The 102499-nt window shown below is 26.6% G+C and overlaps 1 protein-coding gene across 6 annotated transcripts; it reads right to left on the reverse strand.

The window, feature by feature from the left end:
- Positions 1-1388: 1388 nt before the first annotated feature.
- On the reverse strand, positions 1389-76640 carry LOC145835067 (phosphatidylinositol 3,4,5-trisphosphate-dependent Rac exchanger 2 protein-like). 6 transcript variants are annotated; one of them, XM_082942611.1, is made up of 43 exons: positions 76470-76640; positions 74689-74793; positions 64377-64466; positions 53465-53569; positions 52433-52531; positions 49880-50041; positions 47455-47597; positions 43718-43881; positions 43431-43580; positions 41767-41908; positions 41329-41429; positions 40205-40358; positions 37631-37782; positions 33150-33313; positions 32640-32735; positions 30488-30639; positions 25326-25461; positions 23661-23810; positions 23407-23504; positions 23197-23248; positions 22050-22175; positions 21725-21886; positions 21467-21583; positions 20901-20994; positions 17337-17532; positions 13516-13639; positions 13174-13261; positions 12988-13095; positions 12749-12886; positions 11667-11784; positions 11391-11503; positions 11135-11277; positions 10695-10810; positions 9805-9953; positions 9564-9676; positions 9097-9198; positions 8877-8979; positions 8427-8471; positions 7483-7626; positions 7126-7307; positions 6614-6798; positions 6311-6484; positions 1389-2339 (listed from the first exon to the last, which is right to left on the reverse strand). In XM_082942611.1, exons 1-43 carry the CDS (start codon positions 76581-76583, stop codon positions 2315-2317), a joined length of 5394 nt encoding a protein of 1797 aa, XP_082798737.1. In that variant the 5' UTR covers positions 76584-76640; the 3' UTR covers positions 1389-2314. The 6 variants fall into 6 exon arrangements, with proteins under 6 accessions (XP_082798737.1, XP_082798734.1, XP_082798735.1 ...); XM_082942608.1 differs by having other exon boundaries at positions 43724-43956; XM_082942609.1 differs by having other exon boundaries at positions 9805-9932; positions 43718-43956.
- Positions 76641-102499: the final 25859 nt, after the last annotated feature.

Raw genomic sequence — 102499 nt, forward strand, 5'->3', positions numbered from 1 at the left:
ACTTTTCGGTTATCGAGTCGTACATCATTTGGATACCTTTTAACGTCATGTCCAGGGCAAGTGCTCTATTTATTATAAAAAAACAACTAATCTGAGGCGTTTAGCAAGTTGTTTATAATCGATGCTGTTTAATAGATAAAATAAAAATTGAATTTTATTTTTTACGTTATAGATGGTATACTGACAGAGAACGGGTCACTCTTGCACGTTGGGACATTTTTGCACGGCGACTTTTTTGCACGAGCGTCACTTTTGCACGAACGGTCATTTTTGCACGAGAGTAAAAAAATTAAAAAAAAATTTTGAAAAAAAAAAAAAAGACAAAGTATAAAAAAAAAAGTTTGGACCGAGGGTAAGTGATAACAGTGATAATAAAAAAACAAAACAGGAAAATAAAATAATTACCGATCGAGTGTAAGGGTTAACAGTGAAAGAAAAAAAAATATATACACCTAATAACAATTATCAAAAAAAAAAAGGAAAAAATAAAAATAAATAAAAATTTTACTCACCGAAGGTAAGGGTTAGTAGTGAAAAAAAAAATTAAACTTAATAAAAAAAAAATCAACTTGTGCAAAAGTGTCCCCTCGTGCTAAAGTGACGCTCGTGCAAAAGTGTCACCTCGTGCAAAACCCACCCTTCTGAGAGAATCTGCAATCGCACTCATTAGGCTTACAAAGTAGTAGTTAGGTTAAAAATTTTAAACAATTTTTGTTCACTACGCAAGTATCTTTTTAAAAGTTGAATAATTTGCTTAAACTACCGTTTGAATTAAAAAAAAACATTTAATAATGTTAATTAACTATAGCATAGATTTGTGAAAATATTTTTTTTTAAATCACGAGAGTACGGAAAACTTTAGCAAAACGTACTAATTAATATCTAAAAAAAATCAATTAATATTCACCTGAATGTATGTTTCAAATAACGTGAATAGATTTAAATGGTAACAAGCTCTGGAAGTTTATAATTTTATAATGACTCTTTGAGTATTAGAAAACATGCTAATTTTGAAAAACCTAAATACTTTCTCTCGAAATTATAAAAAAAACTAAAATGGTAAGTGTAAGTTCAAATTCGGGCTTAATTTTAAAAATATTTATAGCAAATGAAATTATTTTAGCACCTGATCTTTTAAATTATGTATTTTTTTAAAGCATTATTATAATAAAAAAGTATTCTAAAGTAGACTAAGTAATTTTTTTATGAAACTTATTTTCTAAAAGTACGTATACAGTTAGTTGAAATTTGAAATTAAAAAACTTGTTGGAATTTATTTTATTAATAAGTTTAAACTAATAATAAACAAAAACAATTACAGACTTAAAACAAAAACCTATGCTAAAATTAATTTAAACTATAATAAAAGTACCGGAATATACCACAAACAAAAGTTTATTAACTGTCAACAATAAAAAACAATTATGTATATTTATATACCTTAGCTCAAAAAGTAGCTTAAAACTTGTGAATCAATTGAGCAGCATTTTTTTCTTAAATAATATAAAAAGCAACATTTCTTAGAAGCTTCTGTAAAGGTACAATGTAATTTCAAAGGCAAAAAAACTAGCTATGACGTTATTTTAGGCATTTAATCAAAGTTTATAAAGTTTTAGCAAATGTGAAGCAATAAAAAAGCTATCAAAATAAACTAAAAAAGGCACGGATTTAAATAAAAACACGATAAAACACATAAGATACGCAGTGATTTTAAAAATTAAACAAATGTAAGGCCCTTTAAGGGTTGTAAAAATCAGGTTTTTTTAACTAGACGGTTTGTATTATCAATATAACAGAAAAAAACTAAATCATTAAAAAAAAAGTTCAACAGGTATATGATATTTGTTTATCAAATCAATATATCATGTATATACAAAAATAAATTTTGTAAACCATCTTAGTAATTAAAAACTATAGAAAAACAAATAGAATTTGACAAAACTAACAAAATAACTTTTTATCATTAAATTAGACTGACTATAATTAAAACCTAATTGAACACAACTTATCAATTTTTTAGTTAACACGACCTTTAAAACTAAATATAAAAAATATTTTACGATATATAATACAAAAATATATATTTAATAAAGGTATTTGACTTTACAAAATCATAACTTGGTCTTTAATTTATTAAAGATTTTTCAGAATCATAAAAGCAATTAGCATAAATAAAACGTGTTAGAATGATTTGATTAGTTTTATTTAATTTTAAAATAAAAAGTAATTATTAAACTAATAAAAATAAGCGTGGAATATTTATATATCAAAAGCAGCAACATCTTTATTTTAAATATGATCCGTGGATTTTATTTTATTTGAAGAACTTTGCAAACAACCTAAAAATTATACGTTTAAATCAAAAAACTATTTATTTAGTTATAATGAAGAAAGATGCACTTATAAAAAAAAATCTTACTTATTATTACACTTTAGTTTAGTTAATTATATAATAATGCTAGAGTTAATTTCATATTAATACATGTTACAAAAAGATAACGATTTTCTTTTGCTCATTATAGTGAAACAAATAAATTTTATAGTTTTAACTCTAATCACTAGTAAACTTATATTGATCTTAAAACAAATCGAATTTTATTTTAAAATGTAAAATTTGTTCTAAATTGATCAGTGTTGTATATTAGGGTGCATTTATTACCGCTTAATAATAAAACTTTTGGAATTTCGCTTAGTCCATTTTTTTGTAGGTGGGAAATCACATAAATAGACAGCACAAAAAAAAAGATTCCTAGCTGTAAGCCTGTTAGAGCTAAACACTTTTGAAAAATTTGCTTTAAAACCTCAAACTTTTATTACCTCAAACTAAAAAGTTTGAGATAATTATCTCAAAAAACGTAGAAGAAAATATATTTCTAGTGAAATAGTCTTTTTTTGCCTTTTTAACTATACCGACATAAAGCAAAATTTTCATATAAATTTTATAGTTTTATAATACAAACTTCAACTTTTTTATTTGGATTTTCATAAGATTTAAAATAAAAAAAACATCACATTGAAAAAAAAACAAACTAGCTAGCTATTGTACTTACAATAAATCTCTAAAAAAATTCCAGAAAAAGCATTAAAATACAATTGGTTTGAGTCAACAAATATTACGTTGCTGTTTGTGTTTTTGAAACTTTGCTCAATCTAAATATTAATTAAAAAGGCTTTTTACAAAAACAACTTCAGCAAACTTTGCTTTTATTGGAACTCAAGTTTCAGAGAGCTAACGTTGTTATAATTTAATCAAATAATCCTTAATGTATTGCTATTTAACGGCTTATAAACTAAAAATTTTTACTTTAGCATGAATATAGTCATTTTTTTATACATTCAAATTTAAAACTTATAGCAAATAGTTAAAAAACGTTGTAGAATTATAGACTTTTTTGTTATAAATATTAATATTACATACTTATAAAAAAACTTGTTTTTAAATTCTTTACAGCTATTAAACGCTTTACGCATATCACCAGAACAAAATTAAGGTTTATCGCCGATTTCTTAGAAAAGTTACAAAAACACATATAATACATAAACGTATTTAATAAGTTTGAATAAATTTAGGTAGCCTATTTTAAACAGACTTTTTGTACATTTCAACTATTTATTACTAGTTAAACAACTAGTTACTGTTAATCTTTAAACAAACAATTTAAAATAATTGTTTAAACTTCACATATGCATGTTTATTAAGAATTAATTAACCTTTCACCTATAGTTTTTCTAAAAGTTACTATCTTACCATTTATTACCAAAACATTCAATTAACTCTAATCCTAAAATAACAATCTGATTTTGTTTTGTTTTTAAAGTAAACATTTACTTTTGTCAAATTTTATTATTTTACATACCAGTTCTTTCCATAACTTTTAAACCTATGTTTCCTGAATTAAATTTAAGTACTAATGAGCTCATTGAGCGAAAATTTGTCTACTTAGCAAAACTTAGAAAAAAGAAATTGTATTGATTTTCTGTTTGAAGGAGAGATCTCTGTTTATTGTTTTTTTAAAACACAAAAACAAAAAATATAAACTTATTTCCATGAACTAAAAAAAAATACTTAATTCAAATTATTTAGTATTACCAAAGCTACAAAATATTCCTCATAGTTTAAACTTTTTAAGTTTGGTAGAAAATAGTTCATCTCGTGTCATGAACCTATAAGATAGGATTTCACAAACTCCTTTTCATAATCGCCTACCTTTACTAGTTAACCACCAACTTCCTTCCTTACCCCTTTACTATTTATTACCCACTGATGTCGCCCACCTTGGGAAACCCTGGTTTAATCTAACCTCAGGGTAAAACATCAAAACCAAGCTAAAGTTAGTAAAATAGCAAGCTATCAAATAAGTCTATGACTGTCCAAAATATTAAAACCACCATTTACTAGTTATTGAAGCTCAAATCATTAAAACCACCCAAAAGTGAAAATCCTTTTGGTAACATCTGCCATAGGTCACAAATAAAATTAAGTTATTTTGTTTCACAAACATAAAGATTGCAGTAAAAAAATTAAGTTTAAAGACACTTGATAATTCAGATGGAAAGAAATATATGAACAAAACTTGTAAATGCAAAAAAAAAAGAGTGCCCTCTTATAAGAAACGATAGTCATTTATAAGGCTTAAATAAGAACAAACAATCAAACAGAACATATACTGGACTGAGCTAAAATAAATTTTAAAAGCGTAGGCTTGACATAAAACTAGGATGATAAGCAACCCTAAAAATAAAAACTTCCACAATTATGTTGACGCAACCGAATTGTGAAAACTTTTACAGAGAATGAAAAACCAAATTTAGAGTTAAGATAAAGTGGAATAATATTAGATCATCCTTTCAGCGGTGGAACTTAGTAGCTGTCTAAATTTGTAATAAATATTTTTCAATATGGATTACCAACAAAAGTCCAAAGCCAGGTGTAAAAACGTGTAGCTTATGTTAAATAGAAGCTTAAAATGTATTGGAATAAATTTAAAATGTAAAATGAAAAGAATGGAACTCATGCCAACACCAGTTAAAGTACTTACTACAAAAACGGAAAAAATATAAAACATGAGGAACATTTTGTATTACTGTATTTGGAATTTTTTCTAGTTATTTTAAATTTTAAAAACTATTTTTCTTTACTGAAATGACTTTCTTTTACTTATTGTATTTAATCTTTAATGTACTTTATAAGATAAGGTACACGTCTTTAATTTATTTACTACTTGTTTAAAACCTGAATATTAATTATCAAGATTACTAGTTACTTATTTCATTCTTGAATATAAAAGCTTTAGTTTTAATGCCACAAAAAATTTGTTTTGATTGAAATAGACAGCGTTAGTTCTCCGACCTTCGAGTATCAATAGAACTCAATGTAGCGCATAAGCGACTGTAGTTTTATAAATCGAAAAGAAAGTTGAAAACCAAATTTAATAGCGGAAACATGTAATAGTAAAGCGCATTTTATTTTAGACGGTAGAAAAAATAATGGGTTTAGTCTACTATTTTATTTGCGCCTTTAAAGTTTCGTAAACGGATACAAGTTATATTTATAATAATATTCAATTCTCTTATAAATATCTTACTAAAATTTTCTTTGCTTTCTATACAAAATAGACAACGTTTTGAAAGTATTGGTCCGCAGTCAGGTGGAGTGTTGATCGAGCGCCTTAAAGTTTTTTATTAATCGAATATTTTATAAATTTAAGATGTAGTTCGTTCTTAAGGTTTAAGTATGTGCTTATTAGTTTATTTAACTGTATATTTGTGTTGACTTATAATATTATCACTTGTATTTTTAGTCTAGCTTCTGTAGTATGCATTTTTCTTGTGTTGTGTTCTTTAGTTTGTAAATAAAAATAAGTTTTTCGTTTGTGTATAAATCTATATATTTCTATACCCTTTATATTCCCTCTTATCCATAACCTTTAATTACGTCACACCAATTTTACTAAAACTTGTTTTCTGTACATTATTATTATAAATCAATATTATTTGTTGTCAATAGTTTGTTTCATAATCTATATTACATTATTAGGTCTTAGCTGTTTTTGAAAAAAGTTACTGGATGAAATTGTAAAATAAGTTATAAAATTTATCAAAATTCATAGTTATGTTTTACAATACTTTTGAAAACTCAGATAGTACATACTTGAAACATAGTTAGTTTTTATTTTGTTAAGTCAATCTACATAATTATTACTGTTTACGGGACTAGTTTTCATCAACAAAATGTATTAATGTACTAGTTATTCGTTGGTTATTATGCAATTTACTGTGTATTTAAAAAAAATAAATAAATAAAACGTACCTTGGAACATTTTTACTAGTTGTGGTATCTCTAACATCGTTATTTTTATCAACTGCATAAGTACGAGCGCCTGAGCGAACCATAATAGACTGTGCAGTAGTCAGGTGTTTGCAAGGTAGTCCGTGACACATTGACAAAATAGTAGCTTGGTGTATTGCACAAGATATTGTTGATCTAAAAAAAACACAAAGCTAGACATTTTATTAATTAAAAAGTGTTTCATATTAAAAATCGATTTAAACTTGCTTATTAATTAAAAAATAATATAATGTATATATATACAAATTAAAAACAACTTTAAACCTATGAATACCATTAGCACAAGCGATAATGTGGCAGCCTCCGACACGAAAACATAACTCAGAAGCAAGAGTAAGGATACCACAACCTTGAGACGACAGATCTTCACCAGAATTTCCCTTATTCCTTTTTACATGATTGGAAATAAGCGTCATCAACTCATCAAGAGCGTTTAATGGCCTACTTAACTGTTGTAATAAAACTGACAATTAACATTTAAAACTTATTATACTTCGATTTTAAAATATAAGAGTTAAATCTAAAAATATTTATAAACAAACCATTTTATACTGAATAAATGAATTAGCATTACGTTGATTTGATATTTTACAGCCTATTTTTTTATAAATTATTTTGCCTATTAGAGTTTTTATAACTTAATGCTTAGAGGTTCGTCTAATAATTGAGTTTTAATTTACTTTGTATTTCTGAAAAGTATGTAGTATCTAATTGCAAAGTTTATATCAAGAATATTCTATGTAAATATACTGAGATAATATTTAGTGAAAAATTACTCTGTCAATAAGCACAGCGCGAGCGTCTGGATCAGTTGGAAATCGACTTTTATCAAAATGAAATTTTCTAAAATCTCTATAGTAGTCATACATCTTCGAATAGGCTTTTTCATTTCCCACGTTTACATAATCTTGCATCATAACATCTTTCTCGTATATCATTTCTCCGAGATTTTGCAAACCTTGAAAAAGGTATAAAAACACAATATTTACATAACAAATTTAAAGAATAGATAAACTACAAGCAATTTAATTTTTTAATACACTAAATACTTTTAATTTACAAATCCCAGGTTAATAGATAGTTTTATTATAAAAGCTTTGATAAATTTTTAATCTAAAATTAATTAAACTTACCGTGGTTAATGAGTGCAGGTCGAAGTTTGACGCCCTGACCAGTTTGGAGTTTAGGCGGAAGTTTGCAAAAGACGTGCTTTTCTAAGTGGAACGTCACTCTCAAGGAGCATCTGTTACCTTCGATTGTATAGCCAACTCCATTTACTGTTTTTTATTAGAAAAATGCGAGACTGTTTACTAAAATTGTAGTTATATATTAGCATTAACAAATATATAAAACAACGTTTTATAGTATTAATAATAAATTTATACTTGAGGTTCTAAATTGAACAAAAATAGTTCTCAACTTATTTAAAAATAAAGATACAATATACAAGATTAATTATTTAAGATTTTTATTTGCAAAACTAAGTTTCAGTCTTTATATATAATATATTTGAATAAGATTTAAATTGTAACTGAATATCCCTTAAAGGGTGAAACTTAGTTTTGCAAATAAAAATATTGAATAACTAATCTTGTATTAATAATAAAGTAAAACAAAAAAATTTTAGAAGCAGCTAATTTGATTTAAAATTTCATAAAATAAATTAGTGTTCTTCTCTTTAAAAAATGTTTTTAACCTATAAAAATCATCTTAAATTAGATAACAGAAAACAAATTAACTACAGGAATGGATTTTTTTAACAAAAAAAAATGTAGTCATGCTTATAAATAGAAATGAAAAAATTATTGGTAATTATAAAATCTTGTTTTCTTCATTTATGACAAATTAATTTTTAAATGAAATATTTTGAAACAATTTTATAAATTAACAACCTTATTTTAATATAGAGTACTTCACAAAGTCATTTATCAAATATATATTCTTCGAGTTTTATATTAATTTGAATAAGTGCTTACACTAGGAAATTTTAGAATAAAAAGAAGTTGTTTAGAAACGAAATATATATAAACCAGCCAAACAATATATTGATTACATAACAATTAAATAACATGCTAACCATCAATGTATTTAACTTCTTTTTCTAGGCAGTTGGAAGGTTCTTCTAAAATAAGATTTAAAAAACTAAAAGCTAAATAAATGGTTGAGAAAGCATGTCACGAAAACTTTAAACTTTTCAAAGTTCTAGCATTTAAACAAACAAAATCAGATAAAATGTTTGAAATTTTTCAGTATATATTAAATCAAGTAGAAACTGATTTTAAAACTAAAAAATCAACAAAATATATGAAACATATATTTTTTAATTAAATTTAAAGTTTGTTATTGTTGAACAAAAAAAAAGTAAAGAAGAATATGTGAAATAAAAACAAATAAAGCTATATAGTAAAAGTTTTTACTTCACCTTTAAATGCCAAAATAAAACATGCTTTTGATGGTATGTTATACAATATAAAAAATAAAACAAACCATTTTAAAAGTTCTATATAATAAAATCCATAAAACTAACCATTAGCCTCAACTTTTCCTAGTATCGGTTTAAAATGAAACTTTACTCTTTCAAGATCGTAAACACCAACACCAGAATCTTGTAGCATAGAGCATTCGTTTGGCTATTAAAACGTTAATTTACTCAAATTACACTTTTTAAAAAGCTAAGTATAATGAATAGTATTAAGAAAAACTCTGTTAACGGTATGTTAAAATAGTTATTTATATTTACATCAAACCTCATTAGGGTTTAACATTGTTTTAAAAAGAACAAATACTCCGCATTCAACAATCTGTTCCAGCCATTTACTGCTTGCTTCACTATTTCGGTAACCATACATCTGTAAATAGAAAACTATAATGCTAATTGATATAACATGTTTATAATATGGAGGATCTTACTTTATTTTAAAAATAAAAATATGATACCCGTGCAATACCTATATCAAACGTTAAACTATTATGTATTAGAAAAACTACTATAAAATAATAAGTTTGTTTATATAAATAACCAAATAACAACTAACTATCATTTAACCAAGTAAACTATACTAATTTCAGCATTTGAAAGAATAAAATTTATACATGTTTATGAAAACTTAAAAAACGGGCTTAAACGATCAAAAATGAAAAAAAAAAAAATCAAAAACAGTATCATGTCTTGTTTACTGAAGATACAGTTTTAAACTTGACAAAAAATACTAACATTGTTATTAAAGTTATCAGATAAACAATTTCTCAACTGAGTGGAAAACGAAGATATTGCAGATGTTAATGTCTGACTGAATACTTTATCACGTCTCTCCACGCTTTTTGTATCTACAAATTATGTTATCCAATATATATCTTTAAAAGAAAAAAAAATCCTATACAGTTAGATGCTTATTTATAAAGCGTTACATTGTTAAATACAACACACAATGTTTTATTATCGTATAAAATTAAACCTTCATGTAGTAGAACACATAAAACAAGCTGAGTTCTAATTTCTTTAACATGGTCTTCAATGCTCTTCATCAAAGTGGTCATGACTTCTGCAAATTTCTCACTACTGTCGCATCTGCTGACAGCGTATCTGAATGCTTCAACATTAAAACTGTAAACATTTTTATAAAATTTTATTAAGTTTAATTTAGTTAATTAAATAACCTCTAAGAAAATTGTGAAGAAGATAATTTCAATAGCTTTTTGTAAATATTTATTAGAAAACTAGGTTAATGCTAATATTACACTGATCTATAATTGTAATTTTTATCTAGTGATCATGAAAATAACTGTACAGGCTATTTTATGTATGCTCAAACAGTACTATAATGATATACTTTTTAACTACACTATGTTTTTTTGATTGTAAAAATAAAGTATTGTAGTTAAACTTTACTTTTAAGTTTTCTTGTAAGTTTACTTTTACTGCTGAAATAAAATTAAATTTACAATGTTGAGAAAAATAAATAAAATAAATAGTCACGGTTGCCAAACGTTTTTTATTAATTTCTTCAAGGTTTTTAGTCCATTTTTAATACAAAATTAAACTTAAGGTAAAAAAACTGTATTAAATAGTATTAAAACATTGAAAAGGTACACTGTATAGCTACTTAAATGTTTTTTTAATAAAAAAAACTTTTTTTTTTAAATCTTTATGATATTTTTTCGTATCTAATCGAAATGTCGTCCCTTTATATGTAAAAGTAGCTAAAATTCCAGATTTTTTAGTGATTTTTGTTAGAATTCTAAGTTTTTTTCTGATTTATAAAACTCCAGTTTTTTTGGCAATCCTGGTTAGTGTAAAAATAAAGTAGTCTTTTCTTCATAAAACGAATTAACAAACTAATGTTACCTAACATCGGCACCTTCAACAATTTTTTCAAAAGTTCGATCTGGAGTGGTTTCATTAGTCAACTTATAAGCGTTAATAACAGTTTGGGAGTGAACTAAATCATGTAATGATTGGATCTGTTCGAGTTAAAGGACAAATAAGTATATCTATTAAAACAAACCAACCAAAAACTGTTTTCTACTTAAAGTTGTGTTCAATGTACTTCAAGTTAATTTATTTAATAAAGTCAATGTACATTAGCAACAATATGAGACTACTTTCTTTGAAATATGTTTATATTACTAACATAAATTTTATAACATACATTGATTTCAAAAAAAAAAAGTTAAGAAAATTTATTAACAAAATAAAAAATATCAATAAAACACTGATATGATACTATAGTATTTAAAGGAACAAAAAACTTATTCTACAAAAAGTTTTAACATAAATAAACTAACTTTTTGTTGGAAAAACATAAGATTGCCATGCATTTTATCATAAGCTTCTTGTGTGAGTGTGAACTCTAGAAATGAAAGTAAATCTGATCCCTCGCTACTCACTGTACTGCCTGTTGTACTAATGAGAGAAACTCGATCATGACCTAAATGAGTATAACAAAAATTTACACTAAAGATTAAACATAAATAAGAAAAAAAAACCAATTACACTAATACCTCGTATAAATAGTTAAATTATGTTTATTACAGTACAAACTTGAAAATGTAACTCTTGATCCAGGTCTACTATTACATTTTTGATTTCTCATTCTTACAGGTGATTGGCTTCGTTCATTTAATTGGTTGTTTAAAGAAATTGGTGATGTTGTACTATAAATTAAATTAAAAGTAAAATGATGAAGTCATAAAAAAAGTAAAAATAAACTTAAAAAAATAGTATGCAAAGATCAAAAAAAATTCTACGTACAAATTTAATTTATGAAATAGACAAATTTGACTTAATATTTTATAAAAAAATAAATTGCAAATAAACGTGGCTAAAGTAGGAAGTGAGAAGGAAGACTTGATCGTTGATGTAGAATCAGCTTGATTTTGCTGCGAAGATGTATTTATTAATAAGGCTGATATCCGCATATTACTTTTTTGTGAAGCTGCAAATTAATTTACTTTTTAATTTTTGATGCTGAAAATCAATAAATTTTATGTAAGTAAATTAGAATTTGTCATTTACAAACAAAACTTTAAAAATTCATAATAATGTTTTTAACAAATCTATAATTATTTTACAACCGTTAGTTGAAAAAAAAAAACAGAAATCGTAACAAGTTTCCGTTATTTGACTAAGACTATTTTGATAAAAGTTCGGCACTTGTTAAAAACTATATCAGTATTCCTAACATAAAAAGTAGTGCATCTATTTTATACTTAAAAACTTTGTTAATAATCATCAAAGTACGCTAATTTTCTGAACTTTCTGGAGCAGGGATATACTGTATTTCAGTTTTATTTGCCGCATTACAAACATAAACACATTTAACTGGATTGTTCACCAGTATTTAATACAAATAAATTACAAAAAATCAAAATTACAAGATTTTTTTTTATACATTACTACAAAATTGTAAATGATGTAATCTTTAGACATTAGAATATCTATTAGGGACATCCCTGGATTCAAAAATTAAAAAAATCCCCCGGCAGACAACAATAATGATTATTTTTACTTATTGAAACTCTTTGATAATTCACTAACAGGAGTTCTATAAAAATTTTCTAAAAAAATGTTTTATCACGAAGCTACTTTTATCACGCTATTTGTTTCCCAAATTTAAAATCATTTTTGGATGAAAATTCAAAGGTCGCCATTTTTATAAGCACCCTTAATGTAAATTGCCTTATATAAACATAGCTCGCTTTCTGGTTTACTGTAATGATCAAAAAAAAGTTTATTGCAAGTTGCTATCGACGATCATAAGTCCAGGCTTCGGTGCTGATAACTTATGATATGTGATGTTCAAAACTGTTAATGATACTACATGTTTGTCTTTTTAGTAGAACCTTATATTTAAGTACGTCAAAGTTAGACTTTAGCGAAAATAAAATAATCAAAATAACCTGATTTCTTAGGAGAATTACTAATTTCAGGTATAATACCGTGCTGAGATGACATCATCAAGTGATTATGTTGAAATTTTGAGGAATTTCCACTTGAGCCATCACTACCAACCATAGAGCAGCGGTTGCTATGAATACCTGAACAACGCAAAATTTGGAGATTTATATTTTAAAAGGAATACTTTACATTAAACAAATTCAAATAACTAAAACGCTTGAAAACTTATTTTAAAAAATACCTGAATCCATATCGGATTCATTATCTCCATTGGTTAAACTGATATCTTTCATCTGTGTAGAGAGAGCGACTGAAGGTTGATTTTTGTGGTTATCAAAGGAAGGCATGGCTAAATGAAGTTGTTTTATTTAAAAATATTTATACTGTACAAATTGAACTTTATAATAAGTTTTAAACTATATTATACCATTGTTGTGCAAGATTGTAGTTACTTCTTCTTCCATATAATCAGTTGTTGTACTACTAGTTATAGATATTCTGTTTGATGGACTTCCCTAATATAGTTATACAATTGCATTTATAATTAATAGTTTTGACCACGTTTACAAAATAATTTTTAAATTAAAAGTAAACTACCACTTTATATATAATTTGACAAGTTTACAATTTAATTCAATCAAACTTTTACTATGTTTGTAATTTGGTGTAAAAACTAGGAAAATATTCGAAACAGAACAGAATATTGCGAAACGAATAACTTTTAGGTACAAAAATGGAACAGAAAATATAAAAGTCAATTTGCACTCACAGCAGATGGAGACTTCAGGATGAGATTATTATATTGGCTTGTACGAGGTGACATAGGGTCATATTCATCGCTTCTAGTTGAAATTGTGCTGCACATTGAATCTCTTTTTCCTTCCGTTAGTAATCTACATTAGATTTTTTTTTAACATTTAGGATAATACTATTTTTGAGATATTAGACAGGGTATTAACCTAAACTTCTCGGTACCTTTCTGTCTAAACGTTTGGAGAACGAAAACAGTATACTGTATTGGATATTTTTTTTACAGTGCTATTTAAATATAAATGAGCGAGGGATTAACATAACACGCGTGAGAAAAATAACTTTAGTCTTACTGAGAAAACAACAGTGTATATGAAGTTAATAAATAGCTTTTAGATGTCTACCATATCAGTTACACATTTAATAGGAATCGATCAACAGTTTTAGTGAGCTTTGCTGCTGACATACTAATACTTTACTTAACTTTAGTATCGCAAACCATATACTAATTCAGCTTAAAAGTTATAAGTTAAATTTAATAAATTAGAAAACATTAATTTATATTACAAAACCATGCAAAAAAAACTACTAAAAAATTAAAAACTTTTTTCTTTTAGCTACTGTAGGATTACTTAGCTTTAAACGAAAATTGTTATGTTCAAGTGCAATTTCGTTTTAGTAGTTTATCATATGTTTGAAGTATTGTGCTGGAATTATTTTCCATTGTAAACTTCAATTTGTTGAATATTCTAGTATAAATAATTCTAGTTTTAATCGATCTTTTTAAAAAACTGTGATAAAAAAAATATTGATTTACATTTAATTCTACCATAAACGTGTATTGTATAATACATAATTGTAATTTACATTTTTTATTGGTCGGAAATTTTAGTTGAAATGTTAAAATTTTAAAAACCACTAAAAGTTTTCTAGTATTGTAACCTAAAAAAATAGTTGAGTAAACATGGGGTTCTTGTAGTATACATTTTTTCATTTAGCCTGACTGAGACCAATTTAGCCTGACATTTTTTCAAATTAAGGAAAATCCCCTTTAGAAGTCATTTTAGGTATTGGGGGGGTCTTGATTAGTACTATTGTAGTCTCCGACTTCAACCAGCTTTATCTCAAAAATATTTTAAGGTTTAAAAATCTGCAAAAAGCATCTCATAGCTTAGTTACAACCCAATAAAATAAGACTAAATTGTGTAAAAGATAATTGACCCCCTATATGCCCTTAACATATCGAATTCGATGATAAGTTTTAAAATAATTGTTAATTCTAATCTACTACTAGTGTAAGAAAATTAATATATATTACTAAACACAATTGTTCAATTTAATTAAGCACTAAGTAAAACATTATAACCAGAAGATTTATAATTAAACGACGTGCATTGTCGTGTTCTATTAAGATTTAAAATGAAACGCTTAAACACGCGTATTAAGATAAGTAAAAAATGTTTATTACAGTATTTGACTAATACTTAAAATTTATACAAAATTATAAAACCTAAACTCTAAATAAATTCAGTGATTGTTGATGTCATATCAGATTTAAAAAGCTTACACTTAAACTAAAAGAAAAACCTTTAATATTTTGATGTTGTAAGGAAAAATTAATTGTACCTAAAATTTGTACTCTCACAAAACTTAGTACTTATATCTTAAAGCTAAGTTTTAGTGTTGTGAATATCTCTATTAACTTTAAACAAACAGTAAATTATATAAATAAACTGCTAAGTGTTTTAATCTAAAAAGTATTTGGTATAATGCCTTTAAATTAGAAATCAAAACAGTTCAACCAACTAAGCTCTGAAAAACATAGCTGATGTAAACAAATTCAGACAAACAGCTAAGCTGTTGAACTAAACTGTAATATTTAAACTGTTTTTTTTTTATGAATTTTTATAATCGTGACGTATATAATTTAATCAAAACAAAATAATGAAGATTCTTAATTTTTTTTTTGAGATTCATCAAAAGGTTTTAAGCATTTATTTTTACAAATACTGACTGATTATGTCTTTAATAAGTAAAACTTTTTTAAAAAATAAATTCACATATCAATTTTATCTTAAAAAGATTTCTCTTTTTTTTTTATTCAAAAATTTCAAGCATTTGAACTGAGAAAAACTGAAATCCTCAAATTTTTAAATAAAAAACTGATTTAGCCAGACGTTTTTCAACTTGTTTCAAAAAAACTGATATAGCCTGACTTAGTCTGACGCGCACGAACCCTGAGTATATGATGATTGTGATAAAAATCTTTTGTATGCAATACTTTGGCAATCACCACCGCCTGAATAGACTAATAGTTTTTTCTTGTGCTTACTGTAGGTTACTTTTGTAAGTTTTTCGCTAGTAGCTTGCTTGTATCTTGGATATCTTAGTAAGCATAAGTTGTTATGTGTTTTGTTAAGTACTTACTTTTTATTTGTTATAGTTGATTATTCTCGTGAAGGGAAGTATAATTAATCTCGCACAATCAAGGACAAACCTTCTTTACAACTGGTAGGAGTTGTTATAAAGAATATTTGATAAAATCTAATTTCGGGTGTGGTTTTGCAGTTTGATAGTTACGGTGAATGAACTATTGAATGTTTGGTAAATACTAAATACAGTAAGTAAAATTGAGTTATAATTAATCCAAAAATGAATGCTCGTAGAAAATTTATTGGAGTTTTCTTGAAGTCTTACACAACTACAAGTGTGGTCCTGTTGAATATTCTTAAAACTTTTAAATAAATTACAAACAGAAACAAAACTTATCAGAACACTCAGCTGTTTCAATTTTGCAAATAAAACAACTAAGCTTTGGTCGGCTAGTGCTAGAAAATCAACATTCTGGTTGGTAAGGAAAATTTATAAAATAAATTTGGGTGAATTTTAGTTTACATTTTGTTGCGGCAGTTGCAGTTAGGTTGAAAACTTTGAATTGTACTGTCCTTGAACCCTCGACTAAATTTTCAGCATTGTGAGGGAGTGCATTTATACAGTCCTGATGTATATCAATATTTTTGACACCAGATTTTTATGTAAAAACTTATTTTAAACTGATCAATTAGTTGTATTCTAAAATGGTGTTAATACCGCAAAAAATGTTTTTTTGGTTACGGTCAAAGATGGTATCAGTAGGGAAGTAAAAGACAAAAAAATATTCTCGACTAGCACTAACTGTCCAAAAAGTGAAAAGTGAAAGAAATAACTTTATGCGTGCGCTATGAAGCTAAAATGACTTGACTACTGAAAGTAGAAAATATTTAAAGCTTTTCCTCTTTTTTTTACCAGTGATGACCGAAAGCTGTTTAAATAAATGAGCAAATTTAACAAATATATACAATAGCTATATAAAAGATAAAATTTTATCTTTTTGGGTAAAAAAAAGCAGCAACTTTTATTCTATGCATGTCTCAGTAAGCTTGTTCTTTCAATAGTATAAGAAGCTAACATTAAAAAACTAAAAGCATCTTTTTGCATGCTTAGTAGGCAAAGTATGAATCAAACAAACTTTATAAATAACTTAGTTTAAGAGCAATGCACGTAACTAAACGACATTTAAAAAATCTTATTTTGAAGTTTGTACTGTTTTTCTATGGTTATTATTTTATTTTGAATATGTATTTGAATACTAATAAAAAAAAATTAGTTACTAATAATTTTTTCAATATTGATACTACTAGTTTATACTTTATTTTTATTTTTTTTAAATATATACATTCTAAAAGGTTTAAGTTAAGCTTTTATTGCAGTATTTTTTTTTCAATTAACGAAATTCGATTGTAGTCAAAGTGTGAAAAATATAAAATGTCAATCAGCTAAACTAAAAAAAAGTATATATACCTATTAAGTTCCTCTTGAGCTCGCTTTAACTCAACAACAGCAGCATCAAAATTGACCATTAGTTGTCGGATTTTATCCATCCAACTGTCTTCCTCAACACTTCCAAGTATTGCTGTCAGTCCGTGATTTTTTCCTCTCGTACGAAACGAAGGAGCAGCCATGCAAGTAACACTGTAACTAGTGTTCTCGACGTTTTCTGTTAAACAGACTTTACATTCAAGCGGTTCTGCTTTGAATTAATAAATTATTAATATTCAGTTTTGTAGCTTATAAAAGAGAAACTTGTTTTAAAATTATGTTCACTTAAGACACTTTTGCGTACGCTTAAAAGTCGTTTTCATTTAACAAAAATTTAAAATTTATTAACACAAAAACCAGTATAAATCAACAGCAGTATGTTTTAAAACGAGTATCATAGTACAATAAATAAAAATAATTCATAAATATTTATATACTATTCACTTTATTTATCAAATTACTTGACTAACTATGTTAACTCTATTTACTACAAAAATAATATTAGTAACTATTTTTATTTTCAAGCTTTTCATTCGAGCTTAAAACAGCATGATTTATTCATCTGAAATTGTATTAGTAAAACCAGTGTGTAAATAAAAATTAAGAGCAAGTTTTGTATTTACCAGACTAGAAAAAATACAATTTTACAACAATCAGGGTTGCCACAGGTTTTCCGAACTTATTAATTTATTCCAGTTTTTTAAGAGTACAAGTTTTCTTGTCCGTTTTTAGTATAAAATTTAAGGTAAAAAAACTATCTATAAAAGTGTAAAAATTTTGAAAAGATACTGTAATGCTACTTTAAATGTGTTTTATAATAAATGAGGTTCTAAGCAGGGTTGCTAAAGGTTGTTTGAAAAATATTTCTAGATTTTTCAGAGAACAACATATTGATCCATTTTTGGTATACACTTAAATTTAAGGTAAAAAAAATTTATAACTAGTATAATAACATTTAAAATATAATATAAAGCTACTTTAAATGTGTTTTCTTATAAGAAAAAACTAATGATAAAACAGTTTTTTTTATATGATAGATTTTTTGTATGTAATCAAAATTTTAGCACTTTACGTGTAACGATAGTATAAAGTTCTAGGTTTTTCCAGGCTACCAGGTTTTATGGCAGCCCTAAGCGATAAAAAATTGCTTTACAAAAAAATATTTGAACCTTAATTAGTGATGTACCGGACTCACTATCCGGGTCCGGATCCGGCCGGATAATGCCATTTTTGTCTGATATCCGGATCCGGCCGAATCTTGATATGAAAAAAAAATCCGGATCCGGTTCAGGCCGGATCTTGATTTGAAAAAAAATATCCGGATCCGGCCGGATTTTAACAGAGATCCTGCCGATTCAGATCTAGTTAGTAAAAAAGAGCCTACAGAAAAGTATTTTTTCAAAAACAAACCCTGTGTAAATTAAAAAGAGTCATTTTCGTCAGAAAATACGTTCGAAAATTAAACACCTACCGTGATTGGCTTATTTTGTACACGTGACTAATTTACATTTTTTTACATTTAAACTATGAAACAAACATTTCAGAAATGCAACTCTTTACATATGTTGTAAAATTAAAAACTTTATACCAAATTGTCAACCTTATGGCTAGCTGTTCTACTGATTATTAGATTATAGTAATTTTAGACTCAGGCTAGTTTATACTCACTTAGCTAGTTTTTTTTTGACTTAAACAGTGGCAATACTGCTAGTTTGAAAATTTTTGAAAATCTAAGGCTGCCTCAGGCTAGTTTAGTTTTTTATAAAAACTCAGGCTAGTTTTAAGATTTTTTGAAAAACTCAGGCTAGTTTTCTTTAAGATTTTGCATGAGTTTGAGATGATAAAGTTTTCAATATTTTGTGATTTTCTAGTTAGTTTTGTTCAAGAACTTGATTTTAGATTGTTAAGGCTATATGGGGGGTCCACCTTGATTTTTACAAGTTGATCTTATTTGATAGATTTAAATCTTAGCCACCAAATACTTTTTACAGCTTAACAAAATTCAAAGTAGTTTCGGAGATACAAGGGGTCAAAGACGGCCAGCTCAATAGCTTCCTTATAAGAGGTGCAAACTAAAAGGGCGAAAAAAAAAACATTTTATTAAAAATCGATCTCCTCCTACAGTTTTTAAGCAATTTTATTTAAATTTTCAGTTTACTCTTTACTAAATTTTAATTCATTTGAGTGTAGGAAATTTTTTTATTTTGAGAATAAGACTCCTTTTTCATAAAAAGGTGTTTTTTTTGAATTTTAGACCTTAAATTTGTAAAATTCAATTATTTGAAATTCCAACACTCAAAAGCTTTTAAACTATGTAAGGAATATTATTTTGAAAATTTGAGGTACCAAGCTTAAAAAACCTAGGAGGAAATAGATTTTTAGTGAAATGGATATTTCCGCGTTTTTAGCTTGCGCCTTCCATTAGGTCCATATGGAACTCTTCGGCTTTGACCGCTTATATCTCAAAAACTACTTTGAACTTTGTAAAGCTATAAAAAGCATCTGGTAGCTAAGATAGTATTCTATTAAATAAGATCAACTTGTAACAAAAGTGTTTAACTCCCCTATAGCCTTAATTGTAAACACTACTTAAAATGTTCAACCTTATGGCTAGCTGTTCTACTGATTATTAGCTTAAAGTTATTATTTTTTTGGTTTTTCAAAACCTCATTCTGACTCAGGAAAGTTTATAATCACTCAGGTTAGTTTTTTTGAATCAAAGAGTGGCAACCCTGATATTAGCTAAAATTAGGTGATACTCTGGTTGCCAAAAATCATGGAAAGTTTATTAGTTTAGCAAAAAAGATATTTTAGTGTTTTTTATTGTTCTTTAAATTTGAAGTTGTTTTTTACTCTTCTTTCAATTTAAAGTTTTTCTTTTGTTCTTTCAATTTTAATAAAATTTAAATGTAAATATTGTTCAGAAAATTAGCAAACATACCAAGTGCTAATCTTGCTAGACCTTAATAACATATCATAAACTTTCTTATTATTATATTATTTTAGCAGCACATTAAAATTTTTTAGTCTAAATTTTTTAAAACTATAATTTTTCAAAATTCAAAAGTATATAGTTAGATATAACACATAAAAGATAAACTTCACACATTTATACTTAGTTAGTAGTTAGTTATACAAAATTACATTATCGTACATATAAGTTTTTTTACTACTTACATTACAAATAACTTAGAGTATTAAGAATCCGGATCCGGCCGGATTTTAATTTGAAAAAATATCCGGGTCCGGTTCCGGCCGGATTCTAATTTGAAAAAAAAAAGTCCGGATCCGGCCAGATTCTAATTTGAAAAAAAAGTCCGGATCCTGGTCCGGCCGGACCTGAAATTGAGGGTCCGGTACATCACTAACCTTAATCAACATATTTCAATTTGAAGATAAGTTTTTTTGTAGAACTAGTTAGAGAAAAAAAAAATTCTAAATTAAAGGTTTAAAATAATAGAAATATGACCAAATCATTGAGGTACATAAGTACCAGGTTTATGACTTAAAAAGCTAGTTTTTCTTGAAAATTTTGATAATTATCACCTGGATAAAAATCCTCGTTTGAAGTATTTGTAGATGTTTTTTGATCAGGCAAACCAAGAGCACGCATGTTGTACTTTTCTTTTGCATGGCTTACCTAGAAAAGTTTATAGTAAAAGTTAATTTTTGTCAGTGGAATTAAAAATTTTAAAAAACTGTGAACAGTCAGTTACTAAAAAAAAGTTAGTGCATATTAGATAAATAATAAAATAATAAAGTTTTTTTTCTTCTTTAGCAAACCTTTTTGGGGTTTACAATTGTTTTTATTTATAAGCTATCAGAAAAGTGTGATAAATTAATTACTTATTTGAAAAACAAATACTGCTATTTCTTTGCATAGTAAAATAAGCTTCTTTACACACTACTGTGATAATTTAAATTCATTGAGAAACACAGTTTTAAAAATCGTTTAATTTTCGGTAGTTGTCAAAAAATACAAGGCGTACAAATTATCAAAATAATTAAAAAAAATAATATTAACTTAAAAACAAAAACTTTACTAAACCAAATTTTTTATCACATACTAATAATAAAGTTAACTTTTCATAATAAGTTTTACAAAAACTAGCCTGCATTACATTAACATGACAGTTAGTCGGACAGAAATCTTTTGCATCCGGGTCACTTATTTTGTCAACTGATTTCTTGTATGAAGGCCACATCAAAGCAGATAGGTGACGTTTGTACTGTACAAAATCAAATAATTATAAATTTGTTTTAAAAAATATAATAAGAAAGTTTTAAAACATTTTTTGTGAGTTTGTGGAATTTTTTTTTTAAATCTTTGTTTTGTTAATTTACAATTTAAATACATAAAAAAAACTTACATCCTCATAATCTTTGATCCTCTTTTTTATAACTTGAGATCTTAGCAGCTTCCTTCTGTCATAAACTTCCTTTACCTTTTCACTAATGCAATGTTGTATATCATCCAATGCCTCTAAATCACTCAAAACTCGTTCGTCTTCCGCATATAAAACTTCTAACAACTATCGAAAAAATATAATAAAACTAATGCTGCATTAGATAGCTACGGTAAAAATATAACTTAATATGAAAACAATTTAATAAAAACTTCATAATCATTTAAAATATAACAGTATAAAAATCATGAATTATCAAAACACGCAGGTTAATAAAATCACCACCAACTTGTGCTGAAAGATCAAATATTGAAGCACTTTCACTTAGCTTTTCAACTACAAGATTTCTCACACCATTTATATTGTCAAATTGGTACATACAAGTACGTTCCAAATGGCGGTTGCCTACAACTAACTGTAGTAGAAATAAAGTAAATAGTATTTTACATATAAGTACTGAAAAGTCCATAAAAATCAAACAACTACATTAAAATACTTATGTTAAAAAATATGCTTTACTAATTAAAACTAGTGATTAAAGTATTTTCAATTGTCAAAAAGCTGTTTATATTATTAATACCTACGTAAAAGTTTTTACATAAACAGTTGAGACGATTTATATACATTAACTATAACTATATAAATTAAGGACTGAACTTGTTATAGAAACCTTAAAAAGTTTTTCTACGTATGTGCTAAACTAGGGGTGGGAAACTTTTTTAAACAGATGATTTCGGGGCAGATGTAAAATTTTACGGGCCGGAATGTTAAAAAATCTTTGCAAGCGTTATTTTGAAAAGTTGTACCGTTTCAATATTCCTTTAAATGCTAAATTGTAATGAAACTATCTTTTAATAACAACTTTGTATTGAAAATCAAACTGAACAACAGTTAAAGATATTTGTTACTAAAAAAACTCAGTTTGATTTGATATGCACAAGTTGTTTTTAAGTTGAAACTACGTCGCGGGCAGTGGTTGCCAACCCCTGTGATCAGCAGTTTAGAGTAAAAAATATTATATTTATAGATAGAGACAAACCTAAAAAGAATTATTTAAATAAGTTAAGCTATCTAGCTAAAGATCATACTTAATTGTTAACAAATACAAATCTCTAAGCTGAAAAAAGCTAAACAATATAACAGACTAATAGACTCGAGATATATAAAGGCGTTTTTAATAAAAAGTTAACAGCTAAAGAAATAGTCTATTTATTAAGCTCTTTTTTACTATCTTTATCAATTTATATACCGTCTTAAAAGTAATTTGATAACTTAACATTGTGGCTTATTTGTTGAGATTTGTTAAGCGTGTTTGAGTAGATTCTTAAACAATAAAGTTTTGAGACTTATACTAATTGATAATGTTTAAAATAATAAATTCAACTATCTTATGCTTAGATGAAAAATGTCTAAAACAATAAGTATAAAAAACGAACGTCAAGTGTTGGAGGGGAACTTTTACTTCTAGCTTCAGAAGTGTCTTCATCTCTGTAGTAAAGTCAAAAACATAATACACATTCAATTAGTAGTAGTTTTAGATGAATCTTGTTTGACGTTTATAAGTCAATAAATACAAAACTAAAACATCAAATTTACAATAACTTAAAAGAAATGACGTAGAATAAATAAACATGGGAGACGCAAACCTTTTGTCTTTAGAGCTACCCAAGCTTGTATGACTTATACCTATTCGTTTTGCAAGGGCGTGTTTTCTTTTCTTTAATTTACCCTCACTGGATGATGACTGAATTCATAAGCAAATATTTTAAATATTAGCATAATTAAATAACTACAAAGCGATTTATAAATTGTAAATTAGCAGTTTTTTTGTTGTAATTTTTTAAAACATCATTTTACTCAACGGTTTCATGTAAACTCTTAGAAGCAAGACTAAAAAAACCTCATCCTTTGATTCATCTTGTTGTAGGGTACTTTTTAACTCTATCATCTGATCTTGAGTAGCAGACTTTCGATGTGCGCTTTTGCAACTTTCTCTGATGATGGTCGCCACATCATCATGAGGCTCCTTTGATACATTTAACCCATTTACCTAAAAAAGTCTCAACTTAAAAAATAACGTCATTCTATACCTAAATAAAGCTTTTATTTTTAAACATGTGAATTTCACAAATCTAACTGTATTAAATCTTATATTTGCAATAATTTCATATATAAAAATGCAATGTTGAAAAGTTGTTACTGAAAACACAAACTCTAGTTCTAGATGAAATTCCGTATTTAGTTTGTAAAACTCAACATTCAAACCTAGGGCGCAAATTAACATATAAAACGAGAGACACAATAAAAAGAAAAAAAGATTACATATTTAAAAAGTTTTACTTTGAAAAAATATACAATCAAATATTAAATGAAATATACATAAATAAGCAGCATAATTTACTCGTGTTAGACTCTTTAAGGTTACATGACTATTCAAATTCGATCAATTCAAATTTCGACAATTTAAATTACGACAATTAAAATTCCGACAGTTCAATGTCAGATAATTCAAGTTGAAACATTTAAAATTCCGAAATTTCAAATTCTCTACGTCAATTTTTAAATTTTATATGCGAAACCTAAGGTTTAACAATTAAAAGTAAAACCACAAGATTACTTTTTATAGCAAATATCGTCTTAATGATTCTATTAAAGTTTTAACAGCATTATTTTTTTCCGTTTAGCTCAAAGAACTTATTTTGACTCAAAAATTACTACAAAAGTTGTTAGAAGTTAAATGATGTTTAGAAAATAGTTGAATAATAAAAATTTATTTTTATTGCAAGGCATTTCCACATTTATCGTTTTTTCAGCAATGTACGTTTAAACTTATTCAAGTTTTGAAATACAACGTGCTTAAATGATTCCGGAATATTCATTTTGACATTTTTCTTATGCTCAGATTTGAAATTACATACTTTAGCATTAGGATGTACAATTTATAGAGTTGAAGAAAAGTATTTTAAAGATATTTTTAAGTTTTTAGCATCATTTAAACCTTCAAACACTTAATAAAGCTTCAAATACTTTTTAACAAAATTATAATTTAGCCATTAAATATTTTGTAGTGAACTTAAGCACCTAAAGATAACTATTTTTAAAAGCTTCTAAAATATTGCAAAAAGAATTTGCACTTACTAATTTTTTTATTGTGCCACATTCAAATTCCATAAACAAATTAAAGATTAAAACTTGTGGCAGTGTAAAAACGTTGTTACTAAATAACAACAGATGTTTAATCTTTGACTAAGGTGGGAATAAACTTATGAAAATATATTATTAATTACAAATTTTACTTGGTTTAGTTTTTTAAAATCATTTTATACCTTAAAGTTTATACCATACGAAAATACGCACAACACATTTCAAATACTAGTACTTTTAAATTCATACAAAATAAATTTGTTACATAAAAAAATATTTAGTCTAAGAAATTAAACTAAAACTATATGAAAATAAGTGTAAGTATCCTTGTAATGTAAATGCGTAACACCGGTAAGATTATAAATACCAAACTAATTAACGAAACAGAAAACGTAAAAAAATATTTTATGAATATACAAACCGTTAGTATCGCATGTCCCTTCACAAGACCAGAATTCATTGCCATACCGCTGTGAGTGACGCTATGAACTATGCAAGGCTTCGATGCCCTTATTTGAAAACCCATTCCTTCCCTTGTGATTGGTATACTTACTTTTCTGAAAGTGGTTTATTTAGAAATTATAAAATTTATTACAAAATTAATTTTGAGGCACTGCGACATAATTTATTCATTAACTAAAATAAATCAACATATTAGTACAAAAATTATTGCCAACCAATACAAAGTAGTAAACAAAACTATTACAGTTATTATTACTTCTATTAATTTATTGAGTCTTATATGCAAACATCAAATTTCCATAAAAACTTAACATTTTTAAACGTTTGCATTATCATTTACAAAAAAAAACTTTTTACGTGTTTCTTGTAATTTTGTTTCTGCAATTCTATTATAAAAGCTAAAACATTGTCAGCAAACAAGACTTAGTCTAACAAAATTTGATGTAATCACGAGCATTAACATGGCTGTTCACACGATTTAATGTATTGATTTAATTATTTATATATTTAATATAAAGCTTTTACAACATGTATTTGAAAATCACAAAAGCTACAAAGGAAAGTATTTTGGATAAAGTTAAATAGACCAGATATTTACGATTCAGGTATTAAGATAGGGGTGAGCAACTTTTCTAGTCGGTGGGCAAAAATCGCGCTTAACTGGAAATAGGATATTAAACTTTGAATAAAATCAACACTAGTAAATCTTTTTGAACATAAATTTTTTATGTAGACCAAGATTATATTTATATACTATAAAAAAACCTTATTAAAATAAAATTAAACAAACAAGCTTAGAGTAATAACTATCTAACTTTTTTTTGCTCTATGCTTGTTTTAATTTTTTTTAATTCAAAGCTCTATTTAAATTAAAATGAGGCAAGTTATACTCATATCATTGTAATTTTTGCTATTAGAGCTATAAATATCAAGTAGATATTAAATATAAGGTTAAATAAATTTACAATAAAATATAAGACTTTCTTCAAAAACTATTCAATATAAATTTAAAAGATGAGTTCATAAGGTGTTTTGTTTTGAAAGTTGATATCAATGTTTTCAAAGAATACATTAGTTATAACTGACTAAAATATGAAAAAAACAACAGTTTTAATCATTAAATGTTTTAACAATTTTCTTCAAATCTAACTAAATCTAAGACCAGAATTCTATAGATTTCAAATATAAATATACATATAATTACCCAGCTCATGCTCAAAGTACCTTAAACTTTGAAAGTTTACTAGAGTGCCAATAAAAAAACATGGAAAAAAGTATAAGCATTTTATAAGCATATAAATTTGAAAAAATACTGAAAATGATTTGACATAACTACTAATTGAAATTGTAAATAAAGCTTTAAAATATTCATGAAAAAAACAATAAAGTTCTGTTATGTGTTATGTTTAACAAGTTTTTTAATGTTTTTTTTGTTAATTTAAAAATGTTTTTTATGCAAACACCCATCAAATCGCCTCGCGCCCACAGGAATAACTTTTTTTTGTTTAATGTTAGTTTTGTGTAAAGCTCTAAATGCGCTATAATCTCGGCTTTCTAGCCATAACTTAAATAAAAATATTTTTATTTCTTTTTCAGTTGTAGGTCACTGAGCTAAATTTACCATAAAAAATATTTTGCGGGCCGAACTTGTAAAAAAAAGTCATATCGGGTCTCTTGGTTTTGAAAAATTGTTTTGTAAAACTTTAAAAATCTCTTAAAAGTAAAATTTAAGTGAAATAATCACTTAAATATTATTGAGCACCAGGGGCGTAGCATGGGGAGGGACGCTGGCGCATGCGTGCCACCCAAAAAAAAATAAATAGAAAATGCAATATCTTTATCCTTTATTGTTTATATCTTCTGCTTAATTTGCCTTTTTTCAACTATTTTTTCTAGTATTCGAAAAGTAAAACGAAATTTCGAATACCAATTAGTGACAAGTTAGGGAAATTACCCAGTTTACTGATTCGGTGCGTAATTGCAAATGCGCACCGATGTTGATGAAAAACTCCATAAGGAAAAATTTTATAACTTCATTAACTTCATAAGAATTTAGACTCAAACAGTACGCAACTAGTTAGTGCACCGCAGTAGTATAACCTTATGACAGATATTTTTAGATAGACAAATGCTAACATTTTGTTAACAAACCATAAAGCTAAACCTGTTTTATAGTGATAATGATTCAAGAATAAACAAATTGTAGTAAAAATAGCAATAAACAACTGCTAATAAAATAAAAATAAAAATTGATAATAAGAATAAAAAACACTAAAACATAATTTAAAAGAAAAATAACAAAAAGCAGAAAAAACAAATTAAAACAAATAATAAACAAACAGTTCATACTGTGATTACAGTTTTTATTTCACTATACAAAAAGTATTGTTTAAATTGTTTAAACCTAAAATTTTAGTTAAAAGTAATTTCTTTTTTTATTAAGACAACAAACAAATCAAAATTTGTTATTCTATCAGCCATAAAGTCTGAAAATTAATCAATTTTTTCAGCAAGTTATTTTAAAATTTCTTTAGTCACATCATGAATAAATTTATAGCAACTTGTAAAACAGAATTTTTACAATGAATTTTTAGTCTAAAAGACATAATTGATTAATTTTAAATTTTAATTTATTTAGTTTTAAATCAAATTTTAAATGGTATTTAAAAAAAATTCTTTCTACCAACTGTTTGTAGTATTTAAAAATGCTATTCCCTAAAGATCTTAGAAAAACTGATTTTAAGATAAGTAAAAAGTTATATTTCTTGTGAATTCTTAAAAGCATTGAAAAACTTGACCTTAAAAAATTTATCTTTTAAACAATTTGTTTTGTATCAGAAACATTTAGTAAAATCTTTCCACACACTCAGGATAACTCAGGATTTTATGAAGTTTTGGAAAACTTTAGTATGACTTAGTAAAAATCAGGATAACTTAGAATGTTTTAAGTATTTTTAATCTCAGGCTGACTAATATAGATTTTTTTTTTTTTACTCAGAGTAGATTTAATGGTTTTAAAAGCTTTGTTATAAAGCCTAGTTTCTATTAGTTTAAAAACAATAAAAAAATTCTTTAAAAGCATTTAAAATGCTTATGATGACACATGACATTTTAAAACTAACTCAGGACAGTTATTTTGACTCAAAGAGTGGCAAGGCAATCCTGATATCTTCAAAGTTAATTGTTTTTGTTTTTTTTTCTTTTGTAAAATATGTTTTTTAATACTTAAGAAAAAGTAAACATGTTTTCATTAATTTTAGATTATTATTTTAAAAATTATGCAAAGTAATAATGTATGGAATGTTGCAAGTCTAAAAATATGTCAGATAGGAAAATTATCTGAAGTTCAAAAGCTTGAATTGAAAATAGCAGACCAACACCAGATATTACTCAAGACTGCAGTTCAAGTGGAATGAAATTTTATTTATATCTTTGTTTATATTTCAGATTTTCTTCATTTGTTAAGATTTATTTTAACAGTTTTATATTGTAATATAGGTAAAAATGTAGGAGTTAAAAAAAAAACTAGCTCTTTAGATTTCTTCTACAAAAAATTTAAAAAATTTAAAACTTTCAATTTTAATACTGAAGATTTAAAATTTTTATATAAAATATAAAAAAGCTGCAACAAACTAAAAGATGAATTATTTTGAGTTTAATACAATTCTTTGTTGTTGATATAAAATAGATATTGAACATTATTTAGAAATTGCACAGAGAAAAATGTTTTGAGGTATTAATTGTTATACTTAGTTGACTATTTATTTGTAGTTTAAGGCCATAGGGGGTGGGGGGTAAACCATGTTTTTTAGAAGTTGATCTTATTTTAAAGATTTTCTTAAAGCTTTAAAATGCTTGTTGTTGTTTTATAAATTTTAAATTATTTTTTGAGATATGACCAGTCAAAGTCGGGCCGCATAATAGGTTCCCTATGAGAAGGGAAGACTAAAACAGCGAAAAAAGGCTAGTTTATTTAAAATCTATCTCCTCCTACATTTTTTAAGCAATCTTCTTCAAACTTTAACAGTTTAATATTTATACAATAACAAATAACATTATTTGTGAATTTAAAAATTTGTAGTAAAAATAGTTTTTTTTGAAAAAGAAAGAAATTTTTTTTTTTTTTAATTTTTATTTATTATTATTATCTAAATTCATGAGTAGCGTTTTTTTTTTTGTAATTTAAGGAACATTTTCTAAAATTTGAAGAAGATTGCTTGAAAAATAAAATAGGAGATAGTTTTTTAGTAATTTTTTAAATTTACGAGAAAACTGACCCGAAAAATTTGCAGCCCAAAAGTTTTAATTTAGAGGATTTCTTAAGAAAAAAATTGCGCACCCCCTGACCAAAATACCACGCTACGCCACTGTTGAGCACTAAACCACATTTAATGGCACATTTGATGTTTTTAACAGGTTTAATTTTATTGAGTTGCAGGAGTTTTAATATTAAAAATATCTCTTGGCGGGCTGGATATGCGCCCAGCAGGCTGTATGTTGTCAAGAGCCAACACTTATTAAGTTACATAAAATATTTTTAGGATAAAGCTGTTGGATGAGAACTGTAAGTAAAAATAGTTTTACTAACTATTTTTTTAAATATAGCTACATATAATAAAACCGGGGACGGGTCAAATATGCGCGAAGACACTTTTGCACGAACGGTCAAATATGCGCGAAGACAATTTTGCACAAGGGCTCACTTTTGCACAAAAGGTCAACTTTGCACGAGTGACAATTTTGAACAAGAGTAACATAACTTTATTTAAAAAAAATATGGACCAAGGGTTAGGAGTGACAGTGATAGTTAAGAAATATAACTCAATAAAAAAATTATTAAGACAAAATAATTACCGACCAAGGGTAAGGGTTAAGGGTAACGGTTGCAGTAAATAAAAATTATTAAAAAAAGTTTTAATCCGTGCAAAAGTGATTCTTCGTGCTTTATTGACACCTACCCAATAAAACCATGCACATAAACTAGGTTTTATATAAACTTAGCGTTTTATGATTATTTTTAAAGATGTTCATCAATAGAAATAATTCATTAAGTAAAATAAAATTTATTTTAAAACTTTTAATACTTCACTCTTACTTTAGAAATATATAGTTTAAACTAACTGTTCGTCTTCAGCTTTTAAAGTGACTAATAGAAGTTTATGATTTTTACTTATATATCGAATAATTTCTTCAAGTTTCATCTGGCCAGTCACATTAACCAGTGAGAAGTTGTTAAGCATAAGAATTTCTTGATTCACTACCATACCTTGCATCTAAAAATAAAAATTTAAAATATAGAATGTAAAAACTCAGCTTACAACACGATTTTTCTGTAAGAAGAAATATCTACTAAATAATAAGAAGGTATTAATTTTATTAAAGGGTTTACAAAATTTTTACTTTTTAACTTTGATACTTTTTCTTTTATACAAAAGTACTATTTTATAAAAGGAATGACGATATACTAAATCATGCCTTATCAATTTAATTACAATGCTCTTAAAATTTATTTAAAGATACACAACACTTTCTATCTTTTTCAAAAACAACTAAAAACTTTTAGTTGTATTTTTTCAAACTTGAAGTTTGCAAACAAAAAAAAAACAGCTATTTCACTGAAAATTTATCTTCATAAAACTTTATAGTAAATCTTTTACAAATATGTAAAAAACTCACCCCAATTTTCTTTCAAATTTGAAAAAAAAGTTTGTATTACGTTAAAAACGCAATTGTTTTAATTGTGTTTTTTAATTTTGTTTTTATTATACTTGAATAGTATTCAAATTGCAACTGAAGAGACCTACACGGTGAAAGATTATTTTGTACTTAGAATTTGTTAATAAAACTTCGATGAAAAAAAAAAAAATTACATTTCATTTCATTTATTTCAAACTTTTTAAGGAGTGTTTACGGAAAATTTGAAGTCTTTAGCTCAAATATTTAAAGTAAATTTATTTTAGTGAACTTTCAAATTTTAGAGAAAAATTATATAGAAAAATGCATTCTATCCGTTTTTATCAAAAGCTTATTACAAGAATGACTATATCTCAAAGGTTATTTAAACTTTTTATTTATATCCTATCAATACTCATTTATAGTTAATAAATTTAGCTTTCATTGAAGATCCAACTTTGATTATTGTAAAGTTTATGCTTTTACTTTCTATAGCGTTAAACTTATTTCTGTTAAATTAAATTTTATTCTAATAAAAAAAAACGATTTTAACAATTAATTGTTTTGATATTTATCTATAATATGATCAGTAATAAGTTGCAATATAAAACATTACAATTTAAGAACTCAACAAGCGCTTTCGAAGTCAATGAATACATGATGTCATATCCGCATCGCTTATTGCGTGATATCGTGAATAACTAAATGTGATGTCATGATAAAATGTCATACTACTTTTATTAAGTGTAGTAGTAAATTATCAAAATTATATAATATATATATAATGCATATTATATATATATAATGCATTAATTATCAAAAATACTTCAATTTATCTTGTGCTGATGATTATTACTATTCGTAGCTTTTTTTTTAATTTTAAGCTTAATCTTAAATAACTTCAACATTTAATAGAGACAGTTTTCGACACTTTAACATGTTGTAGAAGTCACAAGATTGTGTATATACAAAAACTTATAATATGAGTAGATATGTAATAAGCAATTATGTTAAAACGTTATTAACTAATCAAACAATTATCTAAATCAGGTATTATATATACTCTAAGAACTTTTAATTAAGTTCGCAAGTAGTTCGCAAATAGTTCTGGTGTTTATATTTGTTTCTAGTTTTTAACAATTAACTCAGCTTAAGTTTTAATTTATTTGTTTAATTGCTTAATTTATTTTTACAGCATAGTTTGTATGCTACGTATTTTTGTCTGATGCGTAAGTCTATATACTAATTAATCAATAATTTAATCATAAACCAAGCGATGTCGAAAAACTGTCAAATATAACTTGTACTATTATCTGTCTTTGCTTAAACTGGTATTTATTTTAAAATGTAGTTAAATAAAAAGAAATTATTTTTTTATAACGGATACTGCCTAAAGAAAAAAACAACATTTATTTATAGTAAAACTAAACTTTAGTGTATCTTATCGAAAAGCATCCCTAAAAACATCTACAAAGGTATAGTTATTATTTGATAAATTAAACATATTTAACAAATTTTGAGCTTAAAAAAAAGTTTAAGAAATGAAAAAATACGTCAAAAAACAGTCTAAAATTAATACAGGTTTGCAATCAAAACCAACCTGAGCTTGGCCAGCAACTGTTAGCTTGTGAACTAATACAGATCCCTCACTAAATCTTGCTTCAAAACCCCATGATTCACATCCTTTACCGTTCAACTGTTAAAAATTGCAATTTAACAAAAAGTTTATACACTAAAAAAGTAAATATATATTATTTTAGATATTATGTCGTTTTGTTTAAATTTTGTTTTATAGTGATAAAGTAGAGCAACATATATTTAGGGTATAACATATTTTGTAGGTACCATAAATACACATTGTGCTTAATTTTAAGGTCTGAAAAACTAAACATTTTAACAACTAAAGCTAGTTATAAGTAAAGTTACATACAACCAAAAAATTAGTGTTTATCTAACCCTATTAAAAGAGTAATTCAATGAAGAAGAACTACGATGTAATTAATTTAATTTTATAAAGAACAGATTAAATATTTTTTATAGAATAATTAAAACATGTAATTTAAAAAGTATTTTATCCATAGAAACAATGTGAAGCTCTGTTTTAACTAACAATTAACAAGGTTTTAGTTTTGCAGTGATTAATCATTCGAAAATCATGTTTGGAAGAAGTTTTCTTTGAAACTAGATCACGCAACTTGTTGTGGTCAGAAGCTTCTTCGTCAGCTTGAAACTTAAACAATGAGGAATCGTACTTGAAATCTGACTTGTCCAAAGCTGCATTTGAGGTTCATAATTTACTTTTTCTTTCTTAACTTTATAAAATAATATTGTTTCAAACAATAACTTCGCATATTATTACAACTGAGAATAATAACATTTTATACTAGCAAAATTATATGTTTTATGCTAGTATATTACAATGTAGCTAAAACAACATGACATGCTTCAAGTAAAAAAGTTTCTCGTATTAAAGTATATAAATTGTAAAAAACATGCAGCTGAAACTCTATTATAAATTAAACAACATAAAAATATTTAATATTAATACAGAATAATGTTAATTAAACTTTATATATTTAACATATTTGTAAAATTTTACTGTAAATTATAACTTTAAAGTATAAAAAAAGTTTAAGTTGTTAGTTTGATATAACTTAACCTAACTTTTTATTAAACTTAAGTATAAACGTTCAGAAAGTATAAGTTTTGTTTCAGATAGAACTAACAAAATGTATAACCTTGAGTATTTAAAAATAAAACTACTTTACTGTTCAGTTACTACGTAGGATAAACTCATCTTTAACTTATTTATATTTTGATAACTTTCAATAAAGCATATAAAACTTAACGGTACAAACATTTGAAGCCCAGTTATTATGTATTTTTTTTAAGTATACAAATCGACACTCAATCCAACAAAACTAGATACTTTTCACGCTATTTTCGTCAGTAGTTACATAGCAATAAGTATAAAGACAAATTTTAACTTATATAGTAATAATCATAATAAACAAATCTAAGTTACAAACAAAACTACTTAATCAAACAACTAAACAATACATTAATTATGATCAAATTTAATTAAATGAAATATGTAAATATAAAATAAAATAATTAAATAAAGTAACACTATAATAAAATTCCTATTGCCTACAAAGCATATTTTTTCTTTTTAAATTACAGATAGTCTCCATTTTAACTAAGTCAAAAATGTTACAATTAATTATTTGAGTCTGTCTAAATAAAACTTTTCCGCACAACTTTGATTATTCACTAAATTTTCAGCAATGGATGATATTTCTACCACATTAATAACTATCACAAACTTATTTACTTTTTCTTTCTCAGACGACCTCAATCCCTTTTACAAAGGTATATGTTCCTTGTTTCTTTAACTGTTGTTGTAACATTTTTGACTTAATTAAAATGGAGGATATCTATACTGTGAATAAAAAACCTACTCCTTGTAGGCAAAAGAAATTATATTATAATGTTGCTTTATTTCCTTAATGTTTTTTAGGCATTTTTGTGTTTATATTTTGGTATTTAACTAAATTTAATCATAATTAATACATTTGTTATTAGTTTTTTGAGTATTTATTTTATTTGTAAGTTATGTCAGTTTTTTATGATTATTTACTAAATATCTCAAAATGTGTCTTTATATTTATTGCTATGTAACTACTGATGAAAACAGCGTGAATATATAACAATAAAAGAATATAAATTAATATTGTCAGCTATAGAATATTTTCTGTCTGAAAATTAGAGACTAATAAAAAAAATTGCAATAAAACAACTGGAAAAAATTCACGACAGAAAAAACAAATAGGTTAAAGATTAATTACCAAGAATATTTTTCATACCTCCCTTAATAGTGTGTAAAAATAAATATAAATACTTCATTATATATATAAAATAAGGTTAATGTTCAAACTTAAACACCTTCTACTGAGCCCACTTGAAGGGCTTTTAAATAATTTATTGAAATGGCGATTTTAAAAATTCTGGTACATATGTTTCATAAAGCTTTAATTTTGCTTTTTATTTTGAATTTAACTGGCTGATGATTAAAGCTTTATGAAAAATTAAAGCTTTATGAAACATATGTACCAGAATTTTTAAAATCGCCATTTCAATAAATTATATATATATATATAGAAATAACATACACAAAATAAACTTTATATATATATATATATATATGTGTATCATATTACATTTTACAGTATATTATTTTTTACAGTAAAATGTAATATATCAACTTTAAATGAAATAAACTTAGAAGCTAATTCTAATATATATATATAAATACACCATTGTACAAAAAATCAATATAACATGGTATAGACGACTTGTAAGTAAATATTAAGTATTTTTTAGAAAAAATACTTATATATTTTTCATAAGAGTTTTTACACTGCTATTTCAGGTATCTTTTACTAAAAGTTTGTGTTAGTAATACAAATAGATATATAAAATTAATGCTATAATGCTTTTCAATGTGTGAAATGATTTTATTTATACTAAGAATTAAAAATTTAAACAGTATCACACTTTAAAGTATTAAAAACTGTCATAATGATCAAAGTATTTTTACATGCATGATTCAAACAAAAAACACTTGGACTGTTTTTAGATATTTAGCTTACGTTGTTTTATATTACAGTTTTGATACATAGACAAAAATCTAAACAACTTTATGAATTTATCTCAAAATATCATAGTTAATTCACCCTATACCAAGTGTACCAAACTTTTTAACAGCTGTGCACAAAAGACCAGTAAAGAAAAAAAAACTTGTTTTACTAAAAACTCTTACAACACAAAAACTAAAACTATTACCATGGTTTAGTTGTGTTTGATAGTACACAACACATTAGTATTTGTTGATATGTAAGAAAAACACTTTTTTATAATGACATAATAAGATAAGACAATGTATAACTACTCAAATACTTTAACTACTTATCGAAATTTCTGTGCACTGTTAACAGTTTTTAGGCAGACTTCTTTGCATAGGTATACATTTTTGGAAACACTGCTCTATATAAAAACCTATAAGATATATACAACAAAACAATATTTTTTAAATTTATAACTATCTGTTTAATTTTTTTAATTACGAAAAAAAATGATCAAAATACTTATTGTACATATTTTACCAAAAGGTAGTTAATTTAGTTAGGTGACTAAAACGCACACAAGAATCACACAAATACGTGGAAACAAAACCTTTTTTAATTGCCTTGCAATTTCTACTGTCATAAGTAATCGTCTCAGCAGTTTTGTAGTTGCTTTTTGCTAAAATAATAACTAACGTGAAAACAAAAGGAAATTGGGATTGCAGCAAATGTTACTACTTATATCATAAAATTTGTAAGCATATATTTTGTAGATAAACTCTAAGTTCATCAAACTACACCAACTATGTTTTACATGACTATAGTTTTGAATTACACCGTCAGTTTATTTGCTATCTAAAATAAACATTAATGTTTAGCTAACTTAATTCTAAATGATGAATTTAAAATAAAATGTGCTTATTTTTTAGTAAGCTTGACTTGATTGTTCACTTTTTTTGAATACTTTCGATCGGAGACAATGAAGGAAACTATTAAAAAATATAGAACAATTCAATTATTGAAATTTCAAATCGAAAACAAACTGCGAAACTAAACTTCATTGTTTTAATTAGGGGATGAAAACTTTTATCTATAGTATAGAATTAAAACCCTTAGTTTATATTAATTTGCAAAACATTAGGAAAACAAAGAGCGAAAATTTTTTTATTGTTAATATGAATTACAGTGTTTATTAGTAAAAAATCACCAGTTTAAAAAAATTATTAACTCAATAATACTTAATAACCTAAAGTTAGCAAATATTTTTTTTTATTTTAGGTATATGCTTTTAATTAAAAACAACTTTAAAATAGAAAAAAAATAAAAATAAACTTGTATAGTATTTAACTACACATAGATTGTATTTTTCTAAAATGCGTAAATTAAAGAGCACAATTTAACGTCTAATAAAAGAAACTTAATCAAAAGTTTAATAAACCCTACTTAAAAAAAACTTGTATGGTTTTTTTCTTGAAACAACGTTAATTCCTTTTAAATAACAACTTGTTTTACAACTAAATAAACGTCTAATTTTGACTTAAAATGATTGAGTACAAATGTACTGATTCTAAAATATATACAACGTAATACAAGTGTGTTTAAAAGCAAACAACCTATACTATAATATAAACCTATTAATTTAAATTGCTCAGTTACATTGCATTAAGGTCAAAAAATATATTTATAGTTGTTTACAGTCTTAAATTATATTTCTTATTTTTTATTTTTTTATTCAAATAAAGAAGATTAAGAAAACATAAGCAGAGTAACTTTTTAGACTACATTGAATTACCTTATAAAAATATATTCAAGAAAAAATTTATAAACACCAAGTAAAACAAACTTGTTTTTAACTTTTTATTAAATACGTTTTTAACGAGAGCTAAAAATAATGTGCAAGTATTTTAACTAATAACCAAGTACTTTAAAAAATTACATTTTTAATCTTATCTAATAGACGACTCACCATGATGAAGTATACCAAGTTCGCACAAGGCAGCACCAAGTTCAATGGCTTCTACTTTTCCTCTGCAATCATTGTTTTCAATCAGCCAGTCTATAAACCTCCTACTTTCAATAACTTGCTTATAGGATGACATAAGATGGGTAACTTTTTCTCTAAAAATGTTTTTTAATTTACAGTATATTTACCATTCATTTAACCGATATAGTTTAAATATTTATCTAAGTTAGTTGCGATTCGAAAAACACTTTTTAAGACTTACTCCTTATTTAATTTGCTAAGTTTATTTAGTTTTTAAAAATGAACGAACTATAGAATGTTAATACGCTACAATGAGCAATTTAACTCTACATCGCTCTAGATCACGGTTTCCCAAAGTGGGCCAAGTGGCCTCCTTGGGGGCCATAACAGAAATTTGAGGGCCATGAGGAGCAATATGAGCTGCAAAGGGGCCACAGATGGGCCATGAGTTCATAATTTGAAACTTACAGTAGATATTAAGGATAAAGAGAGAAAGAAAAAAGGTGTTAGGTGTTTTTAATGGTAGTTTTTTGAGTAAAATTGTTGGAGGGGGGCATAGCTTTTTTAATTTTTGTTGAGGGGACTTTTTGATAAAAAGTTTGGAAAACCCTGCTCTAGATAAACTAAAGCATAAAAAAAAACTCATCAAATATGTAGATTAATTTCTTTACATTATTAATAAAAGTATTGAGAAGACCAATATCTAAACCAGGGTTTCCCAAACTAGGCCCAGTGGCCCCCTTGGGGGATATTATAGAAATTTAGGGATCCATGAGCAGCAAATGGGCCAAAGGAGGACGAATGAGCCTTAAAGGGGCCACAGGGGCCAATGAGGTCATAAACTGAATCTTAAACAAGATATTTTGGGGTTGATGATGAAGAGCAAAAAAAAGTTCTAAGCGTTTCAATGGTAGTTTTGAGACTTATACTAATGGAAAAAAAAATTGAAAATTTAGTGGACAATGTAAAAGGGGGAGCCACAAGGCCATAACTTGAAACTTACACTAGATATTCTGGAGTTTATGATAAAGAGCAAAAAAAAAGACTTAGGCATTTTAATGGTAGTTTTGAAACTTATACTAGATACTATGGAAAAAAAAAAGGAAATTTAAGAGGCCACAAGCCGTAAAACAAGCCATAAGGCCATAATTTGAAACTTACATAATATTTTCTGGAGTTGACGGTGATGAGCAAAAAAAAAGGTCTTAAACAGTTTTAATGGTAGATTTTTGAGAAATCTGGGACCATAGTTTTTTTAATTCTCTAAAGGGGACCTTTTGAAAAAAGTTTGGGAACTCCGGTCTAAACATTAAGAACAATTAATTAACCCTAATTATTAATACGTCCTTTTATTTTTAAATTTACTACTAAAAAAAAAAATTCAAAAGACACATTTAAAAAACTAATAATGATTTTATTTACAAAAAGACAACGACCTTTCACCCAATCATCTGGGATCTTCAGGTCTGAAAAGTAAAGATAAATAATGACGATGGATAACGCAATAAAAAGTGTAGAACAATTAATATAATCAAAATTGTAAAAATCAATACGATAATTTAACATTATTGTTAAAGTAAACAAAAATAAATAATCAAAATTCTTTATACTTACAAATATTATTATGTTGTATATAGTTTTAGATACTTATAGAAAAAATAGCTTATAGCAACAACAATCGAAAATGGCATTTAAGAAATAAAAGTACGGTAAAGATTGTTTAGCAAAAACGAAAAAAACATCAAGTTTTAAAATATAATTTTCTAAAATAAGGCAGGTGTAAAAAAATTCTTGTCTTTTATTTAAATTGCGTTTTGAAATATAGAAATAGTTTATTGAGTTATAGGGGTTAACGACTATTTAAACTCTGACATTTCAAATTTTGACAATTCAAACTTTAATAATTCTTAGTTATTGTGAATTATCTCTTTTAGTATAGATATATTTTTTATTGTTTTTATTTAAAAAAACGCTACTTAAATAAAAAACAAGAACTTTTTTACACCTGCCCGCACTTTAGAAAATTATATTTTAAAACTTCGAGGCATTTTTATTTTTTTATTTTTGCTTAAAACTTTTTACCGTACTTTTATTTCTTAAATGCCATTTTCTATTTGTGTTGCTTAAAGCTATTTTTGCTATAAATATCTAAAACTATATACAACATATTGATATTTGTAAGTATAAAAAACTTTGATTATTGATAATTTTTAATTTTTGTTTACTTAAACAATAATATTAAATCAGCTTATTGATTTTTATAAATTTGTTAAAAATTTATTTTTTTACACTTTTTATTGCGTTATCCATCGTTATCATTTATTTTTACTTTTCAGACCTGAAGATTCCAATTTTGAGTGAAACGTCGTTGTCTTTTTGTAAATAAAATCATTATTAGTATTGTCTCCAAAAAAATTATTGTCGAGACCTTTTGTGTTAAAAGAATACTCTTCACACATCTTCATTAAAAAAACCCTAATTTCTTACTATAACTTCTTGTTTAAATTAATATTTTGAAACTTAATTGCTTAACTAGCTAGAAAAAAATTAACAAACTTTATAACAGGTTCAAACAAGCTATGCATTCTATAGTATAGCTGTATTCCTTTTGCTACACGTTCTTGTGCCTCGCCTCGTTTCTTGTAGGTTCCGTCGTCATACCTGAATCGGTATAGTGTGGAATCGTTTTTAAAGTGGCATTTGTCGTTAACTGTTGGAAAATAAGATGAAAACTAGCTTTTTATGAATTTTCTTTTAACTTAGTTGCGTTACGTAAGTTAAGTTTTAAAAAAATAACAACATTTCAATTTAACTTCTAAAACTATGATCAGGGTTGCCACTCCTTTAGACAAAAAGCTAGCCTGAACAACTTAAAACTAGCCTGGGTTTATGACAAAATTGAAAATTAATTAAAATAAGCTAAAAAATGAATAAATACTGATAATCAAGCTTCAATATATAAAAAAAAATGGTATAAGGATTTAATGAGATAAATTTTGTCAACTATCCAAACTAGCCGGAGTCAGCTGAGTTTTTAGAAAGCTTCAAACTAGTCTGAGTTATAGTGGTGGACGACTTTTCAAATTTTGACATTTCAAATTCCGACAATTCAAATTCTAATAATTCTTAGTTATTGTGAATTATCTCTTTTAGTATAGATATATATATATATATATATATTTGTAATCTTAAGGAATTACAAGAACTTTTTATTTTTAATTCAAAAATTATTTTGAGGTATGGCAAAAAAAAATAGTTATGAAAAATCTCTTTTAATTTTCGATTTAATTTTTCTGTACCATAATTTCATTAATATGTCCTGCATGAGCATGTTTTGTTTTTATCAAATTCAAAACACTTTTAGACGTGGCCCTTTAAAATTTTTGTTAAGAATTTAAATTGTCATAATTTAAACAGTCATGTACCCGCGCTATTCTTAGTGTTTAATAACCCTGCTTGAAAGAAAAAAAGTTAATGAAAATGTTTGTATTAAACATTATGTGTTTAATATATTGTACAATAAAGTTAAAAAATAATTTCTTGATTTAGAATTTCTAATATTTGTTTACTTTAAGATACATACTTATATCTATCCAGTCTAATTTAAGCATCAGATAGAACGTTTTTAATTAATTAAAGTTAACAGTAAATATTATAAAAAATAACAAGTAACAACATACCATGATGAATAATACCGCAATCTAGTAAAGCTTGTCCCAGCATAATGGCCAATTCATCTGTTTCTACTTCTTTAATAGTCTTCAAAAACTCAACAAAATCACTGTTGTGTTTATTTTGAAAATAAATTTTGGATAGAGCATTACAATAAACAATAAAAACTTAACTTTATAAGTTAGGTTCCTTTATGCCTTCTTAGTTATTTAAAGATCTGATCATGTTGTTTATATACAAATTATAAAAAAAAATCAAACACCTAACTTCTAACTAAAGACCATTCTAAAAATTGTTAATGTATTTTATCAAATTAAAAAATACTAGTAGTTATTGTATAAGGTAACTGCGGGCAACCTTAGCAACTTAAATTAAAAAAAAATTAATTTATTTGTTTTTACATGAAATTTCTAATAATCCTTTTGATCAAAATTAAAATAAATAACCTTCCGGAGACAGATTTTTTATATGTTTTGAGTTTCGATTTATTGTCTTTGATTGTTCCTGATTGTACAGCACGAAAGTAAATCTTTTTTCCACGGCTGTGCATTACATCTATTGGTTCACGCTTATCAGCTGGCATATTGCCTGTATAAGATAATGATATATATTAGTCTTACTACAAAACTTTCCAGCATACAAACATGAGTGTAGATAGAATTTATCAACAATGTAGCGCCAGTGTCTATTTTATATGATCATTCAGATAACACAAAATTTTTTATACACTCAGGCTACATTGTGATTTATCTATATTACCTGTCTGTAAATAGGACTATACATTATATTTCTGCTAAAAATCACAACGGTTAATATTTGAACTAGTTTTTCATCATCATGTTTGTAGATTCAAACAAAAATATCTTGTAACAGATTTTCTAAACCAACATTTCTTAAAGTGTACTCAGACTTTTTTAATATATACGAAAAATGTTGTGAGGTATAACTATCATTATTTTATACATATTCAGTAAGGTGCTTATAAAAAAACTCGACCTTTCGGAAATGTTATAGGTCAAGAATACTTTTAGTAAGTACTTATATAAATTTTTTTACAGTGATGAAGTCATAAGAGCGGAAAACACCCAAAACTCAAAGTACTCTAAAAATACCTATAAATATCTATTTGTCTAAAAATTATCATATTAATTAATACATGATTGCAAATTTTGAGTTTTTTATAAAAAGAATTGTTTATTTCTGAATTATACAACGAATAAAGTACACTTAAAAAAAGCTATTTGAACAAAACTTAATCTTTCTGAATTTCCTCTGAATCGAAAGCAGAATAAAGTTATTATAAATTAACTAAGCCTTAATCACAGGGTGGCTAATTTTTTTGGCAAATTTTTTCCAGGTTTTTGACAGTACACCTTCTTTGACCTTTTTTAAGTGTAAATTAATCTTAAGATAAAATAGGCGTTTTTTGATAGATTTAAATTAAACAACACAGTATTACTATTATTTAATCTTTGTTTTGTTCTATTGCAACCTGTACTATTACTTTGAATCAATTTCTACAAAGTTCTTCTGATATGATTGTTCAAAAGCTTTTATGTTGATATATTAAAGAAAAAGCCATACAATCAGCCAAACAACAAAGCCTAAAATGTATAACGCATAGATGACATAAAGCTAAAAAATTAAATTCCTATTTTTTTCAGGCTTTCTGACCACCCTGTAAACAGCTTACTAATTTAAAGCTTTAAAAAATTTGAACATTTGTGTTATAAAAGTAATAATAAAAAATTATACCATTGTAATCTGTATATTTATATATTTTCAAATTAAATAAAACAGCTATTAACAGAATGAGCTTAGTTTTTTATATTAGTTCAAAGTAAGTAAAACTCATCAACTCAAATTCATAATATGTAAAGTAGTTAAACAAGCTACAGTGTTTGTGTATTAAATCTATAAACTTGAAAGAGTTTTCTTTATAGTCAAACAAACTAATTTAGAACTTCAAAAAGTTAAAAATATTCAGACAAAAAGTCAAAATTAAAATGTTTTAACAAAGCTAGACGGAAGGATGGAATTCAATTTAACCACGTCAGTCTTTTTAAAACAGTTGTATTTTTTTTTAACTGTTGTAAGAAAAATAACCAACTTTTTCTTTTTTCTCTTTCCTCAAAAAATTCAGAAAGCCAGTCGTCTTTTTCTTTTTGATCTTTGGCGATTAGCACAAACCATTTATTCTTAGCAGCATTGTGCACTTTCCACCCGTATTTTACTGTGTAACCGCCACTTGAAGTATCACCTACAACGAAAAAAGCTTTAAAAATTATTAAAAATGTTATTTTGTCGTGGTGTTTTCACTATCATATACATATAATATGCGTGCTAAAAATGTTTTTATACAACATAAAGTTAGACATAGTAAAATTATTTCATTACCAGTACCATCTTCAAGATTTTCAATTTCCATAATCTCAGTAGAAATTCTTCCTTTGAAAACCCACTTCTTTTGCTGCTCCATCGAAGACTTTTTCCTTTTAAGCTTCTTTCTTTGAATGGTGCCAGTATTACTTATTTTTCCGCTGTCCTGCTGACCGTTCAACCTGTTTTTGGTGGGCGTTTTGGAAGGTGTTTGGTTTGAAGAGGTTGAATTGGTCTTTTTGCGCGATCTTTTCCTCCTGAAGCATGCAGCAAAGCAAAATGCAAATAAACATAAAAAAATTATAAGTGAGTTTGTGGCATTCGAATTTTAAAATAAATAGAATAAATAAGTTGAAATCACAAAAGTTCTATTTACAAATACACTTGAATTTCTAACAAACTTTTGAATAAAACTGCTATTTTCATATGCAATTTATTATTTCTATATTTTTTTAAAGTCATGACATTTTTAAAACAAATTTATGTTATAAAGTTTTACAAATAAAAATTTAACAGTCTAGCTAAACAATTTTTTGTATTTATTTTTTTATGATTCTTATTTTCTAGGTTGCAAAATTCCACCAAACACAAAATAATGTTCTGAATATTCTCATCGCCGTTTTATTTATAATGATTATATGTAGTAAATAGTAATAGTGATTATATGTATATAATTATATGTATGTAGTATGTATTATATGTATAGTCTTTAATAAATTTATTTATTTGTGAAAAAAATTATATAGAAATCAACTTGACACATCAAGTAGTTTTATATGTAAAAAATACTATTAAATAATTGAAGTTGAACAAAAACATAGATTACAACTATTATTTTGAACATTTAAGTACTTTTCTACATTTAAATCTTATTAATTTAAGTATATATCAAAATACTAGTCAAAACTGACCTTGAAACTTTTACTAAACTAATGAAAACAGCAATATTCAGAACTTTTATTTTTTTAAATTTGTAGCAACTAAAATTGCAGTTTTTTCATAAACACTTATTGTAAAATACGTAAAACTTGAATAACATGATAGATTTTTTGGAATAGATCTTTAAATCACAAACAGTAAATCCTAATAAAAATTTTGTTTCTAAATATATATAGCTTAAAGTTTTCATTAAAAAAAAACTTCAATCTAATAATCACTCTTTTTAATTAACAATCAGTATTTTAAATTAATCTTTTAACCTAAAAATATATTTACTTTGTTTTTGAAACCAACCTGAATACTTAAAAATAGTGATATTTACTATGAATATCATAAATATATTTTGTCATAAAACTTTTACTTGAAAAATTCATAAACATTTAAAAAATTTAAACTAGTGATCTACAACAACCAACCCTTTTTTCACTAAACTCAGATTGGGCCAGATCCTATTTTTTTAAATGGAATCTAGTTTTGTGTATCCGGTGGCTACTAGTTTTGGCATATTATGTTATCCAAAAAAAGAAGGGACCAAAATATTTGCAACGATCAATAGTTACTGCCAATCGACTAGAGAGTTGAATTATAAAAGAATTAAAAATCTATGTGTAGTTTAACACATTGAAAGTTTTGAATAATTTAAATTAACTGGATTTGGCCAAATCTTGATCTGAAAACGAAATCCGGATCCCTTTAAAATTCATTTTGAAAAAATCCTGATTCTAATTTTGTGGAACTAGTAGATCACTAGTATAAACTTTTGATATAATAATGTTTAACCTTTTTAGATATAACTAACACAAAGTAGGGACTGTTATGACATTTTATAGTAATAAGTCTAGTTACAGTCATTTGCTGATTTTAAATTGGCAAGCAAAAACATTTCAAAACAATAACTAGTTTAAATCAAGTTTTTTTGATCAACTCAATTTTTTAAAGCACATGCCAACAAAATAAAATTAAGCGTCTGAAATTAAAGTTTTGTATAGCATTTCATTAATTTTTATATAGCACTATAAAATGTAGTTATTTTGCGTTCTTGAAATAAATCAGCGTTCTTAAAATACCACACTGTAAAATTAAAACAGCCTAATCCACTAAAACGATAGTTGGAAAAGCTCTAGTTTTTGGCTTATGAGCCTGAACAGTTTTTTAAAAAATCAAGTTTTAAAAAAGTTCATAGCTTAGTAAGATATTTAAATTGAGTTTTTAGGGCAATGGGGTGCCCAATTTTTTTTTTTTTTTGCACATGTTAACTTTGGCTCTTCATTGAAAATTTTAAGTTTGAGAGAGAAGTCATTTTTTATAGAGTAAAAATACTTCAATTAACTTTTGAGGTATAGTCTTTTTCGTAACAAAAATCCGATACAAACTATGTAACGCAATTTTTTCATCTTAATTTTTTTTGTAAATTTAAAATTCACTAAAGATCTTTCTTTTTTTTAGCTAAAGACTTTACATGTTCAGTAAAAGTTGCTTGAAAAATCTAAAATAATTTACAAGACATTTTTTTTATTAACAGAACAAAAGCTTGAGCGCCAAAAAAAGAAATAATGTGTTTCTGTTTGTTTATTTTTAAACTAAATTATATATTTACAAAAGGAAATATAAATTCTTATAGAATTATTCTCAATTTTATAAAGATAAGACTGAAAACGATTACACATTGCTTAAAAACTGTAAGTGGAGATAAATTTTAGGTTAATAAGTAGTTTTTCACACTTTTAGTTTGCGCATTCAGAAAAAAACCTATGTAACTCTCAAACTTTAATTTCTCAAACTTTAAAAAGTATTTTTGATTTTAACCAATAACAATATGTAACTGGTAATTTAGTTATAAGGGTTACTATATAAGACAAAATAAAGTGGTTATGACTTCCCTAATTCAGTAAAATTGAAAACTTGATGATAGAAATTAGTTTAATAAAAAAATTAATAATAAATTTTTAAGGTAATTGAGATAATTTCTTTAAAACATAAAAAATATTCTCACTACCCTGATTTAATAAAATTTATAATAAAGAGCCAGTAGCAAATCGAAATTTAAAAAACTCAAATGTTTTTAGCTGGCCTGAGCTTTTCTAAAAATTCAAATTAATCTAGATTAGCCTGAGCATCCTAAGTGAGTGGAACCCTTATGAAAATATATTTAGATTGATTATATATCGATTCAAAACGTAACTTATTAAGTTTTCAATCAAAACGTTAAAATCAGACTATCAATGATAATATTGGAGTAGTTAAAAATTTAGTTAGCTTAGTTAAATAATAGAGAAGCTATTATTATACTTTTGATAGCAAGGGCTTAAAACTTATTATAAAAGTAAGATAAAAAAAAATATTATAAAAATATTTAAAGTACGTGCAAAAGGGGTGCACGACTATTCGAATTCCAAATAATAAATTTTAACAATTCTTAGCTATTGTTGATTTTCTCAATTAACAAACTTTCTTAACTCTTTTTTACACTTATAATCTTATTATGTAGAGTTTTGACCTTAAAAAAATATTTTTTTTGTAAATTTTAAACATTTTTGAGATATTAATAAAAAAAGTTTTAAATTTTACTAAAATATGGCAATTTTTAGTAGTTACAAATCTTCTCTTTTTAGATAACTACTTTTTTAATTTTTCCTTTATCACTATAATTTTTTTTTTAAATAAACAAACCGTTTTTTTAACATAAATTATTTTTTGAAATTTGGTCGGTAAAATTTTGTAAAAGAGTTTTATCTGCAGAATTTGAATTTTTTAGTTTGAATAGTCACGTAACCATGCAAAAAACTGTAATATAAAAATATAAAAATAAAACATACCTAAGAGTATTTGATCTTTTTGAGCAATAAAGAAGTAAATGATCTAACAAAAAAAATTGTCTTTCTTGTATGTGACCAGCAGATATTTTTACAAGAGACCCTTGTTTTATAAGGCGAGTGCATGTGTCAGTTAAACGGGCCCCCTAAAATATTGATTTGGTAGTAGCTACTGATTTTTTTTAATTTAAAAGATTAAAAACAAACCTGTCTATAATTTTATCATGATTAAGCTATACAAACTGTATACCATTGCAAAATAATTATACAAAATTAGTATGTAAAATACTTTTAATAATACATAACTTTCTATATACATCGTTTTTAATTTAACGTGTTATTTTAAGTATTTTTCTTAAAAAGTTAATTTTAATATCGCTTGTAGAACTGCAAATTAGTAGTCTTAAAAATGAACGAAACTGATTATGTATAATGTATGCAGTCTAAGAGTTTATTATTGAATCTATGACATCATACTCACAAAATGACGTCACAACAATTTGGGAATCACAGCTGTCGTTCAACACAAATAATTCAAACTATTTATTTGTTGTAATTGCGCGGAAAATCTCAATTTAGTCTTAAAGTGTATTTTCTGATATATGTTCTTTACTTTTAAAAATCTAAAAAAAAATATTATAACCACTTTAGACTTAACAAAGTTTTAAACTGCTTTTAATTACTTGAGTTATAAAAGAGCTTAGATATATTATATAAATAAAAAATTAGCGAAGATGACAAGCTTATATATGAACTATAAAAGTTAAATTTATAGTATAAAAAAATATACAGTAATATGTAAGAAATATTTTTGTTAAGATACGAGCTGTATAGAGCTTAAAGTAAAAATATAACTACTAAGTTATGAAATTAATTATTGTCTATTTAATTAAGTTAAAGCATTATTTTCTTGTTTTACTTAAGCACAGAAAACAAAACCTTGGTTAAGATCAAGCGTTTGTCTTGAAAATAGTTTTAATCTTTTAGCTAAGTTAATTCACTTATTTTGCTTAAATTTTCAATTAACAAAGTTTTAGAAAAAATACTTATTCATATTATAACATTTTCTTAAAATTAAGTTAAATTGTGAAAAACGTTTGAAAGCTAAGCTGAACAACACTTAACTACAACTAATCAAATATACAAATATATCCCTTAAAAATATTTATATGTTATACTTATTTTATTATACTTGAAGTATTAGTTTATTTATAAACTAATGAGTACTATAGGGTTGGTTGTAAGAAAGTAATTAAAAATTTTTACTTCATTAAAATAAAACAAATTTGGTTTTTATTTCTTAAAAATTTATTTAGAAAACTAAGTTTCGCTCAAAAAGCTCGTCAGTGCATTAAATAGTTAATTCTAAAAACCGTATAAAAGCCATAGATAATTAAATTAGTTTTTGATTATCAATAATTTAATACTAGAAAAAATTAAAACATAAAAACGAAAACAAGTTATAATCTTGTGACAAAAGCTAAAAGTCTAAACAACTGTTATTTGATAAAGTTATAGATGTCAGATATTTTTTTTATGATTTAAAATTACTTAAGACAAAAGAAATTTTATATTTTCCGAAATACAAATGGATAAGTTTTTATATTAGTTGACGTTTGGTAGAAGTGCTAATTGTTTGTAAGCTTTTTATTGTTATTAATTTAAAAAAAAATAACAAGAACTATGAGTAAAAAATAATGAGCTTGAAAAAAACGCGTTTCTTAAATTTGCAAAATTTAAACAATTAAATATTTATGTATAACTTTGAAAGCATAAACAAATTAACTTGAAATCTAGAAAAACCAACTCAAAAAATTAATATCTTCGTGTTGTTTTGTATGTTGGTTTCAAAATATAGTTATAATTTAGTTTTTCAAAATATAATTAATAAAAAGAAAAATAATAATAATAAATAAAACAAAACCTAGTTGTTGCTTATATTATATATTTTTGTGTAGATAGTAGTAAACTGTAAAAATCAATACTAATGCCTTACTGTTAAGACAAGGGTAAGAAGCCTTTTGTAAGTCGTGGGCCAATTTTATCAGTAAAAATTGCTCGCCGGTTACATTTGTTTTATCAGCTTTAGCAATCAGTATAAATATATTATTTTAAACAAAAAATTTATAAGATAAGCATTTAAAAAACACAAACAGTTAGTAATTATTAATTATAGACCCTAAAATAAATAAAATTTACCACATTCTTTTTTACTGTATATATACAAGTATTTTTTCTACAATAACATTATAACTTTAAGTTGCATTGTGGGAAACGACAAATTAAAGTTTCTTCATAGAGATTGGATATATGGTTTACTATAAATGATTTTTACTTTAGTAAAGGAAAATTAAACTTAAAATTAACGCTTAAATTAATAATTAGAAAAATCGCTTTCAAAAACAGAGAAAATATCTAAATTACTAACTTCCCAATTAGAAATTGAATTCTGAAGATCTTCAAGTTTTTCTAGATGTTCAAGCTGACGTCTAGCCTCGTTAACTCCAGTGCAAACATCTTTCATACGTAGGTGAGCTTCCTTGATAGGTTTGTGGTCTGGATGATCCAATGGTGTATGTTTGACTAACTCCTGTATTAAACTGTCTATCAAATCTTTAATTCTGTTTATTTTGTTCAGAAATTTTCAGAACTTTTTGGTTTAGTTTGAAATACATTTTTTTAAATAACATAATGATAAAATAATTATAATAAATGACCAAGTATTTTACTCAACGGTATAAACTACATAAATTCTAGATATTTAAATAATTAGAATTTTTATTTCAATATAATTACATGATTAAACTACTTAATTTTAAAAATATTTCAATAATATGTAAAACTAATTTAATACACAACATATAACTTATACAGTAACTTAGTTTGATATTTCTTCTATAGGATATTGAAAAAAAACTGAGAAACAACGAATTAACAAAATCATTTTATATGTATAACATTTTTAAAACTTTATTCAAAAAGCATAACTAGGGAAAACATATATAAAAAACACTAAGTATATAAAAATTTATTTTATTACAATGACACTTCAAATTTATTTTTGGATAACATACAATCTTCTTATTTTCACAAAATCATTTCAAAACTAAGATATGAAACTGTTCAAATTTAAGTGACTATTTTAAGAGTAGTAAATACTAAACGTTTCAAAACATATGAGTTGCTTTTCAAACGTTTAAGTACTTTAATAAAGTTTTAATCAACTGTTTGAGATACTCTAAATCACTGCTTAAATTTTTCATTTTAAATAAAAATATTTGTATAGCTTAGACACTAAAATAATAAACAATGGTCGAACAAATATTTTAGCTTGATGACGCAACGATGCGTGATCACTTTTGTCAAAGCAAAAGTATTTAGTTGACCAAAAAGTATTAGTTGAAAAATTATATCAAATAAACAAAAAAAATATTACTGATACCTGATAACCCCGTTGAGAGATTGCCTTCATAAAATTTACTCAATTAAAAACATTTTCACATATAAATTAGTGACTTTAAATACTTTCAAAGGTAAAAAAAAAATTTAACATTTATTAACGATTTTAAAGGTCAACAAAAAACATCGGCGAGAGTCAGCAGAGCAGAAGCCTGGACTTTCGTTTGCCGTGAGACAAGCTCAAGTTTAACAAAATGGTTGATCATGCCAATTCGATCATCAGCTTGTGATCTGATGATCGAATTGGCATAATCAATTATTTTGTTAAACTTGAGCTTGTCTCACAGCAAACGAAAGTCCAGGCTTCTGCTCTGCTGACTCTCGCCAATGTTTTTTGTTGTTCCTACTAAAACGAGCGTACCAGATGTCTTGCCTAGTGGACAATGTTTGAAACGTTGCACGGCAAAGACAATGCTGACGTCACTGATCATTGCCACCAAATGGTTGCTTCATGTAAAAGCATGATAAACCCTTTGTAGATTGACGACTGCAAGTTTTTCGGTTGTGATTGACTGATGAGTCCTAATAAGGACGAAACCGGTCTCAGTCTACCGAAACTTGTGGTCGAATTGGCATGATCAACCATTTTGTTAGATTTTAAAGGTATTATCAATCAAATTTCAATGTTTTTTCAAATAAAATTTGTTTTGCTAAATAAAAGACATTTTTAAACTTATTATTTAAAGTACCCTTAATTGTATAATGTTTTTAAAATTTATTTTAATATCTACCCGTTTAAATTTATAAAACATTTGTAGAATCTAAATGAACTCCTTAAGCGCTTCTTAACAACTATGTTGTGTTAGAAAGATGGCTTGTTTTTTATAAAAAACAAGTCTGAGTATAGTTAAGGCTAAAAATGCATGTTAGGCTAAGACAGGGTTTCTCAAAGTTAAACTATTTTGCATACTGATCACTTTGGGAAACCCTGACCTAAGAGCTTATTTGTCTCAGGTCTTTAAGAAATAATAATTTTTAAGAAAAAAATTGACAGGTTATCATTAAATCTCAATAGAGCTTAAGTTTAAGCTTTTTTAAATTCAAAAAATATTACAAATTCAATTAACTTAAGCTTTTAATTACATGTAATTTCAAGTTATGTAAGCAGATATGATTACTTTAATTTTTTTTTTTAGTTACGTGATTTTGCTACAAAACAGTTCCTCGGACAAATTTAGAGCTGTAAAACAGAAGGTACACATTAACGATGATACATAAAAAAAATTTTAATAAAGTACTAGTTTCAAGCATTCATAATAAATTTTTAGCTAACTACATGTGATTGAGTGGCAATCTTGTTTTAAACAAAAAAAAAGTTTATCGTATATATAATGACTAGTATTATATACCTTTTTATTATTTATTAAACTACTAACATATATTACATATCAATATCAAATACTGAAGTCATACTTATTGTTATTCAACAATTTAAACTTTAACTTTATATTTTAAAAATAGACTAAACTTTTAAAATTTTAGTAAAATACCTAAAAAATCAAAACTATTACAGAAAAAAAACCTTTAAAAGTAGAGGGTATCTACATAATCGTTGAAGTGGTGAGAGTAAAAATCCTTCCATTGATACTTCATTTTTATAATCTCCCAACATAAAGCAACCCTAAGAATATAACTTATACAAAAAATATATTTTAAAAAAATGTTGTTTAGTAGTTGTTTCTAATCAAAATTTACTTAAATTCGGCATATCTTAGCTAGTATATAACGGAATAAAAGAAGCAAAAAAGACATAAAACAATGAATGAAAACGTCTGTGGTAAGTTGTAATATATCGGCGTATATGTAAAATGTAAAGGTTTAAAAATGTGAAAACTCGTCTAAAGAATTTTTTTAGTGATATTGTTTAAAATAAATTATAAGAACAACTAATGTATTTTAGTTCCTGTGTAGTTAGAATTGGTATAAAATTATATATAAATGATCACTTTCATTAGTTTATTCAGGATTTAGCTGTTTTATATACTTTTTTGAACAAAGCTATCATTTCAACTTACAACACTGCGTAAAAGTCAGGATTAAATAATCTTAAGGTTATGACAAGATTTTGAATAAATTTTAGATTTTATAAACTTTAATACTAATACATTAGTATATTGAAAAACTTGTACGTCGATTATTTTAAAGTAAACTTTTAAACAATAAAAAAAGTTATTTTTTTTTAAAACTATTCAAAATATAAATTTAAGCGTTTGCTAATAAAGATCCTAGCAAAACAAGTTCAATGGAATATAAAACAATTACAAATTTATTCACATTTTCTTCCACACTCTTTCTTTATATATATATTTTACACATATATTACATATTTATACTACTAAGGAGTTCTTTTTTTTTTGATTCCATATACATTATATCTAATTTTCAAATAATTAATTTAGTATTTAGTATGCTGTATTTATGCCCTAATAAAAACACTACCAATTAAAAAACAAACAAAAAGAATTACTACAATAATTAAAAAACTTTTAAATTTGATTTTATAGCTTATAAACCTTTATGAAAGTATATTTTTAAGACAATAATGTATACTTACAAGTACAAAACCATCAAACTCATAATTTTCAGTTAGTTCATTCAACTTCTTTTGTGCTCGGCTTAGATTAGAACAGTACGGAGAATAAATTTTAAATTCTTTTTCCTATATTTAATTTAATTAGTGGTTATGCAAAATGTTTTATTTATAAACAGCTCTTAATAACTTGACATATGAATATAATGAAAACTCTTATATACAATATGCTTTTGCTAAAATAAATTTCAAAAGTTTTAATGTTTATAATTTTTTTTAAATCATAAGTTAAACCATTACGGGCATAGGGGAAGGGGGAGTCCAAATTTTTTTTTACAAAAAATAACATTGGCTCTTATATGAAAGCTTAAAGTATAAACTACAAATCTGTTACTGTAGAATATAAAAATTTTAATTAGTTTTTGAGATATGGACGTTTTTTCAAGTTTCCAATATAAACGTATGGACCGCAAACTTTTTAAGATCAATTTTCTCGGAAGTTTAAAAATTCACTAAAAACCTATCTCCTCCTTCATTTTTTGAGCAACAGACCTCAAATTTTTAGGAAACATTCTATAACTCTCCGCTGTTGTTTCTCTGTTTTCATCTTTGTTTAATTCTTCTTTAGTAGGTACGGTTTCTACAGTTGAAGGTTTGGTTGTAGCTGCGTGAGAATCTGCTAACAGCTCGGAGTTACTTTGTTGGTCTCGCCTCTTAAAGCTTGACGCTTTATCGGCCGAGTGTGCACGCTTTGTGTGCTTCTTGACCATGTCAGAGATGTGGGTTGTTGACATGGCCTTGGGGTTCTTATTTTTGGAACTCATTCTTCCAGGAAAAAGCTAACCGCGGAATTTCCGTGAAGAAATCAATTGCAATTAGCCGAGATAGAACTCAGAAATGCAAACAGATAAGAATTCTCCGCAATTAACCAAGTCAACGCTCAGTAATGCGAATTGGTGCGAATTCTTATGCAATTAACCAAGTTGGAACTCAGTAATGCGATCTGTTGATTTTTCACCGCACTTAACCGAGGATGAGCTCAGTAGTGCGAACTGGAAACGAGGTATAGCTAGTCGAGGCTCGACTTAGTGTAATAATGACCACTTACCGTAGTCAATTAAAAATTAAAAAAATACTTAACAAATGCTACTTTCGTAATCTACCGTTAACTTACTATATTCTAACTTAGATATTTGTAAACTTAGTTAGTTAAATTAAACTGTTAGATAGAGAATTGCTAACACAAAGTTTATTTTACACAAGAAAACTAATACTACGATACAAAAAAGAGACACTCACACTCGTGCAGGACAAAAGCTCAGGAACTAAATTACCACAACAAATCACTGGGCTAACTACTACAAGACGTCTCGAGCTGGTTTCTAACGCCGGTAATCGTTTCGGGTTGAAACTCAATCTCTCGATCTAACGTTTTAGCGGACTGGCTATATGAAAAACAAGCCTCTTCGCTTAAAGTGTAATCAAACAAAGCCCTCTCTAAGTGATAACAAACGCCTAATACGGCCTTATGCCGAATGTATTCGTTAAGTGAGTCAAAACTAAAAGCCCTCGCTGACTGCGAAATAAGAATGTCTCTTCACTAAGTGTATAATCAAAAACCTATGCCGAATGCCCCTTCGCTGAATGTATAATAAAAGTGCCCACGCCCTTCTTGCGACGTCTATTTTTATGCAGTCTGCTTCTCGAAGAAAAAAAGATTTCTCTTCTCTTCACAAAAGCAGTGCGAAGCAGGCGCAATGCTTACACCGCCACCTGCTCCCCTCTAAATTTTAATTTTTTTATTTTTTTTTAAAAGAAAACAGGACAGGGCCCTCCTTTCTGAAATGCCATGGATTTGTGTGGTCAATTACCCCTGAGCCTTGATAATACTAACGCAAAAAAGTGAAAAGAGAAAACTAAGCATGCAAGGGTATTATAACCCATTAATTTACAGGTCCACAAACAAATTCACAAATACAGAAAATAGTTTACAAACCATTGTAATGGTAACGATTTGAAAATGGGTAGAGTTTAACGTAAAAGTAGCGTCAACTTACATCAATGGTTGGTATAAAGAATCTTTAAATTTAAACTAAGGTAAAGTTTGCAGGATCTAACAAAACATAACAGCTAGACAACATCATTTGAAAATCGTTCTAAACTTTTTAAGAAACCCTTAAATCACGTTTTTAATATCTAAACAAAATTCTAAAACACACATGAGTGGTACAATTTACAATAACAGATATCATTGATTATTTCGAAAATCTTAACCTGAAAAAACTTGAATACTGATATAGTGTACACAAGTAGAATTACTTTGAAAAAAGCATCTAGATGTTAAATTTTAGAAATTGTATCTCTCAAAACATGGACAGTACGACAATTAACAAGGAAACGCACGTTTTTGTTTTTGAAAAAAATCAAATTTGTTAAAGGCACTATACTTTAGAGTGAAGTGATTAGTGCTAACAACATTTATTTATTTTTAATTGTTTATAAGACATTAGAAAATTTATCTAAAAAGTTAAAGCACTAATACATTAAGGTGAAATGATTAATACTAACAACATTTACTTTTTTAAAATGTTTATAGCTTCAGAAAAATTTATCTAAAAAGTTTAAGCACTAATACATTAAGGTGAAATGATTAATACTAACAACATTTACTTTTTTAAAATGTTTATAGCTTCAGAAAAATTTATCTAAAAAGTTTAAGCACTAATACATTAAAGTGAAATGATTAATACTAACAAAATTTACTTTTTTAAATTGTCTATATCTAGAAAAATTTATCTAAAAGTTTTATAAAACGTAGTGCTATAAGGAATTAAGAGTTAATCAAAAAAAACAAAAAGATTGCGCTTTATTCGCGTGCGTTTAATTGTCAATGTCTTTTTCCTTTCTTCTGGATTACTTCACGCTGGTGTACTTGGTGACTGCTTTGGTACCTTCAGATACGGCGTGTTTAGCCAACTCACCGGGCAACAACAGACGAACAGCAGTTTGAATCTCGCGACTGCTGATGGTTGAACGCTTGTTGTAGTGAGCCAAACGTGAAGCTTCAGCGGCAATGCGCTCGAAGATGTCGTTGACGAAAGAGTTCATGATGCTCATGGCCTTGCTCGAAATTCCAGTATCGGGGTGTACTTGCTTGAGTACTTTGTACACGTAGATGCTGGAGCTTTCCTTGCGACGAGCCCTGCGCTTCTTCTTACCGTCAGCTGGGACGTTCTTTACTGCTTTCTTATTACCTTTGGATGCTGCCATTGTGAATGAATTTAAAAAGTGAAATGCATTGTTCAATTTGCAAAAGAAAAATTTTACAAGTGAGTGCACAAGAGAATAACGACTAAGTGAACTCCCATTGCGTCTTGTATTCAAGCAGTATCTATAAACTTTTGGCGCTTTGTATGCGAGCAATAAAAATGTATAAAAACAAATTTACTCGAAAGAACTTAAAAGGCCAAAAGTTGAACTTAGTAGTTTCTTATTGCTAGTTTCTAAATTCTTTATCGTCATTGAGTTTGAGTGAAGAGTTCACTATTAATCAAAAAAACTTTTGAAGAAACCTAAACCACTAATTTAATTATCGAAAAAAACCAAGTAAGTTTGGAAGTCACTAAACTTTTGACCTGTTTTGTAAACATGAAGAAAGTTAGTGAATCTTGATGCTTCTTGTTGAGTTATTAGGTTTTTAGTTTATGCTAAAGTTCAATAGTTTGTAGTTTATTTCATTTGTACTTAAATTTCTCGGCATAACTATGCGATCAACATTACCTTAGTTACAGTTAGATGCACTTTTAACGTTGTACGCCATTCAATTAAGGTTTAGTTGTTATTCATTACTAGAACTTTTAAGTACTGGTTTGTTTATGAATATCAACAACTATTATTTTTACTATTTGCTAAATTTGTTATCGTTAGCAACGTGTGCGGTAATTAACTAATGATGATTAGTTTCGAAACTTTCACTAATGTGATTCTAATGTTTTTTACTTGTTCGAAAATTTATTCAATCGTCAAAGTTATTCTAGTCGTTTAGAAGTTTAAGTAACAAATAAAGAAAACGAATGGAATAATGAAACGAAATTTCTTTTTTTACGACTTCCCATGGAGTTAAAGTTTTGATTTTAAGACTAAGCTTCAGCGGTTCGAGATAAATGCAGCTGCATTTATTTTTTATTGGTGCTGAAAAGTTGAATTTCTTTATCACTTATTCTGATTTTCAAAAAATTGTAAAACGTTTCAATTTTGGACTCCCTTTGAAAAATTTTATCGCTGTGTTTGTAAAATAAACTTTTAAACATTAGTTTTTACTGAAAAACCGTCTGCAAAAGTTACATTCCAAATTTATGAGTGGTAATATTTAACAAACACGATGTTCAGCTTTGAATTTGCTAAAATTTTCCATAAGAAGTATTCGCAAAATAACGTTCGAGCTTTTAGTTTGTAATTCAGTAGTTGTTGTAATGCATTTGCTGCGAAATGAAATTTGTTTTAAAAGTAATGTAACTAAATCTAGTAGTTAAACAAATTTCGTTTTACGGTTTTTACGGTTTAACCGAAATCGGCTAAAACTCGAAACTTTTTTTATATCACTTAAGGAAACATTTGTGTTTCAAATACACTGTGTTTGCCATTAAAAGATGTCAAAAGACGTAATTAAACTGTTTACAAATGAAAAAAAACATTTGCCTTCGTTTACATATGCCTGTTAGCTTCGATTTGGTAATTTTTTGTATGCAGACAGAACGTTGTGAAATTATTTCATATACAGAACGCCAGTAGATTATAATAGTAGTGCTGGCATGAGATATTAATCGTACTAATGGTTCGGTGGCCATCATGGCAATAAACAACTTAAATACTGTTTAGTTCATCAGGTATTATATTGCTAGCTTGCAATCTAATGCTCGACTGCGTTTTCAACTAGTCGATTCGATTTTTACTGTGTAAATTCGTAATTTTCGATCTACAACAATACTTGTATAATTTAGTTGAAATGCAGTGTTTTAAGATAACAAAATTCAACTTCAGTTCGGTTGGAAGTATTATTGTATTATCAAAAAAAATCGTAATTGTAGATGTCAGAGAATTTAACGTTTAATGCATAGTACGAAAATTATGCATTAAAATATGGTTTTAATAATGAAAAAAAAATTTTTCAAATTATTAACCATAGAAATCGTTCGAAGTCGAGGTTTCTCTCGAGGTTTATTTTGAGAAACAGTCGCATAATGAAAGTTGCGGCTTGAGGTGACGGTTATTCGTTTTTCCAACCGTCAAGTTACTCAAAGTTGTTCAGGTGGAGGTTCAGGTTCCGGTGGTTCAAGAGGACTTGTCTTATCTCCTGTTCTTCTGGGAGGTTCCTCCACCTTTTCTAGGGATGTTTGGGGACTCGTCGAGCAGATTTGGATCTTATTGTCTTCACAATGGACATTCGAATGAAAAATCGATGTTTCTTCCTCAGAAACGTTATGAAGGGAAAACTCATTCGGAGTATCATTTTCCGAATGGTTCTTCGAGCAATTTGGCTCGGATTTGTCCTCATCATGGACATTTGAATAAAAAATCAATGTTTCTTCCTCAGAAACACTATGAAGGGGAAACTCATTCGGAGTATCATTTTCCGAATGGTTCTTCGAGCAACTTGGCTCGGATTTGTCCTCATCATGGACATTTGAATGAAAAATCAATGTTTCTTCCTCAGAAACACTATGAAGGGGAAACTCATTCGGAGTATCATTTTCCGAATGGTTCTTCGAGCAACTTGGCTCGGATTTGTCCTCATCATGGACATTTGAATGAAAAATCAATGGTTCTTCCTCAGAAACATTATGAAGGGGAAACTCATTCGGAGTATCATTTTCCGAATGGTTCTTCGAGCAATTTGGCTCGGCTTTGTCCTCATCATGGACATTAGAATGAAAAATCAATGTTTCTTCCCTAGAAACATTATGAAGGGGAAACTCATTCGGAGTATCACTTTCCGAATGGTTCTTCAAGCAATCTGGCTCGGCTTTGTCCTCATCATGGACATTTGAATGAAAAATCAATGTTTCTTCCCTAGGAACATTATGAAGGGGAAACTCATTCGGAGTATCATTTTCCGAATGGTTCTTCGAGCAATTTGGCTCGGCTTTGTCCTCATCATGGACATTTGAATGTAACGCTTTATTTATCGTAGCGTCATCATGTAAGTTATAATTTTTAACCTGACTGGTTTCTTGATAGTTCTTCGAGCAACCAGGCGTACTCATTTCTTTATGTACAACAGGAATTATGTTTGGCGTCTTATCGACGGTAATCCCAATTTTGCGTTGATGATCGCCACTATCTACATCCTGTGAAGGAACGGAATTTTTGCTTTTTGTATAATGTTTGCGTTCCCTCTCTGGGTCTCTATCAACATGTGTTCCCGGGATATATACATTTGAATTAGGGGAATTTCCCTCTCGTGAAGTATGTACAGAATCAAATATGTCAGATCGGCCATAACCTATATTACAGGCTTTTGGGGTATCTTCGGCGAATCTAACACGAGACTTTTTAACCCCACCCCCTGAGCCTCGCGTTACTGCGAGGGTGGGAGGGAGTTTCCCTGTCGTGGGTAATTGTTTACACTATTCGGCCTGGAAGGAGGCTCATTTGAATGAGTGACATCACGATGGTCATTGTAATCGTCATTGGAGTTCCTTCTGTTGTTATAATCACGTTCGTTACCGGAGTCGTTGTTGTAATTCCGGTCTCTGCCATTGGCGTTACGGCCATAGTTACTATTGTTGCCGTAATTCTGGTTTCGAGCGTTGTAATTTCGTCTGTTATTGTTACCGTTTCCGTGGTACCGGTTTCGGTTATTGGAGTTTTGGGTGTAGTTCCCATTGTTACCACGATCTTGGTTTCGATTGTCGAAACTCTGACCGTAGTTACCATCATCTATGTAATTTTGGTCAGGGAAATCATCTCTCCCGCTGTTCCGACGCTTACTAAACCGTTGGTTTTGGTTTCTTCTTGACCTATCATAATTTACTTGTTGATTCCGTGCGTAGTAGTCGTCATCCTGGCGAGACCAGATGGATTGTACACGACGTTTGAATTGTGACAGGTCCTCTAAGAAGTACTCTTCAATCCTGCTTTTTAGAGAGACGGGTGCATGATAGTATAGGAAAAATTTTACACGATCATCTTCTTTAGCATATGCCCATTCAGTAGCCTCGGTTAGGTAAACACTGAAAGGTGTTTTGCTCGTGTGAACTGGAGGTTTGCTGAGAATGGGTGTTAGTAAATTATCACGTTTCTCGCAAAACTCCTTGAACGTCTGAAAATTACGATCTTCAGGGTTGGTCAAGCCGTAGTATTGAGATACTTCGTCAGGAACCCATTTTCCGACTATGATATTATATTTAGTTCTATCGTTTGTGACGTTCAACCGTTCAAACTCTCCTATGAAATAATTCAGGGTTTGACGAGGGTTAGTAATTTTACTAAACCGATGGAACTTACGTTCGAGATCGTTATCGCTAACATTCATATACGAATTATCGTTAAAATTGTTGTAGACCGGTTCACGGTAGTCGCAAAATTTAGACTGTCCCGGGTACCGACTGTCTCTAGTGTTGATGTTTTCGGGGGCAGGCATCACTTGTATACGCCGCTCATCCCTAACCGGCTCATTTTTAATAATCGTTGTTTCATTTTGATGTATGAGTTGGTTGGTGGGAGGTGCTTGTTGCACATGACGTTCTTCTTCAGTGTTGGAATTTCTGAAAGTCGGTAGATAATTTGGCCCTCTATTACATCGCGTATTCGCCATTTTGTCAAAATCATAATTAGTCATTTTTCTGACAGAGGGTCTGTACTCTTGCGAGCATTGGCCCTCCCTCATGTTCAAAGCGTCAAACGCTGGTGAAACGTAATTATTTTGACAACTGTTGTATCGTGCGTCAGCCATGTTTGTTCTTTCCCCTTCTTGTGTAACTTTGGCTAACGCTGTCCGACAATCGCTCAAAAGAGCTTTGAGCTCTTCGTTTTGTTGTTTCAAATTGAACTCGTCAGCATTATCCGGCGCTAAATAGTGATCGGCCTGGTTGTGGCCGGGTGCTGGATACATAGATCCACAATCACTTCCCATTGGCATGGATGGTAACCCGCCTTCTGGGAAACAGGTTTTGCGCATCTCTCGTTTTTTCTCTGTCATCGTCTTCGTTATAAATTCATTTGTGTTTTGAAAGGTTGGAGTAGTCGGGCGGTTAAGGACGCCACTATAACTCTCTGTTGTTGTTTCTCTGTTTTCACTATTGTTTAATTCTTCTTTAGTAGGTACGGTTTCTACAGTTGAAGGTTTGGTTGTAGCTGCGTGAGAATCTGCTAACAGCTCGGAGTTACTTTGTTGGTCTCGCCTCTTAAAGCTTGACGCTTTATCGGCCGAGTGTGCACGCTTTGTGTGCTTCTTGACCATGTCAGAGATGTGGGTTGTTGACATGGCCTTGGGGTTCTTATTTTTGGAACTCATTCTTCCAGGAAAAAGCTAACCGCGGAATTTCCGTGAAGAAATCAATTGCAATTAGCCGAGATAGAACTCAGAAATGCAAACAGATAAGAATTCTCCGCAATTAACCAAGTCAACGCTCAGTAATGCGAATTGGTGCGAATTCTTATGCAATTAACCAAGTTGGAACTCAGTAATGCGATCTGTTGATTTTTCACCGCACTTAACCGAGGATGAGCTCAGTAGTGCGAACTGGAAACGAGGTATAGCTAGTCGAGGCTCGACTTAGTGTAATAATGACCACTTACCGTAGTCAATTAAAAATTAAAAAAATACTTAACAAATGCTACTTTCGTAATCTACCGTTAACTTACTATATTCTAACTTAGATATTTGTAAACTTAGTTAGTTAAATTAAGCTGTTAGATAGAGAATTGCTAACACAAAGTTTATTTTACACAAGAAAACTAATACTACGATACAAAAAAGAGACACTCACACTCGTGCAGGACAAAAGCTCAGGAACTAAATTACCACAACAAATCACTGGGCTAACTACTACAAGACGTCTCGAGCTGGTTTCTAACGCCGGTAATCGTTTCGGGTTGAAACTCAATCTCTCGATCTAACGTTTTAGCGGACTGGCTATATGAAAAACAAGCCTCTTCGCTTAAAGTGTAATCTAACAAAGCCCTCTCTAAGTGATAACAAACGCCTAATACGGCCTTATGCCGAATGTATTCGTTAAGTGAGTCAAAACTAAAAGCCCTCGCTGACTGCGAAATAAGAATGTCACTTCACTAAGTGTATAATAAAAAACCTATGCCGAATGCCCTTTCGCTGAATGTATAATAAAAGTGCCCACGCCCTTCTTGCGACGTCTATTTTTATGCAGTCTGCTTCTCGAAGAAAAAAAGATTTCTCTTCTCTTCACAAAAGCAGTGCGAAGCAGGCGCAATGCTTACAATTCCTTTTATATTTTAAAAGACTTTAACTGTTGGGTTTTTTTTTAATCAAGTTTTAGATAAAAAATAATAAAAATAGGTGTTTTTTTATAAAATTTCTATATTCAAAATAAAATAAAAATCCTGCATTAAATCAATTTAAATATTAGTAAAGGACATAGTGAGAAAATTTGAACAAGATTGCTTAAAAAATGAAAAAGGAAATACATTTTTAGTGAAATAGACCTTTTTCGCGTTTTTAGTTTGCGCCTTCCATTAGGAATTTATTGAGGTCACCAAATTTAACCGCTTATATCTTGAAAGTCACTTTAAATTTTGTTAAGCTGTTAAAAATGTCATATAGCTCAGATTAGATATTACAAAATGAAATCAAGTTGTAAAAATTAAGGTGGACACCCCCGCTATGTCCTTAACAGCTTTTATTTGTAAATATAATTGTTTTATTTATGCTTAGATCAACTTTCTTTAAAGTCAATATATTTTCAGAAATGAAATTATCATAACAAATTAAATACTTGTAAAAAATATTTTATTTTAAAATTTCTGGTATTTGAAATACTAAACTTAAAATTCGATCTATGTGTTTATTTGATTTCAGAATTACAAAAAAACCAACTTTGTTCAAGTAAAACTAAATCAACCTTAAACTTGAAGATAGAAGCTATAAGTTATTAACTTAAGGGAAAGGGGATCTAACTTGTTTTTTACAAGTTGACCTAATTTTGTAGAAGTTTGTCTTTGTTATCAGAAGTTCTTAACAAAATTCAAAGACTTTTGAGATATAAGCGAACAAAGTCGGTGAGCTCAATAGGTTCCAATATAAGGCGCAAACTGAAAACGATAAAAAAAGACTATTTTACTAAAAATTTATCTTATCCTTCATTTTCTAACCAACTTTTTTTTTTTTTTTACTGTAAATAACTAATATTTTCTTAAATGCATGAATTAATTTTTGGTTTTTTATTTTTTTTAAATTAATTAAAAAAAACCATCAATGTTTTTTTTGTTTATTTTTTTTTTTTTTACTTTAAAATTACAATATTGAAGTCTTTTAAATTACTTGAGGAATGTATCTAAAACTTTGAGATTTCTAGCTTAAAAACTGAAGAAGATTCATTTTAAGTAATCTATTAAATTCAAGAAACTGTCTATCAAAAAATTGCCCTCCATATGATTGTATTGGAAACTTTTCAATAAAATATCTATACCTCAAAATATTTTAGTATTCTATAAACACTGACTTATAGTTTATTATAAGAATCAATGCTAAATTTTGTAAAAAACAATGTTCTTTCCTTCCCCTATGCCCTTATTTGTTCTTTAAAACTCTTTGTTTATTTAAACCTAAGATTATTCAAACTAGTTTTTTTTTCGAGTACTTAGAAACAATTAATAACTTTTAAAATCTAACAATACCAAATTAAGAAATTACTTTAATAAGACTACAATGTAATACAATGTAACTGGATAAAACACTCACAAATTTCAGAAATGTTTCCCCAATACAACTATTGTAACCTTTCTCTTTAGAAATATTGCTTTCTAAGTTCATCAAAAGTTTCTGGTTAAACTGAAAGCAAAAATAACTAATTTAGATTAAAAATTAAACAAATAAAAATACAGTTTTTCTTTTATAATCACATTAGGTTAAAAATAGTTTGGTGTATGTTAAACAAATAAAATTGTCTGGAAGAAAATTTTTCAAATTTTAGAAAAATTATTTGACTTAGCTGTTAGAACATACAATGTTGTAATATTTTTAACTCATTTAAAAAACTAAAGCAAAAACAAACGTTTTTTAAACTTATGGTATCAGCCTGACTTGTGAAACCCAATTAAATGAACTAGTAATCTAAAAAGCATTATAGACAAAAACTTTAAAAATCAAAATAAGAAAAAGCAATCGATTTTTCAAATCAATAATAATCTAACCAACTTTGTTTTGTTCTTTAAATTTTTTAGTACTAGATTTATTTAGTAACTTTACAACAACAAAAATAATTGTTTGTTTTCTTAATTTTATTTAAAATTATAGATAAGTTAACTTATGATCAATTTAAGTTTAAAACTCAAGTTGGAAATTTTAAAACAATTCAAAGCAAACTCTACAAAAAACAAATCTTAAATAAAAAAATTTATCATTAGGGGCTTAAACACCAAAAGCCTTTATAATAATTTTATAATCAGGGCTGCCACTCTTTAGGGCAAAAAAAAAATACCCTGGTGTCAGTTTGAGCTTAACAAAAAACCTTGTAAAAAACTTGGCGCCTTCGCCGCATTTTATGAGTACCATAGGTTTACAAACATATTAATTACGAAAATATTTGCATTAATGACCAATATTTAGAATTAACTTGACATTAAATTCATACTTAAATTTCAAATTTCGGTATGATTATTTTACCATCAGCATACTTCATTTCAGCACTGAAATAAAAATTTTAACTGTAATAAAAAAAAGTACATTTTGCATGACAAAAAGTTGAAACCAGCAAAGTAACCAAAGCCAAACTATAGAACAACAAATTAATTTAGAATTAAGACAATAACGAAAACTGAGTCTCTCATTTAGGGAACGGGTCAAATACCCACTAAGACACTTTTGCACGAAAGGCCAAATATGCACAAAGAGACTCTTTTACACGAAGGGACATTTTTGATTGAAGGGCTATTTTTACAGGAGAGTAAAAAAAGCAAAAAAAAGTAAACAAAAAAAGTAAAAACAACAAAAAAAATAATTTACCGGCCAAGGTTAAGGGGTAACAGTGATTGTAAAAATAAATAACAAAAAATTGAATAACAAAAAAAAATTAGAAAATATATAAATAAATATAAATTTAAAAAAATTACCGACCGAGTAAGGGTTAAGGATAAAAAAGATAGCAAAACAATTAAAAAAAGCTTGTAAAAATTAACAATCATAGAAAAACTAGAAAATAAAAAAATATATAAAAGAATAAATTATAAAAAAACAGGAAAAAAAGAAAAAATTACCAACCGAGGGTAAGGGTTAGGGGTAATAGTGATAATAATAATAAAAAAAATTTTAATTAAAGTAAAAAAAAACACTAAAACTTTTTTCAACTTGTACAAAAGTATTTTCATGCAAAACTGATTCTTCTTGCAAAAGTGAACCCTCGTGCAAAATTGACTCCTTGCATAAGTGTCTTCGTGCACTTAATGAAAAAGTGACTCTTCGTGCATATTCGAGCTTTTTTGTGCAAAACATATTCGTGCATATTAGACTACTAACCCTCATTTCAGTTATAAGAAGAAAATTGCCTGTGTTTTTCAGAAAATTATTTAAACTAGCCAGGTGTGTTGCAACCTTATAAAAGGGATAAAACTTTTTAAACATAAACCTATGCTAAATTATCAAATACTACCCTGAAAGGTACGTGTCAAAATAGCACAGCAACACTTTAGCAAGGAAAGTTCTTTTTGCACAGTTTCAATCTAGCGTCACTTTTGCACACAGTGATACTTTTAAACACACTTTAGCATGCAGTGTAATTTTTGCACATAGCTTAATATTAAACATATTTTTTTTTATCTCATATTACAAAGTTTTTAACTTAAGTTTTAAACAGTCAGTTTATAGCAAGTGACTATTATCTGGAAAATATCAGAGCTTTTAAAAACTAAGGTGTATTGTTTATTGATATTTAATAATAGTTCTAATTTACACACTTTATTTACAATTTACGCTCAAAATTTAAGCTTTTTAAAATTAATTTAAACTGTATTTAAGCTTATCAAAAACGTTTTAAGAAAACTATAGCTTGATTATATTACTAGGCAGGGTTGCCAAATTTTTTTTAGAAATTTCTTCTAGGTTTTCTGAATTTCTTCCAGGTTTTTAAAAGTACAAGTTTTTGGGTCTATTTTTTATTTAAAGCTAAGTTTAAGGTTGAAACTGTGCTAATTAGTATAACAACATTGAATAGATACTTTAAAGCTACTTTAAACGTGTTTTTTTAATAAATAAAATTTTTGATTCTGACAAAAAAAATTCTATTTAAATGGTAGATTTTAAGTGTCAAACTAAAATTTTACTACTATGTAAAATTTGTTTTATTCAAGGTTTTTAAGTGATATTTCTTCAAAATTCCAGATTTTTTGGAAACCCTGTACTAGGTCAATAAAAATAAGTCTATATTCAAAAAATAAAATTCAAAATATCAAAATAAGCATTAAACTTATTAAGTAAGATAAACAATTGAAATTTTCAAGCTTACTTTTATCGTATTAGTAATAAGTTTAGGATTGTTTTAAAATAAATAGTGGTAAAATTTAAACACATAGTTTTAGTTTAGCTTAAACTTGTAACACATTTAAACCTTTAAATTCATGTATAACATTTTGCATATTATTTTTTAGAATTTTGAACACATAAGTACAAGTTATATAAGTAAACAAAAGGTTATACTTTTGTGACACACAGTGCTAAAATGACACTCCACACTACAGTGAAGCTCTGTGCTTAAGTGTCACTTCGTGCTAAAGTGACGCTGTGCTATTCTGACCCGTTCCCATCTTTAGACTTTGTGTAATTTCAAATGTGTTACTTAAGAGAAAACTTATAGTTTTTAACCTGTAGTTGCTAAACTTTACTAAATATAGAGTTGGGAGCGATATATGAGTACACTCTAGGTTTCCAGACAAGTAGAAACTTCATAGTTAAGAATTTAGTTTTTCCGATTTTTTAATTTCTTAAGAATAAACTCAAGTTGTAATTTTGTTGTGCTTTGTAAAATCTACTTAACTTAGTATTGTATACTCACAAGTATTGTATACTTCACAAAATAACTATTGAACTGTTAATTAGATTGTGGTTAAAAACAAAATTATATTAAAATGACTAAGAAAAAATAACTGTGTGTAATTAACTTTTTTTTAAGTAAAAAGAATATTAACCATGTAAAATCTATTTTATCTAATATTCACAGATCAACTATAGTAAAGAAACAAGTATTCATTTTACTACATGGGTCAGCAAACAGCATAAAATTTTGTTTCAAATAATTTGATATAATTTTGTTCTTAAAATAATATTTTTTAAATTTAGTGTTGTTTGTAAAAGATAACCTATTGCCTATATTTTTATGTTGAAGAATATTAGTAAAAAATAAGTTTATATTCAAAAAATAAATTTCAAAATATCAAAATAAGCATTTAACTTATCAAGTAAGATTAACAATTGAAATTTGTAGACTTACATTTATCGTATTAGTAATTAAAATCACATTAAAATCGTTCCTTTTACGACCTGCCAACCCCTTCTACTATAACTAATCTAACATTTTTTAATGATCATGTTTTATCAAGAATAGAAGAAATACATTAAAATTTATAAAATATCAAAAACACACGTTTATCTTCTTTTTTTTTCTTTGAAATACATACACTTTTACAGAAATTTATAGAAACAAGCTGCTTAAGTAAAAAGAAACGTCGTCAGTTTTAAATAATTGAGTACTTTTCATAAGTTTGTTTTTACTTTTGAATATTCTTACTATAATATTTTTAAATAGAAAAATTTATTATATATTTTAATTACTTTTAACTTGAAAAAAAATACATTTCAGATACTTTCACAAGATTCCATGTGTTTATTTTCTAATCATGAATTGGTTTTTTTCAAGGTTAAGTTTAATAAAAAAAATGTTTTAAATCACTATTGGCAGATATTAATAATTTAATTCAAAAACATATTTTACACCTAGTAACAAATGGCAAAAATATTTTATTAGCAAAATTATTTGTTATGGATATTTTTCGTCGAAAAATAGTTTTAAAAATCTATACATATATTTGTGTATTGAGAATAATTTTGGGCAAATCTCTAAAGATTTTACTTTAATAAAAAATTAAGTCTACAAAGAACGTTTGTTTATAGCGAACAAAATCAAGCAGACCAATTTATTACTTAAATTTTATAATTTGATGATAAATATTTTTTATTAGTATGACTATCAAAAGTATACAAAAGAAGATCATGACATTTCCATAGTTGCCTTGTTCTTTTATGCTTGTTGTTTACTCTTGGTATTAATCTAAGAATGCATAAATTTAAAAAACATAAAATTAGTAGACATTTTGTACTTTTAAAACATACAATAAAGAGCAAACTAATTATTTATTTACTTATTATTGTTTAGACCAAGTATGTCTAATCTATGGTCTGCGGACCAAATTAAGGTATGTTAGTGTTTCGGAATGGCCCTTTATTAACTAACTATTTAATTTGTTAAAATAACAAGTCGATATTGGTTTAATATGTTTTTTTGTCAGTTTGTATTTAAAATGTACTTACAATGCTATAACATTTTAAACAAACGAAATTTTATGAACATGCTTTAGTTTTTTATTGCAATTTTTACAAACTGAACTAAAAAATTAAATAAATTTGTTGCTTTTATTACTTAAAATGGAATGAAAAAGAATATTTAAGTATATCATCAAATAATTTGTTAAAAAAGCTATTTAATCAACTTTTAATACAATCTTTGAAAACCTCACTAAACAAACAACACTCATTAAAATGTAAAGACATAAAAAATAAAGAAATTATATGGCTTATATTCTATTCATTTTTAGTGTTTTTTAATAATTAAAAATCAAAAATAAATTTGATACTTATTTTTTAGTGTTTTAAAAATTGGCTCAAGAATGACTTTCCACAACAACAAAAAAATAAATTATTCAGTATAAAGTTGCAGCTTCATACTTTAATTTACCATACTAAACACTTAAAACTCTTAGATGGCTAACACTAAGTACTAGAACAAGGAACATTTGGTGCTCCCTGGCGGCCAATTTCAAAAATATAAATAATTTAGGGCCGCAGTTGTAATTTTAACATGAAATAAAAGACCCGAAATATCAAGTGTAAGTTTCAAACTTCCCATAAATTATAAATAAGATCCTTTTTTTAAATATACTTAACTCTAGAAAATATATATTATAAATTTCAAAACTTTTTTTCACTACCAAATTTGCTTGTTTGCATGCCGCAGGTTCTTTCATTGGCTTTATACCATTAAAAACTAAGGCAATTTGAACACTCTTATAGAGTAATACTACTTTTAACTGCTTTTACTATTAGTTTTAGCTAAAATAACCACTATGATTGAACTTTCATTGATAACCTTTCAAAATAGATTTTTTAAATATTAAGTACTTAAAATGTTGTTTATAAATTAAAAACTTTAGTTACATTTTTTTAGTTTCCATAAGTGACCTACCGATTCCAAAAATTTTGAATTCGGCCGGATCCGAATCTTCTTTTCAAATTAGGATTCGGCCGAATCCAAATATTTTAATATTGGAGTCCTAAAAACTTAACCTGCTCGTAATGTAAATCAGTACAAGTTTATAATTAATAAATATTTATTATATTATTACTTATTTAGTAAATTAAGTTTGAACAAAATTTTTATTATGTTAATAAATAAATACATTTTTATTTAAGAATACTTAATAAGCAAACAAAGAAACGAATGTCTCGCTGAAAAAAAATCAAGTTACATACACAAGAACTTAGTTTCAATATTTTGATATCTATGCAAGCAACATTAAAAATTAACTTGTATTTTTGTTATGCAAAATAAATAAATCATCAACTTTAATAAATGCTTAAAGCATATTTTAAGCAGAAAATGAATCACAAACAATGTTAAAACATTTTATATTAAAATTAAGAGTTAGTTTCTATTGTGACCATAAACGAATTAAACTTTTGCAAGTGTTCATATTTATTAAAAAAAGTGCAATTGAAAATAACATGGAGCCATAATAAATTGAAACATAATGCCAACTATAGTAAAGGTAAAAAAAACAAAACAAATTACAATTTTAATAAAATGTTTTCAAATTCCAGTCAGGATTACACTTATAACATTACAAAAAAAGAAATATAAATTAACCTTAGCAACTGTTTAAAAATATAAAAAGAATTACAAATGCAAAAAACTGTCTTTTTTATGAAATAGTTATGCTACAAAAGACTATTCTTTTTTTTTTGGTTGTGGTGGAGAAATAAAGCTTTTCGCCTATCTTTGGAAGTAATCAATTACCCTTTTCTTTGTACAAATTACCATCTTCAGAAAATAATCTTTTAGAATACACAGAAGATCATAGTGCAGCGAGATATTTCCTTGCAAAGCTGGCAATATGTGGGTATTATGTTTTCTTAAGTTCCATCAGTTTAAGACTTTATCCTCCTCGATTTCTGCATTCAAATTCTCTGTAGCAACAAATCCCTTTTTTAACTGCTTCATTTTCTTCATCAATAGAACCCTGTTGCTTGTCCACCTGTGTAGCTGTGTTTGATTCTATTAATACAAAGAATAATAAATTGAAAACTTCTTCGGATCAAAATTTACAGAGGGTTGTGGTTTATCTGGTGGCAATATAGGAGAATCACCTTTTTGATCAGCTTCAAAAGAGATATACTTATAAAATTAAATTTTAGGTGCTCTTTAACATTATTTTTGAGGTAAGAAGGGAAACCAAAAGTGGATATTGTGGATCAACAGCTGTTGTGACTAATAGTAGTTTGTTGTCATTCATGTTTAAGTTGTTTTTATTGGTATAGAATAGGGGTGGGCAATGTACGGCCCACAAAGTTAAAATGACCAGCCCCAACAGTTTTTTGAAGTACAATGGAATCCGGCCCGCAGATGAAAATGACCGGCCTGCAAGAGAAATGTCTGGCTCACAAAGTTCAATATTACAAAAAATTATCCAAAACTAATTGTTTGTTTAAATATGATATTTCACACACCAACTTTTGTCAACTACCATGTTAATTATTTATATTTGTAGACATTACATAAACATCTGACATGTCTCAATCTACATCTTAAGTTGTCAGGTTTGAGAAACTTTTTTGAATTAGAAGTATTCAAAAAAGTGATCAACTTTGTCTATAAAATTAGATTCCGGCCAAATTCTTAAGTTAGAATCCAACCGGATCTGGATATTGATTTAAAATTAGTATTCAATCAGATCCTGATAATGTTTTTAAATTAGGATCCTGCCGGGGATCCGGATTTCAAAAGGGATTATCCGGATACTGGATCTGGTAAATAACTTATTTGAAATGCTCCGGCCTACCCAAAACTAAAAATTTATGGATCCTCCCCAATTGAAAACGCTGCCCACCCCTAGTATACAACCTTCTTTTGCAAGCCTCTCTTATATTTTTAGCTAAAGTTTTACAAACATTTGATAGTTCTTCTGAATTTTCATTACTGCTAACAAACTTAGTCAGTGATTTTGCATGCAGGATCCGCTTGAGAGCAATGCATTGTTTTTACTACACTCCTTTGTTACAAAAAAAAAAGGTTCGAGCAGAAGAATAATATACATAACCATGTGTAAAAATCGAATCTTGATTGTTTTTAGAGTTAGCCACATAGTACCAGACACCTGATTTTAGCTTTTTCAATCTCTCTAGCAAAAATATGTTGAGTTCCACCTTGTATCCACATCTTGAACAAGAAGCAAGGCGTTCTGTTTGTGCTTTTAGATGTTTCTTGCATTGTCTCGCAAAAAAACGTGAACATGATCCAAGGTAATATTCCAATTACTAAGCATATTCTGAATGTAATTACAAATGTTTTGGCGAGTGTACTATGCCAAACACGATGTTTGCACTAAAAATTAATTTTCTTTCAATCAATGAGTGGTAGAAATACATGATTTAAAGATAAATAACAATTAAAGGTCTCTACTTATTGCTAAAGAAAATGATATATTTTTATTTATTTTAAGATTTTGTTTTTATAAAAATCTTTCACTTTAAAAATTAAAACATCAAATAAAAAATATAAATTTATTTAAAATAAATTGAAATTCTATCATTAACTCTTTTTTTTTCTTTATATCTATAGTTTTAGTCTTTAGAAAATTGTTTTGAAAATAAAATATTAAAATGTTTGAAGTTACAACATATATGTTATAAATTAAAATTATCAATTAAATATGAAAAAAAAAATCAATATTAAAGTATATAGCTAAAAGTATGCAAGCATCTGCTTAAATGTTAAATATTCAAGTTGGATTTTTTTTCTTTGTATAAATAATTGACCTTTAAATGAAAAATCTCAAAAAAAAACACTCTTATTATAACTGAAATTTTTATTTTAACTAACAGGCTCTCCAAAAAAGACACAATAACATTATACATTTTTTTAAATTTAGAAAAAAAGTAAAATAAAATATATAAGTCCTGCAACCCTTGTCACAAGTCATTTATGACACAATTGAATAAATAATCAATAACATATAAGTTGAGACTGAAAACCGTATTAATCAAACAAAGGATACTTTAAATAATTACATTGTCTTTGTAAACTAGACCTCCCTACTAAAAACTCCATAAGTTAATCCATAAAATATATGTCATAAGTTTTCAAGATAACCTTAATAGAGATTTAAAAAAAAAAATCCTGGTTAGGCCTGAGCTATGCAGATAATATTTCACTGAACTGAGGGGACCTGAAGAAAACCTTACTAAAATTAAATAAATTAAATCACCTACAAGTATTATTATTATTATTATTGTAAGTTTATTGTCATACGAAGGACCCAGGCATCAAAACCTAGGCCACTTATACAGAAAGACATACAACATAAAGACAAAAATAAACCAAAATTGTACATTAAAAATGAAAAAAATTTGTATATTTATTTTTATATTCTTGTAAGAAAAAAGCCAAAATGTTGTTTGAACAAATTAAACATATGATGTTTAAGTAAGAGCGGTTATCCAAAAAGCTGAAATAAACGCCTTAACTATGTACTTAATTTTATAATAAACAAAAATAATTTATCATAGTTTTCATACTGTGTGTAAAACTGTAAATCAAAGTTGAGAAGGCTTTTATAAGTGTAAAAAAGCACTGCTTTTATCAACTCAAGCATGAAATCATTAAAATGTTTTGCGTTTCATTTAACTTTTGACAAACAATTGAATTGAATTCAAAAAGTTTAAAGTGGTCTACCAAATCCAAAATTTCAGATTTGGCCGGATCCAAATCCAAATCTTATTTTGAAATCTGGATTTAGCTGGATTCGAGTCCAAGCCTTAATTTGAAATTTAGGATTTGGGCGGATCCAAATCTAATTTTGAAAGAGTTCAAATCTTGGATTTGGTTGTTCACTAGTTTCCATAGCTAAAATTCATTTTATAAATACTTGAGTTTTAAATTTAACTAAGGTCTAAACTCATCTTCTTCTTTTCTAATATAGAGCACAAGTACTAAGTAATATCTTATATATTTTTACTCAAAAATACTCTGCTTTGATTATATTAATTTCTTCACTTGCTAAAATGAATTTAAAACTTATAAATAAACAAATTTATAATTTTGTATGAAAGTATTTCAGTTTTATCAATATGTTTATCAGTACTTTAAGTTATAACTTATAAAAACACATAATAAAAGTCCAACTAAACAAATTAAGTAAACTATTATGTATTCCTTGTTTTATATTCTGTGCTTTTCTGTAGTTTTTGACAGATTAGTAGAATAGTAATGACTTAAATAGTTTTGCTAAATTATAGTAAATTACTACTAAAATACATTTCATTTATTTTAAAATATTCACTTTAAAACTTACTTTAGGCATAATAAATAAATACTATTATCACCAAACTTTAAATAAAAATTATCTAATCTTTTAGCTTAACAAATATAACAAAAATTGAGTACTAAATTCAAATGGTTAAAATCAAAAAAAAAAACTTTTATTGTTGGTGTAACTCATAATAAAACTAAAACCTCATAAATTTCATCTATATTGGAAAGTAGTGTTTCTACTGTCCCTTTTGCCACAATACTATCAGTTTCATCTTTTTCTCTATTGTCCAATTGTGATTTGAAATCCTAAAAATATAGCAGTATTAAAATTTTACTCCTTCATTTTATCAGGGTTTGTGTGCAAAATTGTTTTCATTTAGCCTGACTAAGACTAATTTAGCCTGACATTTTTTTAAAGTAAGGAAAATCCCCTTTAGAAGTCATTTCATGTATTGGGGGTCTTGATTAGTACTATTGTAGTCTCCGACTTCAATCAGCATTACCTCAAAAATATTTTGAGTTTTAAAAATCTGCAAAAGGCAACTCAAACCTTAGTTACAACTCAATAAAATAAGACTAAATTGTGAAAAAGGTGATTGACCCCATATGCCCTTAACATAACAAACTCAGTGATAAGTTTTAAAATAAGTGTTATATATAATTACTAGTGTAAAAATTTTATATATATTACTTAACACAATTGTTTAATTTAATAAAGCACTAAGTAAAAACATTATAACCAGCAAATTTATAATAAAACGACGTGCATTGTTGTATTTTATTAAAATTTAAAATGAAACGCTTAAACGAGTATTAAAATAAGTAAAAAGTGTTTATTATAGAATTTTGATTAATACTTAAAATTGATACATAATTATAAATCCTAAACTCTAAATAAATAGTGATTGTTGATAACATATCAGATATAAAAAGCTTACACTTCAATTAAAAAAAAACCTTTAACATTTTTTTCTTGAAAAGAAAAATGTATTTTACTTAAAATTTGTACTCCCACAAAACTTAGTACTTATATCTTAAAGCTAAGTTTTAGTGTTGTGAATATCTCTAATAACTTTAAACAAACATTAAAATATATGAATAAACTGCTAAGAGTTTTAATCTAAAAATTATTTGGTATAAAGCCTTTAAATTAGAAATTAAAACAGTTCAACCGACTAAGCTTTGAAAAACATAGCTGATGTAAACAAATTCAGACAAACAGCTAAGTTGTGGAACTAAACTGTAATGTTTAAACTGTATTTTTTTTATGAATTTTCATAATTATGACATATATAATCTACTGAAAATAAAATAATGAAGATTCTTAAAATTTTTATAGAGATTCAACAAAAGGTTTTAAGTATTTATTTTTACAAATACTGACTGATTTTGTCTTTAATAACTAAATCTTCATTTAGAAATAAATTCACATCTCAATTTGATCTTAAAAAGATTTCTCCACTTTTTTTTATCAAAAATTTTCAAGCATTTGAACAGAGAAAACTGAGATTCTCAAATTTTTAAATAAAAAACTGATTTAGCCTGACGTTTTCCAACTTTTTTCAAAAAAACTGATTTAGCCTGACTTAGCCTGATTTAGCCTGACGCGCACAAACCCTGTTATATAGTATAGATCTTTTATTTTCAATTACAATTGAAAAACATAAAAAGTTCTTAACACACATATAAAAAATTTCATTTTTTCTAGAAATTGAAATTTTACTGATTTATAATTTTTTTTAAACTTACCCCAATATCAAAGCTAAATGTTTAAACTGATAAAAAATTAAAGTTTATAAATTAAAAGTATAAGTTAAAATTATATAAATTGTAAATACCTTTTATACCTTAATGGTAAAGTATTTGCTATTTATAATTTAGTTATTTAAAAAAGACAAGTAAAAATAAGTCTGCTTAATTTGGTTTTTAATGGTAAAAATAAGGAACTAAATTTATTAATTATATGTAATGAAATGACTTACATTTACTATAAATTTTAGCTTTTCAACAAATTTTTGTTCAGTGTCCAATATTTCATTAAGAGTAGAAATTCTCATTCTGATATTTTTTTGTATTGCTTCATCTTCTTTTCCCATTATTATTTGAGTTACTTTATAGTGTACTTATTTTAAATATTTTTAACAACTTTTCATTTATAAATCTACAAATTTAACATAATATTAAAAATAGTAAAGAAAACTAAGTATCAATTTTTAAAAATAGTGCATTGTATAAATTCTAACCTATTATTTCTCATTTTCAATTATTAATAAAACTTTAAGGAATACATTGTTCATTGGTTTATTAATACTGGGTTTCCAAAGGATCTTGAAAAAAATATTCGAATTTTTTTTGAATTTATTCTATGTTTTTAAGTACAAGTTTTTGGGTCTATTTATTGTATAAAATTAAATTAAAAAAAAAACTGTCTTAACTTGTATAACAACATTGAATGGATTTTATAAAGCTACTTTAAGTGTATCTTAATAAAAAATATTAATTAACAAAAAAAAATTAAATTTGAAAGATTTTTGGCGTCAAATCAAACTTCGGTAATTACTTAGGATGATGTTGCACCAATATCAAGCTGAAACAATATTATATTTGATGTTTTTCAAACCATAATTTTAGGCTAAAAATCAATGTTTTAAGTATATTTTGTTTAATCTGAAAAGATTAAAGTTTAAACAAGCTACATAAATACATAGTAAGAATTAATAAATCTGTTGTAAACTGAAATATTTAATTGATTTTATTTTACAATAGAGTAATCAATATAAACTATTGTACTGTGTCATCACTTTATATTGTAAAATAAGAGTGATTAAATATTTTAATTTTATTCTTTTGTGATAAATAGTTTTAATTTTATTGAAGAATAAATAAAATATAAATATTTAGATTAAAATTGTGGTTAAATACACATCAAATATAACATAATTTTAGCTTGATTACATTACATGTATTGGCTTCGCGTTTAGCCACTAAATCCTTCGCTCTACTAAGTACGAAAGATAGCTTTTTTTAAGAGAGTGTTCAACGTTTAAAAAAAGCTAACTGTTATCTAATATAAAAGGTCATTATCAAAAAGTTGGTTAATTAAATTTAAATATCAGTTTAAACCGGGCATATTTTTAAGTGTTTTTTACTGTATTTATACACCAGTGGCGTAGCGTGGTATATTGGTCAGGGGGTGCGCAAATTTTTTTCTCAAAAAATCCCCTAAGATAAAACTTTTGTAATTATCTACTAAAAGATCTTTTTAAAAGTAATATAATTCAAATAAATTCATTAAGTAAAATAAGTTCGAAGTAACTGTTTCAAAAAATAATTATATATCACAAATTAAACAATTTAAAAATACTATAAATTTCATTAAAATTACTTATACTTGCACAAATGTAAACTTACTAAATAAAAATTGTTTTTACTACTTACAATAAACTTTATATGTTTGAAAATGAATATATTCAATAAAACGAAAATATCTGTTTTATTTATGAAAAAATATTAATCTCTTTAATATACAAACAACAGTGATAACAACACCTCATTGCACATAATTTAAATAAAGTTACACAGAAGTTAAAACAGACTAACTTTATAACTGTTATTAAAATTTATTACAACTTTTAAACATAGTTAAAAGTATACTTTTTAAATTTAATTCATCTGATTGTATTTGTTTAAAATAAAAATCACAAACAAAGTTTATTTTCATAGGCCGACACGCTTTTTCTTGTATTTTTACAAAAATAAAGTTCAGAAAACTAGCAGTTGTCTTAACATTTATTGTAACATGAAAAAAACTGTAAAATTGTTTAATTTTCCTTTAAGCGTGACGTATTTTTGTAAACTTTTTGTAGAAAAATCTGCCATAAGGTTATACTACAGCGGTGCACTAATTAGTTGCGTACTTTTTGAGTCTAAATTCTTATGAAATCAATGAAGTTATAAAATTTTTCCTTATGGAGTTTTTCATCAACATCGGTGATCGGTGCGCACTTTCGTTAACATTAAATTTAAAATAACTTATGCACATGTTTATATTCTTTTGAATAAACCTCTAAGAAATATAAAGATAAAGAACAATACTACACGTTTATACAATAATTTCAAAATATTTTATGTACACATATTTTAACTACTTTTAATACCACAAAAGAACATTTAAAACGACTTTAAAGTTGTTGTAAACAAATTGTTTAAAAAAAAAAGTCTGTATCTTATTTTTGTTTTATGATTCACATTTTATTTTGTTTTTATTTTGTAATATTAGCGAAACAGATATATAGTTAATGGCTTTATAATATATTTCTTGAACTTACATTTAACGACCGGCCGGAACCGTATCCAGATTTTATTTGTCAATTGAGATCCGACCGGATCCGGATTCCAAACATTTTATGTTTCATGTAACTCTAAAAGAGAAAAAAAAAATTTAAAGTATTAAAGATAAAAATTATTTTATATAAATATTATCGTACAGTATAGTATATACTATAAACTTTTAAAGAAGGGTCAATGACATTTTTTTTAGAAAATATAACATTGAATCAATGTTATATTTTCTAAAAAAAATATTCCGCCTTAAAAAATGAATAGTTTGGTGACAAGCTTCTTAATTTTTTTTCAAACCGTTGAAATAGGATTTTTTCTACTAATGCATGAATCAAAATTCATGTTCATATAAAACATGATTTTGAAAAATATTGTTAAAAAATCGTGAATCTTTTCTTTATATAAAAGAAATAGTTAAATATCTTGAAAATTTATTTGATTTAGATTTTACTAAAGATTATTCATTTTTCCCTCACCAGGACTCAACAAATAGTTTACCTAGTTCACATGGTGGTCTTGTTTCAGGTCCATTAAAATCGGTTAAGAATGGGTTAGTACCAAATTTTCCAACCTATTCTATAGTTTTTGAGCCACTGACTATTCTGGGTAAGAGGGTTCTAGGTACATCAAATAGTAAAATAAATTTCCCAGGTCCAATTTTGTTTTAGAAAGGGTTGGTACCAAATTTAGTTAAGTCTTCTAAAGTCTTTGAGCCACTGAATGCATTAGGTAGGAGCGGTCTTGGTCCATTTAATAGTAAAACAAATGTCTTAAGTCCAGTTTTGGTTAAGGAAGGGTTGGTACCTAATTTAGCTAATTCCACTGAAGTCCGTGGCCCACTGTCACCTTGTCATAATAGAACAACTAGGTTAGTGTCTTCTCCTGAGTCATCAACTAATACTGCTTCTAATGGTATTGGCGTAACAGTGTTTAAATTTAATGAAGTAGATTTGAAAAAAGATATGAATTCTATTGCTAAAAAATATAAATTAGATAATTAACTCTGATATACCTAATGCACAAATAAATAATATAAATGCTAGTAACGGTTATTTTAAATTGGATGATATTAATAATAATAAAATTAAATTTCCCTGTGAGTGGAAATGTGCTCAAGGAAGGAATGGTTGGAGTTTTTTTGGGTACATTTTGAAAACAACAATGGTCAGTTGAAGGCTGTTCTTTGTAGTGATGGCGTTCAGGATAGCAGCAAAGTAGTTTATTAGTTAACTATTAGGCAATATAGGGCAAAATGTTCTGGTAAGTTTATAAATTTCAGATATAATTTAAGCAACAGTTTTTTTTCAAGTAACTTATACTTATTCATAGGTAAGCCTGATGCAGATTGTAAGTGAACACTTACTTAACCTATAACCTATTTTACTTCCTACCTCAAAATATCTAGTGTTTGTTCCAACGTTATTCTTTTGTGAAAAACATTTGCATGCTTGAGGGCGACAGATTGTTCCTTTCATGGGCTGTATCCCATAAAAAACATGTTCGCTGCCGGCACTTTTACCTTTTATAGCCGCAGTTTACTGACCCCTGACCTATTCTATAGGGACACTTTCAAAACCCACCCGCGTTCAAAATCCATCCGATCACAATTTACCGAGTCATTGTCCTGTCCTGGGCATGACGTTAAACTGTTCTGGTGTATGACTTAATAACCGAAAGTTTTTTTGTACACCAGGTCCTTTGACCAAATCTTTTGAGCGTATTTTTGTCGTTCAACAAGCAACAAAGTCAAATTCGAGAACCACTCACCAATCGAGGGCAAGGGTTAGGGGCAGGGACGTAGCTAGCTCAAAAAAGTTACGAATCTGCAAAAATTAAAACATCTGAAATAACGCGTGATAACGTCCTAGCGGAAGCACAGCAATTTAAACTACCTCTAATGTTATTGAATTTAATCTGAAACTATGGAGTTATGTTAATACATCAAAAATGGAATGTTGAAGTACGAGTGATAATTGTATACAAGGTAATTTATTTTGCTCCACACCCCTGGGACTCTTTATGTCATGCCACTTGTGTAAACCCAGAAAACATTCATTAAAAATAAGTACAAATAAATCACAATTTAACTTAAAAACATTTATATTGTTTTCAAAATCAAACGTTTAACGTAGTCAATAGTAACAACAAGTTATGCAAATTTTTGTAACATAAAATTGTATGATTTTGATTTTTGAAGCTACAGCTTCCATTAGATTCAATTTTGCAATGCGGATTTTTGACAAATTAAAGCTTTAACGCGCTAAATGTTACAATTTGGATGTATTTAATTCGTTTAATTTTTACGACACTAAAAATACTAAAGAGTACATATATGTCAAAATTATCTCTCAGGAGTGCATAACTCAGAGTCTTTTGAAGCTGAAATAAATCACCTTCCCCATTAAAGGCCTTTTAAACGTTTATAAATTGATTTTGGACTAAAATTCTCAGGTCAGACACTAAACACGTGGGATCATATAATCTCCCAACTAAGCTTTTGAGCTTGTTATTGCAGCTTTCTGCAAGATGTTGTTGTGTTTATTATATATATGAGCGGTTTTAACTTTTTTATTATTATTTATTATTTCAATCTGCTTATTTTTTAAGGAACACTTACAACTTTAATTTAGTTTAAAACTTGCACTAGATATTCTTAGCCTTTGTTGCCCAAAAATATTTCAGCTTTAAAAACTGCGGCCCGCGTGCAAACAAATTCGGCTCACAAAAAGTTTTTTTTTTTAACTTACACTAGATCAAGTTTTCCTAAACTGGGCTAAGTGGCCTCTTTGGGGCAATTACAAAAATTTATGGGACCAAAGGTGGGGCCATACGCATTAAAGGTGCTACAGGGGAGCCATTAGTTCATAGTTTAAAACTTACACTAGATATTCTGGAGTTGATAATAATAAGCATAAAACAAAAAACAAGGTTTTAGGCATCTTGAGTAGTAGTTTTGAAACTTATACTAGATATCAGGGAAAAAAATAGGAAATTTAGGTGGCCACGAGCCGTAAAAGGCGGATCCATAAGGCCATAACTTGAAACTTACACTAGATATTCTGGAGTTGATGATGAAGAGCAAAAAAAAAAAGAAATAAAATGTCTTAGGCGGTTTTAATGTGAGTTTTTTTATAAATTTTGTATGAGGGGGCTATATTTTTTTTTGTAAACGACACTAGATATTCTGAGGTTTAAACTGAAAAAGCAAAAAATGGTCTTAGGCATTTAGGCATTTAGGCATTATTTACGAGAGTTCGAAACTTATACCAGAAATTCGGGGTATGTTATGAAAAGTAAAAACTGAAACTACGACTGCGGCCCGCAAGTGTTTCAATTTTTGAAATTTGGTTTGCGACCACTAAATACCTGCTGCCTCCTGAAATATATAAACACAAATAACTCTATAATATAAAGTATGATAAAAAATAACCTATTTAAATAAAAAAATAAAGTTTTTTAAGCATTTAAAAAAAGAGTTTCAAATGTTATCTAGCCTTTCTCTATCTTTATCTATCTTTAAATTACTTACTTTAAGACAAAGACTGCAAGCTACGAAAAGCAGGAATTTCTGACCCGTAACTTTAATATCAAATAAAACAACCTGGCAAAGCTGAAATAATTATTTTTTAATAAAAATATGCTATCAAATTAAAAGCAATTTGTGATTTAGCAATGATATAAGTTAAGTCTTTTGTTTACGTTTTTTTACAACTTTTTAAGTTTTCTAACGTTTGTTTACAAAAGTGTCACAATCTAAAAACTTAGATTCTAATCTAAAAACTTTTGATATTTTTATCCAAATTTGAGAATTTAATAAATAAATGAGTTTGATGATTTAGATTTAAAATAAAAATTAGATTTTAATTTAACTTTAAACAAAATAAATTTCACATTTTATATTTAATTAAGCGGTGTGTGATATGCAAAGAAACTTTAGTCAAACTAAATCATATTTTTCTAAGACCTTTATTTTCTCATTTTTCATCAGAAACAGCTACGTATTACAAAAATTTATGCTTTTTAACAAATTATTTATATCTTAGTCACTCGAAACATAAAAAACAAAGTTTTTTTAGTTTTAAAACATATATTGTTTACACTTTGCAGTCTAGTATGCCCAGAATTTATTATCCAGTTATTTACTGACCAAATCATTTTAATGTTGAGAATTGCTATATAATGACTCAGATCTTTAAAAATATACTCTTTTTCAAACTTATCAAAAACTACATTGAAAAATAATAAAATATTATATAAATTTAATAGCTGAGATGTGATTGAAAAACAAAAATAAAAATATACAAAAAACGATTATAGAGTTTACGCTTACTTTATAGTTCTAAGAATTATAAATGCACTTAAAGATCTTTAAATTATTTCAAGTTCTTATATAATCTAAAATAATCTCATTTTAACAAAATGGTGTGTCTAACTGAAAACATAAAAATTATAATTATTTAAACTCAGTTTGTACTCATAAAATTTAAAAAAACATAATTTAAAAAATATACTGGCAAACTTTTAAAAGACTTTAAAATAGATTTATAAATTTTCACAATATTTTCGCTATTAGAAAGTATTGGAGATATTTAAAATAACAAACAAAAATGTTATTTATATTAAAAACTCTATACTTATTGAAGAACAAAAACTTATATAAAATGACTTTGTCTTAAGTCAATGTAGTAGGACATTAACTTCTAAGATATTTAAACAAACAAGATGTTTAAAATATTAAAATAGAATTTGATATATAACATTTTTAATAAAAATTTTTTTTTTGCTTATTAAAAATTATAACATAAATACACTCTGAACAAATAATTTGCAATTTATTCCTCAAGTATAATTTATCTTTACGACTTTGTTTAGTAGGACATTCAAAAATTACAAAAACGCTAATTTAAAACAACGTTGTTTTTGTATTAAACAGTTTTTTTAATATCTTATATCGTTTTGTTTTCATAGACGAAAATTAGTTCTATAAAGTTCATAACGATAAGGTTACAACATTTTAAAGGAATAGTTATGGGCCATAATTTATGGATGTAACAAAAGTGCGATCTTCGCATTTGGTTGTAAAATATTGTTACTTAGTCAGATCTATAGGTCTGGCGAGTAAGTTAAATAGCAGCATATAAAAGCGAAGTCAAACATTAAAACTGCTCTTATTAATTCCTCTAATATAAAAGGACTCAGTTTTCAGTTACTAAAGTTTACTGCATTAAGCTAAGCTAGCAGCGCAGTTGTATTAATTTAGTTTTTATTCATGCTTTACTTTATTTTGTGTTTATTTTTATTTAGTGTGTACTAAATTTATTATCTCTTTTCATTATATTGTTAATAAAGTATACTTTTCTTTTTGCTCATGTCATTATTTAGTTCAAGTTAAATTATAATAGCATTAAAAAAAAACAGTTTGTAATTATTACTTGACCTAGTTTTCTAATGAATTATGAAAAGTAGTCGGGTATAAGATTAATCATTCCAGATTTCAATTTTTTTATTTTTCAAACATTTTAAATGTTTAGCTATAAACAATTATTCGCATAGAAATCAAGAACTGCCAACAATCTTTCAAAATCACTAAGTGATTACTAAATCTGTACCAGTTAACACCAGGGGCGTAGCGTGGGGAGGGACGCTGGCGCATGCGTGCCACCCAAAAAAAAGAAGTAAAAAAGAATGCAATATCTTTATCTTTTATTGTTTATTTCTTCTGCTTAATTTGCCTTTTTTCAACTATTTTTTTCAAGTATTCGAAAAGTAAAACGAAATTTCGAATACCAATTAGTGACAAGTTAGGGAAATTACCCAGTATACTGATTCGTTGCGTAATTGCAAATGCGCACCAATGTTGATGAAAAACTCCATAAGGAAAAATTTTATAACTTCATTAACTTCATAAGAATTTAGACTCAAATAGTACGCAACTAGTTAGTGCACCGCAGTAGAATAACCTTATGACAGATTTTTTTACAATGACAAATGCTAACATTTTGTTAACAAACCATAAAGCTAAACCTGTTTTATAGTGATAATTATTCAAGAATAAACAAATTGTAGTAAAAATAGCAATAAACAACTGCTAATAAAATAAAAATAAGTTGATAATAAGAAGAAAAAACATTAACAACATAATTTAAAAGAAAAATAACAAAAAGCAGAAAAAATAAATTAAAACAAATAATAAACAAACAGTTCATACTGTGATTACAGTTTTTATTTCACTATACAAAAAGTATTGTTTAAATTGTTTAAACCTAAAATTTTTGTTAAAAGTAGTTTCTTTTTTTATAAGATAACAAACAAATCAAACTTTGTAATTCTATCAGCCATAAAGTTTAAAAATTAATCAATTTTTGTAGCAAGTTATTTTAAAAATGTTTTAGTCACATCATGAATAAATTTATAGCAACTTGTAAAACAGAATTTTTACAATCAATTTTTAGTCTAATTTTTAGACATAATTGATTAATTTTTAATTTAAATTTATATAATTTTAAATCAAATTTTAAATGGTATCTAAAAAAAAATTCTTTCTACCAACTGTTTGTAGTATTTAAAAATGCTATTCCCTAAAGATCTAAGAAAAACTGATTTTAAGATAAGTGAAGAGTTTTACTTCTTGTGAATTTTTAAAAGAATTGAAAAAGTTGACCTAAAAAAATTATCTTTTAAACATTTTGTTTTGTATCACAAACATTTAGTAAAACCTTTCCACACACTCAGGATAACTCAGGATTTTATGAAGTTTTGGAAAACTTTAGTATGACTCAGTAAAAATCAGGATAACTTAGAATGTTTTAAATATGTTTAAGCTCAGGCTGACTAATGATAGATTTGTTTTTTTAACTCAGGGTAGATTTAGTGGTTTTAAATGTTTTATTATAAAGCCTAGCTTCTATTAGTTTAAAAACAATAAAATAAATCTTTAAAAGAATCTAAAATGCTTATGATAACATATAACATTTTAAAAATAACTTAGAACAGTTATTTTAACTCAAAGAGTGGCAAGGCAATTCTGATATCTTCAAAATTAATTGTTTTTGTTTTTTTTTTGGTAAATTTTTTTTTATAATACTAAAGAAAAAGTAAACATTTGTTTTCATTAATTTTTAGATTATTATTTTAAAAAATATGCAAAGTAATATTGTATGGAATTTTGCAAGTCTAAAAATATGTCAGATAAGAAAATTATCTGAAGTTCAAAAGCTTGAATTGAAAAATAGCAGACCAACACCAGATATTGCTATTACTCAAGACTGCAGTTCAAGTGATATGAAATTTTTATTTTTAATTTTGTTTATTTTCAGATTTACTTCATTTGTTATGATTTGTTTTTACAGTTTTATATTGTAATATAGGTAAAAATGTAGGAGTTAAAAAAAAAACTAGCTCTTTAGATTTCTTCTACAAAAAATTAAAAAAATTTAAAACTTTCAATTTTAATAGTGAAGATTTAACATTTTTTATAAAAGATAAAAATAGTATATTAAAAGCTGCAACAAACTAAAAGTATGAGTTATTTTGAGCTTAATACAATTCTTTGTTGTTGATATAAAATAGATATTGAACATTATTTAGAAATCGCAAAGAGAAAAATGTTTAGAGGTATTAATTTTTATACTTAGTTGACTATTTATTTGTAGTTTAAGGCCATAGGGGGTGGGGGGTAAACCATGTTTTTTAGAAGTTGATCTTATTTTAAAGATTTTTTTAAGCTTTAAGATGCTTTTTGTTGTTTTAAAAACATCGAATTATTTTTTGAGATATGACCAGTCAAATTCGGGCCGCATAATAGGTTCCCTATGGAAAGGGAAGACTAAAACAGCGAAAAAAGGCTAGTTTGTTTATAATCTATCTCCTCCTACATTTTTCAAGTAACCTTCTTCAACAGTTTAATTCAACAGTTTAATTAAACAGTTAACTTTAACAGTTTAATATTTATACAATAACAAAATACATTACTTGTGAATTTTAAAATTTGTAGTTAATTTTTAATTTTTATAAAATTTTTATTCATTATAATTATCTAAATTTATAAAAGACGTTTTTTTTTTGCAACTTAAGGAACATTTTCTAAGTTTGAAAAAGATTGCTTGAAAAATAAAGTAGGAGATAGTTTTTTAGTAATTTTTTAAATTTACGAGAAAACTGACCCGAAAAATTTGCAGCCCAAAAGTTTTAATTTAAAGGATTTTTTGAGAAAAAATTTGCGCACTCCCTGACCAAAATACCACGCTACGCCACTGGTTAACACCAACACTATGCCATTTAAGTGTTTGAAACTTATTTGCGAAAATTTTTGTGTATATAAAACTAATAAACATTTCAAAAACTATCTTTCTTCATAATTTCAATACTTTTTAAGTATTTTAAAGTAAATAATTAAAACTTAGGCAGACTTTATAACAACATGACTAAATCTTTATTGTTGTCTATTGTCCACTTTGAAAAAAAAAAAGTTTCTTAGAAAAGAAGTCATTCAATTGTGAGTACGCATTTCTAAAAAACTTGAGCTAAAAAACCATTATTGGACAATGGAAGCATTCAAATAAAAAATCAAACTAAAATAAGTTGTAATGTAAAATATAAATGTTTAAATGAGTTTCAAGTCAAAATGATAGAACTAAAAGGTTTAAATTTTATCCCTTTATCTTGATAAAGAGTTATTATTACTTAAAAATAATTTTGCTTAGCGAAAAAAATCTACAATATCAAAACTAAATTGAGTAAGCTATTAGTTAAAAATTAACCTTAAAATTATTAGTTTTTGTTGTGGAATAAGTTATTATAGCTTTAAATCCGTACAAAACTAAACTTTTATTAATATTTAAATTTATGGCAGCAGTTGATTATGTGTTTTTTTTGGGAACGGGTCACTTTTGCACGTGGGAACACTTTTGCACGGAGACACTTTTGAACAAAGGGTCACTTTTGCACGGAGACAATTTTGCACGAGAGTAAAAAATATGTATATATAAAAAAAGTAAATATTAAACAAGCAAAAAGAAAATTAAAAAACTATTTGCTAAAAAACAAAAGAATAGTTACCGACCGAGGGACCGAAGGTAAGGGTTAGTGGTAACAGTGATAGTAAATAAAAGTAATAATAGCAAATAATAAAAAACTAGAAAAAAAAATTAAAAAGCAAAAACAAAATTACAGACCGAGGGTAAGGGTTAGGGGTAAATGTACAGTGATAGTACAACAGTGATAGAAAAAATAGATATTCCTAATAAAAATTATTAGTCCTAAAAAAACAGGAACAAAAAAATTAAAAAAAGCAAAAAAAAAAAAAATTACTGACCGAGGGTAAGGGTTAGGGTAGGGGTGGGCAACGTAAGTATTTTTCGGGCCGGATCCAGAAAAATATAGTCCTCAGCGGGCCGGATCATTTCAAGTTAGTGATCTTTTGGATTCAGCTGGATCCTTTTTTTAGATCCGGATCCCATTTTAAACATATTATCCGGATCCGCCTAAATACTAATTTTAGACAAAGATCTAGATCCGAATGGAATTTCAAAGATTTGAATCCGGTTAGATGCTTATTGATCGGGTATTTCAGAATTTTGAATCAATATATTAATTACCAAGGTTAAGTATTCATAATTCTATGTATATTAGAACTTTGGACAGAATTAATACTAGTTAGTCCTAAAAAAATTATAATTTGGTTACTAAAAGTTACTCGAGCCTAACATTTCAAGCTAAAACATAAAAAAATTGCTAACTATTCGAAATTAATTAATTTTGGAAATCCTTATCTGGAGTTTATATTGATAATATTTGTTCAAAAATTAATAAACAATACAATATTAAACTGCTATTATTTTACTTAATTAAGCTAAAGAAGATTCATTAAATTTTTTGCATGTATAAAAGAAACAAAACAAAAATAATTCTGATATAATAAACAGTTTTACCATAAAAAGCAAAAATAAAAAATAAAAGATCTCGATGAAACACTTAAGGTTGATCATGTACTAGAGTTGTTTGAATCTAGTTGCATGACAGTTTTGGAAAATCTGCAAGTGCATTAAAATACCGATTTGGTTTGAAGTTAGCTTATCCTTGTTAATGTTTGTGGTCGGAAATGTTTGTTTTCAAATGTATGAAGTATCTAACAACACAACTGGTTCCATGGTCATCTTTAGAAGTTGACAAACTTTGGCTCGATCAATTATACATAAAATCTATCTAAAAATCTTATAAAAGCAACAAAAATTATATGTTTGGTTTCAAATTTTCTTATTAACTTATTTAAAAAACAGTTAAGCCTAGATAAAAAATTACTTTGGCTTGAAATTATAACACGTTTACTTTCAAAATATCAAATAGTTATAATTAACCTGCGAAATTTAACTAAGTTCTGTACTTTAAAAATATTCTTATCAAACAGTGCACCTAAAATACTTTAATAAGAGTACTAACATAAAATAACGAAATATTGATACAAAAAATAAATTAATATGTATTTTTAGCATATAAAATATTTTAGTTTAATAGACTTTTAAATTAAGATTGATTTCGCTAGTGAAAATATTACTAAACGAAAAACTAAAACATAAAACTGTCACATTATACTTTAAATGTTAAGTTTAAAGAATTTAGCAAGAATAATTACACTAAAAAGAAGTCAATGAGACATTTATGGATCATAAAAGTTTTTAACAAGTTCTTTAAAATCTGGAAGTTTATTTGAATTAGGTATTCTCAGTAATGACTGCAAATTGGTATCAGTAAGATTTGAACGCAGCTTACTTTTGCTTATATACATGGTTAAGAATGTTTGTTTGCAAAAATATGTAGACCAAAACAGAACAAATATCTTCATTGTCATCTTTTTAAAATTAACAAATTTTGACTTGTTAAGTAAGTCATAAATCTGTCAATTTTACAGTTTTGAACTTTTCTTTTTGTGTACTGCCACATTGAAGTTCAACAGTTCTAACAATATTACTAAGTACATTTTCGGTGTCAAACGTCGACGGTGATGAAATAATGTCGAATTCTTCACTTAATTGTTAAAAGTCTGCAAAACGACGACCAAACTTATTATCAAGTGAAACTATTGTCATTAATTGGTCATCACTAAACTTAATCATATATTTAATCAAAAAGTCCTTAGTGAAAAAACAAAAGCAGAAAAAGTGCAAATTGTAGTCTAAACTTAAAACATTTGACAAAAATTTAAACTTGAGCAGTTTGACTTAAAAAAGTTGTCGATGTTTAAAAAGATATTTCTTTTTTACTATTTTAAACATTTAAAAAACAACTCAATACTTATCTGGAAAAGACAGCAATTTTTTACACGTCTATTTTTTACGAAAACATTATGGTAGGTATGAACATCAAAGTTACTTCAACAAACAATTGCTTTTGGATAATTTGAGAAAGGATTACTTCAACTGACTTGAAACAGAACAAGATACTGTAACAAAATAGTGTTTTATCACCACAAAATAATAAGCCATTTTAACAAACGTTTTCAGGGTCAAAGTCTTACAGTTTTGTTTAATGAAATAGTTCAAAAAACGTTTTGTACAAGTTTTGTGATAATTAAATTGGCTGGCCGGATTTTATATAAATTTTGAAAATGCTTAGCGGGCCGGATCATCTACTTGCGGGCCGGATCAATGTTGTCCGCGGGCCGGATTCCATTTAAAATTAAAAAAGATTTGGGGGCCGGTCATTTTCACTCTGCGGGCAGGATCCGGCCCGCGGGCCGTACGTTGCCCACCCCTAGGTTAGGGGTAATAGTAAAAAAAATCATAAATTAAAATTAATAAAAATAAAATGTAAAAAAAACTTGCAACCTGTGCAAAAGTGTCGCCGTGCAAAAGTGTCCCCTCGTGCAAAAAAAGTTCCTTTGTGCAAAAGTGACACCTACCCATTTTTTTTTATATACTCTGAACACAAATTGTATTAACAAAAAGAAAATCTGCGATATATATAAAAGTTTTGTTTTTCTGCGATATCAAATTGTAGATAAAAATTAATATTTTTCTAATACTTTACAGCATTATTATTTGTCTTTTTTAATAATTTTACGTCAAACTAATTTATGAGCTTGTTTTGACAAATTCATATTTTATTTTTTACCCTTCTATACGATTTATGAAATAGATTTAGCTTTAAAAATAAAAGCTTAAACTATTCAAGTAGCTATATAGTTTATTAAAACAATCGGTAAAAAAATGAAATAAAGTAGTAAAAGTTAAATAATTTAAATCTTATGCATAAACTACATATAAGTAATAAGTTCAACAACACATGCACTATGCTAAACGCTGGCAAAATGTTGACTCTGATATATAGCAGGAGAAGAAAACTATCATCTTTTAATACTTTGCCTCCGTCGTTCATTAGAAAAAATGTAATAAGTAGATTTTTAACGAAACATTTCTAAACCTTCCGGTCTAACTAAGATACAATTTACCCTCAACCGTCGCAAGCTTTACCGTTTCAATCGTGTCCAGAAGATGAGCGACGAGCGCATTTAAAATGCTCTGCTGTACGATAGAGTTACTTATCGTACACTGTTTCACTAGCACGATCTTACAACTTCAAATGTTGACATTAATAGTTTGAAATAGTTTTCTGAGGGTCAGTTGTTTTACACAGAATAATTTAGCACAATTTTTTTTTTGTTGTCAATCAAAAATTTTTTTTAATCTTTGAAAAAGACGTGATTAACAAATTCTTCCTTTGTTAATGCTTTATTAATACTTTTTTTTCAATATAGCGATATAAAAAAAAACTATAATTAAAATTAAGTATGGTTGATTTTGATATTTTTTTGTCTTTTGAATTTATTTTTATCTGTAAAAAAAGATTTTAGATTATAGTCAAAACAAAACATATCTTTAAGTTGGCTTATATATGACTTTGTTAGATAAAACTAAACTCTTAGGTTATCAGAAATATGATTTACTTATAAAACTTAATATATAGTTTTTCAAACTTTAACTAGAATTATAGATTTTTTTGAATTTGAAACAGAATTTAAGTTTGAACTACAATTTTATTGATTAAGAATTATTTTTAAATTTAGTTTAGAACTTTTTTTTTTTCAAATCAAAGCTGTTATAAACAAAGCTTCTTTAAATTTAGGGGTCAGAAAAGTTATAACTCTTCCTCTTAATTTGTAACATAAGTGTAAGAAACGTTAGTACCCACAATATTTAGTTTTACAAAAAAATCAGGACAAATATGCAATAAGGTAGGGGTAAGTAACTTCTCTAGTTGTTGGGTTAGATATAGTAACCTTTTATACATAATGGGTCAAATTTGTTAGACGTAAACTGTCGCGGGCCGCTTTGACTTTTATAGTTATTCTAAAAAACAGTTTTTATTTTATGTAAGTAGTGTATTAAAATAACTTTTTCAAAAAACTACCACCACATTACCCTCACATTGTATATTATCTCTGCTGTAAGTTTATAAGATATATTTATTCTAATTTATTGATTCAGGGCAAATTTTTTATACTAAAAATCATTCAAATGTTAAATAAAACTGCTTAACAGGTCAAATCCGACCCACGGGGTAGTCTTACTTTGAAGAATCTTTATTTTAAAGTTTTATTATAGTACAACTTATTTCTTCAGTATTCTTAAGTGGTAAACGTATTAGAAGTAAAACTTGTTTACTAAGGCTGTTTAGTTTTCTGCTGAAATTCAATCTTTTGTTGTTAAAGTAGAAGTGCGATTTTGAAAGTTTTAAAACCTTGTTATCGATTTTTCTAAACTTGTCTATGCTATATAGTTCACTATAAGTACCAAAGTAGAACTAAAAAAATCACATCTTAAATTCAAAAATCATTGAAAAAAATGTACATTACAAAGATATATTTTTGGTAAAAGAATTAATTGTTGTTATAGTTCAAATTGTTTTATTTAATATTGTTACAGCACCCTGTGTTAAGAAAAAACAAAGTAAAACTATTATATTATTAATCCAATATCTAATTCACTTAATTATATATTTTTTGGTTTTTAAAGACAAAAAAAAATCATAAACTTTTAAGCTTCAAAAATTAACTTTGTTATTACCTAAATAACCAATATTTAATGTTATATAAAAAACTGAAAACTAATTCTAATTATAAAAACAAAATAAAATTTAAGTAAAGAATTTTTATTAAAGTATTTTAAATTTTGACTAAGTTTTGTAACTTTGTTAAAAAAATTACAAACACTAGATGATCAAATTTTTTTACACAAAGCAGCAAAAAAGTAACAACTTTAATCCATAAATTTAAGCTTTAGAAACATATTTTAAAGAAATACAAAACGTTTGTAACTTAATTAAATTGCTCACGCAATTATGGCATAAATTTATAAACTTTTCTTATAGTACGCCTGAAGTACCTTTAAAATTTTAATAGGTATCAACAATTTAAGTCTAAAACGAATAATAAACAACGTCAGTAGTATTTGCTAAAATACGTAAAATTTATGTAACAATTCATTAAAATGCATTTATATTTAATATTAACTTAACAAAAAATTAAAAAAATCAATCAAGTAGTGTTTTCTTTAACAATTTAAGTTTAAAAACTTTATTCTTTAACCTACATTTCTTTTTTATATATGTATATATATAAAACAACATGATTAGATTAGACAAACTAAATCATCTTCCTCATAGCCCACTTTAAGGGCTTTTAAATAGTTCATTGCGAATATTTGAGTTAAAAAAACAGTATGTATGTTTCATATAAACAATAAAATATATAATTTTTTAGTTTACTTAATTATATTCTTTTACATATATAAATATAAGGTTACTCTAACAATTGAAAGTTGTTGTCTTTTTTTTGGTTCAATTAACTCCAAGCTATCGGTCTTGAGCCGCCCCCTGAAATTTACATACGTTAAAATAATTTTAGAAAAAACTGTGTAATAACTTATTCATAATACCTAAAACATGTAAAACATTTTTTTGTTCAAGGAAGTATGATAAATATATATAAAAATATAAAAGTAAAAACTAGTAAATACACAATTTTGAGTATAATAGAAAAAAACTACATTAAGACTTTCTTTTATCAGATCATAAATAAAGACTTAAAATCAGCTAAGTTGTAGAACTGATTTTCTACTTTGCTTAAAGGTCCAAACTTTTTTTGATTAAATTATTTACATTGACTAAATAATAATAAAATTATTTTTTAAACACCGACTATTTCTTTAAAAATAATCTTTGAAGTTTACTTTTAACGTTTCCTTCTTTTAGATGTTACTGGGTGTTTTATTTTATTTTGTAGTTTTGTTTTTTCCAAAGGTTTTGTTGTTCTTTTCTTTTTTCTTTTTAACTATCATTTTATTTTGTTTCAAAATTTTTTATAAGATCAAATAAGTGTTTCTCGATTTTAAAAACAAAATAAAGTTTGTTTAAATTATTTCAATTGAATACGTTTTAAAAATAGAGTAAAATACAGTTCTATAAAAGTCTAAACATTTGTTATAAATTAAGTAATATATTTATTTAAACAGTATGTTACAATACCTTTACTACTTTTTTGGAAAGTATAACTAGTAATGATCTTGGTTGAAAACAAGTATTTGTTTAAAAAAATCGTCCGAACTCAGTCATAAACAGTTTTTGAAATAAATAAAAGTTTTTACATTAATGCAACTTAGTTATTTTGTATTAAAAGTAGTTAAAATATGTTTACATAAAATATTAAGAAATTATTGTCGTATAAACGTGTATTATTGTTCTATATCTTTATATTTCTTAGAGGTTTATTTAAAAGAATATAAACATGTGCATAAGTTGTTTTAAATTTAATGTTAATAATATCTACTGCAGGGGCGTAGCGTGGGGAGGGACACTGGCGCGTGCGTGCCACCCAAAAAAAGAAAAGAAGTAAAAAAAAAGAATGTAATACCTTTATCTTTTATTGTTTATTTTTTTTTTGCTTAACTTGCCTTTTTTCAACTATGTTTATCTAGTATTGAAAAAGTTAAACGAAATTTTGAATACCAATTAGTGACAAGTTAGGAAAACTTCCCAATGTACTGATTCGGTGCGCAAACGAAAGTGCGCACTGATGTTGATGAAAAACTCCATAAGGAAAAATTTAATAACTTCATTGATTTCATAAGAATTTAGACTCAAAAAGTACGCAACTAATTAGTGCACCGCTGTAGTATAACTTACGGCAGATTTTTCTACAAAAAGTTTTCAAAAATACGTCACGCTTAAAGGAAAATTAAACAATTTTACAATTTTTTTTATGTTACAATAAATGTTAAGACAACTGCTAGTTTTCTGAACTTTATTTTTGTAAAAATACAAGAAAAAGCGTGTCGGCCTATGAAAATAAACTTTGTTTGTGATTTTTATTTTAAACAAGTACAATCAGATGAATTAAATTTGAAAAGTATACTTTTAACTATGTTTAAAAATTGTAATAAATTTTAATAACTGTTATAAAATTGGTCTATTTTAACTTCTGTGTAACTTTATTTAAATTATGTCAGTGAGGTGTTGTTATCACTGTTGTATTGTATATTAAAGAGATTGATAATTTTTCATAAATAAAACAGATATTTTCGTTTTATTGAATATATTCATTTTCAAACATATAAAGTTTATTGTAAGTAGTAAAAACAATTTTTATTTAGTAAGTTTACATTTGTGCAAGTATAAGTAGTTCTAATGAAATTTATAGTATTTTTAGATTGTTTAATTTGTAATATATAAGTATTTTTTGAAACAGTTACTTTGAACTTATTTTACTTAATGAATTTATTTGAATTATATTACTTATAAAAAGATCTTTTTATAGCTAATTACAAAATTTTTATTTTAGGGGATTTTTTGAGAAAAAAATTTGCGCATCCCCTGACCAAAATACCACGCTACGCCACTGATATCTAGTAGTAAACGAAACAATAAAATGGTTTATTAAATTTAGTCTCGGGATTGTTTGTTATGTTTTAGTTTTATAGTTGTTTTAAGCTTAAAAGTGCTGTTAGTAGAAACGTTTTGGTGCAAAACCTAATAATTAAACTAAAATGAAAATGGCTAAATATTTTTACAGTGACTGTTTTATTCTTTCAAAGAATATAGCTTTTAATAAAATTTAAAAACATATGAATCTATTACAATTTGTAATACATAGAATTTTTTGTACTATAGTGACATTTTTTTCACATTGAGCTATAAATATGTACAAAAAGGTGCATCTGTTGCCCCTCAAAATGAAAATTTTTGAGTAGAGTTATAAAAAAAAAATTTCAGCGTGGGTAATCACATACAAAAACAACACAAAAAAAAGTTTTTACCACCATTTAGCACTTTTAACATTTTTCTGAACCAACCCCTTTTTAAATCGTATGAGACCTTAAAATTTTGACCTTTAGGTATTTGTTTGGAATTTTTTTTACATATACTAATTATCACAAAAAAATCATTCCACGCGTTTTAAGACGATTTCATGAAAAAAGTTTCATGGAGGCTCAAAAAACTTAAAATTAACGAAAAGTGATAAGAAAAAAGTACAGAAAATCAAAAACTGCTTCCATGAAACTTTCTTAAAGTCGTCTCAAAACGCGTAGAATGTGTTTTTGTGATATTACTACACGTAGAAAATTTTCCAAATAAATACTTGTAGGTAAACTTTTTAAGGATCAACGCAATTTACATAGGAGTTATCTTGAAAAATTTTAAAAGTGTTGAGTGGTGGTAAAAGCTAGGAAGCTTATTTCTTTTGTGTTGCTTTTTTATGTAATTCCTCAGGCTGAAAAAAAAGTTCCTCCGAAAACTTAAGGGATGGGGCAACAGATACACCCTAATGCACAACCTATTTTTCGAGAACCGCTATGCATTAAAACTCAATAACCAAAATTTTGTAAAAACATAATTTTAATTACATAGAATTAGTTAACTTAAATATGTAAACTCTTCTGTTTTGACACTTATTAATTTAATTGCTTGCTAAAGAAGGTTTTGAATGTACTTCAAGCAAAGTTACTCAGTTTAATTAAAAATTTTGCAGGCTATTTTGACGTATACTTTTTTTATATTTACTAGTTTAAACTCGAGAGAATTTACATCACAATGGTAAATAAAAGAAAATTCTAAACATAATCAACCAGCTTGTTATAGTAAATTTAATATCACTGAAAAAACGGTTTAAATTATTTTTAAAAGTTAAACATTGTTTGTAAAAAAGCTTTAAGCAAAGTTACTCTACTTATTTTTAAAGTGAGAACTTTTATTCTAATCATAAAAGTTAGAAGTATTTTATTCTAAATTCACTTAACTAAATTGTTAATCTCGTTAATGTGTAATCGTTTTAGATATAACTAATTTGTTAAGATAACTATGCTTAAGTATGTAGTTGAAACAGATTCAACACGGAAACTAATTCAAACTGAAGATTCGTATACTGAAAAATATGTATTTTAAAAATCATGCAGTTGTTACATCGCTGAACGGACTATCAAACTGCAACTATTATTCAAAAATAATAATAAGAATTTCAGTTTGATAGTCCGTTCAACGTTGAAACTGAGTAATGCCTGATTTTTTAATAAATATACAAATTAAGTATGTTAATTTTATTAATCTTATTTCATAACTTTTCATGTTTTATACTTTTGACCTTTTTTATTCCTTTTTTTGCGGTGATAAAAAAAGTTATATTAGTGTTACAAATAAAGCTTCATAAAGCTAAGTTATTGTTGTATCTTCTATCCGAATACACATTTGCTAGCTCAGCTTTTTGTTGTTATTAATATATTAAAGCATTTTACAAACACTTTGTTATACTTTGCTTAACATTGACATAACTTACTAAAGTTTTAAGAATCATACTTAAAGATAACAAATTTTATTTTAAATAAAACTAATTAGAATTTAAATACTTAAACTATATGTACACTAAACATTTAAAATTGTTTCATATGAGTAAAAGTGCTTTAAGTAAAATAATATTTCAAAATATATGTTAAATTTAACTGAATTTAACATCTAAACATTTGTATAAGTCTAAATTCATAGTTTCAAACGATATTTTTTTGTTTTACTTAGTGCCTTTCATAGGGTTAATTTTTTTACCTTGCGGAGAATAATAAGGAACACCAAGACTCCAAGAACAACTGATCCGATAGAAACAGTAGTTACTGTTACAGTATTTAAAGAATTATTTACTTGTTGAATAAGTTGTGAATTTGATGAAGATGATACCTCAATGATTGACAGTGTTGTGTTTAGAACTTTATTAAATTGAGTTGTGAATACTGTATTTGACATAAAATGTGTTGTTATCAGTACTTTTTCTGAACTTTTGAGTACAAAACCACATTTAAGATATTGGATGTTTTTGCACCGTATTACTCTGTTTAATTATTAGTTTAAATTTCAAAAAAATATGAAACTCATTGATAGTTTTACTTTTTACCTGTGTGCTTCTGAGTCGTATATCTTTGCTTTTTCTTTAGGAACAAAATCACACGTAACGTCAAAGACAGTTTCATTTGACTCAACGTTATATAAGTCTGAATTTAGTGTGGTGTGTTTTATTTCTGGTTTTTTAGTAAATGTGTTTATATAATCAAAAAAGGGGTCAAGCTCAAATTGTTCTGAACTTTTATTAATACTGTTGTAGTTTTCAGTGAAAAACTGGTTTTTAAAAGAAGTATTTTCCTTAAAGTTAGAATTTAAAAATCTTTTTTTACGTGTAGGTGTTTTACATCTATAAATAAAAGAATTTTTGATTAGTTTGACGATGGATTTGATTTTCTTGCATTCAAACTTTCGTTTATAAGAAGTTACTAATAACAGCTGTTCGCTTTGAATTTCATCAATAGTTGTATTAATTGTAGCATTTGTAATCTGTTATTGATTTTAATTTTATCTAGTCAAGTAAAACTGTAGTCATAACAAAGTATTTCTATAATCTTAAATCTCTACTAGATTTAAAATACATCTTAATTTTACCTGTTGCGTAGCGTTGTACTTTAAATAGAAGCCGTTAGCATTAAGTTCTCCACCTTTTAGCTGAAATCTTACCTTAATCTGACAAGTATCTGGAACTTTTTGCACTGAGAATATTTTTTTAGTTTTAAATCACTAAAAATAAAGAAAAATTTACATATCGATAGTATTAAAAATATGAATTGTTTTGATATCTAAAGTTTATTGTATAAACTGTTTTTATTTTTAAAATGTTCTTTATATTTACTTGAAATAGTAAGTTAAAATTAAATCCTCGTTTGATAGTTTTATGTCAAAATTTAATGTATTTTAACAATATAAATAATTTAGCGTATTTAAAGCTCTAACACCGTTAACATTATTTTCTAACAATAAGCAATATTAAAAATAATCTAGAAACAGTAAATACCATAAATAGGTTTGCAATCCACTTTTTTCTTAGGACATTGCTCTGTAGTATTGCATCGATCGCTATAACAACAAAACACACATTTTTCAGGGCAGTCATTAATGTTGTTTCTCTCGTTTATAATGCATGCGTTTCTTTGGCTGCAACCTCTAGTTATTCTTTCTCTCCTACCTTCATTTCCATGCCGCCTAACAGTTGTAATACAAGTGTCCTGTTTAATTATAAACATTTAAAACAAAGCACCATGTAGCATTCATTTAAAATGTTAAAAACAGTTATATATTTTGTAATTTTAAAAAGTATGATAAAAAAATATACAGTTTTTTTTTCTAACCGGCGATCATTTCCCACCCGCGCACAATTCCCACCCGATTAAATTCGAGAACCGCTTACCGATCAAGTGTTTGGGTAACGAACATAGCAAAATATCAATAAATAAATAACAAAATAAATAAAAAGTAACTAAATAAAGAAAGTAAAAATAATTTTGGGTGAGAAATGTTAGTATACCGTTTAAACTGTAGTATAAAAGTTATAAGAAATGATATAAGTATTGTTTTGTAATAACAAAAGTAATTATAACAATTTTTTCAAATCGAAATTTGTATAAGTAAAGTTATTAACTTGATTTACTTTTATATAGAAAATAAGTTAAGTATTTTATTCACTGTATAAACATGTAACAAAATTTCTTTTGTTATTTTTGATTTTGATTTCTACCACACTATTTGTAACTTGACGCTAAAGAGTATTTATGTTTGATTATTGATTTGTGTTATCAGTTGTTAAAAAAATTAGTTACTGTAGATTTTACATTGCTTTGTTCAATAAACACTTGATTACAGTCATTGGTAGAATTTGTTATATATTTTTGGCAGTAAATAACTATTAGATTTTTGTGATAATAGTTGTAATGAGTGACTCAGATAGTAATTTTAGAGTTAAACGCTCAAAACGTGTGGCTAAAAAATAAGCAAAGATATTACTTCTAAAGGTAACAACCCTAACCAGGCTGGGTCTGTTACAAATGGTGACTCAGATTCTAAAAGGGACATGTGACCTCCTGATACTATTGATGTAGAAAAACCAAACTCTTTGAATTTAAGAAATGACAGTAGTGCCATGATGGTAGGAAACTTAACTTCTACATCAAAAAATCCAACAAAAACTTTAGAGCAAGGTTTCCCAAAGTGGGCGATATCGCCCCCCTGGGGGCGATTTTAGTAAGTCGGGGGGCGATAATTAGTAAGGGGGCGAAAGGGTGGGTGATGACTAGTAAGGGGGCGAAAAGGGGGCGATTTAAAAATTTTTGGCTGTCAGAAAATTTTTACTTTTTGTCTTGCTATGTTACTAATTTTAGCTTGCTATAAATATTTGACCCTGAGATAAAACTTAAATGAAAAAAATTTTTTATGTAAAATATAGAGAAAAAAATCAAGTACTTATGACTCCTACTTTCAAGTAAATTACATATTTTCATTTATATGTTTTTTTTATTTGACAATTACATAGATCATAGACGATCAGAATCCCTCTCACCACTTTATAACCTGACATATATGTTATTTTGGATCATAAATGGTTTGTAAAAATCTATGTTATCTATTATCAACTATCACCTCATGACATTTTCAATTGTTTTTTGAAAAGTCACTAAGTAAGACTAAGAAATAAAACCATACAGGGTTACCAATTTACCGAGAAACCTGGAAAACCTGGAATTTGACAATTTAGGCAAAAAAAAAACCTAAAAAATCTGGAATTTTTAACAATTTCAACATATTATATAGTAAAATTTTGATTTGACACAAAAAAGCTATCAACAAAAAACATCGGCGAAAGTCTGCAGAACAGAAGTCGGACTTTCGTTTGCCGTGAGACAAACTCAAATTTAACAAAAGGGTTGATCATGCCAATTCGATCATCAGACCACAAGTTTCGGTAGACTGAGACCGGTTTCGTCCTTATTAAGTCTCATCAGTCAGTCACAACCGAAAAACTTGTACAATGTTCTCAGTCTACCGAAACTTGTGGTCTGATGATCGAATTGGCATGATCAACCCTTTTGTTAAAAAAGCTATCATATAGATAAAAACATGGATCTTCTTGAGGCAGATCTTTTTGAAGTAAACGACTTACAGGAAACCTTCTCTGACTTACAAACTAACCTTGAACTTAAAGTAATTTTTTCCAAAGAACGATATGAAAGCTTTTTGACTCAACAAAAAAAAAAGGCAAAAGTATCCAATCATTTGAGAGGAATTTAGATTGTTGTTTATAGTTTTTCCTTCTAGCTATGTTGTTGAAAAAACTTTCAGTTCATTATCAACATCTTGAGCAAAAGATCTAATCTAGATATTTGTAAAGGAGGCTTTATTTTACTGATTAAGAATCAGATTGAAAAAAAAATTGCAAGCAGTCATGAACCTCATCCTCAACATTATATTAGACTTCAGTAGCAGACATTATTTTATTGAAGTTTTTTTTTTCTAATTTGATCTTTTAAAATATTTCTTATTTAACCTGGTTTGTAATGTATTTAAAAAGTCTTTTTTTAATAAAAAATTTATTAAATTATTTATTCTACAAAACAGGTTTGAATAATGCCCAATTAATATTAATTTCGGTAGACTTCCTCTTGATTTCGCACTTTTTACCCAAAAAAACTGCAAATTTATATTTTCTAAAATTTAACTTAAATAAAGTCTATTACTAACTAAGTATTAATAAAACAAAAAAAACATAATATTTAATATCTTATATAGATTTTTTTTTAATGAATGTTCGTTTTATGTTTTAGTTGATTTTATGTTTATTCATAACGTTATTGCATATAACATATTTAAATTTATCATTTTGTAAAAAAAAAGTAATAATTTTTGAGTTTGCACTTTTTTATTTTGTTCAAAGTGCGATTTCAAGCGGAAGTCTACTATATTTATTAAATGGTTTATGTTTTAAATCTGTCAATAGTTTTATTTTGACCTGGTTAATTTTGTAGTTTATATTTGTCGTTTTATATTACACTAAAAGTTTTTATAGCGTAGTAATAAAAGTATTTGTTTAAAAGAAATTTATTTGACATACATTTGTTATTACTTGTTTAACTGTATAAATAAAAAAATCTTGATAACCATTAAAGTTTTTATTTAACTTTTTTTTTGGTTTTAAAAGAGTATAGAATTGAAGTCTCTATTTAAATGACTTCAAACTTTTCATTTGAAAGATTCTTAAACTCAATATTATTTTCTAACTTGATTTATTATTGTTATAAAATCTGTATACTAAGGAATTTTAAAC

This window comes from Thalia democratica, chromosome 4, assembly GCF_965202585.1.
Source record: "Thalia democratica chromosome 4, ktThaDemo2.hap1.1, whole genome shotgun sequence".
In the NCBI taxonomy this organism is placed as follows: domain Eukaryota; kingdom Metazoa; phylum Chordata; class Thaliacea; order Salpida; family Salpidae; genus Thalia; species Thalia democratica.

What these genes read in the sequence shown, in the direction of transcription:
- LOC145835067 (XM_082942606.1), bottom strand. Translation starts at nt 76,583, where the DNA reads ATGGGAAAAGAAGATGAAGCAATACAAAAAAATATCAGAATGAGAATT. An exon ending in AAAAAATCTGTCTCCGGAAG is followed by an intron (nt 41,430 to 41,766) that starts GTTATTTATTTT and finishes TAAACACAACAG; the next exon opens with TGATTTTGTTGAGTTTTTGA. An exon ending in CTGATAACTTTAATAACAAT is followed by an intron (nt 9,199 to 9,563) that starts GTTAGTATTTTT and finishes TTCTATTTACAG; the next exon opens with ATGTATGGTTACCGAAATAG.